A 144,179-nucleotide genomic window follows, 5' to 3' on the forward strand; every position below is an offset into this window, starting at 1 on the left:
TATGTGTATTATTAAAGACCACAGTACAGGGCTTCCCTGGAGCTGATCGGTAAAGAATCCGCCTGTCAATGCAGGAGACACAGGTTCAATCCCTGGTCTGGGAAGATCCTGAGGAGCAACTAAGCCCGTGTTGCCACATCTACTGAGCCTGTGCTTTAGAGCCTGGGAGTTGAAACTCCTGAGCGCACGGGAGGCAACTGAAGCCCACACGCTCTAGGGCCCACGCTCTGCAATAAGAGAAGCCACACAATGAGAAGCCCACCCATGGCAACTCGAGAGTAGCCCTTGCCCACTGCAACTCGAGAGAAGCCCATGAAGCAATGAAGATCCAGCACAGCCAATAGAAAAATACAAGTATTAAAAAAAAAAAATCTATAGTACCAGACATTCCCACGCATGAAGTGACCAGGACCAACCCTGCTTAGCTTCTGAGATCAGGTGCATTCAGGGTGGTGTGGCCAAAGACACACCAGTTTAATTTGAATATTAAAAATAGAGAAACATACCAAAAGACAAAATGATAATGCAAAACATACAACAAAAGAATGATTTTCTTAATAAACAAAGAATCATTATAAGTCAATAAAGAAAAAGATGAATAAGTCAATAGAAAAATGGTCAAAGATAAAAATCAGTATCTAACTTAGTTTTAATTTTACTTATTAAACATAAAGACTAAAAGCATAATGAATGAATGCTACTTTTCATTTAACAGGTTAATAAATATTTAAAAGTAGGATAAAGCTTAGTGTTAGTGATGGTGTGAAGAAATTCTCATAAACTGTTAGTGGAAATAAACATTAATGTAAAATTTTGGAAGGTAATTTATTAACATACATCCAAATGTAAAAAGCACATACCCTGTAATCTAGTAATTCCATTGTTAAGTATTTAGGAATATTTTCCAATTATTTTTGTTTGTACATCATTTTGGATGCATTTCTTTGTAAGTAACATGACATTCAGGTTAAAGAATCCTGGGGGTTTACTAGGCCATGGACCTAGATCTCAAGACACAGGGTGGGCTTAGCTCTGGTTTGACTCAGCATCTCAGTGATGTCACTGTGGACTCAGTTTCCCTCTGGCTCTCCTTTCTGACCTCTGGCATATCGGTTTCATCTGAAGGTTGATTCTCTATCAAGGCCACAAGACGGTTGCCAACAGCTTCCAAGGTATAGTGGACATATGCTTTCTTATTGGCTGCAAGGTACCTTTGAAACCTTTCCTGGGGTTGGGAGGAATCTCTCCATCTCTTGATTCCTGCTTCACCAATGCAGAATTCAGAAATTCTGTTTCCCAGCCTTTCTTGTAGCTCTGCCAATATATTCAAGAGGTTCTTGGTGACATGAAGATGCAAAACCACACAGAGACGCTTCTGGCAGAGGTGACAGTACTACCTTCAGAGGCAGCACTGAGGGGGCAGCGTTCAGGTGGGATCCCTAACAGCCCCACATTCTCTACCAGCAGGGTTGCGCACAATGGGGAAGCAGTTGTGTTTTCTCTGGAGCAGTAGGACATATTCTGCCTTGTGTCCTAGCATTCTCTGGCTTTCCCAGGATTCCATGAAGGTCCTGATATTAAAAAAAAAAAAAAATATGTATTTGGCTGCACTGTGTCTTAGTCGTGGCATGTTCAGTCCCGACCAGGTACTGAACCCAGGCCCCCTGCATTGGGAGCTCGGAGTGTTAGCCACTGGATATATCCTTCAATATATCTGGTAGAAAACAATAGAATGGGAAAGACTAGAGATCTCTTCAAGAAAATTAGAGATACCAAGGGAACATTTCATGCAAAGATGGGCACAATAAAGGACAAAAGTGGTATGGACCTAATAGGAGATATTAAGAAGAGGTGGCAAGAATACACAGAAGAACTGTACAAAAAAGATCTTCATGACCCAGATAACCACGATGGTGTGATCACTGACCTAGAGCCAGACATCCTGGAATGTGAAGTTAAGCGGGCCTTACGAAGCATCACTACTAAGAGCTAGTGGAGGTGATGGAATTCCAGCTGAGCTATTTCAAATCCTAAAAGATGATGCTGTGAAAGTGCTGCACTCAGTATGCCAGCAAATTTGGAAAACTCAGCAGGGACCACAGGACTGGAAAAGGTCAGTTTTCATTCTAATCCCAAAGAAAGGCAATGCTAAAAAATGCTCAAACTACCGCATAATTGTACTCATCTCACACATTAGTAAAGTAATGCTCAAAATTCTCCAAGTCAGGCTTCAGCAATACGTGAACCGTGAACTTCCCGATGCTCAAACTGGTTTTAGAAAAGGCAGAGGAACCAGAGATCAAATTGCTGTATCATCAAAAAAGCAAGAGAGTTCCAGAAAAACATCTATTTCTGTTTTATTGACTATGCCAAAACCTTTGACTGTGTGAATCACAATAAACTGTGGAAAATTCTGAAAGAGATGAGAATACCAGACCACCTGACCTGCCTCTTGAGAAACCTGTATGCAGGTCAGAAAGCAACAGTTAGAACTGGACATGGAACAACAGATTGGTTCCAAATCGGAAAAGGAGTACATCAAGGCTGTATATTGTCACCCTGCTTATTTAACTTATATGCAGAGTACATGAGAAACACTGGACTGGAAGAAGCACAAGCTGGAATCAAGATTGCTGGGGGAAATATCAATCACCTCAGATATGCAGATGACACCACCCTTATGGCAGAAAGTGAAGAACTAAAAAGCCTCTTGATGAAAGTGAAAGAGGAGAGTGAAAAAGTTGGCTTAAAACTCAACATTCAGAAAACGAAGATCATGGCATCTGGTCCCATCATTTCATGGCAAATAGATGGGGAAACAGTGGCTAACTTTATTTTATTTTTTTATAATATATTTTATTTTTTAACTTTACAGTATTGTATTGGTTTTGCCATATATCAACATGAATCTGCCACAGGTATACACATGTTCCCCATCCTGAACCCTCCTCCCTCCTCCCTCCCCGTACCATCCCTCTGGGTTGTCCCAGTGCACCAGCCCCAAGCATCCAGTATTGTGCATTGAACCTGGACTGGTGACTCATTTCATATATGATATTATACATGTTTCAATGCCATTCTCCCAAATCATCCCACCCTCTCCCTCTCCCACAGAGTCCAAAAGACTGTTCACTTTATTTTGGGGGGCTCCAAAATCACTGCAGATGGTGACTGCAGCCATGAAATTAAAAGACGCTTACTCTTTGGAAGGAAAGTTATGACCAACCTAGATAGCATATTGAAAAGCAGAGACATTACTTTGTCAACAAAGGCCCATTTAGTCAAGGCTATGGTTTTTCCATTAGTCATGTATGGATGTGAGAGTTGGACTATAAAGAAAGCTGAGTGCTAAGGAATTAATGCTTTTGAACTATGGTGTTGGAGAAGACACTTGAGAATCCCTTGGACTGCAAGGAGATCCAGCCAGTCCATCCTAAAAGAAATCAGTCCTGAATATTCACAGGAAGAACTGATATTGAAGCTGAAACTCCAATCCTTTGGCCACCTGATGTGAAGAATTGACTCATTTGAAAATTCAGACCCTGATGCTGGGAAAGAGTGAGGGCAGGAGGAGAAGGGGACGATGGAGGATGAGATGGTTGGATGGCATCACCAACTCAATGGACATGAGTTTGGGTAAACTCTGGGAGTTGGTGATGGACAGGGAGGCCTGGTGTGCTGTGGTTCATGGGATCGCAGAGTCGGATATGAATGAGCGAATGAACTGAACTGAAGTGATATCCAATTTAAAAGTAAATATTAAAAAAAACTAAGATCATGGCATCCGGCTCCACTACTTCATGGCAAATAGAAGGGGAAAAGGTGGAAGTAGTAATGGATTTCCTCTTCTTGGGCTCTAAAATCACTTTGGATGGTGACTGCAGCCATGAAATCAGAAGATGTTTGCTTCTTGGCAGGAAGGCTATGACAAACCTAGACAGGGTGTTGAGAAGCAGAGATATTACTCTACTGACAAAGGTCCATATAGTCAAGGTATGGTCCTCCCAGTGGTCATGTACGGTTGTGAGAGCTGGACCATAAAGAAGATGGAGCGCCAAAGAATTGATGCCTTCAAACTGTAGTGCTGGAGAAGATTCCTGAGAGTCCCTTGGATAGCAAGGAGATCAAATCAGTCAATCTTAAAGGAAATCAACCCTGAATACTTGCTGAAAGGACTGATGCTGAAGTTGAAACTCCAGTATTTTGGTCATTTGATGCTAACGGTTGACTCATTGGAAAAGTCTCTGATGCTGGGAAAGACTAAGGGTAGAAGGAGAAGAGGGCGTCAGAAGATGAGATGGCTGGAAGGCATCACCAGTGCAATGGACATGAACTTGGGCAAACTTCAGGAGATGAGGAGGGATGGAGAGGCCTGGCGTGCTGCAGTCCATGGGGTCACAAAGAGTCAGACATGACTGGGCAACGGAACAACAACATATCCTTTAATACATTCTTTCCTGCTTAAACTATACACAGTTCATTTCTGTTGCATACAAGAAAGAACCTGACGTACAGAAACATGCTCTCTCACCCACATCTAGGGAAGGAAAGGTCACTTCCAGAAATTCCCTCAAAAAAGCCAAGAAATTTCCTTCTCTGAGACCTCTGACAAACCTCTTTATATCTCAGCAGCCAGAATTGGGTCAATTTTTTTTTCTGAATTACTGGGGCTTGAGGATGGGATTGCAGTAATGAGCTAAGGCCTGAGCCACATCCTTATCCGTTAAGGCCTAAGACAAAGGACAAAAGAAAAAAGGGACATAGAGAGAAGTGAAGATACCCAGGTGAGGACTAGGGTACTTAGAGAAGGGGAATGGGTGAAGATATTCGAGAAGCAGGATAACCTCAAAGTCCACCAGATTACAGTGGTCTCTCAGTATCCATGGAGAATTGGTTCCAAGACCCCCACGTATATCAAAATCCAGAGATGATCAAGTACCTCATCTAAAATGGTGTAGATTTACATATATCCTATGCGTATCCTACCATATATTTAAAAAAATATTTATTTAGTAATTATCAATTATTAAAAAAATTTAAAATGTATTTGTTTGGCATCAGGTCTTAGTTGCGGCATGCAGGATCTTCTTTGGGGCATGCAGGATCTTTTCAGTTTTGGCGTGCGAACTTAGTTAATGGCGTGTGGACTCTAATTCCCTGCCAGGAATTAAACCTGGATGCTCTGCACTGGAGCACAGATCTTAGCCACTGGGCCACTAGGGAAGTCCCCTACTATATACTTTAAATCATCTCTGGATTATTTATAATACCTGCTACTGCTGCTGCTGCTGCTAAGTCGCTTCATTTGTGTCCGACTCTGTGGGACCCCATAGACGGCAGCCCACCAGGCTCCCCCGTCCCTGGGATTCTCCAGGCAAGAACACTGGAGTGGGTTGCCATTTCCTTCTCCAATGCATGAAAGTGAAGAGTGAAAGTGAAGTCGCTCAGTCATGTCCGACTCTTGGTGACCCCATGGACTGCAGCCCACCAGGCTCCTCCGTCCATGGGATTTTCCAGGCAAGAGTACTGGAGTAGAGTGCCAAATACCTAATACAACATAAACACTATGTAAACAGTGGCCATTGTGGTAAATCCCAGTTTTGCTTTTTGGAACTTTCTGGAAATTTTTTTCCAAGTATTTTTGATCTACTATTGGTTAAATCCATAGATGAGGAACGCACGGATACAGAGGGTTGACTGCATGACCACACGCTTTTCAAGAGTGACTCGCGCCCTGGGTACAACTGACGTTTTGGGCAGGACGCCTCTTTGTTGCGTGGGGCTGTCTTGGGTGTTGGAGGTAACATCCCTGGCCTCTACCCACTATCTGGCAGTAGCAGTCCCCTACCCCGAAAGCTGTGACAACCAAAAATGTGTCCAGACATTGCCAAATGTCTCCTGGGGGCGCAATTATCCGAAGTTGAGAACCACAGGGCTAGAGGAAGACCCTGGGAGGGAGTGTGGTGGGTGAGGGCAGGGTGGGGAACTTGGACTATTCAGATCCTACAAAGTACAAGGTAGGGGAATTAACTCCAGGTTACTCCGAGTTGTAGATGAGATTCTTTTTGTTTCCATGAAAGGTGCTACAGGGGACTGTTGAATCACCATCTCCTAAAGGCAAATATTACTTTTTATAGAGAATACAGCCTAACCACAAAGTGGAAAATATATACTTTTTCATCTGCCCTATAATTTTCAAGGCCACATCTCTTATAATGAGGTTACTTCACATTACACAGTATTACCTATTATTCAGAGTGGATTTAACCCACCTACCTTGCTTCCAAATGTGTCTTTTTTGCATCATCCTTGAGTGATATTCCTTTTAATTCTCTTAACTACTCAAGCATTTGACCAAAAGATTGAAATTTATTAGTTTGATACATAGATATTTTGAGCTACCTGATACATGGGTATTAAAAAGCTATATTGTAGTTTTAGTTACATTTTTTTTTCTGGACAATTTTATCCTTTAGCATTATGAAGTGTCCTTAGTCATATTTAAATCTTTTTTTGGCTTCAATTGTCTGATATCAAGATAAGAACTTCCGCATTCCTATTGTTCTCATGTGGCTGGTGTAAATTTGTCTATTTCTGTTTATCCTTTCTGAACCACTTTGTTTTAGGTGTACTGTTTGTATGTGGCTTGTTGGTGTATCAGTTAGCTTTTGCTGCACAACTAACTGTAACGAAACTTGATGGGTTAAAACAAGAGTCATTTGTTTAGCTCATGGTTCTGTGGGTTGGGCATTTGCCATCTACGCTGGCTCAGCAAAACTGATGGGCTTGGTTACGTAACTAACATCAGCTGGGGGTTGGCTGGTAGCTGAATGATCTAAAAATACCCTAATTCACCAGGTGGTGCTAATTGTAAAGAACCTGACTGCCAATGCAGGAGATGTAAGAGACTCCGGTAAGATCCCTGGATCAGGAAGATCCCCTGGAGGAGGAAAGGGCAACCTACTTCAGTACTCTTGCCTGGAGAATCCTACGGTTTGATCTCTGGGTCGGGAAGATCCCCTGGAGGAGAAAATGGTAACTCACTACAGTATTCTTGCCTGGAGAATCCCATGGACAGAGGAGTTTGGCAGGTTACAGTCCATGGGGTCGCAGAGTCAGGCACAAGTGAAGTGACTTAGCACACCACACGTGATGATTAGCACACCATTGGTGAGGGCTAGGGGGATAACTGGGTCGGTCTTTCATAATCCAGCAGGTTAGCCTACACACAGGGAGGACACGTTTCTAGTGCAGTCAGAAAGGACAAGCTCCGAGGGCTCAAGTGTCTGTTTGCGTCACAATTACTAATGCTGTATTGGCCGAAGCAATTTACATCAACAACGCAGACTTAAGGATAGAGAAGTGAAGCGCAGTGAAAGTCGCTCAGTCGTGTCCAACTCTTTGCGACCCCATGGACTATACAGTCCATGGAATTCTCCAGGCAGAATACTGGAGTGGGCAGCCTTTTCCTTCTCCAGAAGGATGGAGAAACAGACTCCAGTTCTTGATGAGATGATCTATAACATCACGCTGCAAAGTCATAGTCGAAGGGAGAAGTTGTAGCCAGTTTTTACAATCTATCACATTTGGGTTTTCCTTTTGACTCAATCTAAATTTTTTTTCTTTCAATGTTGCTTTAAACCCAATTACATTTATTACATGACTGTTAGGTTTGATCTCAATTTGCCATATCATTCTGTGCTGTATTTATTCTGTTGTTATTTTTATTATGTTTCTGCCTGTGCAGTTGATTTGCTCTTTTATTAATTTTTTTGGCTTTAGGAAAAAAAATACATATTTTTTGGTCATGCCATGGGGCTTGTGGGATCTTAGTTCCCTGACTAGGGATCGAACTCATGTCTCCTGAAGTGGAAGTGATGAGTCTTTATCTTTGGACTGCCAGGGAAGTTCCCTCCATCCTTAGTGTTATTGATTTCAGCAAGTCTATTTGAACATTTCTACTCCATGCCTCCTTCTAAGTCACCTCCTGTGACCCCCTGCAACACTTTAAAGTTTACCCTGAGAGTGTTGAATAAGGAAGTGAGGACACCTCCTTTACCTTCTGTCCTTCACTTTCTTAGACTCTTCCTCTCAGCAACAAAAAGGGCATTTTCTTTCTTGCATTGCATAGACTTTCTTTACATCAAATCCTTGTCCTATTTACTCTCTCATTTACTATAAAAACTCTTTTCTTACAGTCTTCTGGGCTTGGCTTTTATAAGCTTCTTTTCTCCTCCACAAGGCTTCCATTTCTTCCAAAAACCACAAGCACTTACTTTCAGGCTATTGTTTCAACACGGACTTGAAAGACTCTATTTTGAAACTCAAAGCTTTTTTCAGCAGGATTCTGTCTATCCAACCAGGATGATTTCCACTAGTTCAGCAGTGGGAGTAATGATGGGCCAGACCAGAACCAGGGATTATCAGGGAGGAAAGATTTATTGATTTAATATTCCCCAAAATGTTACACTGTGGATACACTGTAAGAAATTGTATGGAGTTTCATTACACAGAGGGCTTCCCAGGTGCCACCAGTGGTAAAGAATCTACCTGCCAATGCAGGAACACTAGAGACAACTGGTTCGATCCCTGGGTTGGGAAGATCCCTGGGAGGAGGGCACAGCAACCCACTCCAGTATTCTTGCCTGGAGAATCCCACGGACAGAGGAGCCTGGCGGGCTACAGTCCAGTGGGTTGCCAAGAGTTGGACATGACTGAAGTGACCTAGCATTACACAGATGGAAAATCAATGTTATCATAAGTGAGTTTGGAAGCAGTGAAACATCTTCGGAAAGCATCATTAGGGCTCCCTAACATCCAGTTTTCTGGGCCCTCGTGGGCATACAAAAGACCACCGCTCCTGGTGTGATGGAGTCATGTGAGGCATTCTAGCCAATGAAAGGTAATGGAAGTGAAAGGGCTGAGGCAGTGAACAGCTGCTGATGTGACAAGTTCCTTCTGCCCTTTGAAACCAGTTTCATGATAAGACGGATGAACTGCAGGATCAAACTAGTCTGAACTAAAGACACAATGCTTAGAGGACAGCTACCTACCCTGGAGAGTTGCTGGTCCCACAGAAGACTCCGAATGAGCAAGGAACAAATGTTTATTATGTTAAGATGCTGAGATTTTTGAAATTGTTTATTATCATGGCCTATGTTTATATACCCTCCTTCTTTGGCCATTGGCCTAATGCCTAATAAATGAGGGTACAAACTATTGAGGGGAAAGTGTGTGTGTGTATATGTTTAATATGGGCCATCTTCTAAGTCTTTGTTGAATTTGTTTAAATATTGTTTCTGTTTTATGTTCTGGTTCTTTGGCCAAGAGGCATGTGAGATTCTTAGTTCCCAGATCAGGGATCAAACTTGCACCCCCTGCATTGGAAGATGAAGTCCCAACCACTGAACGGAAGTCCATGGAAAGTGTGTTATTTTGATAGTTGACTTTTTCTTTGTTTTTTTTGCAAGCAGTGAAACTCATTCACTCACTCAAAAACATTCAGTGAGTTGCCTGCTGCTGCTGCTGCTAAGTCGCTTCAGTCGTGTCCGACTCTGTGCGACCCCATAGACGGCAGCCCACCAGGCTCCCCCGTCCCTGGGATTCTCCAGGCAAGAACACTGGAGTGGGTTGCCATTTCCTTCTTCAATGCATGAAAGTGAAAACTGAAAGTGAAGTTGCTCAGTCATGTCCGACTCCTAGTGACCCCATGGACTGCAGCCCACCAGGCCCCTCCGTCCATGGGATTTTCCAGGCAAGAGTACTGGAGTGGAGTGCCATTGCCTTCTCTGCAGTGAGTTGCCTACCAAGTGCTAAGAGCTGGAGATTAATAGTACACAAACAAACACAAAAATTTTTTGCCCTTAAAGAGCTTATATAATAGTCAGAAAAAATTAAATCAAGTAACAAAATACTTGCTATGAGATAAGTGTTATGAAGCGAATAAACAATGGCTGAGTTGGACCTTAACAAGGGGTGGGGGTTCTAATTTCGATGGTGAGCTAGAGAGGAGGCATTTCTTCCAGCGTACGAAGAAAGGGGTCAAGTATTCCAGGTCACATGAGGAAAGAAAGATTGAGACTTAGAGTTTGAGGAACTAAGACCAATGTGACTAGACAGGAATAAATGAGGAACAAGCAGCAAACATAAAGTTGGAGAGATACACGGAGATAGATCAGGTTCTATCAGATAAGATCACCTTAATCTTCCTGGGATCAATGCCAGACAACTTCACCAATGTTCATTTCCTTTTTCCCTCCATCTGCCTCAACAAAGGACACATCCCTCATCTTTCTGACAGTTAATCCTTCTTCTTAGACCCTCCCTGCTCTGGTCACAGGGAGACCTTCTTCTCTTCTTTTCATGCACTTGGCTCCTTTGGTCATCCTCTGCTCTTCTGAATCTTCATCCTCTCCCCAGTGCATCAGTCCTGTCAGCCAGTGTACAAAATACTCTATTTCTGTCTTAAGAAAAACATAATCTGGTATTATATTTCCTGGCAGCTTCTGATCTATTTTGATTTCTTTCATCTTCCTTCCTGGGCTTGCCTGGTGGCTCAGACAGTAAAGAATCTGCCTGCAATGCAGGAGACCTGGGTTCAGTCCCTGGGTTAGGGAGATCCCCTGGAGGAGGGCATAGCAACCCACTCCAGTATTCTCGGCTGGAGAATTCCCATGGACAGAGGAGTGTATTGAGCTACAGTCCATGGGGTCTCAAAGAGTCGGACATGACTGAGCGATTAAGCACAGCCCAGCCCAGCTTCCAATCTATTTCAATTTCTTTGTGTTCCTTTCTAGTTCCAGAGGTTTACAATTAATTTGTATGCTCACTGTTGATTCCTAAATAAGATGTCTTCTTGGAGCTTGAATCTCACATACCCAACTGTCAGTTTAGGGACTCCATTTGAAGGCTTGGTATAAACACTTGCCATCTTCTGAGCCCATCAGTGGATTATCCATCAGTTTTTTGTTTTTTTTTGGTCACGTCATGGGGCTTCTGGGATCTTCCTTCCCTGACCAGGGAAAGAACCCGGGACCTAGGCAATGAGAGCGGAGTCCTAACCACGGGACTGCCAAGAAATTTCTCATTTATTTTTTGTTTTTTAATATATCAGGAAATGATCCCACTGACAGCTCGGAGGTTCAGGCCCCAAATCTGGGAGCCTGGCTCACTACTGCTAATGCTAGTTTTCATGATCTCGTGTCTGAATTTATGAAATGGTCTTATGATTTGGCTCCTCGCTTCTATCATGCCTTCCTCTAATGCATTCTCTACATGGCTATTTTATTTTAACCTGGAATATTTTAACTGAAATAAATTTTAAAAAAGTAAAGAAACTGTGGCCAAACAAACTTCTATAACAAAAGCAGGATATATGCTGTAAAACTTACACAAAAAGGGGACCTCCCTGGTGGTACAGTGATTGGAAGGAAAATTTCCTTGGAAGCAAAGTTATGACCAACCTAGACAGCATATTAAAGAGCAGAGACATTACTTTGTTAACAAAGGTCCATCTAGTCAAGGCTATGGTTTTTCCAGTAGTCCTGTATGGATGTGAGAGGTGGACTATAAAGAAAGCTGAGCACAAAAGAATTGATACTTTTGAACTGTGGTGTTGGAGAAGACTCTTGAGAGTCCCTTGGACTGCAAGGAGATCCAACCAGTCCATCCTAAAGGAGATCAGTCCTGGGTGTTTATTGGAAGAACTGATGCTGAAGCTGAAACTCATTCAATACTTTGGCCACCTCATGCGAAGAGCTGACTCATTTGAAAAGACCCTGATGCTGGGAAAGATTGAGGGAAAGAGGAGAAGGGGACGACAGAGGATGAGATGGTTGGATGACATCACCGACTCAATGGACGTGAGTTTGGGTAAGCTCTGGGAGTTGGTGATGGACACGGATGCCTGGAGTGCTGCGGTTCATGGGGCTGCAAACAGTCGGATACGACTGAGCGACTGAACTGAACTCAACAGTGACTGGAACTCTGAGCTTCCAGTGCAGGATGCCTGGGTTTGATCCCTGGTCAGGGAACTAGATCCCACATGTCACAACTAAAACTATGCATGCCACAACTAAAGATCCCAAAACTAAGACCCAGCACAGTCAGATAAATCAATGAATTTAAAAATATTACACAAAAGATAGGCAAAAATAAAGAAAATAAAAAATAAACAAAAATATATAAACATTTTCACTTCCAAAGAGCACAGCTAATGAAATCGTGTACAAGCCCCTGCATCCTTTTCTTTTGAAGTAAAAGACTGACTCAAGAGTTAACGATCAGGAAATGTGATGATGTAGAAACAAAGAATAGCTATTCGGCTGGGGAACTGGTAACAATTTAGACTATAATTCAGCCACATGGCAGAATCACTCAACTCACAGTTTCCTGAAAGATATAGATAAAGGCCTGACACATATTCCTAAATTTTGTAACAGGAAGCATCCCCTCTCCAGATGAAAACTGCTGACCACAAGAACATGGGCTCTAGACTGAACTGATGATGCTTGACATTTCACCTTGATGTCAACTAGTCCAAGAACTGTCCACAAGCTGATCACACCCTGCTCCCTGGCCACTATAAAGCTCCTCACTACCCCCTCCACAGTGGGTCATATGGTCTTGATGGCAGAAACCCACTGTGGCTCCCTTTGCCTGGCAAAGCAATAAAAGCTACTCTTTCTGCTTCATCCAAAACTCTGTCTCCCTGTCTCTTTTATGTAAAATCCTTCTAGATCTTTTTTCATACTACATAAATATACATATGTGCATTTTGTAATCAAAATGAGATATTGTAACATACTTATTGTTTTGTGACTTGCCCTTTTCAGTTAACAAACTCCACCTTTCCATGGCACTGTGTTTCCAGCTCATATTCAGTCCATCTATATTCACATTTCTTCAGTTGTTCTGAAATTTCATAGGTAGTCTGTACAAATCAGAATTCAATCCAGACTCTATGTCCCTCACATTTCTTTTTATAGAGGCAGGGGCTTTTTTCCCTCAACTCTAAATTTTTAAAGAGATGGGACCAGTTTTTCTGCACAACATTCCAGCTTCTGGATTTGCTTGCTTACTTTGTATGGTATCATTTAGTTTGCTCTTTTATCCCCTGCATTTCTCATAAATTGTGTTAGATGCAAAGAACTGACAGAGTCAAGTTAAACATTTTTGACTGGACTAGATCACAGATGATGATACTGTATACTTCATGACACCCCATGAGGTTGATGCACAGGGTGGTCTTTTAAACATGAATGGTATCATGTCACCATTGCTTAAATGCCATTTACAGCTTCCTACTTATTCTACAACTCTTCAACTTGGCTTAAAACGGTCTGAAAGATTTGATGCCTTCAGTTCAGTTCAGTTCAGTCACTCAGTCATGTCCTACTCTTTGCGACCCCATGAACTGCAGCATGCCAGGCCTCCCTGTCCATCACCAACTCCCAGAGTTCACTCAAACTCATGTCCATTGAGTCAGTGATGCCATCCAGCCATCTCATCCTCTGTCATCCCCTTCTCTTTTTGCCCCCAATCCCTCCCAGCATCAGAGTCTTTTCCAATGAGTAAACTCTTCGCATGAGGTGGCCAAAGTACTGGAGTTTCAGCTTTAGCATCATTCCTTTCAAAGAACACCCAGGACTGATCTCCTTTAGAATAGACTGGTTGGATCTCCTTGCAGTCCAAGGGACTCTCAAGAGTCTTCTCCAACACCACAGTTCAAAAGCATCAATTCTTCGGCGCTCAGCTTTCTTCACGGTCCAATTCTCACATCCATACATGACCACTGGAAAAACCATAGCCTTGACTAGACGGACCTTTGTTGGCAAAGTAATGTCTCTGCTTTTCAATATGCTATCTAGGTTGGTCATAACTTTCCTTCCAAGGAGTAAGCATCTTTTAATTTCATGGCTGTAATCACCATCTGTAGTGATCTTGGAGCCCCCCAAAATAAACTGTGTCCCTGTTTCCACTTTTTCCCCATCTATTTGCCATGAAGTGATGGGACCGGATGCCATGATCTTCGTTTTCTGAATGTTGAGCTTTAAGCCAACTTTTTCACTCTGCTCTTTCACTTTCATCAACAGGCTTTTTAGTTCCTCTTCACTTTCTTCCATAAGGGTGGTGTCATCTGCATATCTGAGGTTATTGATATTTCTCCCGGCAATCTTGATTCCAGCTTGTGCTTCATCCAGCCCAGCGTTTCTCATGATGTACTCTTCCAATCTAATTTCATCCAGTCTCCACTTGCTTTTTAAAATTGTTGCCACACTGTTTCCACTCCCTGAACATGGGAAGCTGAAGTGCTTGCCTTCTAGGGCCTTTGCCCCTTGGTCTGGGAGAGCCTCCCCAGCCCCTACTTTCTCCGCTTCTCTTCCTTTCTCCTAAAGTCAAGCATCTTATCAAACTGTAGCCCCCCTCCTCTTGTTAAAAAAATATACTTCATATAACTATTATTAACTTTTTTTGCCACTTCATTTGGCATCTTCCATCCAACCTGAGCCCCCTGCAGTGGAAGCATGCAGTCTTAACCACTGGACCACCAGGGAAATCCCTCAAACTGCAGATCTTTGAAAGTTCACTTCCTCAGAAAAGCTGTCTCTAATTATTTAATAATTGTAATTATTTAAACTAGCTTCGTTGGAGGGACCCTCATACCCTACATCCCAAGCACCCTGCTTTTTGTACCAAGATACTTTTTCACATTGGCAGGTGATTCTTTACCACTAGCGCCACCTGGGAAGACCCCCAAGATACTTTTTTGGTCCACCTTAGTATCTGTGTCCATACCTGACAGTACGCTGCACAAGAGCAAGGGCCTTGCCTGTTCGACTCACTGTGAACACAGCATCTGTGCACAGCACCCCGCCGAATCAATCACCATAGGTCACAATAACCCTGAAGCAGCCATGTCTTGGGCAGGTGGCCGCAAACTCACGCCAGTGCCAGTAATAGTACCTCCCTGGGGAACTGTTCGAGTGCAGGAAGTTAGTTTTACGCAAGCGCTCGGCCCAATTGCCAAAGCAGTAGAAGGAAAGAGAAAAATTCCACAGGTGGGGCAGGCTGGCACTTCAAGATTCAGCCCCGGACGAGTGGGGCCCAGGTGAGCTGCCGGCTCCCCGACTCCCTCACGTGACCGCGGGCGGCGCGCCGAGTGCGCCTGCGCCGGAGCTCCCGGAAGTGGCCGGACCCGAAGCGCAAGCGGAGCGCACGTCCGTCAGCCCCTCAGTCCGCCCGTCCGCCGGCCCGGTACTCCGCGGCCCTCGGCCCTCGTCGCCCTCCCGTGGTGTCTTTGGCCCGAAGGGCGGCCGAGGCGCTCGCCATGGCGGCGTTCATCTCAGTACAGCTGAAAAAGACCTCGGAGGTGGACCTGGCCAAGCCGCTGGTGAAGTTCATCCAGCAGACGTACCCGAGCGGCGGGGAGGAGCAGGCCCAGTACTGCCGCGCGGCGGAGGAGCTCAGCAAGCTGCGGCGCGCCGCGCTCGGCCGCCCGCTGGACAAGCACGAGGGCGCGCTCGAGACGCTGCTGAGGTGGGCCTGGGGCCGGGTAGGGGGAGGCTGTCGGCGGCCTGCCGCTTGCCCTGCTTCCTCCGCCCTTCCTGACTCCTCACATCCACGGCCGGACCGGCCGCCCCACCCCAGCTTGGCCCGGCGCGTAGGTGTGGTCTGCATTTCTTCCTCCTGCAGGCCCGGGTGACCCTACCCGCTTCCCCTGGCTGCCCGCCGCGGTCCGCCGTCCTCGGTCCTCCGGGGCCCGGCCGACCTGGGAAGAACGGTCCACCACGTATTCAGTCTCTCTTGTCACATTTACCCAGAACTAGTTTTCTTCACTTTTTTTTTTTTTTTTTTGCGGGGGAGGGGGGTGTCTGTGAGACTCCTCCCTTCCTCCATTTTTGCATCACCGCAAAACTTTGTTGGCCAGGTTGGAATTTCATAATAGTAATTTGCTTGAGGGAAGTGGCAGAATTGGGGCTCTGGAACTCGTGTTTGTTACTTACTCCATACTGTCCACTTTGAAATGAACCCTCTTCCTAAGTTCATCGCAACCGAACGACCGATGGAGAATTCCATTGGTTGCTAAGTCAGTTCAGTCGTGTTCGACTCTGTGCGACCCCATAGACGGCAGCCCACCAGGCTGCCCCGTCCCTGGGATTCTCCAGGCAAGAACACTGGAGCGGGTTGCCATTTCCTTCTCCAATGCATGAAAGTGAAAAGTGAAAGGGAAGTCGCTTAGTTGTGTCCGACTTTTCGCGACCCCATGGACTGAAGCCTACCAGGCTCCTCCGTCCGTGGGATTTTCCAGGCAAGAGTACAGGAGTGGGGTGCTATCGCCTTCTCCGTCCATTGGTTCGGAGCTGCCATTATTTAAAATTTAAACTTGAATGACAGAACGTTCCAGATAGGTTCCTTTTAATCAGTTTGTTCACAAACAGGTATGCACATAATGGAGTAAATTTGTTATCTTAGTAAATGTTTATTGAACTCAGGATGTATTTAATGAGAGTTTTTTCTGTAGAACTTTCCAGTTAGGATGGCAGGACATTTTTATAGTACTTTATAGTTAAAATTCTTTCGCTCACCTTTTTAATGATCACATTTTCTGTGTCTAATGTAGTCTCATTTCACAGGAAAAACACAGCTATATTAAGACGGAAGTAGGAGCCGCTCAGGTTAAACTCACTAACTGAAAAGGCAACGAATATTGCTTCCTTAGGCATTCCTGGAGATGATTCTGCCTCCAGGATGTTTTCGTCTTAAGAGAGCTTTGTTCCTGTAATCCGGAGAGATGGCCACTGGCTCTCCTGTAATTACGGTGGTCTTGACAGTCAGGATCTTACACAAGAGTGCTTTTCTCCTGTGCCCTGGCAAAAGTCCACGGAAGCCTCTGATTGGATTGGCTTGTGCCCACGTACAGTGGGAAATGGCCTAATCGCCCTCCTCTGAGTCACTGTGCTGGTTTAACTTCTCCGTGCAGCATGGATTAAAGTAGCATTAGTATGGAGTCAGTTTTCCAGGAGGAGGGTACTGAATAGATTATGACCCCTTGGTGGTAAATTTTAAAAGATCTCGAAGATATATAAGCTTGATACTTATATAAGCTTTTTAAAAAGTTAACCTATGAATACTTAGACATTCTTTATATTAACGTGCTCTTACCTAGACCTGAGTAGCGTTCAGTGAGGATTTTTCACTAGCAGTATTTACAAAGCATGGGTCATGGTATGAAATGAAAACAAGAATGCATTAAGTTTGGTCTCAACAATTAAGGAGCAGTGGAGTCTTCAGAGACTTGATAGACAAGAAAGGATAGTGAATATTGGTAATATGAGGTTTAAAACTTTTTAAATTTGTGCATTCTTTTAGTATTTTCCCAGGCATAAATGTGAGAACTGTTCCTAGGTTTTAGGGTTCTTGCAGAGACAGTATGTTTGAAACTGTTTCTTTAGTCGTCTCTGCATTATCCTCACATTAGCACATTCTTGCTTTTCAGGTGGAGTTAGGGTAAGCTGATAGATATTAGTACAGTGTATTACATTTTATAATGGAGGTATGTACAAAAGTATCTTTGGTATGCATCCTGTTATGGGGTGGTTCATCCAATTATGCAGAATATTTTACTGTTAATATATTTCGATAATTGTATAAACAGCATTAATTTACATATTTTAACTTAATGAACTTTTTGAAAAAGAAGATTTAAGTTAATTCCTAAAGAATAGAAACTAGCTTCGTAAGTACTGGCACACAGCTCTACACATATAGGTCCAGTGATGGACTTGCCTTTTTGTTTTTAGACGAACTCTTATAATGTCCTAAAATACCGTTTATGTGTTGTAATATTAAAAGTGAATGTTATCCTTTGTAAAGTGACTTTAAGTACAAATTGGTTAGGAGTGCCTCAGTAAAAATTGAATCTGATCACTAGGTGATCAGTCTTTTGTGGTGATTAATTTCTTTGTAGAGAAAGCTTACAGTCTCCTTCCATGAAAAAGCCTGGTTGTCAGCTTTCTGAAATTTGATTGAAAAAATGGAGGGTGAGCAGCATTCATGTATGGACTTTTCTGTGTTAGCCTGTTTTATATCATCTATGTTGCTGTACGAGGGTTGAATTCAGCTGTATGTGGGAGATCTCAGATTATCAGTGAATTAAATTATGATTTTGGTCTTGTGTAAAAAGTTGGTAGAGGGGTAGTTTAGATAGCTTAGGGATGGTATGGGCTTCCCGGGTAGCTCAGCAATGCTGGAGCCCCCGGTTTGATTCCTGTGGCAGGAAGATCCCCTGGAGAAAGGATCGGCTACCCACTCCAGTATTCTTGGACTTCCCTGGTGGCTCAGACTGTACAGAATTGGCCTGCAATGCAGGAGACTTGATTTTGATCCCTGGGTTGGGAAGATCCCGTGGAGGAGGGCATGGCAACCTGCTCCAATATTCTTGCCTGAAGAATCCCCAAGAACAGAAGAGCCTGGCAGGCTACAGTCGATGGGGTCATAAAGAGTTGGACATGACTGAACGACTAAGTACAGCACAGCAAAGGGATGGCACTGTGAAATTCATCAGGTTCAGGCTCGTTTCAGCTATCCGCTCTGTAAAAGCTAGAGTCCTCGTTCCCAGGGTCCAGATAGCAGTTATACTCAACTTTTAGGCAAGAGAATGGAGGGAGGGACGGGGGGTAGGCAGAAGGCTCAGCCTTTAGGATGTTACCTGAAAACTGCCCCACAACACCCTGCTCGTATGTTATTAGCCATTATGTATGTCCACGTCTTGGAAGGGTAGGAGAGGTAAAGGAATTTTTATTAAGGGCATGCATATACCCAGCTAAAATATGTGATTTTCTTAGGAAGGAAGGAGAGGTAATGATGTAGGCGATTAGCACATCAGTAGGCTCTCTGGTGGCTTAGCTGGTAAAGAATCTGCCTGCAACATGGGAGACCTGGGTTCAATCTGTGGGTCAGGAAGATCCCCTGGAGAAGGGAATGGCAACCCATTCCAGTATTCTTGCCTGGAGAATCCCATGGAGAGAGAACCTAAGAGAACACGTCTGAGAAACTCACACTTTGTCTTCACTTTGAATAGGCTCTCAGTTCCCTTTGTCCCCACTTAGCTGCGCTCAGTGCCCACCTGAGCCGCGCTTGCTGTCCTGAACGTTTTCCCGAGAGTGAGCCTGTCCTCAAGATTTCTTGCAAAGATCTTCAAATGACCAGGCATGGAACCCACATCCCCTGCAGTGGAGGCAAAGTCTTAACCACTGGGCCACCAGGGAAGTCCCCTCAAGTTTCCTGTCTGGCTTCTTTGCACAATTTGCCTGCTTTCTGTCTAGGCAGTTAGATTTTTCAGCTGTGTCTGCTTCATTTATTCACTTTTCTTTCACCTTTTAGAAAATTTCATTGGAACTTCTTGTATGCTGTTGTGCCCTTTCCCATTCTTTTTGTCCTAGTGCAGTTACAGCTTTTTAATTTTTATTGCCTTTCCAGTGGAAGTTTGAGAGAGGGAGCAGAGAAGGTTGTTTATTCAGATCTCTTTGTTTAGCAAATAGCGTATTTGCATTTTCAGCTTTCTTCTGTGTTTATATCAATTTGCATTCTTCTTGGCAAGTAAATTTTTTTCCCTCCACATCCTCAGGAATACTCACTGATTAATAATTTAAATAAGTTGCTTTTTGCTGAATAGATGGGTGCGAGATGGTACCCAGTTTTAGGTTGCATTGCCTTGATATCTCTGAGATCCAGCATTTTCTGTTTGCTGGCTGGCCACTTTCTTTTTCTGTAAATTGCATGTCCTTTTTTTGGCGCATTTTCTACATTGTGTTTTCCTTACTGATTTTTAAGAGTTCTGTACATTTTCTGGCAATTTATCCTTTTTCTATTATTTATAGTACAAATATCTTTAAATCTGTTTTTTGTCTCTTATGTTTATGGTATCTTTTGTCACACAAAAGTCCTTGCAATTTTTTTTTTTTTGGTCTTGCCTCCTGTCATGTGGGATCTTAGTTCCCCAAACGGGGATCAACCCTCACCCACTGCAGTGGAAGCTCAGAAGCTCAGAGTTTGAGTAATGAAATCCTGAAAAGTGTTTTATTCTCCTCAAAATCTGTTGTTACAATTTTTTTCTTATTTCTGATGTTGCGTATGATTACCCCCCACCCCCCAATCAGATCTCTTGTAAGTTCAGAGCCATCTTTTTTTTTAAACCAAGTCTGCTTAACCTTTGGATTTATGCTGTCATTCACTTGTTTCTTTTTCCTCTTTTTGTATAGAATGATTAGCTTCTCAGCTTTTTTTGCTTTTCAAATACATCTCATTTAGGACTATATGTTTTTTCTGAATCTGCTTTCAGTTGCATCCAACTGGTTTTGGTATGAAGTATTCTTGTTGACATTTTTAAAATAATTTGTAATTTTAGTTTTCTTTAATGTGAGTCTTTTATAGAGCTTTTGTAACATTTCTAAATTTGTGTGTCACTTTTTTGTGGGTTAATACGTAGTTTGCTGCATTATGGTACTGTCTTTTTCTTTGTAAAATAAAGTTGATGGAACTAGTTTCATAATTCTGGAAATTTTCCCAAGCACTAATGTTTTATAAATCAAGAAAGAAATTTTGCTGTTCCATTTTACTTCTCAGCTGTTGCTTACATTCTGATTGGTGGTGAAGATATTGAGATAATATTAGCCCTAACGACATTGCTACAGTTTGTTAATCAAATAGAGTATGGTGGATATAAAGATAAATAATACTTGACCTTTGATCTCAAGGAGTACCTGTAGTTGCCAGACCTTAGTTTGGCTGAGTTAATTTTATTTATGCTACATAAATGAGTAAACACAGATTTAACAGGAAAAGTTAAAATCTTTGTTTGATAAATAAAGTGGCTTGTCAGGACTGTCTTCATTGTAATCCTGGAGGGAATTTGCTGCCATACTCTACTGCAGCAGTGCTTCTGTGAGTGATTCTTCATGAGATAGATTGGGCAAAGAAGGAAGTGTGAGGGTAAGGTGCAGGAGGCGTCCACTGGCTCTAATCAATACCTGGCCCAGCGCTCTGGTCTTCTGTATCTGGTTGGTGGGCTTGGAGTTGCCCAGCCCTCAGTACTGACTGGGACTGGATGGCTTACGTGAGTTGTGTTGCGGTATCACTTTCCATGTGGATTGGTTGTTCTTGGTCTCCATACCATCCCCCTAAAAAGTTTTTTTTTAATTAGGATTTTTGGAGAAGACTCTTGAGAATCCCTTGGACTGCAAGGAGATTGAACCAGTCCATCCTAAAGGAGATCAGTCCTGGGTGTTCATTGGAACGACTGATGTTGAAGTTGCAACTCCCAGTACTTTGGCCACCTGATGCGAAGAGCTGACTCATTTGAAAAGACCCTGATGCTGGGAAAGATTGAGGGCAGGAGGAGAAGGGGATAACAGATGAGATGGTTGGATGACATCTTTGACTCAGTGGACATGAGTTTGAGTAAACTCCGGGAGTTGGTGATGGACAGGGAGGCCTGGTGTGCTGCAGTTCATGGGGTCGCAAAGAGTTGGACACGACTGAGCGACTGAACTGAACTGAATGGAAATTTGTTTTATCTTTGGTATATTAAAATAAATATATTCGTTTGCTATTTTTTTTCCCCATGAGATTTAAAAAGTTGAGTTCTTAGTTATTTGCTCTAGAGCCATTGAGTTCTTAAAGTACTGCTGCTGCTGCTAAGTTGCTTCAGTTGTGTCTGACTCTGTGCGACCCCATAGATGGCAGCCCACCAGGCTCCCCCGTCCCTGGGATTCTTCAGGCAAGAACACTGGAGTGGGTTGCCATTTCCTTCTCCAGTGCATGAAAGTGAAAAGTGGAAGTGAAGTCGCTCAGTCATGTCCGACTCTTCGCAACCCCATGGACTGCAGCCTACCAGGCTCCTCCATCCATGGGTGCTAGAGAATATAAAAAACACTTCTGAATATTTGCAAAATCAGAATCTGTAGCTCCTGTTTTTCCAACATGTGCTGTGTGTCTGAAATCGTTCATCTCAGGTTGGGACTAGAACCCATGTGCTGGGCCTTGAACCCAGCCAAAACCCACACTACCTGGTTTCAGTTTAGAATGAAGTTGAGGTTCTTGATGTCTCATCGCAGAAAGAATAGAGTGAGAGACAAAGTGATAGGTAAGAAATGAATTTACTGGGATTCAGAGAGAAACACACTCCACAGACAGAGTGGGGGCCATTGAAGAGAGCAAGTGCTGCAAAATGTGGCGTGGTTAGTTTTTATAGGCTGGGTAATTTCATATCCTAAAAGATGATGCTGTGAAAATGCTGCACTCAACATGCTAGCAAATTTGGAAAACTCAGCAGTGGCCACAGGACTGGAAAAGATCAGTTTTCATTCCAGTCCCAAAGAAAGGCAATGCCAAAGAATGCTCAAACTCACACACATTTGCACTCATCTCACACGCTAGCAAAGTAACACTCAAAATTCTTTAAGCGAGGCTCCAACAGTATGTGAACTGAGAACTTCCAAATGTTCAAGTTGGATTTAGAAAAGGCAGAGAACCAGAGCTCAAACTGTCAACATCCGTTGGATCATAGAAGAAGCAAAGGAATTCTAAAAAAACACGTACTTCTGCGTTATTGACTACACCAAAACCTTTGACTGTGTGGATCACAACAAACTGTGGAAAATCCTTCAAGAGATGGGAATACCAGACCACGTTACCTGCCTCCTGAGAAATCTGTATGCAGGTCAAGAAGCAACAGTTAGAACTGGACATGGAACAACAGACTGGTTTCAAATCGGGAAAGGAGTATATCAAGGCTGTATACTTTCACCCTGCTTATATAACTTATATGTAGAGTACATCATGAGAAATGCTGGACTGAATGATGCACAAGCTAGAATCAAGGTTGCTGGGAGAAATCAGTAACCTTAGATATGCAGGTGACACCACCCTTATGGCAGAAAATTAAGAAAAATTTAAGAGCCTCTTGATGAAAGTAAAAGGGGAGAGTGAAAAAGTTGGCTTGAAACTCAACATTCAGAAAACTAAGATCATGGCATCTGGTCCCATCACTTCATGGCAAATAGATGGAGAAACAATGGAAACAGATTTTATATTTTGGGCTCCCAAATCACCGCAGATGGTGACTGCAGCCATGAAATTAAAAGACACTTGCACCTTGGAAGAAAAATATGACCAACCTAGATAGCATATTGAAAAGCAGAGGCATTACTTTGCCAGCAAAGGTCCATCTAGTCAAAGCTATGGTTTTTCCAGTAGTCATGCATGAATGTGAGAGTTGGACTATAAAGAAAGCTGAGCACCAAAGAATTGATGCTTTTGAACTGTGGTGTCGGAGATGACTTGAGAGTCCCTTGGACAGCGAGGAGATCCAACCAGTCCATCCTAAAGGAAATCAGTCCTGAATATTCCTTTGAAGGACTGATGTTGAAGCTGAAACTTCAATAGTTTGGCCACCTGATGCGAAGAACTGACTCATTTGAATATACCCTGATGTTGGAGAAGATTGAAGGCTGGAGGAGAAGGGGACGACAGAGGATGAGATGGTTGGAATGTATCACCGAGTCAATGGACATGAGTTTGAGTAAGCTCTGGGCTTTGGTGATGTACAGGGAAGCCTGGCGTGCTGCAGCCCATGAGGTCCCAAAGAGTCGGACACAACTGAACTGAACTGTGGTTAGCAGTGTCTCCTTTCTTTTGAAAAGAGTTAGTTTCTTTGTGGAGTTTACTCCATACTATGAAATCAGGTATTAATGATTTCCGGTGACTACTGTACTTATGTTTCATTTTTTCATACTTACATTTCATGTTATATAACCTATCCTAAAATGAAAGTTGCTCAGTCATGTCTGACTCTTTGTGACCCCGTGCACTATACAGTCCATGGAATTCTCCATGCCAGAATACTGAAGTGGGTAGATCTCCAGGGGATCTCCCCAACCCAGGATTGAACTGAGGTCTGCTTCATTACAGGCGGATTCTTTATCTGCTGAGCCACCAGGGAAGCCCTTTCCTCCCTTACCAGAGAGTCCAGCCATCTCAACCTGGACAGCTGGCAGGAGATAAGGCAACTTTCTGAGTCACTAATTCCTGGTTCATGTCAGAGTCATGTCACTCCTTGCAACACCATGTACTGTATCTTGCCAGGCTCCTCTGTCCATGGAGTTCTCTAAACAAGAAAACTGGAGTGGATTGTCGTTTCCTGCTCCAGGGCATCTTCCCGACCCAAGGATCGAACCTGGGTCTCCTGTATTGCACGCAGAGTCTTTACCATCTCAGCCACAAAGGAAGCCAGCCTATCCTAAGACACTTATTTTACTTTGAGAATTCCATCACGTAGCTTTTAGGCATTTAAATGTAGGATATAAATGTACTGTTACCCCACACAAGTCAAATTTTGAGAGTTAACCCCAAAAGCTTTGGAGTAAATAGATACAAAGAAATTTGGTATGTTCTGTGTAGCCTTTCTTTTTTCCTTGATCCATTTGCAGAGAGTATTTTCATTTCCTCCTACTTCCTTCCGGTTTAGAGCAGAGGGCAGCAAATGAAGGCCTGCCCAGCTGCCTGCTTTTGTGTGGTCTGGGGCACTCTCTAGTGGGTTGGCGCTGGGAGCCTTGGACAGCTGGGTAGGGTGCTCCCCTCTGCCCCGTCCTCCCTTTCATTTTCAGTGTCTGCCTCCCTGGCCGGTAGCCAGGCCTCACTGCTGCCCAGGACTTGCTTAGGTGTCACTACACATTGGATGTTCTGCTTGGCAAGTGGCTTGGCAGTGAATGATGTAATCTCGAACCAGGAATTGGTGACTCAGCAAGTCACCTTATCTCTTGCCAGCTGTCCAGGTTGAGATGGCTGGACTCTCTGGCAAGGGAGGAAGGCGTGCCGGAATTTGAGTGTCACCGGGGCAGAGATCAAAACTGACTGCGTTGACCGCTACCCACCTCTTTTCTCCTGGATTTCTCACTGCCTGACTGAATAGTTTTCCTTCAGAGAACTTCAGCTGATGGTAGTTAGATACCTGTCCCTAGCGATCCCATCATCTGAGGTGGCCCAACCAGGTAGAAAGGGTGCAGGGCAGGGCAGATGTTTTCTCTTTTGTTATGTTGTAACAGGTACCTGCATGTCATCCTTGATTTTTGCCTTTGTTCTGGCAAGGCCTAGGATGTGCTCAGTCACGTCCAACTCTTTGCAACCCCATGGACTAGCCCGTCACGCTCCTCTGTCTATGGAATTCTCCAGGCAAGAATACCTGAGAGGGTTGCCATTTCCTCCTCCGTGGGGTCTGCCCGACCCAGGGATTGAACCCATGTCTCCTGCACTGGCAGGTAGATTCTTTACCACTGAGCCACCTGGGAAGCCCAGAGACGAAGTGTGGGGATCCCTGCTCTGTAGCCCTGTTGGCCCCTTTGCTATGCTGGCTCGCCCTTAGGGGCTGTGGCCTCAGGGTCTCTGTACTCACTTGTCTCTCTTTATGGACACATTCTTTAGTAGTTCGTGTTTGTTCTCAAAACAGAATCTCAGGTTTTACGTTTCAGAGATAAAAAAGTTGCTTTTTGAAAACTTTGCATTTTGCTGATTCTTTTGTTTGGAGCTAGTAATGAAGCTTAGCAAATAAGATCCAGTTCCTGCTCTCAGGGAGTTTAGAACCGATTAATACATAACTGACTGTGGTAAGTTGTGAAGGGAAAATTCCGGGCCCTAAGTGATTGTCAGTGGAGAGGCGTTTAGAAAAGGCATGACGTTGACTGCTGCTGTTGCTTCTGCCACCACCATGCGTCACCTGACTGCTTCAGTGTAGTAGCTTCCTGACTTCTCTGGACTCCTGCCGTTTGCACACCTGTGAGTCAGTTTTCTACAGAGGGTCTGGGGTGAATCTGAAAATAGATTAGCTCGTGTTACTCTTGTCCACACCCTTTGGTGCTTCCTCTTCTTCTTTTTTTTTTTGGTGCTTCCTCTTCTTAAGCAGTAGTAGAAGCCAAAAGTCTTACAGATGCACTCGAGGCATCATTACTTCCTTGATTTCATCTGCTGTTTTCTCCTGTGCTTGCTCTCCAGCCATATCCTCCTCATTGTGCAGAGGTATTTTCAGGCATACGTTTTTCTCAGATTCCTGGCACTTGTTCTCCCTTCCACTGGTGATGCTTTTCCCCACATCCCATCACTTCCTTCGTGCCCTATTATACATGACATTAAAAAATTTTTTTTGTTTTACTTTTACGTAGTCCAATGACCATGTTATTTAAAAAAAAAACTATAGCCTTCTCATGTCACCCCCTGCACATGACCTTATCCCTCTCACCTCTTTATTTCTCCCATTGCATTTAACACTATGTGCTATTCTGCCTTGTTACTTAATTTTGTTTTGCCTCCAGCTCTAAAAGTAAGCTGTACAAGGGTGCAGATTTTTTAATATTTATATACTGCTGAATTCCTGTTGTAGAACTGTGCTTGGTGCATGGCAGACTGTTAGCATGGGCTTCCCAGGTAGTGGTAAAGAACCCGCCTGCCAGTGCAGGTGTCATAAGAGACTTGGGTTCGATCCCTGGGTTGGGAAGATCCCCTGGAGGAGGGGATGGCAATCCACTCGACTATTCTTGCCTGGAAAATCCCACGGAGAGAGGAGTCTGGCAGGTTAGAGTCCATAGGGTTGCAAAGAGTCGGACATGACTCAAGTGACTTAGCACGCATGCAAACTGTTAGTATGTCTTTGTTGAAAGAGTGAATGAATGAGGACGAGAAAAATGGGAAATTGTGATGGGAAAGTTTCTGGGTGAAGGGAAAGAAAATGGGTGAATGTCCTGAGCCAGGAGAGAGCACAGAATCTTAATGCCTACAGTGTGTAGTGAATATTCTTAGTTGAGGCTGGAAAATTGGGTAATGAATGATACCACAATTTTTGGATGGAATTATAGTGGGAATCCAAGAATACTCTCCTACATAACCACAGTACAACTTTCAAAGTCAGGAAATTAACATTGATTAAATATTACCATTTAATCTGTTGTACTCATTCAAATTTTGCTGACTTTCCTATTAATGTTTACAGGTCCAGTATCTAATACCAGATCTTGCATTGCAATTAATTGCCTTTTTAGTCTACTTCAGTCTGGAACAGTTCATCAGTTTTTCGTTGTTTTTCAAGACGTTGGCATTTTTGAAGAGTAGGTACAGGCTGCTTACTTTGTAGAATGTCCCTTAGTTAAAGGGCTTGCCTCTTATTTTCTTGGATTTTATGCATGGTGGGGCTGTTGTACAAACCCAAATGATGCTGTGTTTTTTTTTAATGCACCTTAAGAAAAGCATGAGGTTGATTTGTCCCATTGCTGATAATGTTTGATGTTTATCACTTTGTTAAGATGGTGTCCGCCAGTTTTTTTGACCTCACAGTTAATAAGTTATATTAAGTAGTAAGTAACAGTTAGAACTGGACATGGAACAACAGACTGGTTCCAAATGGGAAAAGGAGTTCGTCAAGGCTGTATATTGTCACCCTGTTTATTTAACTTATATGCAGAGTACATCATGAGAAACGCTGGACTGGAAGAAGCACAAGCTGGAATCAAGATTGCCGGGAGAAATATCAATAACCTCAGATATGCAGATGACACCACCCTTATGGCAGAAAGTGAAGAGGAACTCAAAAGCCTCTTGATGAAAGTGAAAGTGGAGAGTGAAAAAGTTGGCTTAAAGCTCAGCATTCAGAAAACGAAGATCATGGCATCCGGTCCCATCACTTCATGGGAGATAGATGGGGAATCAGTGGAAACAATGTCAGACTTTATTTTTCTGGGCTCCAAAATCACTGCAGATGGTGACTGCAGCCATGAAATGAAAAGATGCTTACTCCTTGGAAGGAAAGTTATGACCAACCTAGATAGCATATTGAAAAGCAGAGACATTACTTTGCCAACAAAAGTCCATCTAGTCAAGGCTATGGATTTTCCTATGGTCATGTATGGATGTGAAAGTTGGACTGGGAAGAAGGCTGAGTGCCGAAGAATTGATGCTTTTGAACTGTGGTGTTGGAGAAGACTCTTGAGAGTCCCTTGGACTGCAAGGAGATCCAAGCAGTCCATTCTGAAGGAGATCAGCCCTGGGATTTCTTTGGAAGGAATGATGCTAAAGCTGAAACTCCAGTACTTTGGCCACCTCATGTGAAGAGTTGACTCATTGAAAGAGACTCTGATGCTGGGAGGGATTGGGGGCAGGAGGAGAAGGGGACAACAGAGGATGAGATGGTTGGATGGCATCACTGACTCGATGGATGTGAGTCTGAGTGAACTCCGGGAGTTGGTGATAGACAGGGAGGCCTGGCGGGCTGTGATTCATGGGATCACAAAGAGTCGGACACGACTGAGCGACTGATCTGATCTGATCTTGTGGGGAGATACTTTGAGATTCTGTAATACCCTGTTTCCATCAAGCTTATGTTTTAGCTTCTGGTAATGATTTTACCTGAATCAGATATATTATGAAAGGGGCAACGTCGTGACTTTGCTCACCTCGTTGTTTCTTCTAGATTCATTGGTTGGCATTGTATATTAGGGTAGAGTTTTCCCTGTTAAATTGTTTGTTCTGTTTACTTTAGAATGATCTTATTTTCCTCAGTGGAGTATGATTTGCTATTTGTTTGAATTATTCTGGACTTGGCTAGTGGGAGCTGCTTTCAGCTAGTTCCTGTGTACTTTTGACATTTCCTCCTCATGTTTTAAGTACTTCCTTAACTTTCTGGCATAGCTGAATGTTTAGGCTTGACTTGAATTTTCTCATTGTCAGCCGTGGGGTCCGTCATTTCTCTAAGGAGCACTGGCTCTGTTTATTAATTATTAATTAATTCATTTATTTATTGGCTATACCACGCAGCTTATGCGATCTTAGTTCCCGGACCAGGGATGGGACCCATGCCCCCTGCAGTTCAGTGCAGAGTCCTAACCACTGGCCCACCAAGGGAAGTCCCAACGCTGGCTCCATTTAGTGCAGAGCATAATTTATCTGGACTCTAGGTGTGCTTTTTGCTACTTAGTATTATTGTTGCTAGAGCCTCTCAGCATATAAATTTAGGAAATACACACACACATTTATACCACTTTTTGTATCTGTATTACACTGTGTTAAAAATGAGTTCACACTGATACCTCCAGTTCCAGTCCAAAGCCAGTTTCTTCTAGCTGTCCACTATCCCATATTTGTAACTCTTTTTTTCCAAGGCAGTTAGAAACCTGACTCCCATTATCTTCAGTATATTTAATTGTTCTGTTCTTCCTGTTTGTAACCAAACTTGTAGCCATGGCAGCCATAAACTTGATCTCTGATTTGTCCTATCTGCTCCCACCCCTCCTGAAAACTAAGCTTCAGAAATAACAATTGCAGTCAACCCTGATGACTCGTGGGAGGGGATGGGCAGGGAGGTGATAAGGGGAAGAAGAAAGATTAGAGGCCAGTTAGAAGCTTGGCCTTGGACACCCCTTAACCCCCACCTTGCTAGCTCAGAGGTCACGTTTCATGGTCATTCTGGCTGCTATATGGAGAACAGATGGAAGAATGAGAAAGAAGAGAAAGGGTGACTGGCTGGGGAACTTGTGGATTAGTCTGCTTTCAGGGGAGAGGGGAAATGTTGGCACACTGTGTAGCATTGGTGGAAATGGATGGGGCGGACATACTGAAATCACATTTGAAAGCTGGTAAACCTGGGCAATGGCACCCCACTCCAGCACTCTTGCCTGGAGAATCCTGTGGACAAAGGAGCCTGGTGCGATGCAGTCCATGGGGTCGAGAAGAGTCAGACACGACTCGGCGGCTTAACTACTTTTCACTTCCCTGCATTGGAGAAGGAAATGGCAACCCACTCCAGCACTCTTGCCTGGAGAATCCCATGGACAGAGGAGCCTGGTGGGCTGCCGTCTGTGGGGTCGCACAGAGTCGGACACGGCTGAAGCGACTTAGCAGCAGCAGCAAACTGCTTTTGCTGCTGCTGCTGCTAAGTCGCTTCAGTCGTGTCCGACTCTGTGCAACCCCATAGATCAGTAGTTTACCAGAGGTGTTAATTTGTCCAGTGGATGTAAACAATAACCTTAATAAGAAATAGTATTTTAAGAAATGCATTGGTTACCTAGGCAGAGGTTAGTTTGCTTTTAGCGAATAATAGTAGACAAATATTTTTCTTTGGTGCTAAGAGTTTTTTGTTAATAGTTTTTTCATTGCATGCGTTTTAGCTATAGGTTTACACATTAAAAGACTATGTTAATTAATTTTAAAATGGCTGATTGAAATCTAATTTGTGGGCCACTGAAAGTAAGCATGCATAAGTTTAAGTATACTCTTAAACCAGTTGTATTTATATAAATGTGTGTAATACTTAGCTTTGGTAATTTTAGGTTTTGACTGGTTTTTATATTGATCAATTATTTTTTATTGTTCCTTTTTCTTCCTGATTTATGGAGATGTAATTGACACTTAGCTCTGTGTAAGTTTAAGGTATAGTACAGCGTAAGGATTTGACGTTAAGTCATGAATTGGTGAGTACTGTAAGTTTAGTGAATATCCATCATCTTATATAGATACAAAATTAAAGAAATAGAAATCTTTTTCCTTGTGGTGAGAACACTTAGGATTTACTCTCTTAACAACTTTCATATATAATATAAAGTAATGTTAATTACATGTATCATATTGTGTTAGACAGCCCTGGTATCAGTAGTTAGTTACCTTATGACTAGAAGTTTGTACCTTTGACTGCCTTCATCCAGTTCTTCTCCCCTCAAGTCCCCACCTCTGGTAACTGAAAATTGGATCTCTTTTTCTGTGTGTGTTTGGTTTTGAAGTAGAATTGACCCACAACACTGTGTTAGTTTCTGTCACACAGCATAGTGATTTAGTATTTCTGTACGTTTCAAAGTAATCCCAATATGTTCAGATGCCATTCGTCACCATACAAAGATATTACATAACTATTGACCACATTCCCCACACTGTACATTCCATATCTGTGGCTCATTTATTTTCTATTAGACATTTGTATGCCTAATCTCCTATACAATAGGGAAAAGACAGCTTCTAAAGTAAATGGTGTTGGGAAAACTGGACTACTTCTCACACCATGAGCAAAAATAAATTCAAAATGGATTAAAGACTTCTAGATGTAAGACCTGAAGCCATAAAACTTCTAGAAGAAAACAAAATACACTGTTTGATATGAGTCATATCTTTTTATGTCTCCTCAGTCAAGGGAAACAAAAGCAAAAATAAACAGATTTGCTCTCTTTTTCAGATACTATGATCAGATCTGTTCCATTGAACCCAAATTTCCATTTTCTGAAAACCAGGTAAGTCATTTGTTTTAAAGTTACATGTGATAATGGTAAATCACCCATTTCCTCTTACCCTTGGTGTTTTATTAAAATAAACGGTGTCTCTTCACTGTCTAGGTTTTTATAACACTTTTAAATGAAAAACTTTTAAGCCCATCTGTTATGAATCTGTGCTGCTTTGAAGTGTCTCTTGAAATTCTGTTCATGCCGTTCCTCAGTCACTTCTGTGCTCACGTAGTGCATTGGATTGCATTTTTCTTCCTGCATTTTTTATCTGTAGAAAGTGTGGACTAAGATAATCTGTGATGTCCTTTCCTTTGGTTTTTACAGAATAAAGTAGGAAACTATATGATTCAGGACGTATTTAGTTTCAGTTTATGTGCTTTAAAAATTATTTGCCCAAGTTGCATTTGCATATAAACTTGCAAATACTGTTATGATTAGGTGTTACACTGTAGGCATGTCAGTCTTTCTCTTAAAAGATAGATATTGAAAGTGCTGATGATTTCGTGCAGTTATATTTGGGACACTTGTTAAAAGTTTTTAACTTTTGTGACATTTCTAAATGTTAAAATAGTTTGTACAAAATACTTTAAGCATAAAGTTTTTACAAGTCAAGTGATGTGGTGAGACTTGTTTTAAAATACCCCAGGAGAAAAAGTATGTGTGTGTTGGTGTTTGGATTGGAAAGTGTGGGTAGATGAGTGGAGAAGGGTAGAAGACTGATGTGTGTATGTGAGTTCCTTGTGTTACTGTCTCTACTTTCAGGTGTATTGAAAATTTCTCTCAGCCATAGTTGAAAAATTTTGTATTGGATTGCAATACATAATTTAAAAGAGGCTAAATTCTTTTAACCTTCACACTGTGGAATAGTTTAGAGTGAGATGCAGTTTTTAATTAAGTAAACTTTTTATTCGTGTATAAAACACACACAGAACAGTTAACAAACAGTGTATAGCCTGCGTCATCACGAAGTGAGTATACACGTCTGCTGCTGCTGCTAAGTCACTTCAGCTGTGTCCGCTAGCCATCACCCAAATCAAGAAATAAAAGTTTATCTCATCCTGGAAATTCTCCTACTTAAGTGCCTGTTCTGTTCAGGTCACTGTGGATTTGTAAAGATGCGCAAGACCATGTTTTCTGGAGAAGATAGTGGGTGTGTGATTACTGTGGAAGAGCAACGTTGCAGATATCCTACTGCCTGAATTTTACTTTCAGAAAAGAACATTTCATGGTTCACAAAAAGGAAAAGGAGTAGTTTGGTTAGAGAAGATAGTGTTTTAGACAGATTGAAACTTTTGTCCTTTTCTTCACTGTGGATTGTTTTTTGAAAGAGACTGAATGAGATTCAGGAAGGTAACATAATTTTCTTTTTCCCCTCCTCTTTGTATCAAGATCTGCTTGACATTTACCTGGAAGGATGCTTTTGATAAAGGTTCACTTTTTGGAGGATCGGTAAAATTGGGTATGTAATTTTAAAATAAAAATGACAGGAAATTTGTTCTATCTTGGATTGTTTTAGTCTCCAAAATTGCTCTCCTAATGATTCTTTGTAAATAATGAAAATTTTTATGTTTCGTTTTCTTTTTAACTTCAACTTCTAATGAAATTTCCAAATACTTGTAGAGAGCCTATGTCTTGCCAGGCACTGTCCTAGTTTTAAAACTGAACAAGATAGTTGTATTCAGTCTGGTTGGAAGATAGCTGATCATTTTAAAGTACAGTGGGAAGTATATTAACCTCTGAAGAAACTTATGGGCACCTAGACAAGGAAGTAGTTAATTCTGCTCTTGAATGCACGTGATGTTTGAATGAATCCTTGAAGGATGAATTTGTTTTTTCCAGGTAGAAAATAATGTTACAGGTAGAATAACCAAAAGTCAGAAGAGTGAAGGCTTTTTTTTATCTACCAGCTCATCATGTTAACCTTTCTGTGTGTTAATTTTCTCATTTCTGAAGTGGGATTATTAAATGAGTGGAATACATGTAAAGTCCTTAAACAAGACTCAATAAATATTAGCTACAATGAATAATATTAATATTACATATAACTATAATATAATGTGTATGCATTATAGGATATATACTATGTAACATTATATAACAGTATCATATAGTATAAGTTACCATATTAACACATATTAATATAATTATTGATAAGAGTTGAAACTCTGGGTGATGCGGGAATTTTGGAGGGTGAAGCCATTGGAGAGTAGATTGTGAAGAGTTGCAAGTGTGCTATCAATTTGTGTTCTTCCCTCATAGCTTATTCCACCTGGGCACTGTGAAAGGGCTTTGTACATGTTATCTAACTAAACTCCCTCTTAGCACAGTGAGAAAAGGCACTATTCTTACTAAAACTGGTTTAGAAAGATGAGTGACTTTCTAAGATTTAATGAAACTGTATATGACTCAAAAAGCCTAAATCCAGAGACTAGAGAGAAACAGACCCATTAAACTGGTGAGAGATGAAGAGATTAGACCAAGTATCGTGTCTGTGGGTTGGGGAAAGGATGGTTTTGAAAGAGGGTTCAGAGGTGAAAACCAATGGATCTGCTGGCTAGAAGGAATTGATGATTGACTTTAAGATTTGTAACTTGGTTTGACCTGTGGATAATTATTCTTTTCGATAGACAGGTCAAGTTTGACTTTTCTGTGTTATATCTGGGTAGAAATTTCTCTTTGGCATTTAGATGTAATGTATTTAAAACTCAAAAGAGGTGGAGACGTAGATTTAGGAACAGTTTCCTTAAAAGATAATAAATTTATCTTCTCTGGTAGACTGTGGGTTGGGAAAAGTATGAAAGCCAAACTAGGGAGTATAACTTTTAGGGGAAATAAGAGGAAGAGTTTCCTGGGAATGAGGTTGAGAAAAGGCTTTCAGATCTCGGAAGAACCAGGGGAAAATAGAGATGGGATTGAATTCCAGAAGAGTTTCAGAGGTCGTGCAGAAGAGTTTCAGAGGTTGTACAGTCCAGTGGTTCCCAAACCTGGCTGCATGTTGCAGTTACCTGGGGAAAATGTTAGAAATACTGATTGTATTTACAGACAAAGATAACAGTATGCCAGATGTGAAAGGAGGACATTACAGGGTGGGCCACTGGGTTTCATCTCTTTGAAAATGCCTGCATGTGACTTTGATGTTGAAACATTGTTGACAGAGTCCAGATGGAGGTCAAAGAAGGTTGTAAAATTCGCTAGCTCAGTCGATAAAGAATCCACCTGTAATGCTGGAGACCTGGGTTCAATCCCTGGGTTGGGAAGATCCCTTGGAGGAGGGCATGGCAACCCATTCCAGTATTCTTGCCTGGAGAATCCCCGTGGACAGAGGAGCCTGGTGGGCTACAGTCCATGGGGTCACAAAGAATTGGACACGACTGAGCAACTAAGCACAGCACAACACAGGAGGAGAAAGAAGATTCCCTAGGGCAGGCTGAAGTCAGGTTGTGTTGGGTTGAGAGAGGACCGGAAGTTAGGAAATGCGAACAACACATGTGGGTGCTGAACAGCTCAGTTCAGAAAACATGCAGTGACGATTTGGGGACAGAGGGGTCATTATGCTGAGAGAGAGGCAAGATCAAGAGAAGGACTTCCAGTACTGCTGTGACAAGCAGATTCTTTGGCTGGGAATAAGGAGCAGGTATCCATAGAACTAGGATACACTTAAGTGAGATAGGTAAAGTTGATGAACCGAGATCCTAGAGGAATTGGGATGGAAAAGAATTGAGCGCACATATAAAACAGGAGGTAGAGATCATCAAGGCATTTCTAGTATCAGTTATGGGGGATTAAATGTCCATCAGTAATGTTTAGGGTAAATGAAGCATGGGCTGCCCATTCCTTAGAATATTGTGTAATTTAAAGTATTAAGAATGATATATATTTGTTGACATGTAGACCTGTGTCCACTGAATAGCCAATAAAAGACATGTTACAGGTGAGAGCTGCTATATAACTCAGGGCCCCAGAGTTGGTCTCCTTGGGACACCTTTTGTATAAAACCCAAGGTGATTGCTACTTCCTGGATGAGAAATTGTCAAAATAAAATGGCAGACTATGACCTGGGATGATAATGTTTATGGGAAATATAATAGGCTGGGATATATATTTTGTAAAAAAAAAAAAAAAGTTTACTTTTATCTGTTGCTTGGAGTATATTTCATTGTTCTTGAAGTCTGCTAATTCATATATTGGATGAGCTGTTGTCATATTTACACTGTCACTTTCTTGTATGGCTCTGTGTGTACATTTACAAGTTTTAATTGCTCTACCAACACATACATTCTGTGCTTTTATCATAGTCTCAAGATTTCCCAAACTCTCAGTCTCATTATTTGTCTCTCTCAACTCCCCTCTTCCTGAGTGGCTCTTCTGTTCCCTTGGCGTCTTTTCTTTCTTGAGTGTGAGCCATTTGCTGTCTAAAGCTTCTCTATAATGATTATCCTTTAGTTTAGAATCATTGTTTTCTGAATATTGTGTGTTCCTCCTTCACTGGAATATATTCTTTTGTTTTTGTTTGATTTTTAGTTTTGACTGTGCTGGGTCCTGCTGTATATGGGCTTTTTATAGCTTGGTGAGTGGGGGCTACTCTCTGGTTGCGTGCACGGGCTTCTCCTTGCCTTGGCTTCTCTCACTGTGGAGCACCAGCTCTAAGGTGTGCAGGCTGTAGTAGCTGTGGCCCCTGGGCTTAGTTGCCCTGTGGCATGTGGGATCATCCCTTCTGATCACTAAAAACTTTTAGTGATCAAATTTTCATTTCCAGGGGCTTTTTCTTACTCGAGGAGTATTCTTTTTTAATAACATCCTGTACTTGTTTTATGGATGTACTGTCTTTGAATCTCTTTTAAGGATGCTCATGAGGATCTTGGAAATGTTGCTTTCTGTTACTGAAATTGTTTTTGTTTATTCTGGGTTCAGATTTTCAGTTCACCTTGATCTTAATTTTTGTGTGTGTTCTGCTCCTGGTTATTGTAGATTGTTAATACATTTATTTAAGAAAGTAGGTTAGAGTATTCTTGAGTATTCTTGCCTTGAGAACCCCATGAACAGTATGAGAAGGCAAAAAAATATGACACTGAAAGATGAACTCCTCAGGTTGGCAGGTGCCCAGTATGCTACTGGAGAGGAGTGGAGAAGTAACTCCAGAAAGAATGAAGAGACAGAGCCAAAGCGAAAACAATGCCCAGTTGTGGCTGTGACTGGTGATGGAAGTAAAGTCCAATGCTGTAAAGAACAATATTGCATAGGAACCTGGGATGTCAGGTCCAGGAATCAAGGCAAATTGGCAGTGTCAAATAGGAGATGGCAAGAGGTGATGTTTTAGGAATCAGTGAACTAAAATGGGCTGGAATGGGTGAATTTAATTCAGATGGCCATTATATCTACTACTGTGAGCAAGAATGCCTTAGAAGAAATGAAGTACCCCTCATAGTCAACAAGAGTCCAAAATGTAGTACTTGGGTGCAATCTCAAAAATGACTGAATGATCTCTGTTCATTTCCAAGACAAGCCATTCAGTATCACAGTAATCCAAGTCTGTGCCCCAACCACTAATGCCAAAGAAACTGAAGTTGAATGTTTCTGTGAAGACCTACAAGACCTTCTAGTATTAACACCCCCAAAAGATGTCCTTTTCATCATAGGGGACTGGAATGCAAAAATAGGAAGTCAAGAGATACGTGGAATAACAGGCAGGTTTGACCTGGGAGTGCAAAATGCAGCAGGGAAAGGCTAACAGTTTTGCCAAGAGAATGCCATTGGTCATAGCAAACACCCTCTTCCAACAATGCAAGAGACCACTCTACACGTGGACATCACCAGATGGTCAATACTGAAATCAGATTGATTATATTCTTTGCAGCCAAAGATGGAGAAGTTCTATATGGTCAGCAAAAACAAGACTGGGAGCTGACTGTGGCTCAGATCATGAACTCCTTATTGCCAAATTCAGACTTAAATTGAAGAAAGTAGGGAAAACCACTAGACCATTCAGATATGACCTAAGTCAAATCCCTTATGACTATACAGTAGAAGTGAGAAATAGATTCAAGGGATTAGATCTGATAGAGTGCCTGAAGAACTATGGATGGAGGTTTGTAACACTGTACAGGAGGCAGTGATCAAGACCATCCCCATGAAAAAGAAATGCAAAAAGACAAAATGGTAGTCTGAGGAGGCCTTACAAATAGCTGAGAAAAGAGACACAAAAGGCAAAGGAGAAAAGGAAAGGTATACCTATCTGAATGTAGAGTTCCAGAGAACAGCAAGGAGAGATAAGAAAGCCATCTTAAGTGAACAGTGCAGAGAAATAGAGGAAAGCAATAGAATGGGAAAGACTAGAGATCTCTTCAAGAAAATTAGAGATGCCAAGGGAACATTTCATGCAAAGATGGGCATAATAAGGACAGAAGTGGTATGGACCTAAGAGAAGCAGAAGACATTAAGAAGAGGTGGCAAGAATACACAGAAGAACTATACAAAAAGATCTTCATGACCCAGATAATCACGATGGTGTGATCACTCACCTAGAACCAGACATCCTGGAACGCGAAGTCAAGTGGGCCTTAGGAAGCATCACTACGAACAAAGCTAGTGGAGGTGATGGAATTTAGGATTTAGAATCCTAAAAGTTGATGATGTGAAAGTGCTGCACTCAATATGCCAGCAAATTTGGAAAGCTCAGCAGTGACCACAGGACTCGAAAAGGTCAGTTTTCATTCCAGTTCCAAAGAAAGGCATTGCCAAGGAATGTTCAGACTACCGCACAATTGCACTCATCTCACACACTTAGTAGAGTAATGCTCAGAATTCTCCAAGCCAGGATTCAACAGAATGTTGAACCGTGAGCTTGTAGATGTTCAAGCTGGATTTAGAAAAGGCAGAGGAACTAGAGATCAAATTGCCAACATCTGTTAAATCATCAAAAAAGAGAGAGTTCCAGAAAAACATCTAGTTCTGCTTTATTGACTATGCCAAAGCCTTTGAATGTGTGAATCACAACAAACTGTGGAATATTCTTAAAGAGATGGGAATACCAGACCACCTTACCTGCCTCCTGAGAAATCTGTATGCACGTCAAGACGCTTGCTCCTTGGAAGAAAAACTATGACCAACCTAGACAGCATATTAGAAAGCAGAGACATTACCTTGCTGACAAAGGTCTGTCTACTCAAAGCTATGGTTTTTCCAGTAGTCATGTATGGATGTGAAATTTGAACCATAAAGAAAGCTGAGTGTCGAAGAATTGATGCTTTTGAACTGTGGTGTTGGAGAAGACTCCTGAGAGTCCCTTGGACTGCAAGGTGATCCAACCAGCCCATCCTAAGGGAAATCAATCCTGAATATTCATGGGAAGGACTGATGCTGAAGCTGAAACTCCAATGCTTTGGCCACCTGATGCAAAGAACTGACTCATTGGCAAAGACCCTGATGCTGGGAAAGATTGAAGGCTGGAGGAGAAGGGGACGACAGAGGATGAGATGGTTGGATGGCATCACTGACTCAATGGACATGACTTTGAGCAAGCTCCGGGAGTTGGTGATGGACAGGAAAGTCTGGTGTGCTGCAGTCCATGGGGTCCTAAAGAGTCGGCCATGACTGAATGACCGAACTGAAATGAGGCTAGAATAGCTGGTGTGTATGTCTGCTTTATGCTGCAGAGGCTAGAATTAGGTTGGGGGCAAGCTAAAAGCTGGCTGTAATTACAGGGGAGACTACTAAAGTGCTCATAACAAGTGTTTTACTTTATGACACTTCTGTATGGCATAAACACACAGCTATAATGTTATTCTGGTTTTCCTGGGTGGTTTGTTCAATGGTTTTGTCAGAAGCCTTATGATTATTTTGCTTGGTTTTCAATATCTGGCACATTATGTGACATCTTGAATGTGACTATGATTGAATTTGTTCTTCTGTGTGTATGTGTATGTGTTTAAAAAAACCCATAACATAAAATATACTATCTTAACCAATTAAAAAAAAATTTTTTCCCCCCTCATTGCGTGGCTTGTGGGCTCTTAGTTCCCTAGCTAAGGGCTGAACCTGGGGTCCAGCAGTGAAAGCACCAAGTGCTAAGCACTGGACTGCCAGGGAGGTCCCTGTCTTAACCAGCGTTAAGTGTATAGTTCAGAGGCGTTGGGTGTACTCACATTGTGAAACATCTCTGAAACGTTCTGATCTTGCCAGTCTGAAACTCTGTGCTCTTTAAATAACAGCTTCCCTTTTCACCCGTGCCCCAATACTTGGTGACCACCATTCTACCTTCTGTTTATAGAAGTTTGACTGCTTTAGACACCTCACGTGGGTGGGATCATAGAGCGTTTGTCTTTTTGTGACTAGCATGTTCTGCTTAGTGTAATGTCGTTAAGGTTCGTCCATCTTATGGTATGTGATCGGATTTCCCTACTTTTTAAGCCGAATGATACTCCGTTGTAGGTTTATACTATGTTTTGCTTCTGTTCATGAACCAGTGAATTGCTTCCTCCTTTTGGCTACTGTGAATGATTCTGATATGAACATGGATGTATAGATATCCTGGAGACTAAACCCTGCTTTCATTTCTTCTGGTTTTATACTCAGAAGTGGAATTGTTGGATTATGCAGTAATTTTATTTCTAACTTTTCGAGGGATCTTCGTATTGTTTTCCACATGGCTGCAACATTTTACATCTCCACCACCAGTACACAACGGTTCTAGTCTCTCCACATGCCTGTCGACAACTGTCCCATTCAGTTTTGTTTCTCTTTACTCAGTTTTGGTTGTGCTGGGTCTTTGTTGCTGCGAGGGGGCTTTCAGTATTTGGGGCGCGCGGGGGCTACCCTCCCCTGGGTGAGTGGGCTTCTCATTGCGGGGCCTCTCTTGGGGAGCACAGGCTCCAGGGGTGTGGGCTTCAGGAGCTGCAGCCCGCAGGCTCAGTGGTTGTGACTCATGGGCTTAGTTGCTCTGCACATGGCATGTGGAATCTTCACGGACCACGGATTGAACCTGTGTGTTCTCTGCATTGGCAGGCGGATTCTTCCACTGTACTGCTAGGGAAGTCCTCTATTTTGTTTGATAGTAGCTATCCCAATTGATGTGAGACGTGTAGATTCTTAGTCAGAATTGTATTTTAACCAGATAGTCTTCTAGTCCTCTGAGAGATACGTTATTAATATAAGGAAGTGAGACACAGAAGGCCAGGTGGGAGGTACTTCAAATTGGCATAGGTTTGTAGCAAGTGAGAAACTGGTTTGAATGTCATGGGAAGGTGTCATTTTGAGAGAGCTGATGGGAAAATGGGAAGAATTTATTTGAATTGAATTTGAAATAATGTGAGAATGACTTTTCATTTTGAATCTAATAGTGTGGATGTAAAGGGAAGGAAAGATGAATTTATTGATCCTTGAGTTTTAGGTGATGAGAATATTGTTGTGGAAATAGATGCCTGCTAGGGCAGCTAGAAATATGGGAGCAGATTATGGGTGAGAAAACAGGTCTGGAAACTTGTTTTTGTGAGAGCTAGTGGGATAGAGGTCATAGTATTTCTCTTTGAAACATTCATTTTCTTTAGAAAAAAATATAATCTGATGAATTTTTCCTTCTCAATCTTTTACAGCTCTTGCAAGCTTAGGATATGAAAAGAGCTGTGTGTTGTTCAATTGTGCAGCCTTAGCTAGCCAGATTGCAGCAGAACAGAACCTGGATAATGATGAAGGATTGAAAATCGCTGCTAAACATTATCAGGTACGCAGAACAGTAGTTACTACCTAACTGTCAACACTGAGTTGGATTGAATTGAAAATCATTTGCGTTTAGGGTTTGTAAATGTTTCTTTACATACAGATGCTTCCTTGAAAAATAATGTACTTTTTAATGAATTGATACATTTTTTTGAAGTCCTTAGATAAAAGAACGGATTTGTAAACCAGCTCTGTTTTCCTCACCATTGTACACCCGGCACCTAGCACAGTGCTTGGCACATAATAAAGGCTGAGTAAATGTTGGGAGAAAAAATGATTAATTGTTTGAGATAAAATCTTTGGCGAGTCCCTTTTAAATGCATGACCTCATTTAAAATATTTGTACATTATTTTTGCATAATTTTTCTTAGCGAGATATAGTTAAAATTTCACCAGTGTCACAAAAGTTAAGACATCTTGGCAAGAAAATTTTACCTCTAAGACTTGTGAAGAGGTCATAGTTAAATGTGGTCAGATACGTAATGTTATTAACTAAATGTAGGTTTTACATACAGTCAGTTACTAATATGGCATCTTATTTGGCGAGAGTGTATTGTTGACTCAGCTTTTTTTTGCTTCAATTTAAGGAAAAATAAGTGATTATTGTGAAGTGGTAATCTATAATTATGTTTTCATGTTTTCTGTTGCTTTATCATTTACAGAGTACGTTCATGTTCTCTTGCACACTTGGTGATGCACGCTGCATAATGTCATTCTTGTTTTCCAGATGAGGGGACTAGAGGGCAGAAGTGTTAATGCGGTGGTCCCCTGGGGTTTCAGGGGTTCTAAATTTTAGGGAATCCCAAATGGTCCTTGTACTGTCTCTCATGGTTCTGAAGTTAGCTTGTTTCAGAGGTGGAGTTCGGTCTTTTCCATTGTTCAAGTTTAGGGGAGTTGAAGAATGCTGTTCTAAGAAAGTGAGAGGAAAATGTACTTTAACCACACAACATGCTCCCAGTTTTGGATGGGCACAGATGACAATCCTGATCCAAATACCTTTCCTTTGGGAGGCTATAAGTAGCAAGTTTTTTAAAATAAGAAAATGAATTAAAATTTTATTTAGTTGTCTATGCATTGTAAACTCCACTTGTTGGCATGTGAGATCTTAGAGGGCATCCTGAATTACTGAGGATACATTGCACTTTTACTCACAGCAAGGTCCCTAGTGTGAGGGAAAGAGATTCTAAGTTTCTTTCCAAGCCATTTGCTGCCAGGACACTCTGTGCCCTTGGGTAAGTGCTTTAATCTCTGTAGCTCTCCGTTCCTTATTTGTGAATGGGAGACCAGATCCTGTGCGTTAGTAGTGTGTGATTCTGTTAGTGTGCTCAGCGTGTCAGCTGATCGCTCCTTGCAGACATTGATCTAGTTTTATGGTGCTTTCTGACTGCAGCAAATGTGATGTTCACTTCGGTGCAGCTTAACCTTGAGTTAGCTCTGTGCAGTTTAACTGCATAACCCATAGCTCCTTTTAATCCCAGATCGATGTCTTTCTTTCTCCCAGGGTCAGTTGTTTCATAAACGCAGTTATTTTAGTGTTAACCTCAGTGCAGTGCTGAGTTACGTCTGACTCTTCTGTGACCTCATGGCCTGCAACCCACCAGGCTCCTCTCTCTGTGGGATCCCCAGGCGAGATATACTGGAGTGCAGCCATTTCCTTCTCCAGGGGATCTTCTGACCCAGGGATGGAACCCATGTCTCTTGTGCCTCCTGCATTGGCAGGTGGATTCTTTACCACTGTGCCACCTGGGAAGCTAAGCAAAATGTAATTGAGAAGAAAAATCTGATGGGAAACGTTTTACCAGGGAGCTCTGAAAGCCAAATGAAAGATCCTTAGCCAGGGATCATCCTGCTGTTCCCCAGAGGACTAGGTATCAGTACCCTTTAATTATCTGAGAGATGAATTTGGAACCAAAGCAAGAACATTTTAGGGCTAAAAACATTTTAATAATATCCCTGCCTCTGTTCACATGTTGGATTTTGAGGAAGTATTTGCAAAAGTTGAATCACTTGGTCGCATCAGTTTACTTTGTTGCTGTTGAATGTCTAATGCATGTTAAATCTTATTCTGTAGTGTTTTTAGAAAAATATTCTTATTGTTGGTAGGTGAGATGTCTTAGGTCTGTTTTTCATAATATAAGAATTTAAGTACAGTAACTGTTGAACTGAGTTAACATTTGAAGTGGTTTTGTGTGTAATAGTAGAAAATTGTCTTGCTGAGTTCTTACAGATTTTAATGAAATTCTCCTTTTCCTTCCTCTAGTTTGCTAGTGGTGCCTTTTTACACATTAAAGAGACCGTTTTATCTGCCTTGAATAGAGAGCCCACTGTGGACATATCTCCAGACACTGTTGGGACCCTCAGCCTTATCATGCTGGCCCAGGCCCAAGAAGTGTTTTTTTTAAAAGCCAAAAGAGGTAATTCCACTTTGTTCTCCATTCGGTTGCATGGGAAAAGAAGTGACAGGCTTTTAAAATAAGGTGATTATAATATGTTCAATGTAGAACTTTCATCTTTGCATCTTTGACCCGTGGTTCATTGAAAAATTTCAACTTTCCTTTTCTGACCTGAAGGTGGTATAAACACACAATTCAGAATGTAGGCTGTTTTTGAAGTCTTTTATAAAATGTGTAGTTACCCTCTTAAAACACTGAACCCTGGAGGAGTAGTTATGTAGGTTTGTAACATCTAAAATTCACTCATTCATCAGATATTGTAATTACTGGGTACAGCTGTATGCCGGTCCCTGTGATCGGCTCTAGATGGAGTCAGCAGACAGAGATTTCTCTTTTTAGGAAGCTTGCAGTTTATCATGGGGGAAATGATAAACAAGAAAGTAAGTAGCCAAGGTAATTTTAGAGAGAGATAATTGCTATAAACAAAATAAGATGTGATGATGACTGGTGGTGGCTGTGGGATAAGGATGTAGGGGGAGTCATGCTGTTTTTAGATTTTTCAGTCAAGAAGAATTTCCTTGAGGAGGTCTTGTTTAAACTAGACTTCAACTAACAAGGAGGAGCCATCCCAGCAGAGTCCCTGGCCCTGTGAATGAGGGAATAAGGACACTTGTTCTAAGGCATGTAAGTTAGTGTGAGAGATAAGAACAAGGACTGAACGTACAAGTATAGGGAACAGAGCATGAGAGCAGTCCAGCAAGTGGAAGCTAAACGAACTGGAAAAGGTTTTCTTTTAAAATAACAGCTTATACTGAGATAGAATTCATATACAATAACGTTTACCCTTTTAACATATACAATTCATTGGTTTTTAGTGTATTCAGAGTTTTGCAGCCATCCCTAACTGTCTTACTTTAGAACATCCCACCCCCAAAAGAAATGAAAGAAATGCCACAGGTACTGTCAGTCACTCTCCACTCCTTGTGTACCTTGGCTTCTGACAGCTGCTCATTTATTCCAACTCTCTGGATCTGTCTATGGATAATTAACTTGTACACAGGAGAATTAGTTTCATCACCAAGGATTTTGTAAGACAAATGTATAAACTTGTGATCTCAATGTCTTCACTGAGTTACCATGACATATCAGATTATTTTATATTTTCATTGAAATGATCAGTTTAATATTTTATTCCAGATAAAATGAAAGATGCCATCATAGCTAAATTGGCTAATCAGGCTGCAGATTATTTTGGTGATGCTTTTAAACAATGTCAATACAAAGATACTCTCCCCAAGGTAAGTTATTGTTTTTTGTAAATACTTGGTTGTTTTGCATGTGGAACTATTCGGACATTTTTGTGTCTTAAGCAAGTTGAAAATTACAATTTCTAAAGAAATTTGAAATTTAAGGGGAGGCATTTGAAGAATATGTTTGTAGAAATAGTTTTTAATTTAAGATGCATGACACTTTCTCTTTCATATTTAGCGAATGCCTTTGCTTCTGTTCTTTACTAAATTTATTTTTCGAAGCTAAAACTCTTTCTGGAAAATTGTGAATACCTGTCTCCAGTAATTTTATCAGATCAGGGCATTGTTTTGAATCATTGGTCCTTTGGTACAGCATGATACTTGAGCATGTTGATTATTCACGCTTTTAATTATTGTCCTGTTTTCTTAAAGATGAATCTTAAAGCACACAAACAGACATAAAGACAAAAGGAAAAGGAAACTTAACAAATCACCCCGTACTTTGATTAGAATTGAGTTTTGCCAGCAGGGACAGAGAATTGGGCTGCTGTTGTACAGCTCAGGAAAACCGTCATCTAAAACCTCGTGTCACAGGAAGTATTAATTGTTTTAATGTTAACCTTTCTGAAGCAGCATTTGAAGAGACTAGTCAGGGATGAGCATTTGTAAATGATAAAGCAGACAGACTGAGAGGTAAATTCAGTATGCTTAAAAACAGAAGCTTACAGATTGAAATGTCGTAAGAGTCAACTGCTTTCTTTCAGAAATGTTCAAGGAATTCATTTTGTCTGTATGCTAGCAAATGGTATTTGTTACGTGCTTTTTTTAGGGAAAATGATTTATAAGTCGTTCAGGAATCTTTATAAATTATGAAATTGCAGACAATTTTGTGGCAAAATAAAAAAGCATGAAAGTATCTCAACACATGAGTGTTGAGAATGAGCAGAATATGAGCATCAAGGAATTTGAAGTATGCTGGAGATTTAAAATTCACCAAGAGATCAGTAGAAGAATTTGCCTAGGACTCTTGAGTAGTAATAGTGTTGCTGTTAAGAGACTTGGGATTTCCTGTCACCTTTTCTTCATCTGAAAGACCTCGTGATCAGCTGCACAGTGTACTGTTAAATCCTGTGAGGCCGTTAGTTCAGTCCTGTCCTGGCGAGAAGACAGTGTCACCTACAAAGACTTGGAAACTACCTCTGCACCACTCCTGGTATTCCTTGAAAAATCTGTTTAAGTACCCAGTTGCTCCAGACTTAACCTTGAGAACTGGCATAAGTGCAGTTTGAGATTTTAGATGTCTTTTATTTTTGCCTTTTGACTAATAAAGCTCATCAGGTATTTTCATATTCTAGTTATAAAACTGGAATATCTGCAAGTAGTGACCCAGGAAGCTAGGAAATTATTCACTGGGAGACAGGAAAGCAAACAAGGTAGTAATTCAGTTTTCATTTCTCTTATTATTTTTTTTGTCTAGACAGTGATTGTCTAGTATATTTCTTGGATATTAAATGGCATGTACTTCCTAAAAACATTGAGCTTATAGGGTAGGATTTGATATTTTGGAAGACCCTCTACTGCTTTTTTGGTTCATGTTTTTGGATCTTCTAAAATCAGTTTTGGTTGGAACGTTTTTCAAAACAAATTAGGGCAAAGTAAGACTTTATCATTTTAGTTATTAGCTCAGTGCATTTGTCTGTCTGCTATGTGTTTTTGAGTGTATGGTATTGAAATGTTAGTCTTTATGTGATGCTGAGTAGTTTTTATATGGCTAAAAATCATTGTTATTAAAAGTCTCTTAGATTGTAAATTTAAGTGGGAACTTACTTCACTGTCTTTTGTCTTTTAAACATGATGAAACAGTCAGCTATAGAGCAGTTTCATTAGTATATGTGAGTAATGGTGTCTTAGTTAACTGAGAGCTGGGTAAGGGCTCACAAGAAAGCTGCTAAAGCCCTGTGCTTGATGTTCCTCTGTGAATGTCCATTCTACTTCTCTTTCTAATGCATGCTTTCCTTATTTCTTTGTAAACAAAATGTTGACTTCATGGCTTAAAGAGAATTGTAAAAACCTAAATTGGCTACATTTAACAGTTAAAAAACCCAGTTGTTAATTCTAATTGGAAGAAAAAAACCCTGAATTCATTGAATCCAGTCCACGTAAAATCATGTGGTCTTCTCTGTTTACACCTAATGACTAACCTATCTCTAAACTATTAATGGGGTGATTCTAATTTCTGTCTCCTTTTCCTTTTTCTTCCTGCATCCCATGTTGTCTGTGGTGGTTTGTGTGGTTGGACTCTCCCTGGTCAGTATTTTTATTTCCAGGAGGTGTTCCCTGTCCTGGCTGCAAAGCCCTGTATCATGCAGGCCTATGCTGAGTACCACCAGTCTATCCTGGCAAAACAGCAGAAGAAATTTGGAGAAGAGATTGCACGGCTACAGGTGAGTTTCTTAGAAATAAATATTTAAGTCACTTGAATACTTGGATTTCCTTTTTCTTCTTTTTTTTAGTGAGATTCCAAAGTTTGCTCATAAAAAGCTTTCCCACTGACTGCACCTGTCCATGAAGATGGGTGATTGTTTTTATTTTTCAGGCTATGAAGGAAGTGGCAACCCACTCCAGTGTTGCTGCCTGGGAAATCCCATGGACAGAGGAGCCTGGTGGGCTGCAGTACATTGCGTCACAAAGAGTTCTGTGTGACAGAGCAGCTGAGCACAGCACAGCATACCTACTGTGTGCTTTTTGAAGTTTCCTATTTTATCTAAAAATTTCATGTTAACTTTGCATTCAGTTCTCTTTTATTTACTCATGTTTATTTTAGTATAAAATACTCTAAATTAATTGTCATGCTCCAGAAAGGATGTGGAGTGCTTAACTTGTGGCATAGCCTTGGTCTGTAATTGGGTCATACAATTCCATAGTTTGAGAAGGACAGTGGTAATGTATATAAATAGATCGTGTAATCAGCAGACTACCTTCTATGCTGTGGTATCTGCCCTAGGTGTGTGAGTAACTTGCTATGGTATCTGGGTCAACTTTGCAGCAGGGGCGAGCACTGTTATACAGATTGTATTTTAAGAGTTGGTCAGCAGATGGTAGGAAGAGGACTGTTAAGGAAATTTAAGTATGGACTAGTATTAGAAGATACAATGCAAATCTTACTTAGGAAGTTCAGGGTAATTAGTCTTTTCTTGAGAAGAGAAACCCAAGTTTTATAAAAAAATAAATAAAATATATGCTTGTATTATACTCCACACTGACAAAATCAGAGAAAGGCACACTCAGATTATCAAACATTTATTTGTCCAGGGATTCACTTTGATTGTAGTAACTTAGCATCATATGAAAGCAGATGAAAACATATGCTTCTGAGAAAGGGGTTTCTAGGGGAAAGTTTTTTTCAGGGTAGTGTATTTAAAGTATCAGGAGTACCGACTGAAAGAAAAGCACACAGCATACGAATTGGAGTGTAAGTTTTATTCAGGGACTGTACTGAGGACTGTGGCCTGGGAGCTCTAGTACTCTTGCCTGGAAAATCCCTTGGGTGGAGGAGCCTGGTAGGCTGCAGTCCATGGGGTCGCTAAGAATCGGAGGCGACTGAGCGACTTCACTTTCACTTTTCAGTTTCATGCATTGGAGAAGGAAATGGCAAGCCACTCCAGTGTTCTTGCCTGGAGAATCCCAGGGATGGGGGAGCCTGGTGGGCTGCTATCTATGGGGTCGCACAGAGTTGGACACGACTGAAGTGACTTAGCAGCAGCAGCAGTGGCCTGGGAGATGGCCTCTCAGTAGCTCCGAGGAACCTTTCTGAAGAGGTAGGGGAGAAACCCGCTCATATTTGATTTTGATGAGAGAATACCTCCAGTCAAGCATACCTTTCAGTAAAAGATTACTGCTAGTCACAAAGAACAGATATCTCAGGTTAATGATTTTAGTGCTTTTCTGTGTATGGGAAGATACAGGAATCTGAATTCATTAAAATTCTTCCTGAGATATACATCTGTCTAAGGGGCCTGTTTTTCCAGAGCGTGAGGAGTGCGTCATCTTGTTTTTTATCCTGAATTCCTCTCTCAGGGTCCACTGTTGGTAAACTGGTCTTTGTTTTACAGGAGTGTAGCTTCTTTATTTTGGGGGAATTCTGGAACTTTTATGTTCAAATGAGTATTCTCTATAAACCAGTTATATAAGATCTCCTTTTGAAATTTTAATCTAATTTTTAAAACCTTTTTGGAAAAAGGAAGCTATTTCAAATTCACACAGGAGATAAGGACTTCTTTCACTTTTAGACACTTTTTTAGCTTTAGTCATAGGTCAGAAGTTAACAACATAAATACTTACTGATTCATGTCTCCTGGGGCTGTTCCTCTTTCCATTAGGCATGAAATATATTTTTTTTACTTGATTTGAGCTGAGACATAGGCAAAGAGAACAAAACAGACAAAAACGATGAACAGTAAGTCATATTCTCTGCAGTCTTTTGCTCAGAATGCCCCATGCACCTGATGGTCGCACCGTTCAGTCAGTTTTGCAGTCATTGTTAACAGTAATGGGGGAAAGCTTATTAGTCATGAGCAAGCCAGAGATAAAAAACAAATCACAGGACTCAGGAATATCACTGCAATAGGTAAGATAGCAAAGGGAAAATTGCTGTGGGTAATTCACTTCTGGGGCCAAGAAAAATTGTACCTGGGCTTACACAGCTCAGGAAGTGCGCTTCTTGAACAATATAGTTCATTAGGCTCCAGGAAGTGGGTCTACTTGATTGTCCTGGTGAGTCTCTAAAGCTACCAAGGCTCAGTTTTTAAAAAGACATAAAAATACAGTTTACCCTTGAACAACACAGATGTGAACTGTCCAAGTCAACTTACATGCAGGTGTATTTCAATGAATAAATACTCGGCTCTCCATACTGGCAGCTTCTGAATTTGTGGAGTCAACCAACTGCTGGTCGTGTACTATGTTTAATCTGCAGACACAGAATCTGTAGGTCCAGGGGGCCAGCGTTCAGATTTTAGTGCCTGTGAAGAGTTCTGGAGCCAACCCCCACAGATACTGAGGGATGCCTCTGTATAGATGTAAAATTGTGACTCAGATAAAATGGATACATATCAGATATTTATTTAATTCATTAATGAGGAGTCTAATAAGATGATAAGACTGACTTTATGAAAGTATTGCTTTTTCTTTGTTAGATACTAGTTTGTAGGTATTAAGGAGAGTGTCCTCACTGGATATGTGCTGAGATATTTAGGGATAAAGGGTTGTGATGTCTGAACTTCAAACAGTTATGTAAAAAGAAAGGGTCTGTATATGTGGGAAAGAGAGCAAATATGACAAAATTGGTAACAGTTGTTAAACTTGCCAGAGGAGGCGTTTTTTCTCAATTGTTTTGTTCTTTTAATTTTTCTGTGAACTTGAACATTTTCAATATAAGGGGAAAACAGGCATACACTTAGCCGATCTCTACCTTTTCCCTTCTGTTTTATTCCCTACAGCCTTTTCCCCCACTGCCTCATAGGTAATTTTCATTTATTTCTTATTTAATCCTTTCAGTGTTTTTTTTTTATTCTCTTTGAAAATATAAGCAGAAATGTGCACATGTGCACGCACACTTAATGCATATTCTTAACTCTCCTGTTCTTTATATAAGAGATCATATGCCACGGGTGGGACATTGGTAAAGAATCCACCTGCCAGTGCAGGAGACACAGGAATTGTGGGTTTGATCCCTGGGTTGGGAAGATCCCTTGGAGTAGGAAATGCCAACCCATTCCAGTATTCTTGCCTGGGAAATCCCATGGACCGAGGAGCCTGGCAGGCTGCAGTCCTTGGGGTTGTGAAGAGTCAGACGTGACTGGGCATCTGAGCACATACATGCTCTGTGTAGTGTTGTGCATCTTATTTTTCTCACATAGCATATTGAATGGAGAAGGCAGTGGCACCCCAGTCCAGTACTCTTGCCTGGAAAGTCCCAGGGACGGGGAAGCCTGGTGGGCTGCTGTCTGTGGGGTTGCACAGAGTCGGACATGACTGAGCGACTTCACTTTCACTTTTCACTTTCATGCTTTGGAGAAGGAAATGGCAACCCACTCCAGTGTTCTTGCCTGGAGAATCCCAGGGACGGGGAAGCCTGGTGGGCTGCCGTCTATGGGGTCGCACAGAGTTGGACACGACTGAAGTGACTTAGCAGCAGCAGCAGCATATTGAAGCCCTCTCCATTTCATACAGCAGCTAAGAGACTTTTCTCATTTCTCTTCAGAGCTGCATTGTACTTCATTATATAAACCACATGTTATTGCTGGATACTTGTGTGTTTCCAAGATTTGTTATTACAAACCACACTGCAGTGATTAATTATGTGAATGTGGCATTTTGTATTTTAGTAGTTGTCTTGGCTCAGGTTTCCATAACAAAATACCATAGACTGGGTGGTTTAAACAACAGAAATTTATTTTCTCATAGTTCAGGGGGCTAGAATTCTGAGGGTGTCAGGATGGTGGGCTTACCTACTGCTAGCCTGACTTCTTGCTGTGTACTTTTATGGTAGGGAGAGACAGCATGCTTTCTGTTGTCTCTTCTTACAAGGGCACTAATCCTTTCACCAGGGCCTCACCCTCGTGACTTCTCCATGATCTCCCGAAGGCCCCATGTCCAAGTACCATCTCTTGGGAAGTTAGAGCATCAACATACACATTCTGAGGGGGTGGGGGTGGGGACACAGTTCAGTCCACATTAGCAGGTATATTTTAAATTCCTGGAAATGGGATTGCTGATATCAGAGTATAAGTACATCTGTAATTCATTGTATATTATATTCAATTCTTGGATCTTTGATCCACTTGGAGTTTATCCTGATAGGTGATGTGAAGGATGGATGCAATTTTTATTTTTTCAAACGGCTACCCAGTTGTCTTCAGATCGGTTACTGCAATGACTTTCTTTACCCCATTGCATTGAGATTTTGACTTTATCACTTACTAAATCCTTCATATGTATTTGGGTCTATTTTTATTCTGCTACATTGGCCCATTTTATCTGTTCGTGTTCCAGCTATACCATTTGACTCATTGACACTTTAGAATGTTTTAATACCTAATTGGTAGTGATCATCTCTCAGTCCCTGAATTTTCCTGATTGCTCCTGCTTATGCATCTGTATGAATTTTATTTAAGTATTTATTATGGAAAGCTTCAAACATATATATAAAAATAAGAATCATCAAATATCTATTACCCAGTTTCAGTGATTATTAATATTTTCTCTGTGTCTCATCTGTTCCCCCTTCCTCTTTTTTTTGATGTATTTACAGCTATCTCACGTATCATTTCATCCTTAAGTTACTTAAGTATATGCCTCTAATAGATAAGACTTTAAAAAATTAAAACTGCAATGTCATCTTATTTAGTACAGTTAGTACTAGTTTGTAAGCTAGTAACCTAATATTACCCAAACCTGGTTTAGTTTTCTTTGATTTTTTTCTAAAATGTGCTTTAATAGTTTGTTCAAATAAGGATTCATGTACAGTCCTCATTGCATTTGGTTGATTGGTCTCATGAATTTTCAGTTTGTAATGGCCTCTGCTCCCCAACTGCCATGTAGAATTGTCTTTACTTTTTCTTGTTTTATATGTTTCTTACAGTGGTTTCTGTGATAACCTATTATCCCTTTCATGTTCTTTGCATAAATATTTCAGTCTTTCTTTTCTTAAATGATTTCATATTTTTCTTCACTGAGTTCTTCGGGTCTCATTTCACATTCTGTTGCTATCAGAATATCACCCACTGTTACCTGAGTGTTACCCACTGTTATCTTGCTATCTGAATAGCATCTCTGTTCATATTTTGTGTTCTTTTGGTACTGTGATTGCATCCTTATGTCTTTTAGCTTATTTTACCTTTTTTAGTAGGCTGTGTTCTTTGGTTTGTGGCACCATTTCTTTTTCTTTTGGCTGTGCCTCATACCTTGCGTGATCTTAGTTCCCTGACCAGGGATTGAACCTGGGGCCACAGCAGTGAAAGTGCAGAGTCCTAACCACTGAATCACCAGTATTCCCTGTGGCAACATTTTCTTTGGTGAATTTTCGTTTTCTGTTGAAAAGTTTCACTGCTCATTTTCACCCTTTTCCTTGTGGTTTCTTTGTGTTGAGACAGATGGAATGCCTTTTTGGTTGGTTACTTGTGTTTGAATGAGCTTGATTTTAGTCAAAGAGGTTCCTGGGTAGGGGAACACCAGGTATCTTTCCAAGCCTTCTTGTGTAGCGCCCTTCCCCTCTGGTTCTCAAAGCCTGGTGTAGGAAGGATTCCACTTTTGTGCCTTTGCTTTTCTAGGTGGTTTATCTGCTGTAACAGTTTGTACTCTGTGGACGTTTTCTGAGTGCTCATCCCTTTTCCTCCTCCCCACTTTTCTGCCCTTTTTTCTGCTTACCCAGTAACCCTGTTCTTGTCGTTATCTGCCTTTTTGGGTCAAGGCCCCTCAGAATTCTGTTTTTCCTTCAACCCTTGTCTGGCTCCAGGAGGCCATTTGGCTTTTCCTTTATCATCAGCTGGCAGCTGTCACCTCATTGCATTTCATTGTTTTCAGATTTGCTTAACTAAGCACTTTCCCCTCAGGGTGGGCCCTTAGCCTTCCCTTGTTTCTCCTGCTCTGTTGCTTCTAATACCAATTTTGCTATTTAGGAGAGTGTTTGATCACATTTACAAGTCAAATTTGATGTACAGATTTAAAAAGTGGTTTAAATTTGTGTGTTTTCCCATCTCCTAGTTTACACTAAAGATGTAGCTTTTGTTTGTTTTGGTTTTCCTTATTTCTATTTCATATTAATCTTGCACAAATATTTTAAGATTTCTTTCCATTGCTAGTAACTGGATTATTAGTTTTTGGTTATCTTTTCAGATTGGTGGTGGTTTATCTGTATTTTCTATGTTGATTGTGTATCTAAACTACTTCTTACGTAGAATAGTTGTTTCTTTTAGATTTTTCTGGCATGCAAATAAATATATCACCTGTAAATAATAAATTGTTCCTTTTGTTTTCTGAATTTTACACCTCTAATTTCATTTTTTTGTCTGGTTATTTTTACATGGTCAATGTTCATGATGATACTGGTGATCTTTGTTTTATTTCAACTCTAGGAATATTTTATTTTTCTGCTAAGCATGATATCAGCATTGAGGGTTAAAATTTTAATGTATTAAGGAACTGGATATTTATTTTTATTTTACTAAGATTTAAGAAAAGTCAAGAGTGAATATTTTATTAAATGATTTTTCAACATCTATGAGATAATTTGATTTTTTTAAACTTAAATTTATTATTTGGAGAATTATATAAATAGGTTTTCTAACATTAAACCATTCTTATAATCTTGTAATTTTGATGTTTTTACTTTATCTTTTGGTGTTTTTGCTTTTATGTCTTCATGTGGTCACTACAGATGTTCTTTATAAGCCTGAGACTATTATGTATTCTGTAATTGTGGAGTCCAGGGTTCTCCATGTCTGATAAGTCAAACTCATTAATTGTGTTGTTCAGAACTTCTGTAATCTTAAACATTTTTGGTTTACTTGGTCCATTTATTGCTGAAACAAAGAGTGTTAAAATCATGCACTCTAATGATAATAAAATGGATAGGTTTATCAGTTTTTTATTATAATTGTTTATATAGATGTCAAGCGAGTGTATGCTCCTCTGTTCTGTCTCGTCACAACAAAGATTTGGAGTGACAGACATTAAAGCCCTCGGCGTGTCACAGCTCTTAGGTCTTGGACAAACTGTGTTATAGCTCTCAGGTCTCAAACGGACTGTGTTATAGCTCTTAGACAAATCAGTGTTACAGCTCCGTGTTACAGCTCTATTTTATTTAGATAATAGCAGGAAAATCCATCCTTGAGGCATGAGGTCATGTAGAGAGGTCATGTGGAGACCTCATGAGAAGAGAGAGAGAGCGAGCCCTTTGGCTCCTCTTTTTATATGTTTTTTCTTCCCCCTGGGCCTGCCCTATGCAAATTGGGGTAGCTAGAGGTTTGTTCTACCTGAGGTCCTCACTCTGGTCCTCGGACCTTCCTTTGACCTTCCTTTGTTCTATTTTTGCAGGCTTTTCCCTTCCTTGTCTTTTAGCCACCACCATTCTGGACTCATTCTAACTACCTAATAACATAAAGGCTTTTAAATACAACATTTGTGAAGTTTATATCTTTCTGGCAAATTGTCAGATGTTAAACATTATATTACTGCATTTATCCTCAATAGCTTTTGACTTGATTATCAATTTTATTTGGTGTTACTGTACCCAATATCACCTAAGTAATTTGAGCCCTAAATTTATGTAAGGCTATGTTCATCTTTTGCATCGCAAGGGCAGCTTTTAAAGAAAAAATTCCGATTGTTGCTGACATGACATGCTTCTTTGTTGTTTTCCTGTGTTGCAGAGTAGTTTTCTGACCCACCATTTTCATCCCACATATAGCCCTTTGAGGTTTTGCCTTCATGTAGGGGTGGGGCGGTGAAGGGGATGTTTCTTCTTTCTAGTTTGCTGTCTTAGGTAGTTTCAAGACCCCTGTCTTAAGTCTGCCTGAAGGCCTTTAATGCATTTTAATTGCTAGTCCTTTGGATACAGAAATACCCAACAGCCAGAGACAGCTTTCCTCAATGTCAGTTTATAATTTTGATTTCTTTTATTCTCTTGGTAATTCATTCATGTCTTAGAGGGGTGTCTGCTATGTATTCTTCATTTTTGATGTTTTGGTTATTTTTGATAAGAGAATTGCTAGGTTGAATTGCTAGGTTGTTCTGTTGATCACAATGCTAGTAATGCTGGTCTTTAAAGATTTTTTTAAAAAACCAAAGCTTGGATATTTGTTGGAAAAAAAGAAAACTTTTTTTTTCTTTTTTAACATTTTCTTGCTAGCATGCAGCAGAATTGATAAAAACAGTGGCATCTCGCTATGATGAATACGTCAACGTGAAGGAATTCTCTGACAAAATCAGCCGTGCCCTTACTGCGGCAAAGAAGGATAATGACTTCATCTATCATGATCGAGTTCCAGACCTTAAAGATCTGGACCCTATTGGCAAAGCCACACTTGTGAAATCTACTCCAGTCAACGTACCCATCAGCCAGAAATTCACTGGTATGTCAGCTATTCAGAGGCACTTTAGTGTTAGGTATTTTTTCTCCAGTTTAATCTATTTTTTGTAGCTAAAATCACATAGTTGCATTTGTATGCTTTGAATATAATTTTATTCATGTTAACAGTGAAATTTTAAGATGGACAGTAAATGGTAGTAAAGCATAAAGTATACAACAGAGTCAGAAAACTTGAAACTGAGTAACTATAAAGACTTAAATGAGCGCTTGTCTTTTGTGCTGCGATTCATGGGGTTGCAAAGAGTTGGACACGACTGAGCGATTGATCTGATCTGATCTGTCTTTTTGTTAACATTTGTTATTTAAGATTCTGGTATTAAGAATAAACGTATATAAGTATGACTTTAAGCATATAAGCTTCTGGAGTCATGGTTGTATCAGATAAGTAAATGTCATAATATCCTTGACTATTGTAGGTCTATGCAATCAATATATGGTAGCCTCTAGCTGAGACCCCAGGGATCTAATATTTCTAAGTTATTGGATGGTTGTTTTAGAGTTGGCCATCTGTATCTGTGGTTCCACAGCTATGAATTTAAAGCAACTGCTGACTGAAAATAGTCACAGAAAAAATTTCCAGAAAGTTCCAAAAAGAGCAAAACTTGAATTTGCAATACTCTGCAACTGTTCACATAGCGTTTACATTGTATTAAGTTTTATAAATAAGCTAGAAATGATTTAAAGTGTATGAGAGAATATCTGTAAGCTATGTGCAAACACTGTGCCACTTCATGTAGGAGACTTGAGCATCCTCAGAGCCTGGTACCCACTGAGGGTCCTGGAACCAGTCCCCTGAGGACACCATGGGACTACTGTACTTACTTCTGTTTAACAAGCTCAAAGTGTTTACCGTGTGCCAAAAGCTCTTTTAAGCACTTTAAAATATTAGTTCATTTACTTCTCATAGCAGCTACACGAGGCAGGTGTGGTTATTGTCCCCATTTGACTGCTGAGTATACTGATGGAGAGTGGTGAAGTCATTTGCTCAAGGTTGCAGAGCCAGGAAGTGGTAGAGCTGGAAACCATGGTACTATGGTCAGTTTTATCAATGAATGAGTATTGTTTTCTCTTGTGTAGATCTTCTTCACCAAAGATCCCTTAAACTTAATGATAAACACATCTTTAAGAAAATTAAGTTCAAGGAAAAGCCTTCATTATCATTGCCTGTGAATACAGTGATCTAAAAATTCTCTTTATCATTGTCCTTTCAATAGATTTAGTTTTGTTTTTTTAAATGTTTGAAGACTTTTAATGTGAATATTGGAAAGGAGATATGGTCACTTTATAGTTTGAGTTTTTGTCTTAAAACTTTATTGAAATTGATTCCTCTTTTTAGATCTGTTTGAGAAGATGGTTCCTGTGTCAGTCCAGCAGTCTTTGGCTGCCTATAATCAGAGGAAAGCTGATTTAGTTAACAGATCAATTGCTCAGATGAGAGAAGCCACCACTTTGGCAAATGGGTAAGTAGGGCTTAACTTTCATAACTTTATCTAAATTTCTGATGTTTCCTGATGGATTATTTATGAACATTGTACTTTTCTGAGCTTAGAACTGAATGTTAAGGATATTTGAAATAGCGAATATAGACACACACACATTTCTTGGGAACACTATATTTACTGAGCCCCAACAACAAAGCAGATATAACTGGAAGAAATTTAACTGCTGAAACAAAGTGAAAATATGTGGCCACTGATTTGTATTTTGGGGGTATTTATTTGAGGGAAATGAGAAATAGAAATGAACTTTTAAAGTTCAGATACATGTACATTCAATATTCTGAACAAGTTCTTGTTTTTGGTGGATTGAAGACAAAATAATTTATCATTTAAAAAAATATATTGAGTATAATTTTACACAACAAAATAAATCCATTTTAAATGTATAGTTGTTTTTTGATAAATGTGTGTGGCCATGTAACTACCCACCATGATCAAGTAGAGAACATTTCTATCACCCGAGAAAAATTCCCTCACGCCTTTCCATTCAATGTCTTCTCCTCCACCCTCTAGCCACTTCTGATCTGCTCCCTGTCACCATAGGTTAGTTTTACCTTTTATATAATTTTAATATAAATGTAATCATTATAGTGTGTGCAATATGTAGATTTTATAGTGTATTATATACAGTAAATAGTACATTGCATATATAGTATGATATATACAGTGTATGGTATTGTTATAGTAATGTATAATATATAATATAGTATGTACAGCATGTAACAGTATGTATTAAAAATATCTTAGGTTTCTTTCACTTGGCATAATCATGGTATATGTATCAGTTTGATCCTTTTTATTACTTAGCAGTATTCCTTTTGACGGTCAAATAGTTTGTTACTTTTACCTATTGGTGGACATTTTGGTTGTTACGAACATGGGTGTACACATTTTTCTGTGGACATGTTTTATTTCTCATGAGCAAATAACCTAGGATTACAGAATTGTTGAGTTGTATGGTTAGTGTATGTTTACTTCACAGGAAATGGCCAGATGGTTTTCCAGAGTCATTGTTCCTGCACCATTTGAGAAGCTCGCTTTCTTGGCGCCTCGTCAGAACTTAGCATTGTCAGTCTCTCTGATTTTAGCTATTGTAGTGTGTGTGTAGCAGTGTCTCATTGTGGTTCAGTTTGCATTCCCCCTGGTGACTAATGATATTGAGCAACTCTTCATGTGCTTATTAGCCCTTCATGTCTTTTGTCATGTGTTGAAATCTATTGCTCATTTTTTTTCTTAATATCTTTAAAGCGTTCTTTAGATATTCTAGAGGTAAGTCTTTTGTCAGATATGTTACTGAGTTTTTTTTTTCCCTAGTCTTGTTTGCTTTTTCATGTTCTTAATTTTGATGAATGAGTATGTTTTGACCTCATTTTTCTTTTTCCAGCAGGAAGACAGCATAAGTTTACCCAAATATTCCTCCCATTATATAAATGAAGTAATAGATTAATATTTACTGTGCCACAAAACAAAACAAATGGAAATTCTGTATTAATATGTATATCAACTATGTCCTCTTGACATTATGCCTAGATGATGTGAAATTGGGTGTTAGTTCTAGAAGGTCTTGTAGGTCTTCAATGAACCATTCAACTTCAGCTTCTTCAGCATTAGTTATTGAGGCATAGACTTGGATTACTGTGATATTGAATGGTCGCCTTGGAAATGAACAGAGATCATTCTCTCGTTTTTGCACTTGCATCCAAGTACTGCATTTCAGAGTCTTTTGTTTACTATGAGGGCTACTCCATTTTTTCTAAAGGATTCCTGCCCATAGTAGTAGATATAATGGTCATCTGAGTTAAATTCACCCATTCCAGTCCATTTCAGTTTGCTGATTCCTAGAATGTTGACGTTCACTTGTGTCATCTCCTGTTTGACCACTTCCAATTTGCCTTGATTCATGGACCTGACATTCCAGGTTCCTATGCAATATTGCTCTTTACAGCATTGGACCTTGCTTCTATCACCAGTCACATCCACAACTGGGTGGTGTTTTTGCTTTGGTGCCCTCTCTTCATTGTTTCTGGAGTTAATTCTCCACTGATCTCCAGTCGCATGTTGGGCACTTACCGACCTGGGGAGTTCATCTTTCAGTGTCCTGTCTTTTTGCGTTTTCATACTGTTCATGGGGTTCTCAGGGCAAGACTACTGAAGTGGTTTGCCATTCCCTTCTCCAGTGACCACATTTTGTCAGAACTCTCCACCATGACCCGTCCGTCTTGGGTGGCCCTACAGTGGCATGGCTCATAGTTTCATTGAGTTAGACAACGATGTGGTCCATGTGATCAGTTTTGTTAGTTTTCTGTGATTGTGGGTTCCACTCTATATGCCCTCTGATGGAGAAGGATAAGAGTCTTATGAAAGCTTCCTGATGGGAGAGACTGACTGAGGGGGAAACTGGGTCTTGTTCTGATGGGCAGGGCCATGCTCAGTAAGTCTTTAATCCAATTTTCTGTTGATGGGTGGGGCTGTGTTTCCTCCCTGTTGTTTGACCTGAGGCCAAACTGTGGTGGAGGTAATGAAGATAATGGCCACTTCCTTCAAAAGGTGCCTCTGACCCTGAAGCAGGCCACCGCTGACCCATGCCTCCGGTGGAGACTCCTGGACACTCACGGGCAAGTCTGGGTCAGTCTCTTATGGGGTCACTGGTCCTTTCTCCTGGGTCCTGGTGTGTACAAGGTTTTGTTTGTATGCTCCAAGAGTCTCTTTCCCCAGTTCTGTTTAAGTTCTGGTGTAAGTCTCTGGGTCCTGGTGTGCACAAGGTTTGTTTGAGCCCTCTGAGTGTGTCTGGTGGGTATGGGGTTTGATTCTAAACACGATTCTGCTCCTCCTAGCGTCTTGCTGGGGCTTCTCCTTTGCCCTTGGACGTGGGGTATCTTTTTGGTGGGATCCAACATTCTCCAGTTGATGGTTGTTCAGCAGCGAGCTGTAATTGTGGAGTTCTTGGGGGACTGGAATATAAAAGTAGGAAGTCAAGAGATACCAGGAGTAACAGGAAAATTTGGCTTTGGAGTACAAAACAAAGCAGGTCAAAGGCTAACAGAGTTTTACCAAGAGAACGCACTGGTCATAGCAAACACCCTCTTCCAACAACACAAGAGAAGACTCTACACATGGATATCACCAGATGGTCAATACCAAAATCAAATTGATTATATTCTTTGTAGCCAAAGATGGAGAACCTCTATACAGTCAGTAAAAACAAGACTGGGAGCTAACTATGGCTCAGATCATGAACTCCTTATTGCCAAATTCAGACTTAAATTGAAGAAAGTAGGAAAAACCACCAGACCATTCAGATATGACCTAAATCAAATCCCTTATGACTTTACAGTGGAAATGAGAAATAGATTCAAGGGATTAGATCTGATAGAGTGCCTGAAGAACTATGGATGGAGGTTCGTGACACTGTACAGGAAGCAATGATCAAGACCATCCCCATGAAAAAGAAATGCAAAAAGACAAAATGGTAGTCTGAGGAGGCCTTACAAATAGCTGAGAAAAGAAGAGAAGTGAAAGGCAAAGGAGAAAAGGAAACATATACCCATTTGAATGCAGAATTCCAGAGAATAGCAAGGAGAGATAAGAAAGCCTTCCTCAGTGATCAGTGCAAAGAAATAGAGGAAAACAACAGAATGGGAAAGATTAGAGAGCTCTTCAAGAAAATTAGAGATACCAAGGGGAACACTTCATGCAAAGATGGGCACAATAAGGACAGAAATGGTATGGACCTAACAGAAGCAGAAGATACTAAGAAGAGGTGGCAAGAATCCACAGAAGAACTATACAAAAAAGATCTTCATGACCCAGATAACCCCAGTGGTGTGATCACTCACCTAGAACCAGACATCCTAGAATGCGAAGTCAAGTGGGCCTTAGGAAGCATCACTACGAACAAAGCTAGTGGAGGTGATGGAATTCCAGTTGAGCTATTTCAAATCCTAAAAGATGATGCTGTGAAAGTGCTGCACTCAATATGCCAGCAAATTTGAAAAGCTCAGCAGTGGCCACAGGACTGGAAAAGATCAGTTTCCATTCCAGTCTCAAAGAAAGGCAATGCCAAAGAATGTTCAAACTACCACACAATTGCACTTATCTCACATACTAGCAAAGTAATGCTCAGAATTCTCCAAGCCAGACTTCAACAGTATGTGAACTGTGAGCTTGCAACTGTTCAAGCTGGATTTAGAAAAGGCAGAGGAACCAGAGATCAAATTGCCAACATCCGCTGGATCATGGAAAAAGCAAGAGAGTTCCAGAAAAACATCTATTTCTGCTTTATTGACTATGCCAAAGCCTTTGGCTGTGTGGATCACAACAATCTGTGGAAAATTCTGAAAGAGATGGGAATACCAGACCACCTGACCTGCCTCTTGAGAAACCTATATGCAGGTCAGGAAGCAACAGTTAGAACTGAACATGGAACAACAGGCTGGTTCCAAATCGGGAAAGGAGTACATCAAGGCTGTATATTGTCACCCTGCTTATTTAACTTCCATGCAGAGTACACCATGAGAAACGCTGGGCTTCATGAAGCACAAGCTGGAATCAAGATTGCTGGGAGAAATATTAATCACCTCAGATATGCAGATGACACCACCCTTATGGAAGAAAGTGATGAGGATCTAAAGATCCTCTGGATGCACGTGAAAGACAAGAGTGAAAAAACTAGCTTAAAGCTCAGCATTCAGAAAACTAAGACCATGGTATCCAGTCCCATCACTTCATTGCAAATAGATGGGTAAACAGTGGAAACAGTGGCTGACTTTATTTTTGGGGCTCCAAAATCACTGCAAATGGTGACTGCAGCCATGATATTAAAAGACACTTGCTCCTTGGAAGGAAAGCTGTGACCAACCTAGACAGCTTATTAAAAAGCAGAGACGTTACTTTGCCAACAAAGATCTGTCTAGTCAAATCTATAGTTTTTCCAGTAGTCATGTATGGGTGTGAGAGTTGGACTGTTAAGAAAGCTGAGAGCCAGAGAATTGATGCTTTTGAACTGTGGTGTTGGAGAAGACTTTTAAGAGAATCCCTTGGACTGCTAGGAGATCCAGCCAGTCCATCCTAAAGGAAATTAGTCCTGAATATTCATTGGAAGGACTGATGTTGAAGCTGAAACTCCAAAACTTTGGCCACCTGATGTGAAGAACTGACTCAATGGAAAAGACCCTGATGCTGGCAAAGATTGAAGGCAGGACGAGGAGACAACAGAGGATGAGATGACTGGATGGCATCACCGACTTGATGTACCTGAGTTTGAGTAAGCTATGCAAGTTGGTGATGGACAGGGAGGCCTGACGTGCTGCAATCCATGGCGTCACAAAGAGTCGGACACAACTGAGCAACTGAACTGATGTGAAATTATAACTATTTAGTGTATTATTTCTCTTTTATCACTGACAGTATAAGAATCAGGAGTGTGATAAAAGATCACATTCTTAAAATAGAATTTTTTACTTTTAATTAGAGTGAAAGAAGTAATGTTTAACCAGTGAGCCAAAGGTATCTAGTATATTTTAATGTAACTTTTAAACATTTTGGCTCTCAGTTCTGAACTGTGAATCTAACTTAATTCTCTAATGTTTTATTTAATTTTCTCAATTCCTGATTTTCTGTTTTTCCTTTGTCTTTGCTTTATGTTTCCATTTACAGGGCTTATCCACTTTTTTGGAGTGATAACTCCGCTGCTAGTGTTTGAAAGGATTAGACCTTTAGATGACATAGTATCTCATTTTTTCAGGGTGTTAGCTTCCCTTAATCTTCCAGCAGCAATTGAAGATTTATCTGGAGATACCGTACCTCAGTCTATATTGACCAAGTCCACATCTGTGATTGAACAGGGAGGCATCCAGACCGTTGATCAGTTGTTCAAAGAGCTACCCGAACTTCTTCAAAGAAATAGAGAAATCCTCGACGAGGTATGTTTTAAGAGGTTTGCTTTTCAGGTAAATAAAATACTCTTTGGCCCCTTGGTGTCCAGCAGGGATTGGGACAGGAGGCTTCTTCCTGCTTCTTCCTGTGGTTTCACAGGGTAGCAGTCATCATTCAGGTTAATTTATTGTGGCCCATAGTCTGCCCTTCAGTTTAAGAGGAATTCTGAGTGAGAATGGGTTTATATGTCTTAAGGGTATATAAGTGTGCATTACGACCATTGTCTGAAACTAGTATACTGTGGGAAATCACTATCACACACACTGTTCAGACTTTTTCATTATTAAGGATTTTTTTTTCTTGTGAAACATTCAGTCTGTGGTGAACAAGGAATCAGACTAAGGAAGTTAGGCCATCATATGTTTTCCAAGCCCACCATGCTCATCTTCAGATGGCAAGGGTATTTTATCATGAGGAATGTAGCACTAACGTTTGTTGGCTAAAGTCAACTATTTGCCAGTGTTATTCTGCTTTTAAGGTGCTTTCGCCTCTTTCTGCTAACTGATACATTTGTTTCTTTAGCTATAAATGTGTTCATACTGGTTATTTTCGTTTTTGACAGTTTAGGAGTCATGTCTCTTTTAGGTGACTTCTGTTATCAATGCTTTAATCCATGATGTTTCAATCACTGTTTCCAAATACTTTGGGGCAAAGACAGAGTACTTATATACTATGACAGTGCGAACCTTGGGAAGGAGAATATATACCTTCCAGGGTTACTTACTGCTGCTGCTGCTAAGTCGCTTCAGTCGTGTCCGACTCTGTGCAGCCCCACAGATGGCAGCCCACCAGGCTCCTCTATCCATGGGATTTTCCAGGCAAGAGTACTGGAGTGGGGTGCCATTGCCTTCTCCGCAGGGTTACTTAAGAGCTTAACTAAAATAAAACAAATATTAATGTGGAAAAATCTCATCTCATAATTAAGGAATAACTGGCTTTATTAGTGTGTATGGTATGTTTGTTGTCTGCCTCTCTTATGAGGTATTTTTATTTATTTTATCTTCCTAACAGCCTGATGAATTAGACTCATTTTCTTGGTTGTACTTGTAGTTTCATTTTAAGTATGTTATTAAGTTGTGAAGCTGATACTGTTTTTGAGTGTTTATGTCTCTGGTAGCAAATTTAATTCAAGTCTTGGTTTTCAGATAATTTGAAGTGTCCACTAATTTATTTTTTAAATGATAAATTTTATCTTGCTTGGGATCTGTTGGATCCTTTCCACCTTAGATTCATGGGTTCTATTTCTTCAGTTATTCTTTTTTGTCCATTCTCTCCTAATGAATTCCTGTTAGATTGATGGCAGTGCTTCTGAGTTAGTTCTTCACATCTCTTAACATTTCTATTACTTTTTCTCTATGTGGGCGACCATCTGAGACTGGCCTCCCAGCTCATTGATTGCCTGTTTAGCTCTGCCTTTTGTGTTCTTCAGCCGCTCTATTGCATTTTCCCCCTATGTTTTTCATTTCCAGAATAAGGATATTTAATTGGTTCTTTTCATAAATCACCTACATTTATCTTACATGTGTCTTTTTTCTTTTTGAGGTAAAATTCACATAACATAAAATTTCACCATTTTGATCTCTTTTAAGTGTATGATCCAGTTGTTTTTAGTACATTCACAATATTGTATGAGCACCAACACAGTCTAATTCTGGAACATTTTCATCACCTCCAAAAGAAAGCCTGTACTAGTTAACAGTCAGTCCTCTTTCTCCCATTCCCCTTGTTCTTGGCAACTACAAATCTGATTTCTGTTTGTATAGATTTATTCATTCTGGACATTGCAGATAAATGGAATCATGCCTTTGAAGTTTGCCTTTTTCACTTAGCATCTTTTCAAGGTTCATTCATGTCACAGCATCTGTCACTGCTTCATTTCTTTTTGTAGTTAAATATTCCATTGTGTGGATGTATCATTAAGTATTTTATTTATCCATTCATCAGGAATAGATACTTGGGATGTTCCCACTTTTTGGTTATTCAGCATAATGCTGTTATTTGTGAACAGGTTATGTTTGAACAACTGTTTTCAGTTCTCTTGGGTTATATACATAGGAGTGGAATTACTGGGTTGTACAGTAATATTGTGTTTAACTTTTTGAGGAACTGTGAAACTGGTTTGCAAAAGTAGCTGTGCCCTTTTACATTTTACCAACAGTGTATGAAGGTTCCAAATTTCTCCACATCCTTGCTAACCCTTATAATTGTCTTAAAAAATAAAAAAGCCACCCTTGTGGCTATGAAATGGTATCTTACTATGATTTGATTTGACCTTATATGTAGAAAATCCTAAAATTAGTAGGAGTTTAATGAGAATTGTATTGAATGTTTAGATCAATTTGAGGAATATTACTTGTCTTTAACAGTATTACGGCTTCCAGTCCACGGATGGAGGCTGTCTTTCCATTTAATTTATTTCATCAGTGTTTTATACTTTTCACTGTACAAGTACTTTACTTCCTTGATTAAACTGATTCTTAGTTATTTTATTCTTTTTGATGCTGTTATAATAGAATTATCTTAATTTCCTATTTGGATTCTTCATTGCTAGAGTATAGAAATACAGCTGATTTTGTGCATTGATTTTGTTTTCTGCAACTCTACTAAATTTGTTTATTCTCTCTAATAGTTATTTTATGGATTGCTTAGGATTTTTTCATATAAAAAGTCATACCATTTGCAACTATAGGTAGTTCTTCCTTTCCACTTTTGGATGCCCTTTATTTCTTACTCTAATTGCGCCAGCCAGTTCAATCCTGGTTTAAGCAGTGAGAGTCCACAGACTTGTCTTGATCGTCAGCTTAGGGGAAAACCTTCCAGTTTTTCACTGTTAATCTATTAAGTTTTTCATAGATGGCTCTTCTCAGATTGAGGAAGTTCCTTTCCATTCTTAATTTGTTGAGTGCTTTTATCATAAAAGGGTGTTGGATTTAGTCAGATGTTTTTTCTGTATCTCAAGATAATCACATGGATTTTCTCCCTTCATTCTACTAATACAGAGTATTACATTAACTGATTCTTCAGTGTGAACCACCCTTGCATGCCTAGGTTATCCCACTTTGTCATGGTGTGCTGCTGCTGCTGCTGCTAAGTCGCTTCAGTCGTGTCCGACTCTGTGCAACCCCATAGATGGCAGCCCACCAGGCTCCGCCGTCCCTGGGATTCTCCAACCCACTGGAGTGGGTTGCCATTTCCTTCTCCAATGCATGAAAGTGAAAAGTGAAAGTGAAGTCGCTCAGTCGTGTCGGACTCTTAGTGACCCCATGGACTGCAGTCTACCAGGCTCCTCCGTCCATGGGATTTTCCAGGCAAGAGTACTGGAGTGGGGTGCCATTGCCTTCTCCTGTCATGGTGTAGAGTCCTTTTAATGAGCTGCTAGGTTTGGTTTGGTAGTACTTTGTTGGGCATTTTGCAGTTATATTCGTAAGGGATACTGGTCTGTAATTTTCTTGTGTGTATGACTTTCAACTTGTGTGTTTTTGTGATTGTGTCTTTTGTAAATAGCATATGGTAATAAGATTTTTCCTTTACTTTTAGCTTGACAGTCTTCATCTCTTCCTGGAGGGTTAAGTTATTCATATATTTGGAACCATATTTTTGTACAACAGTTGTCTTACTCTTTTGATTTCTCTATTTTCTTTCTTTGGTTCCTCCTCACCCTCACTTTTTATGGTTTTAGAGTTCCCTCCATTTTTTCTTTTTTTTTTCCCCCTTTTTGACAGCATGAAAGTTGTATACTTATTTTTCTTGTTTATAGTTTATTATGATGTGTCTGGGTATGGGTTTTCTTTTATTTAAGTTGCTTGATATTCCATTGGATTCAGTGAATTTGAGAAATTGTGTCTTTCATCCATCCTGGAAAGTTCTTAGTTTTCACTTCTTTGAATATTGCTTTTCCCCAATTCTCATTATTATGTCTTTCTCCATCTCTGATGTTGAATCTTCTCAGTTTATTTTTCTGGGTTTTCTGTTGCTCTGTGCTTCCTTCTGCCTGATTCTTCTGGTCGGTCGTTCAGTTCACTAGTTCTCTTCAGTTATATCCCAGCAGTTTTTTAACTATCCATTAGCTTCCTAATTTTATAATTTCTTTAATTTCCAGAAATTTTATTTGGCTCTTTTTCAATTCTTCTCATTTTCTTTCTCCTGTCATATTTTTACTCTAAAACATATTAAATATGTTTAGTTTATATTCTTTATCTTATCTCGGGGTCAGTAGTCTTTGTGGTTTGGTTCTGTGATTTGTTGTTTTTTCCTGATTTTTTTCTCATACCAGTTTGTTTGCTCTTATTTCAGTGTTTTTGTTTGTGTGTTTCCTGTATTTTAAAACTTTTTTGGAGGGTTTTGTTTGTGTGTGTGTGGTTAATCTTTTATTTTGAAATTCATTTTAGGAGTTTGTGTCATGCAGGTAGTCATTTCCAGTCCTAAATTCAGGCTTTTCGTTAGGAATCTTAAGGTGATATTCTTTTCTTTTCTGTATAGAGCCATGGTTCAGATGGTCAAATTCCCTTCATTTGGTCAATTTTCCTTTAAATACTCATCCACTGAGTGTCATCTATTTGGAAGTCCCCATTTGAGGGAAGATGGTGCCTTTGATCTGATCTCCTACTCATATTAGCCCCACCTGTGTTTCTTGTCTCCTGTTAAATGAACATTCTGAGCCACTAGAGAATGTGTAGTTGGTGCACTATGGACGGTAGGCCAGCTCCACCTTGTGGCCTGTTTTATATGGTTCACTAGTGAAGGATGATTTTTACCACTTGTAGGAAATTGGTTTTTTTTTTTTTTTAAAAGAATATGTGAGACTGTAGTCCCCAATCCTAAAATATTTACTCTAACATTGGACACCAAGTTCGCCGACCTCTGCTCTAAACTGTCAGGCGTTCACAGGTGCTGTTGGCTCTAGCACTTGAGTCTGTTGGTGGATTAGCACTTTCTGCCTCTAATGTCTTGCTTTCTCAGCTCTGCATTCGAAAGGCTTTTTTTTTTAATGTTAATTTTCAGTTTGTTGTATTGGGTTGACATCTAAATCTTCTATTTGTATGACTTAATCAGTTTTCTCTTTGTTTTGTTTATGGCTTCAAAGTTCTAAAGGCTTTCTGTTTATTTAATCTTAAAAAAAAATCTTTGTTTAAAAGTAGTTTTGGTATATGGATGTACATAATTTCTTCAGTTCAGTTGCTCAGTCGCTCAGACTCTTTGTGACCCCATGAATCACAGCACGCCAGGCTTCCCTGTCTATCACCAACTCCATAATCTCTTAGTCATCTTAATTTTACTGAGTACGGTAATGGCTAACTTAGCCTTAAATTTTACAAGATGTTTTGTTAAGTATATTAAGATTTGGATTTCTGCAGTGGGAATTATTGTACTAATTTATATTCTAATCAGTACTGTAGGAATAGTCCTAGCTCACTAATTCTCACCTATATTGAGTATGATCATTTTAAAAACGTTTTAAAGTTTTTTACACCAGAAATGATAGTTCACTGTTGCTTTGCCTCCTTTTTAAAAGTCATTAAGGTTGTTGGATGAAGAAGAAGCGACTGACAATGATTTAAGGGCAAAATTCAAGGAACGTTGGCAAAGGACGCCATCCAATGAACTTTATAAGCCTTTAAGAGCAGGTAAAAATGTCCCTAAATGACTTTCACTTGAGTAAGTTCTCATTTTGCTTGATTGAATTAGGCTTCATATGAAAAGCCAGGTGTTTTTCTTCAGTTCCATGTAAAATAAAAAATAACAAGAATGTTCATCATGATAAATTCAGATTCTTAAGAAAGTGAAAATTAAAATGATCCTGTGACTCTGACTTCCTGTTCCAAGCTTTCTGCGTATTGTAAAAAAAAGATAAATGAAATATATATAAATATATGGTGTTGTGATTTCATTTCATTTAGTAGTAATACTACCAGGTAGTAAAGGATGAGTTTTAAAATTAACCTGAAGCCAATTATTTTTAAGACTTTGATTATAAAGATTTTGTGCTTGTTTAGATAAACGATATCTGCTGCTGCTGCTGCTAAGGTGCTTCAGTCGTGTCCGACTCTGTGCGACCCCATAGGCGGCAGCCCACTAGGCTCCCCCGTCCCTGGGATTCTCCAGGCAAGAACACTGGAGTGGGTTGCCATTTCCTTCTTCAGTACATGAAAGTGAAAAGTGAAGTGAAGTCGCTCAGTCGCATCTGACTCATAGGGACCCCATGGACTGCAGCCCACCAGGCTCCTCGGTCCATGGGATTTTCCAGGCAAGAGTACTGCAGTGGGGTGCCATCGCCTTCTCCGAAACAATATCTAGACTTGCTTTATTTCTCTGTAAAAAGCATTTAATACTATTGTGATTTTTCTAAAAATGTATCTGCTTTTCTTATAAGTCAGATTTAAAGAGTGATCTTTTGAGACAGGAACTTTTTTGAAATAAGTTGTAACAGTTTTTGGAGTGAATGTTATCTTTCTATATTCATGAGTTGTAGAAAAAGATTAATGTCAGTTGGCTTTTATTTAGTGGACTGTAACCACAAGGATGTTTTAAGGCTATAAAACACTAAAGATGCAAGGACTGACCGGAGCTCAGTTCCTGTCATCTAGTGATTTGGGGCTGACAGGGAGACAAGTAAAATTGGAGAACAAAATTGAAAGTACAACCAGCTTATGTACTTCACTGTTAAAATCGTTACTGTGCTCTGGTAACATTTTTTTCTTCTTCCACAGAGGGAAACAACTTCAGAATCACTTTGGATAAAGCTGTGCACGCAGATGGACAGGTGAAGGAGCGTTACCAGGCTCACCGAGACACCATTGTGCTTCTGTGCAAGCCGGAGCCGGAGCTGAACGCCGCCATCCCTTCTGCTAACCCGGCGAAGACAATGCAGGGCAGTGAGGTGAGGACGTGCACTTTGGTGTGGGTGGGCAGCCGCTCTGACAACTATGTTCAAGCTATTACATACAGTGAATTGCCCAGTTTTTTCTTACTGACCTTTTTTTTTAAAAATGATGATGTACATTGAGGTGCTTGTGTTTAGAGCAACATGATACATATACACTGTGAACGTTATATTACTATCCATTTATTGAATGCTTCCTCTGTGAACTCGGTACTGTATATATTCACAGTGTTTAATTCACATTTGGTAAAAGGGAGCAACTTGGAAGTACAGGCGCTTCCTTGGGGTGGAAGGACTGGATTGGCCAGATACTCCTCTGACAACAGATTCTTTGTTTCTTGCATCTTTCTATATACTGCCTTCTACCATATTCCTCTGGGACTACCTCTGAAGGGAGGGTTGTCAAGGTGTGCATGTTAAGTGGATCACATTGGCATGATATTTCTACTGGCTACAGGCTCATGGGAGCGTGATTGGCTGAGACCCTAAGGGGATGGGTGTGACTGATCACTGTGAGGTGAGATAGGGGCCCTGAAGCACACAGGAAAGTAAGCCAAAGGGCAAGAGATACTGCCGAAAGCTTCTTAAAAAAGGTGAATTTCCTGTGACAGTAGTTCTCAGAAGTTATCATTGTCATTTCTTACCTGTCTTTGCTCAGAAGCATTTCATGTATTCATTCAGCCAAGGCTTAATGGACAGCATCTACTGTGTAAGGCACTACGCTCGGTACACACGATGGCCAGCCCGCACTCCCCATTCACAAGCAGGCGTAGAAGAGGAGACATACACAGAGATAACTGGGATACATGGTAGAAACTGAGAGGTGTGAGGGCTTTAGGTGACGTAATTCTGAACGTTCCAGCATTTGGAGCCCCTTGCCTAGGAGGCTTCTTAGGACATTGGCACATTATGAGAACAGTGGACAGGCAGAAAGGTGAACAAGAGTAGGATCCGAGAATATTGAGTGTGTGTGTGCAGAGCAGCTACCAGAGGTTGAGTGGAAACCAGCCCCTGAGGTGAAGGGAAAACAGTGTCAGGGGATATGCACAGAACCTGCATCTCTGGTTGGGGGCCAGAGAGAACGACCACTCTGAAGTCAGATGCTTTCAGGGCGTCGAGGAGAAAAGGAAGGTGGTTGAAAGATTAAATTTGTAAAGAAGAGACTGCACACCTATAGAACAGCAGCATGTTCTGACTTCTTTTGATTTTAGGAGAACTCTCTTTAATGTCCCCCCTTTTTTCTTTTTAGTGTCACATACACGACTCGGAACTTACATGGCTTTCGTTCTTTGATTCTGCTTTCTATAGAAAAGCAAAAATTTTTTTTTTTTTTTTTTTAATTTGTAATAGCTGCTCTGTTAATCCAGAACGGTATTACATAGGGGAAGAAAAGTTTGACAATCAATATGAAGTTATTTTATTGAAACTAGATTTTCTGCATGGAGGTAACCAACAATTTTCAGTGCTCTATATATTCATTAAATATGTGTCTTTATCAGAAAAGGGAAGCGTCATTTGTTTATTAAAGCTCCTTCAGATAGTTGTCACCATAGTTGATGACACTTTAGCCAGAGTTTTTATGAGAAACAGCCATTTGAATTGCTGATTATTAACGTGATACAAAGTACATGTTTTATTAAGAGGTCCAAGCATAATGGGTAGGGCTGTTTTTTTCTTTCATTCTGAAGAGGCTAACTATCTAGTTATTTATCTTTGTTCTGTTTGGGCAGCTGTTTTTAGGTACTGAGAGGATGTTCATTTCTATACTATATAAGACAATCTGTTTCAAGATACTCCTGACTTTCAGCTTTGTTTACTAGACTATTTTTTTTAATTAATTCTGCATATTCCTATTTCTCCCCTAGCTTTATTTCATTTCTATAAAATTTTCGAACTTCTGTTAGGCATAACATACGTATAGAAGAAAATGACATTTCTTACTTTCCTAATGGCCAAGCAACTTCACATAGGGTTAAAGTCAAGGTTGAGATTCCATTATCAATTTACCAACAGGTAAAGCTATCAAAACCTTTTTGAATTTATATGCTACTGTATCCCCCAACACAAACTGTGTTACATGATTATAGAAATCCTTATAATTCAGCAGAATAAAGGATACTTTAATTCTTGGTCTGTTCCTCATTTTTCCTCTGTTCTTGTCTGAGTGCTTATATGCTTAAGACTCTTTAGTCCACAGTGCACGCAAAGTAGAGAGTTAAACCGTGAGACATAACCAACAGTTAATAATAATGGCTCCTACTTATGGAGCACTTGGCCTGTGTTAGAAATTACATTAAGCACTTATATGGACTTGCTTCAGTCTTTACAACTGTCCTGACATAAAGGTACTATTATTATTCTTGTTTTGCAGATGAATTTTCCAGGTAAACTGCCCTTGGTTATATAGTAACTAAGCCCATGATATTCACTAAGGGAGTATAATCAGAGTTGAAGTATTTTTTTCTATGTCGTCATGTTTCACTGTGGTGGACAGCTAGATTCCTTCGTTTCTGTATTGAAGGTTTGATTTAATTTTGTGTTTTGGATGGGTAGAAGAATGTTCACGGTTCAGAAGGTTCCTGCAGAGAACTCTCACCCCTGTTCTTTCCACCTTATTCCCATCTGCTGTTACACGTAACAGTATTCATTTTGTCTGGTCTGTGTTTAGTGCTTTTATTTTTGTGAAAAATACCTATGCACACAGATGTACATAATACATTATGTGTGTGTATAGCTTTATATTCTGATTTCCCTTCTCATTGAAAATGCGACATACAATGTGTATGCTTTTGTACCTTTTTTCATTTAACGATATGTCCTGGAAGTCATTTGCAAGCAAGACTTTGACCAGCTTGTCTAACGTCAGATTCTACTAGGCCCCTTTAATAGACTTTGCTGTGCCTATCCAGCCGTGACTCTTTGTCCTCTTCTTCCTTTTAGAGTGTCTGTGGTTTGATGCTTCTTGGACCTCTGTGAGTCATGTTAGAACATGTTAAGAGACTCTGCATTTAAGATAGGATGCCTAGGAGATATGGTGGTTACCAGAGGCTGAAATGTGGAAGAAACTTGAGGCTTTTCCTCAGGTTTTGGTTTTCACATGGGAAGGTCGCTCTGGACCCTCTCATCACGGAGCTGATGACTAAGGCCAGGGACTGCAGAGCAGGGCAGAGCTGCTTAGGCACGGGCAGTAGGTGAGGAGATCTCTGGAGCTGAAATTGCTGCTGGTAAGAAGCGAGTCAGGGCTGGAGATGGGGTTCTTGGACTGTCCCTTCTTTGCCCACTTTCTTGCTCTGAGCATTCTTAGTCAAGCAGAATGGGGGCTTGGGGTCGCCCAGGTGAAGTGTGAAGAGCTGTGAGTGAAAGGGAGCAGCTCACAAGGGTCTTAGAGGGCACTTGAACCCTGAAACACTGTTACTACATAGGGGTGTTAGGCATTTATGAATCATGGGGCTGTTAGGCAGAGACTGCCTGGACTGAATGAGAGGCAGAACTCACGATGTGAAGAGAGATAGGACCTACCCCTTCTTTCTCTCCCAGGATTTAAAATCAGCATATGATTTAGAGCTTTCTCTCTCTCTCTCTTGAGTGCTGTCTCCATGTATCGTTATCTCTATTTTTATCTCCATGTCTCCTTCTCTCAGTCTCACTATGTTGGCAAAATAGGGTATCTCTTGACAAAACACACCTTCCTCTACATCATGGTGAGGACGCAGTAAAGTATAAACGTGGTTAGAGAGTGGTTTGGAGTCAGGCAGACGCAGGTCTCAGGTTTCACCTCTGCTCCTTTAGTAGCTGTGTAACCTCAGGCAGGTGACTTAATTTTTCTGAGACTCAGTTTCTCCATCTGTGGAATAGAGGTAATAAATACATACTCTGGGATATTGTAAGAAGTACATTAAGTTTAATCTGTGAAGTGTGTAGGACCGTGCCTGGCGCATGATAAATGTTCAGTAAATCTGTTTTCATTATTGCTGCTGCCATTGCAGGCTGAATCCACTGAAGGTACAGCAGTGTCTGTATGTAAGTGAACCTGCTGTCTGAATTACATTTGGCTCTCTGAGAAATCATCTCTCCCTGACCCTGGTGAACCTTTGTATCATTCCCTTCTGGTAATTGGCTTAAGGTTTTTTGGCAATTCAGCTAAAAGTTTTTAAAATTTGTATAGGTGGTGAATGTCTTAAAATCCTTATTGACAAATCTTGATGAAGTAAAGAAGGAAAGAGAGGGGCTGGAGAACGACCTGAAATCAGTGAATTTTGACATGACAAGCAAGTTTCTGACTGCTCTGGCTCAAGATGGTGTGATAAACGAAGAAGCTATTTCTGTTACCGAACTGGATCGAATCTATGGGGGTCTCACAACTAAAGTCCAGGAATCTCTAAAGAAACAGGAAGATCTTCTTAAAAATATTCAGGTAAAGTTTATATACTTCAGTAAGATTTTTATTTAAAAAATTAAGGGATAATCTGTATACAGGAGGGATAGTCTGGACTAAATCTGTCCATTTAGGATTGTGTTTTTGGCAAGTATTCCATATTAATAGAAAACTGTAAACTGTTGGTTATATTTTCATGCCCACTGAATTTGGGGTAATTTTACTAATGGAAAGCTATAAAGTACTGTGCTACTCCAAAGGGAATATATTAGGTAAATATCTAATAATAACTCAATATAATCATAGGTGATTTTCATAGTTGGAAAAGTATCAATAAAAATGTCATGAGCTATATTAATTTCATAAATATATATAACTGCATAAATCTTTCTTTTCATAAGGTCTCACACCAGGAATTTTCAAAAATGAAACAGTCTAACAACGAAGCCAATTTAAGAGAAGAAGTCTTGAAGAATTTAGCTGCTGCGTATGACAACTTTGTTGAACTTGTGGCTAATTTGAAGGAGGGCACAAAGGTATGAAGCACAAAAAAAATAAGAGCTAACTGACCAGTGTGGACGTGAGGATATAGTTTGAGAAGTTAATTGGTATTTCCAGTTGGACCAAATCATTCTTCATCTTGAATGCCTTAGCTTTCATTACTTTGGCCCCTGAGAGCTTTGTTACAAGTGGGAGAAAGCTTAATGAAGGTGGTGGATTTCATGGGAACTTTGCAGAATGAGTATGCGTAGACATTCATTTCAGGTAGCAGGAATTAGCGAGAATCAGCAATGCTTTGTTACATGATAGAAAGTCGGCCAGTCTGAGTGAATTATGAGGGAATAGGAGTAGTAGTCAGAGCTGATACGTGATGGGGAAGGGGCTGGTATGACCTTCATAGCCTCTGCTGATGGTTTAGGTGATGATAGATTTGTGATATGCTTGTGTCTTTAGAGTGCTTACTGAATATGTTTCAGTATTTTCTAGCCTTTCCTTTAAATATTTTGGGGAAATGCTTATATTTGGTTTGACCAGTTTTGGGGAGTAAGTGATTTTTTAAGTTTTTAAAATACATAATTCCTTTTGGTACTTTAACTCCACAATGATGACTGAATAAAGTTATCTTGATTTTAATACAGTAGGTATGATGTAAAACCCTCTAAAGAGAGCACAGAAATACTGCCGAAACCTTCCAAAGAGAGAGGATAGTAAAATGCCATTTTAATTTGATTTAAAATGCTTTGTTGAAATAGGTAAGCTGAGAAAACTCTCCAGAGTGCTTTTGGAAATTCTTCAAAAAGTTTCTGAAATGATGCCTGCATTTCTGAAGTGAACGTGCAAATCTAATGTTTCCACTTAAATAGGTTGTTTTATTAAGTAGTTGATTTTTCTCTAGGAATTGGGAACTTGTTCACGATCATGAAACTTAACTTGTCACTGAATTTTTGGTGACAGCACTTTCTAACGAGTATTTATTTTTTTCAAAATATTTTAGGTCATATTTAACAATAAGTTACTGGACTTAAGTGGTATGACTGTCTCTCATGCATAGGGTTTTAGTTCTTTAACTGTTATTGACAAATGAGCTTTACATTGTGTTCCTCTTAGATTAAAAATAGTTCTGGTTTATCACTTATGTTTGTTCTTTGCTTGTAGTTTTACAATGAGCTGACTGAAATACTTGTCAGGTTCCAGAACAAATGCAGTGATATAGTGTTTGCACGGAAGACAGAAAGGGATGAACTCTTAAAGTAAGTTTATTTTCTCTATCAAATTATACTTCTGAAGTATTTTTCTTGGAAAAAAAAATCATATTCTTGCTACCTCTTTTAGAAAAATCACATGTGGATACTCTTGTGGTGGGTTGGCAGTGTGAGTTAATTTCCTTCATTTCCTCTGTGGTGGTTTACAAAGCAACAAGCAACCAGCTACATGCTTCAAGAACAACAGGATGTAAAGGAGCACAAACTCTAGATGAAGGGAGAATAGTGATGTCACAGAAGTGATGACAGCACAGCTCATGGTGACAGAGCTCAGGGAGTGCCAATAAACACGGGCAGTTTACCTTGAAGGGGCAGATGGGTTCCTTAAATGAAACTGCAGGCACAGCACGAGGGAGAGAGGATTTATAGCTCAGAAAATGTCAGCAAAATCACTTTCTGTAGGGGCCTACTGGGCAAGCAACATAAGACTCACTCTGTGTGGAGTAATGGAGCGCTAACTCAGCATTGATACCCATTAAGATGAGAAAGAGAGCAAAATTTAACAAAACTGATAGATGAACATTCACCAGAATAACATTGTCACAGAACAGGTGAAAATTTTACTGTGAATTTAAAACAAAGGTTAGGAAAGACTCACTAAGGATTACCACAAACAAAGCCAGTACTCAAGGAAGATGGTAGGAAAACAAGAGGTCATAAAATATGAAGTGTCAGGGTTTAGGACACAATTGGAAGAGAACAAAACTATCACGAATGTGAGATGAAATGAGAAGGAGCCAAAGCAAGAAAAGAGTGAAGAAAACACAGGAGCAAAGAGTAGCAAAGAAGAAATCAAAGAAAATGAAACCAAAGCAAGGAACAGGATTAAAAGTAGAGAAGCTGGGCAAAGAAGATCTAACATATGTAAAACTGAATTCCCTTCAAAGAAGAAAATCCCAAACAGTGAACAGAACAAATACTTAATGATATTACTCAAGAATATTCTTAGAATAAGTCCTGTTGAAAGGGTATGCATCATTTGGTCAGGAAAAATGAGTAAGAACTGTTAACACTTATTTGTATTAAGGCATATACATTATTAGCCTTCAAAGATAATGACAAAACTTCCCTGATGGCCCAGTGGTCAAGACTCTGTGCTCCCAACACAGGGGGAATGGGTTTGATCCCTGGTTGGGGATCTAAGATCTCACATGCACATGGTCTGGCCAAATAAATATTCTTTAAAAAAGAAAATGGCAGAATCCTTTTAAGGCAGTCAGGCAGACGGATCAGCTCCGTTTATAAAAAGGTGAAAAAAACTTAGGCTGGCAGCACTGCATGCTAGAAGAGAATGGAATGATTGCTATTGAAACTCAAGGAAAGCAAATATAAGACAAAGATTTTATATCCGGCCAGCCTGTCCTTCAGCTATATTCAAAGTCAGGTGGTCATCAGTGATGAATATGAAGAACCCAGAGACTATTATACTCAGGAGCCTTTCTTGAGCCCCTCAGATGAGCTGACCATTATTCTCATCTGTCCATGCTTAAACAGTTTCCTGTAGAAGAATGGGGAGAACTTAAGAGCTACTTCCTTCCAGCCCCAAGATAGAAGGGCCATTTGTTACCAGTTTTTCTACTACACCTTTAAAAAGCAAATAATTAAAATCTTTAAAAAACGGTTTTAGAGGCTAAATACAAACCCAAATTAGTTTTACTAGTAGGTAAATCTGAAAAGAGTAAAACAGAGCAGTCTTCGGACCAGTTTTATTTATGAATATGGATGTGAAAGTTCTAAATAAAATGCTTGCTGTTCATATTCTCCATATTCTCCAGTATATTAATTAATGAAGGAACATGACCATGACCAAGGAGGAATGGGTGGTTATTCCATGAATACAGTGATTGGTTTAGTATTTTTACATCTAAGGAGAAAAAGATGATCTTCATAGATGACGAAAAAGTGTGAGAAAGTTAATGGAGAAACTATAAACATTCCCCCTAAAGACAAGTGCCAGCTATTAGTGCTGATATTCAGTACTATATTGGCAGTACCAGCCAGCACCATTAGACAAAGGCAATTAGAGATACAAGAATTGTAAACTGTCACTACTTACAGACTTTATGATCGTACATCTGGGAAACCTAAAAGAATCAGCAGCTAAACTCTGCAAATAAAAAGAGAATTGGTGATTATAAAAATAATTTGTAGCAATCAATAGCTTTCATACAAGTAAAGACATAGAAGATACAATGGAGGGAAAGACCTCAGTTAAATAGTCATGAGAAAGTAAAATACATAAGAATAGATTTGTCATATATGAGACCTGTATGAAGAAAGCTTTGAAACACTATTCAAGGACACAAGAGAGGATTTGAGCAAGTTATAAGACATATCATGTCCTTAGATAGGATGAGACGTCAGTTCTAAATAAATTTATCCATTCAACATAATTTTGATTTAAAAAAACCACATTTTCGTTTAAAAGTAGACAAGTTGTTCTAAAGCTCAAGGTGAAAAAAGCAAGAATAGCCAGGAAAAACTGCATAAAAATAATAGTAATGGAAACTAATTTACCAGATTTTAATATATGTAATATTGTCTCTAATTAAAACACAGTGGTACTGGCACATGATTAGACTAAAGACAGAAGATAGGAATAGATTTAAATCCTTATGTGAAGTTAGTGTTTTAAGAAAAAAAAAATCCTAAATCATAGAAGTTAAGAGACAAGTGCCTAGTTATTTAGGAAACAAAAGTTATTTTTACAACAGAGTAAGTTCCAAACAGATCATACTTGAAATGTATAAAATGAAACAAAATGAAAAGAAAACGAGAGAAATTTTTAGTAAAGCTGAAATAGGAAAGGTCTTTGTAATTCTGATGTAAAATCCAGAAGCCATTAAAGAAAAAAGAGTAAGTTCATCATAAGATGATCAGCAGAGTTAAAATGTAATAAGCTGGTGGAAACTGTTTGAAACCTGTTCCCGGGACAAAAGGCAAATTTACCAAATTTATAAAGAACTCTGAGATACTAATGAAGAGGAAAAAAAAACCCAATAGAAAAATTGGCAAAGGATATGAACAGAAATTCTGCAGATGAAATAAAAGTGACTGTTAAGCATATGAAAAAATACCTCCCCTCATTCAATATAAATATGAGTTGAAATTACTCTGAAATGGCATTTTTCAGACTGTCAAAAATTTGGAAGTTTGATAGCATGCTTTATTGGCACACTTTGGGGAGCAAGTCTCATTCTACTGCGGGAGTGCACAGTGGGGCAGCCCTTTTGTGGGACCCAGTAAGTTCCGAATTGCAGACCCATACATTATTTAATCCAGCTTTTTTTTTAAAGGATGTTTTCTATTTACCAGTATACAAAAATCTCTAAGATGAATAATTTATGTTAAAAAAAATAAGATTACAGACTAGTGTAAAGTATGCTTTTTGTGTAAAAAGGGAGAAAATAAAAATGAGCATTTGGATTGGGTTATTTCTGATCAGGAAGCTCTGGACAGGTTCATAGGAAAGAATAGTATAGTGTCTGTGTGTGGGTGTGATGGTGGAGTGAGAATTTGTAGATGGTGGTCTGTCAGTTTTGTGTGTCTAGTTTATCTTTCACCTGGGATTGTTTTTGAGAGTCAAAGTGTGGTCTGGGGACACTTGCTGGAGTTGTTCCATCAGGACAGCAGGGCCTGCCACAGACACTTGAGGGCGTGTCGTGTGTGTTGTTTCGAGCTTGTGAATCAGCACAGTACCAAATGTTTCATAAGAGTGTATTTTACCTTAGTATTTTGTTTATCGGGATTTGGGGATAGATTCCAATTTATTGTCAGAGGAGTCTTTAAATTTTTAAAAAAATTTTGATACTGTATTTTAATGGTGCTTTAAACATCTGTCTTTAATGACATTACCTTATGTGAGGTATCTTTTAACATAAAATGTCTCAGTGCCATGTTTTGGATATCTTCAGAAAATTTGCATCAAGAAATTTCCATTGTTTTCTGTGAACACTGATATACAGTGATTAAAATATTAGGCAGGTGACTGTGAACAGTTGTAGTTTTCTGATCATTTTTAGATTTTTATTAGGAGTTTCTCATCATCTAGGGGCTGACCTCTTACTAGAGGGAGGGCAGTTTCTAAGGGCCACTTGCTTTGTTTAACGTGTCCCTTACTCTGGCTATAATTATGGGCTCTGGAAAAGTTTACTTTTTCCCCTTGTCTTCAGAAATAGAACAAAAACTAACTTTATTTTATTCAGTAGTAGGAAGAAAGATGATTTCAATTAGTTCTTGCCAAGAACAGAAATATATAGTATATTTTAAAATACTATCATTGTTTTGATTCTATTTTCTGTGTTTCATACATGAAGAAAAGAAAGAAAAATACCTGATATTTTGCAGGTGTTGGTTTTCAAAATTGTGTTAATTTCTAATGCTTCTGTCTTTAATAAGGGACTTGCAACAAAGCATTGCCAGAGAACCTAGTGCTCCTTCAATCCCAACACCCACATACCAGTCCTCTCCAGCTGGGGGGCACGCACCAACGCCACCAACTCCAGCACCAAGAACCATGCCGGTCAGTAAGCAGCCCGACCTTTTAAGATGGAAGTTTTACGTGTTTGTGACATTTGCTAGCTGTAAAGGGTAACACAGACTTTACATGGTAGAGGTCTGGTGGTCACCACTTTGATCAGGTGACCAGCCTTCTGATGTTTTGCAGTATAAAGAATATGCATTCTTTATTCATGGATCACTTATAAATTTTTGCTAAAAAATGTTTACCTTGAGTCTAATGAAGTCTTTGGAACCAACTTCCAGTTTATAGCAAAGACAGTGATAAAACCATAAATTAAATTGTGCTGTTAGGAAACACTTGCACAACCTAGAACAGGAATATTCTTTGAGACACTTGGCTTGGTTTTCTAAAGGTGAATGTTATAGAAAGAGAAAAGATAGATGGAGAGGGCTTCTGGATTAAAAGAGAGGAAAGACTCATAATAATCAAATGCAGTACATGAACCTCGATTGGATCTTGGTTAAAACTCTTATAGGTGTTTTTATGAAAAATAAGGACACTTGAATGTAGGGTAATACTACTACTACTGAGTCACTTCAGTCGTGTCCGACTCTTTGCGACCCCATAGACGGCAGCCCACCAGGCTCCCCTGTCCCTGGGATTCTCCAGGCAAGAACACTGGAATGGGTTGCCATTTCCTTCTCCAATGCATGAAAGTGAAAAGTGAAGTCGCTCAGTTGTGTCCAACTCTTCGTGACCCCATGGACTGCAGCCCACCAGGCTCCTCCGTCCATGGGATTTGCCAGGCAAGAGTACTGGAGTAGGGTAATACTAGGGAATAATTATTAATTTTGGAGTAACTGTTAATTTTCTCAGGGTGAAATGGTAGCGTGATTATGTAGGAGAATATTAGGACTTGTATACTGAAATGTGTAAGGCCAGTGTCCTTAAGTTTGCAGCTTAACTTTCAAATGGTTCTGTAAATATGTAGAGGTAAATATAAGAATATAATTATAGGTAAAGCAAAAGTGGCCAAATGTTAATAATTAATGAATTTAATTGGTAATTATATGGTTATTTATGATAGTACTGTTTTAGGTTTTCTGGTGTTTGAGATTTTAGTATGAAAAATCATGGGGCCAGGAGGAGATAAGAGAGAAAAACACTATCTCACCCATTCCTTCCTCCTCCCTCAAATGTGTGACCACGGATGGGAGCAGTAAATGATTAAACATTGGGCATCAGGAAAAGAGCAGTGCTAGTGTGGATATTTGTGGAATATCCACAAATTGGAGAATTATTTTTCAACTACGGTACATTCCTGGAATGGTGAGCCCACATTTAAGAATGGGAATTAGAAATACATTCAGTTGGATTCTGGAGTTTCTTGTACGCTCTGATTCATTTTAATTGATAGCAATTTGACAGAAAGCTGACATGTGTTGTAGTCAGTGCCAACTTTTTCTTACAGCCTACTAAGCCCCAGCCCCCAGCCCGGCCTCCACCTCCTGTGCTGCCAGCAAATCGAACTCCTGCTTCAGCTCCGGCTGCAGCTCTAGCTCCAGCCCCGGCTCCGGCAGGCTCTGGGACCACTGTACCAGCTCCATCACAGACTCCCGGTTCAGCTCCCCTGCCTCAGGCCCAGGGACCCCCGTACCCCACCTATCCAGGGTATCCCGGGTAAGACTGAAACTCTGTATGCCCAGTGAACTGGCTAATGTTTCTAATTCTAGTTAGTCTTTTAAAAAAAAGGTCACCCATTCTCTGAATGGAGGTGTCATATAGGCTACATTGTCAGCTCACATAGAAATATAGTAAGTTATAGTCACTTTGAGCAGTTAAATAGCCATTTCCCCGGTTTATTTAATATGTTTTTAGTTTTACATGTTGGGTTTATAGTAAACATACCTTCTGTAAGGAATTCAGAATGTGCTTCCTTGGTCATCTTTGTTTAGGTGATAAACAGATAGGTGCCTTTCCTGGACTTGGCAAGACTGGTAAAGCCTTCTTCACATACCTGTACTCTGACGTCTTGACATTCCGATCAACTCTTGAACCAGGAATCTATCTAATTATGGCATATACTTAAAGATCAGCTGTCTTTGTTATTTTTGTAATCTTAAAAATCCAGACATTTAACTTCTTTTAAGTTGTCTTCCAGACTTAGTAAGTAAGTTGTGTCTTCCAAATGTTAAAACTGTGAAAACAGTATAAATCTATGAGCATTACAGTTAACATTGACTCTTGTAAAACAGAAATGTACGTAGATTGCCACAGTAAAATGAAGAGTCTCTGTTTTTATTCTTGGTAATGGTTGAATATTTAATCTTATTTCCTTCAAGAATCTTTACTTGGGTAGTATTAAATACTTTTTTCTTTCATTTCAATTAATAACAGGATAGAACTCTTTTTTCTAGGAAGTACCTTGGAACAGCTGTTTTTTTCTCTCTCCACTGTTCTCTAATAGAGTGAGAAATAGAGGAAAACATGATTTTCTTGAAAAAAACTTCATTTTAGAATAATTACTGTATGGTTCATTTTCTAGTATTTGATTTACCAATCTAGCTTTTTTTTTTTTGTTCTTCTTCCCATCAGGTATTGCCAAATGCCCATGCCCATGGGCTACAATCCTTATGCGTATGGCCAGTATAATATGCCGTATCCACCAGTGTATCACCAGAGCCCTGGGCAGGCTCCATACCCGGGACCCCAGCAGCCTTCATACCCCTTCCCTCAGCCCCCACAGCAGTCTTACTATCCACAGCAGTAATATGTCAGCTCAGAAGCTCAGCTGGTTCAGTTCAAAGGGAAAGAAATACCAACCCTGCAATAAGTGTACTAAACTCTACGCTCTGGTTACTATAACATCCTCTACTGTACTGAGTGCAGTGTATAATTTCTGTCTGCGGCTAGAAGCTGTGCCCCAGTTCCACACTTGATTGTACTTGGGCGATTTGCTGCTGTTGCAGTGTAAACACTAAGTATAATAGAATTTGAAGTAAATTACATTACAGTTCATAAAAGTTGAAAATGAGAAATTAAACCCACCGGTGAAACGTTTGAAATTATTAGACTTAAGTATGTGATTGGAACATCAGATGCTTACAACGATGGTTTAAGTATGGATATACAAGAAAACTAAGTTATCTTTCTCTTTTGGTTTATTGATTTGGTTTGATTTTCCTTACGCTATTTTGCATAATCAAAACATTGTAAATCTTTTAATTTAAAAATAAATTCCTTAAGAACAGTTGTCATTGTTATGCTTTGTCATTGATTCTCATTGCTGTCTAATTTCTTCCTGGTACTAGTCTCTCATTTTATGTGTACATAAGTTAAACAGGTCCTGTGTTAAGTGCATGATTAATTCAAGTTAATAGTCAGGTTCAATATATCTTATAGGAAAACCAAAAGAATAATAACCATAGTTTATCTTTCATATGCTGATTAGTAAATTAATTTTGACACTTATTTTGAAAAATCTTATAATGTGGAAGAAACACAATTGCTACCAAAGATTCTTCAAATATTCAAGTGAATATGTATATTTAATGTTTTATTACTAACTTCTCCAAGAAATCAATACAAATTCTGGTAAAAAGTTTTTTCTTTTTTTCATAATCTGGTTAAAATAAATACATGTCATTAACAGTACTGTCTAATGTAATAGAATTGTTTAAAGAAAATTTACTGTACCCTTCTGTCCTTTTTTTCACCTTACTGTCTTAACCTAGTAACATTTAATGCACAATGTGTATGAATAGATATGATAAGCCCTTTCATTTTTATGCTCCTAAAAGATTGGACTATTTTATAATTCAGGGAGTACACAAAACAATTGTTGGGAGCATATGCCAATTCTGGAATAGGCTGTGTATTTAATACTAGTCTGTGCTGTTCGGATGACTAAGTGCTGTATAAGCCTCAGTGAGACTTGCCTGGTGGAATGCACAGACGTGCATCGTGGAATGAGAAAGTGAGAAAGGAGTGAGTTGTCTGACGTCCCAGTGGGGTCTGCTCTATGTGAGGCTCATATCTGAACATACCAGACATCTGAGCAGAGTTCCAATGAATCTGTTTATGCTTATTTTCACAGTTTTAATGCTAACCTTTTCTTGAATTGTTGTTTCATTTAAATGATGCTGTCAGTTGGTCCATTGTTGTTTTCATTTGACAGTTTGGGTTTATATTTTTAAATGTGGGGCTGAAGGTGTGATTGTAAAGGGAGCTAATTGGTTTAAAATATATGTATATTTAAAAAAATCTTACTTTGTTGTTGTATGTGGAAAACATGAAGGCATGTTACTTCAGTATAAATGACTTTTACATGCAATACTGAAATTGCTTTAAAGTTCAGTAGTTGAAACCTTGGCAAAATAGTTTTTTACATATCATAGCTGACTTCTATTAATATGGAATCATCAGAATATGAAATGGACTTGTTTGACTCTTGTGTAAATGGCACTTAAGTTCCTCCTCCTCATCATTCAAGGTACCATCACCAACAGAAGATACTCAGTGAGATTAGGGGAATCCCAAATTGCTAGTTTATAATTCTCACTAATACAGAAAAAAACAAAAAACAAAATTGGCCTGAATATTCTCTTGGGGAAAGAAGGCACTATTAGAAAAGAGTAAGTGCGTCAGAGGGCCAAAAGAGAAGTTACAAGGCTGTTTAGCTCATTTCCTGTGCTAGGCTGGGCTTGTTCTCGGAGCCACAGGAAGATAGTTCAGACACTTTAGGAAAGGAGTCTCCATATACCCTCGTGGCAGCCTACCCGACTCCCTCAGCTCTGTTAGCAGACCCAAGGCTATTCCCTCTCGTCTGTTCCCTCATCCTTTACAGGATGCATATGCTTTGTTTAGGTCACTTGTGTCCACAGATGACCAAGTTTTCACAGTCCTTCATTGCTCGACGTGTCTTCATGGAGCTGTCTAGTTCCACTAAGGTGGCACATGGAAAGTTTTTCTTTTGTCTATTTTGCATCCTAACAAGAAGGAAGCCCTCACTGGAATTATTTTTGTTGCCACACTTTTTTATCCTTTGCTTTCTATGTTCCAGAAAATACCCTACAAAGTTACGGGTAATGCTTTTTATTTAAAGGAAGGAGAGTGTCACTCTGGTTCAGGTATGTTGTACCTGTGTTTATAGTTAGGCTGTTTGATTTCCTAAAGCACACTATTCCTGTTTAATTTCGTTATAAGGCTTTGGAATGCTATTTTAAAATGGACTGTAATCTGAAAAGCTGGTCTGAAGTGGGGAAAAAAACTAACTTATTTCGTACTCTTAGTTTGAGACAGATGGCTTGATTTCTGAGTCCGGTGTCAAATAATGGTGTACTCCTGTGCCCCTCCGTCTTTATTCTCATTTAAGAATAATAGTCATATGCCACTGCAAGCCACTCAATCTTTGTGGGATCTGTATACCCAACTTCTCTGCAATTTTTAGTCTCCCTTTCCCCAAATGTAAGTAGAGAAAAAGAGTCACTGATTTTCTATGCCAGTCAGCAACCTTTCTAGTCAGATTTAAGAAATGTTTTCCATTAGAGCTTTACAGTTTGCAAAGGTGCATTGTACACAATTTCTAGTTTCATAAACATGGCAAAATGCACGTCGTTAAGTAGGTTTCAATTTGTTAATGGGGAGCTTTTTTTTTAAAAATGATCAGTATGTCTTAGAAGAATCTGGCTACAACCTAGTGCCATCTCTCTCTCTTTTTTTTTTTTTGTGACACTCCTGCAGTTATTAGTTGCTTCACGGTACAGAACAGGATACAAAGTAGGAGAAAAACTGCATTTTAGTTACAAGTTTAAAAATAGACTTTAGAACTAAATGGTTATAAGATTTACGTGGAAAGGCAAAGAAGGAAAAATTATATTTTTAAAGAAAAAGAGAATATTCAGGCTTTATTTCTGGTATGAAGTTTATATTTTTTAAAAAAAATCCTATATTATCACGCCAGAGATTTTAGATTCTTTTCTGGTTACAAACATTGCTGGTAGTTGGATTATATTTTTTATTGTATTCATTTCTCTTAGGGGGAAAATTGTAAAGAAAAGGGTCCAGATGAAATGTATCTTAGAAATAAAAATTGAAAGATTTTTACTTCCTTGTAGTATGAATTCTTATTTAAAATATTTATCCTTCAGCTTTTATATTTCTCTTAATTTCTTCATTGAACAGTGGGTTGGGAAATTAAAAAATAACCCACTTGAACTAACCACATGAGACTTACAGAAAAGACGACAGTATTTAAGTGTTTTCTTACAGCTGTCAACCTTGTAGATGATCATGGTTTTCAAATGTCCCTTATGATTGAACCCAGGTCTTTCAGATGAGTAATCTCTTCTTCAGGCTTCCCTTGTAGCTCAACTGATAAAGAATCCTCCTGCAATGCGGGAGACCTGGGTTTGATCCCGGGATTGGGAAGATCCCCTGGAGGAGGGCATGGCAGCCCACTCCAGTATTCTTGCCTGGAGAATCCCCATGGACAGGAACCTGGCATGCTGCAGTCCATGGGATCGCAGAGTCAGACACTACTGAGCGACTAAGCACAGCATAGCACAGTCTCTTCCTCAGGTGTCATTTTGGGGGTTACTTTTTGGAATTGTTTGGCAAGATTACCACGGTCAATTGGTCAGGGAAAAGGAGATGGTGAATGTGTTCATCTTTGAAAACATTTGTATTTTCTTATTTTCTTCCTGCTGCTTCCTTGTTTCGAGATCAGATGTAGCTGTTTTACTGTGTAGCTCAGAATAGGCAGTTTATCAGAGGATGTGTTGATTTTGTATGTCTCTCAACTATGTTGGAGTTGAACAAACTAGCTCCAGGAATGAGTTGAGAATCTGAATCCCTAATACGTTTAAAATCTTTGTTGGTTGGTTTTCACTTACCTGGCTTCTAGGTTGGAGACCACCAAGTTCTCACTGAGGGGCTTGGGAACCTAGATGTGTGTGGTGGGTGGACAAATGGGGATCTAACGGACCCTCCCTGGAACTGGGGTTCATCTGCAGCTGAACGACAAGCAGCTCTGCGCTGGGGCTGTTAGGACTGCAAGGCGGGTGGGCTTGGCCTGAGCACTGCCCGTAAGCAGACGTGAACTTGGCTGGAGCCAGTGCCCCCAGAGAGCTCCTGGCCCCTGCTAATGAGGGTCCCCATCCACTGACTGATCTTGCCCTTGTAGTTAATTATCCATCTGGGTCACATCCAAGTCGTCTGCCTCAGTACTCTGCCCACAAGGGACCCTGGCTTGTGTCAGCTCTGTGGCTCCTGAAAGCCTTCCTTTTCGCTTAAAAGTTGCTTATGTCCTTTTTAATCAATGACACCAAGTGAAGCAGGTAAATAGGTCAAGTCTATTACCTTTGTGTTTCTTTTTAAGTTTTCCTGTATTTATAACTGTTTTAGTCGCTACACATTTTTAAGCCATGTGATTCATATGTAATGACCATCTTCCATTTTCACTTTTTAATATATACTGTTAATACCACTGTTTTTTTCTTTCTGGATGTATTAGTTATGGGTTTTTTTTGTTTTTGTTTTTTTTTGGTAATCCAAGAGGAAAGTTTAATTTATAATTTGGCTTAAGTTATTAATATAGTTATGTGATCTTGTGACATTTTGTGTGTTTGGAGTAAGTATTTTTTTGTTTCATTTTCCAATCTTTCATTGCTTGGATTATGTTTTCTTTTTTCTAGTAATTTGGAACCCTACTACTATTTTCTTCCCTCCCATCCCCAGCCAGAGTTTTTTTTTTTTTTTAATATATGTTTGTAAACAGTGTTTGGACTTAGCGTTAATGTAGTAGTATTCTTACATTATGACCTTTGGATTGTTAGCTTGGTTGCTTCTGGTTTTTGATGATGATGAATACAGCTGTTTCATGCTCAAGTTTGTTTTTCTCCCAGATTTTGGCTCCAGTGGCTTCTGCTCCTAGTAACCTGTGATGCTCTGTCTTCACCTGTCTCCAGTTTGGGGAACTTTGTCCCATGATTTCAAATCTCATCTTTTCTTTCTGATGCACTCTTTAGTAACTCACCTTTCTGTCTCTAATCCACTGCTGCTGTGTTCCATCTATGTCACGCTTGCCTCCTCTCATTTCATGTATCAACTTGCTCAGCATCAATCTATGTGCTTGTTGGTTCTAATGACTAAGAATTCATTTGTTGCAGAAGAACCCCATGAAATTAGTATTTTTATTCATACTCACTCTACACAGAGAAGTCAACTTGGAGAAGTTGGGCAACGTGCCTGTGGTGACACGGCTGCCGAGTAGCTGAGCTGGGGCTCTTTGAGCAGCCGCCTGTGATCTGAGCAACTAATGACAGCCTCTTCCTGTGCTGTCAGTGCTGCTGAAAAGAGCTCACGTCTGCTGAGTGCTCGCCACGATCTGGGCCTTCTTCTCAGCATTTCAGATCCACCAACTGATTCTAGTTGAGCAGTCAATATTGAGGTGGCCACTAATTTCATTACAATTTGCAGGGCAGGAGGAAATGGCACAGAAGGATTGAATTCCTGGGGCTGGCTGGTGATGGAGCCGGGATCTCACTGAGATGAAACGTTAAAGGCCAAAAAAAAAAAAAAAAAAACAACCCACCAAAACAATCCACAAAAACGAAAGGGTCATATCCCATTGTGTATATGTGCCACATCTTTACCCATTCCTCTGTTGACGGATGTTTAGATTGCTGCCATGTCCTGGTTGTTGTAAATAGTGTTGCTATGAACACTGCGGTGCATGCATCTTTTTGAATTGTGGTTTTCTCTAAGTACATGCCCAGGAGTGGGTTTACTGGGTCATACAGTAGAAACCAGCACAACATTGTAAAGCAACTATATACTTCAATAAGAATTAATTTAAAAAAACCTGAAAAGTTAAAGGCTTTCTAGAGTTTCTCCTGTCCCTTGGAGTCTTTTTATTTTTAAATTTCTTTATTTGACTGCACTGGGTCTTGGTTGCGGCACTCAGGGTCTTCAGTCTTTGTTGCGGGATCTAGTTCCTTGATCAGAGATGGAACCCGGGTCCCCTGCATTGGAGGGGCTCAGAGTCTCAGCCACAGGACCATCAGGGAATTCTGGCATCTTTGTTTTATAGGGCATTTGCTCTCATTTCTTACATCCATCTATCCATTCACCTATTCATTTTTTTCTCCCCAGTAATTAAAAATTAAATATCAAAAGGCTGTTGACTATGTGCTGGGAATACAGCTGTGCCCTCAAGGAATTTATATTCCAGGAGAGAGTGAAATTGAACTGGGAACAACTATAGGTTTAAGTATGAATTTGTGGGAATTTTCCCATTTCCTTCTTCCTCCTCTCAGTGCCACAAGGTAGCTTAAATGCTTTGCATGTTTCTGAGCCAGGGGTTGTTTGCTGGGTGGGGAGCAGAAGCTGGCGTCTCTGGGGCCAGGAGTTAAAGGAAGCAGCAACATCCCCAAGGGGATAGGTTTTAGGACAGCATTTTTAGAAGGGTCACAGAGGGCCCAGAGGGTATCATGCTCTAGATGAGGCGAAGCTTCTGTATTTGAAGGGACCATGAGGCTGGACAGCATGGAATGGTAACCCAGGACCTGCCACTGCCTTGGGTGTTAGTGTGGGAAGTCAGTAATGACTAAGACTGAATTTCTCATCACCCTGTGGGATGGGCCTCAGAGTTGGAAATAATGACTTCAATCAATAGGCATTTCTTCTGTACCTGTCCTGCCTAGCTTCAGTTCATAGCTGCCTACTGCATCTGGGCCATCTCTGGGAGAGCAAAGGATGTTGATGCCACTCATAGTTGCAGCCATGGTCTGAGTGTCCAGGTTTGTCTGTGAAGTCTAGAACTCTAGGAAAGGCCCTTCTGATAACAGCACTGCATTCATTTGGATTGGTTGAGGCCCCACTGGAGAACTGGTGAGCAGAAATAGCAGGGCTCCTGGAAGCTTCTTGTTCAATCGTGTCTGACTTTGAGACCTGCTGGACTGTAGCCCACCAGGTTCTTCTGTCCATGGGGTTCTCCAGGCAAGAATACTGGAGTGGGTTTGCCATTTCCTCCTCCAGGGGATCTTCCCGACCCAGGGATCGAAGCCGCATCTCCTGTATTGGCAGGCAGATTCTTTACCTCTGAGTCACTGGGTTCGAAGCCTCTATTGGTGTTCAGAAGAGTGATCTGAATACTTTCACCTGCTGGTCAGATACGGTTGGCAGGATGGAGAGAAGATAAAGCACCCGTGAGACAGTGCTGAGGAGATTCATGTTTCTCTGCTTGAATCCTAAAGTGGCCCCAGCCCAGTCATGCCATGTAAGGCCCAGGCCAAGGGGTTGCCTCAGTTGTGGGGAAGCCTGTCATGCTATGTTAGAAATGAGCCCACTGGAAGCTGTGTATGTTGAAGGATGAAGCTCCAACTTGGTCCCAGGAGAAGAGTCTGCATCTCCTTGTGGCTCATTCCTGTGAGGCAGCAGGTTGGTGGCTGAGAAACCATAGGCTTGAATGAAATCCAGGGCCCCCAGGGCTGTGCGCTCAGAACAAAGGAGACTCAGTGGGTGAGGCAGACTCCCCATTAGCTTCCAGGGGCTGCACCCTTGCAAACACACAGCGGGCTGCTGGAAAGTGCCCACATCCACCGGTCAGGAGAGGTCAGAAGGGCCTCTGCAGAGCATTCTGGACTTCACAGACAAACCTGGACACTCAGGACAGGTGCTGACAGACGTGAGTCTGTGTGACCCACCCTTGCCCTCACCCCTTCTCCAAGCACCGATGCTGTAAAAGCTGGTTCTAGTGAGTGAGGGGAACCAGGCTCTGCCAGAGGCCAACACAAGGGGATGTGTCTCAGAACCTTGGGAAATGGGATGGAGCCTGCATCCCAGGTGTAAGGGTGACCCTCGGTCTATCCTCATGGGGTGGCCTGGGCACCCTGGGGAGAGACCTGCTTAGGAAGGACAGCGAGGTGAGGCAGGTAAGGGACACCCTGCTTCAGAAAGAGTGTCCTGACCAGTCCACTGCATGCTGTGGGGGAGACCTGGGACATTAAACAGGTTTTCAGCCATAGACAGAGCCTGCAGTTGGTGAGATGGCCGAGGAGGGCCTGGAATGGTCAAGAATCCAGGAGGAGCCGGCAGAGCGGAGGCAATGGGACACCACTGCTGGTTCTTCCCACTGTGTTCATCCGAGATTTCGGCTCAGATCTTTACGATCATTGCCTTTAACTCGTTGTCAGGTAGATTGCCTGTCTCCATCTCACTTAGTTCTTCTGGGGTTTTATCCCGTGCCTTTGTCAGGAACATATTTCTCTGTGGTGTTTTGCTTCACGTCTTGTGTTTGTGGTCTCTGTTCTGCAGGACGCAGGACGGTAGCTCTTCTGGCTCTGGTGACTACCCTGGAGTGGATGGGCGTGGTCTGGGGCTCCTGCAGACTTCCTGGTGGGCGGGGCTGGTTTCATCCCTTGGTGGGCTGGGCCAGGACGTCAGATATGTTTGTTTAGAGAGAGCTGCGGGGTCAGGACGACTTTAGGCAGCCTGTTTGCTGATGGATGGAGCTGCGTTCCCGTCCTGTTGGTTGTTGGGCCTGAAGGGTCCCGCACCGGAGCCTAAGTAAGGGCTGTGGGTGCCCGCCAGGTCTCAGCGCCCAAATGGCGGTCTGCAGAGAGCTCACGCTGAGGAGCCTTCCCCGTGGCTCGACCATCAGTGTCTGCTTGTGCCTTCCCAGGATACCCTCAAAGACCCGAGGTAGGTACGGCGCAGGCTCCTGTGGAGTCACTGCTTTTGCCCTGAGTCGCAGTGCCCAAGGTGCCTCGTATGCCCTCCAAGTGTGGAGTCTCTGGCGACTTCCCTGGCCGTCCAGTGATTAGGGCTTCTTGCTCCCACTGTAGGGGTTGTGGGTTCAATCCCTTGGTTGCCCTGGTCGTCGGGGAACTAAAATCTCACAAGCCAGGCAGTGTGGTAACAAACAAAAAACCTCCATAAAAAGCAAAACCAAAAAAACCCCACAAAAAACCAATGAAGTCTCTCAATCTGCTTCCCCTAGCTCTGTGTGGCACTCAAGCTGCACTGGCCTTCAAAGTCAGGTGCTTTCGGGGTTCCTCCTCCCGATGCCAGACCCCTGGGTCCCTGGAGCGTGACATGGGGCTCAGAACTCTCACTCCTGTGGGAGAACCTCATCGACAGAATTCTGTTCCAGTTTGCAGGTCACGCATCCAGTGGGTGTGGGATTTGATTGTATTGTGAAAGCACCCTTTCTACTGTCTCATTGTGGCTTTGCCTTTGGAGTTAGGGAACTTTTTTGGTAGGTTCCAGTCTTTTTTTGTCTGTGGTTGTTAAGCAGTTAATTGTCACTTGGGGGTTTTCCTGACAGGAGATGAGCTCAAGTCTTGCCATCAGCCATTTTATCTCCTCCACCCCTTCCCGCTGTGTCTAGATGGCCAAGGGAGACCCCTCTTCACCTGTGTGTGTCTGTGTGTGTGTGTAGCAGGGAGGCAGTGGCGGGGCCGGTTGGGCAGTGAAGTGTTTATTTATTCATTTTTTGGTGGCATGCAGGATCTTAGTTCTCCCACCGGGGGTCGAATCCATGACCTCTGCAATGAAAGCCCGGATTTTTTTTTTTTTTTCAGATGTTCTGTATTTCCTTCTGAATTATATTATTCCTCACAATTCTTTTCTTTTCTTTTTGATTTTGGCTGTGCTGAGTCTTCATTGCTGCACTCAGGCTTTCTCTAGTGAGGACAACTGTTGTGCAGACTTCTCATGGTGGTGGCTTCTCTTATTGCAGAACACTGGCTGTAGGCTCTCTGGATCACTCGGTGTGGCTTGCAGGCTCTAGAGCAGGGGCTCAGCAGTTGTGGCTCACGGAAAGCCCGGATTCTTAACCGCTAGACCACCAGAGAAGTCCCAGCAGTCAAGTGTTTAGACAAAGGTCATGTGTGGGGAGTCCAGGGGTGTGAAAGGGTGGCAGCGAGGGAGCCCCGCTGGCAACAGAGGTCCCAAGAGGGTTTGGGTAGGAGAGGTGCAGCCACGTGAGGTTTGGGGAGCCCAGCAGGGAGAAGGGATGCCTCTGGACGTGCTGTGGAACTGCTTGGTAGATGAGAGGCTTGTGGAAAGTGGGTCAGACACTCTGGACTAGGGGTCCTTTGTTGTCATGCTCTTGGGTCGTTCTCCACGATTGGTGGGGGGAGTCCTTGGCTAACCCATGGGTCCTGCTCACAGCTGCCCTTCCCAGAGGACAGGCTTCCCCTTCAACTTTTCATTCCAAGTTGGGGTCCTTGACTAACCCCTGCGTTCATTCACTGGGGTCTCCTGGGGTCAGGGGCCTTCTCACAGTGGCTGTTGATTTCACCCCGAAAGTCCCCAGTTTACAAACTACCGGCAACACTGAGCGGAGGTTGAAGACTGGTTGGTAGAAGTAGCCTGACCTGGGCCGGGTCCTGTGTGAATCTGGGCGGGACCCTGGGCTGTAAGCCTCTGCCTCCCTGATGGCAGGAAAGGAGCAGCGTCCCCAACACCTGCTCAGGTAGGTGCTGCTGGCTGTTGTAATGGTTTCGAGCACAAACTCTCCATCACTTGGGGAGAATTTGGTGAAAGTGTTGGCACTTCTGTGGCTTCAGGTTTATTTCTATTTGGCTGTAATTCACTTCCATTTCTGGCATGTTTAGCCAGGATACAACAGGAAGCTGGTGTCTTGCTTTTCAGAGTAGTGTTGTTTCACTGGCCATTTCGTCCAGATTCCTCAGTTCTCACACCCTGGAGCTAACACTAGCATTTCCCCCTGAAATACTACAAAACTGGTAAACTCCATGCCTCCTGAGGGTAAACCACTCCAAGACTAAATTAACGTAGATAAACTACTTGGGCCCTATAACCCCAAAGGGTCCTCAAGGGGATGGAATTCAGGAAGTCAAATCCTCTACTAGAATGAGAAAAATTTGGAGCTTTGTATTTACTAAGCTCTCACTGAAATATGGCTTCCCAGGTGGCTCTATAGTAAAGAACCCACCTGCCCATGCAGGAGATGCAAGAGATGGGGTTCGATCCCAGGGTTGGCAAGATCCCCTGGAGAAGGGAATGGCAACCCACTCCAGTATTCTTGCTTGGAGAACCCTGTGGACAGCGGAGCCTGGCGGCTACAGTCCATAAGATAGCAAAGAGTTGGATACGCCTGAGCGACTGAGCATGCACACAACTGAAATACAGAATTTCCTTCAATTATAAATGACAACAAAAGGTCAAATCCTGACCAGTGTGGTGTTACTGGTACCTGTGATATATCTCTTCTCGAAATCTTAGGTATTTGTATATCATATTACAGTTGCCACTGATTTTTCAAAATGTCATTTATACTCATCACTACTTTGCCCTTATGATAAATAGACCTGCCATGAGGTCTTGTTATTTACTGTCAAAAAAGCACATATAATATTAGTATAGACCCCACTTGTTTATAATAATTGGAAAATAAATCTAAATATAATTGGTTCCCTTTGTAATTCTATACATTTTGCTTTATGAATTTAGGAAGAGGTCCTTAGGCTTTACCTGACTGCCCATTTGGTTCACAGCAGCACAAGAAAATGTATTAACCTCTAGAGACTGGAAAGCTTTCTGGGTAAGAGCGGCAATTTCCACCTAGACCACAGGAGGGAACTATTTCCCAACTAATGCTTTAAAAGATCACAGCAGGGATTTTTCTCATTCCTCTTTTAACTCTTGTTCTAAAATTGGTTCCAGTTTTTTCCGTTACTGTTAACAATGTAATTGAGGCCCCGTGATGAGGCTCTGAAGCTGATATCCGGCCATGAGCTGAGGCATCTAGGCGTTGTGAGTCTAGGAAGATGTGATAAGAAAAACCGAGTCTCTTACAGATGAGAACTTGTTTAGTGCCCACAGCTCGTTTGCTGTCTCTCCCTATTCCCAACCCTGCAAACAAAACAAAACAAAACACACAACCAAATTTATGAAGGAGAGAGTGTACTTGTCTTGTTGTTCTGGTAGGAACAGACGCTCCGTTAGGACAGAAGCAAAGCTGAAGGGTTTTCATTAAGTCAGCGGCTGTCGGAAGTGGCTGCACTTGTGTGTGTCGGGGGAGGGCAGAGACGGGAGATGGAGTAGGAGGGAGGGACTTCATTATTTATTTCTTTTAAACTTTTTTATTTTATATTGGAGTAGAGCTGATTAACAATGTTGTGGTAGCTTCAGGTGCACAGCAGAGCAACTCAGCCACACATAAACGTGTATCCATTTTCCCCCAGACCCTGGGAGGGTCTTTATACAACCGGAACTTTATAGGCACAGAGAGACTGTGATTCTATAACAAATCCCAGGACCCAGCCGGGCCTGCAACTTGGTGACATGGTGGTTGCCCCAGGGCTGATTTTAATGGGAACAATCTTACACTACGTCCTTTGACCACACACATCAGCACATAGGTCACTGGATGTATTTAAGGGCTCAGAATGGAGGTCTGAGAGTGTCTCATTGCAAAGGGCAGCAGCCACTTTTACAAATGAGCCTGGGTCAGAGGAACAGCTATGCGAACCCTCACTTACCCCCACACAGAAGTAGGGTGGGACGGGAGGAAAATGATGTGGTGGGCGGGGTCCCTACCGCAGAGGCTGGTTCTGGGCTCCAGCCACCTGCCACAGTGACTCTAAAATTAACGTGTTTGCTCTCTCTCCCTGCTCTTCTGACCTTTAAGGATTGTTGGCTGTTATTACATTTTTAAATTATAAAATATTGCTGTTCTGTGCGAAGTCGCTTCAGTCGTGTCCGACTCCTTGCAACCCCGCATGGACTGTAGCCCACCAGGCTGCTCTGTCCACGGACTTCTCCAGGCGAGAATACTGGAGTGGTGGCCTTTCCCTTCTCCAGGGGATCTTCCCAACCCAAGGATCGAACCCAGGTCTCCCACATTGCAGGTGGATTCTTTACTGTCTGAGCCACCAGGGAAGCCCTATGAAATATTAGCTTTATTTAATATCACAATATTGAATAATCTCTAGGAATATGGGTACTCCATCCCTTTTGGTTCAATATCAGCATGATTAAAAAAAATGTTTTTTGGAGTATAGTTGGTTTACAACGTTGTTAGTTTCAGGTGTACAGCAAAGTGAATTAGTTATACACACACACATAACCACTCTTAAGAGTCTTTTTCCATAAATGTCATTACAGAGTATTAAGTGGAATGCTATACAGTAGGTCCTTATTAGTTACCTGTTTTATTTATAGCAGTGTGTATATGTCAATCCCAATCTCTTGATTTATCCCTCACCCTCCTTTCCTCCCTGGTAACCGTAAGACTGTTTTCTGTAACTGTTTCTGTTTCGTAAATGAGCTCATTTGTACCATTTTTTGGGGTTCTGCATATGTGATACCATATGCTATTTGGCTTTCTCTGACTTCACTCAGTGTGACAATCTCTAGATTCATCCATGTCATTGCAAATGGCATCATTATTATTTTTTTGTAGCTGAGAAATATTCTATTGTCTGTACATACCACACCTTCTTTATCCTTTCCTCTGTCTGTGGACATTTAGGTTGCTTCCATGTCCTGGTTCTTGTAAATAATGCTGCAGTGAACACTGGGGTGCATGTGTCTTTTCGAATTATGGTTTTCTCTGGGTATCACTTCAGTTCAGTTGCTCAGTCGTGTCTGACTCTTTGAAACTCCATGAACCACAGCACACCAGGCGTCCCTGTCCATTACCAACTCCTGGAGCCCACCCAAACCCATGTCCATTGAGTTGGTGATGCCATCCAACCATCTCATCCTCTGTCACCCCCTTCTCCTCCTGCCCTCAATCTTTCCCAGCATCAGGGTCTTTTCCAATGAGTCAGCTCTGCATCAGGTGGCCAAAGTTTTGGAGTTTCAGTTTCAACATCAGTCATTCCAATGAACACCCAGGACTGATCTGCTTTAGGATAGACTGGTTGGATCTCCTTGCAGTCCATGGGACTCTCAAGAGTCTTCGCCAACACCACAGTTCAAAAGCATCAATTCTTTGGCGCTCAGCCTTCTTTATAGTCCAACTCTCACATCCATACATGACCACTGGAAAAACCATAGCCTTGACTAGATGGACCTTTGTTGACAAAGTAATGTCTCTGCTTTTCAGTATGCTATCTAGTTTGGTCATAACTTTCCTTCCAAGGAGTAAGCATCTTTTAATTTCATGGCTGCAATCACCATCTGCAGTGATTTTGGAGCCCAGAAAAATAAAGTCAACCACAGTTTCCCCATCTATTTGTCATGAAGTGATGGGACTGGATGCCATGATCTTCGTTTTCTGAATGTTGAGCTTTAAACCAACTTTTTCACTCTCCACTTTCACTTTCATCAAGAGGCTTTTTAGTTCCTCTTCACTTTCTGCCATAAGGGTGGTGTCATCTGCATATCTGAGGTTATTGATATTTCTCCCGGCAATCTTGATTCCAGCTTGTGCTTCTTCCAGTCCAGCGTTTCTCATGATGTACTCTGCATAGAAGTTAAATAAGCAGGGTGACAATATACAGCCTTGACATACTCCTTTTCCTATTTGGAACCAGTCTGTTGTTCCATGTCCTGGATCCATTTGGCTGTTACTTTGATTACGAGCACTGCTGTTTCTTTCAGTCATTCCTTCCTTCAGGTGTGCATGGGTGTCTTCATCTACTGTAGCTGACCTTTCAGGCTCCATCCTGGATGCTGAAGCCACAGCAGAGACCCAAGGGCTGTGGCTTCTAGTTTCTTACAGAACTCTGCACACTGGGTCCAGGTGACTACTCTGAACATGGTTCTTTCAGATGTATTGCTGCATGCCAGTCAGACAGGTTGTAGATTTGCTCCGAGCCTCAGTTTCCTCTTGCATAAAATAAGAAAGATATTATACCTACCTCAGGAGATTCTTGTGAGAATGAAGAAAACCAAGGGTGTGCATGGCTCATCATGCCTGGCTGTTATCACTGAGGACCATAGCTTTGTCCTCGAGTGTGTGGTGTACTTGGGGTGAGCAAATGGCCCAGAGTATGAACGGCTGCAGCTTCAGCTGGGCTTTCTGGCCCAGGTACCCCAGTAACCCAGGGAACTTAACCAGTGCCCTTCACTAACATGCCCTGTATTTATTTTGTGGGATAGCAGTGTGACACGTTGGTCATGGGCTCTGGGTGGGTATGACACTTACTAGCGGTAGGACTTGAAGTAAATCACTTGGCCTCTGTGATTCAGCTCCCCCAGATGGGAAATAGGTCCAGTAACACTTCCTGCATGAAGTGCTTATGAGCTGACACATGAAAAGCTCTTAGAATGGTCTCTGGTATGCAGTGAGTACTCAGAATTATGAGCTATTATGATTATTACTGTTATTGTCCTAGGCGACTTGCTAAATATTCTCTGATGACAAATATAAAGGTTTGCGTGGATCCATAGGGCGGTCTAGACCAGTAGTCAGCTCCGTGGACTCTGTCTCCTCGAAGGTTGACCTGAGAGCTGCCACCCTCTCCCAACTTCCCCTGTCCTTGGGATGTACCTTCCGCCCATGGCCCCACAGGGGAGCCAGTTTCAAGGACAGCCTTGAGAGAGAGTAAGGTATGGGGATCATCTGGACGGTGTATGTGACCAAAGCCAGTTAAAGCCTCTGTTTAAACTTGGAAGATTCTGGCAGGTGGGTGGGGAGATGCCCTCGACTGTGGTGCCCCAGACCAGCCTCATGTGTAAGTTCCCTGGCTTGTCACACCTGCCTCCTCCCCACCTGGAGTGGCTGCCTCTCTCCTTGGTCTATGTCTGCCCTCTGTGTATAGGGTTAGTTTTCAAAGCAGGGAGACAGGCCGGGGACCCTTTGCTGCAGTGTTTGCACCTGGTCTAACACTGCAGTGGCGCCAGTGGTAACAAATCTGCCTACAAATGCAGGAGACGTGGGTTTGGTCCCTGGGTCAGGAAGATCACCTCGAGGAGGAAATGGCAGCTCACTGCAGTATTCTTGCCTGAGATAGCCCATGGACAGAGCAGCCTGGAGGGCTACAGTGCATGGGGTTGGAAAGAGTCTGACACGACTGAGCGCACATGCACATTTGTACCTGGCCACACCTCTCCTCCAGCATCAAAATACAAAGAAACTATATGGGGCTAAAAATAACTGTGTTGCACATGCAGTTAGGGCAAATTCTGGATAAAAGATACAAAGAGACTGAAAAACCCAACCGCCACTTTTGAAGAGCCTGGAGCAAAAGCAGGTATTGTGCATGCCCTCTGCACACACCACCTAAAGGGTGGGCAAACCTTCTAAGCACCCCTCTGGTCTGACCCCTACCCTCACTCCATGTAAGGAATGAGCTTGCCTCCCCCCACCACCCCGCCACCCCACCAAGGGAGTGAGAGAGCAAGGGACTGCTGTTTGTTCTTGCCCCACCTCTTCTGCAGCAGGGGCCCCAGTAGAACCTCGCCTGAATTTCTTATCTGGCCTCCGATCAATTTCTATTGATTGAGGAAGGCCAGGAACCCTGGTTGGTAACACTAGCACCTGCTCGTGGGGATGGGAGGGTGATGCTGGTCCAGTGGGTGGTGATGGGTGTGAGTTGAGTGATGGAGGTCTAGGCAGGGAATGGTGATGAGTAGCTGGTGATGATGGTGGGGCGATGGGTTGGCAGCGATGGTGCCCAGGCTCCAGGAGGACTGTGTGGTGGGGTAGGAGGGCTGACCCTTCCCTCTGACTCCCTGGAGGCCCTCCACGCTGTGAGATAAAACAGGGCCAAGTTCAGGAACCAGGTGTGTCCCCGATTCCAGTGCAGATCAGGTGCAGAGAAACCACACGACACCGGGCAGTTCCCGCTCAGGAGCCTGGGTGCTCCCCCCGCCACCATCAGTCCTGGCCGGGCTGGCATTCTGAGCAGCAAGGCGAGTGTGGTTTGAGGGCTAAGACTTGTTTCACTCACTTTTGAACATGCCTACATTGACAGTCTCACCTCATATTCAGTTTTTTTTTTCCTCTGAGAAATCACAGGGACTTTAAAGATATTGTATGAATGTTTCTTATAACATCCCTTTGATGTTAAGGTCAGGTAAGAGAACCCTACTTTCCAGGTGACAAAATTGAGGTGATTCTGCAAGTCACATGTTTCTTAAACTATTGAGAGGCGGTGTCTGGTTTACAACACTTTCCTGTGGCTGCAGAATTAATTTTTGTTGGGAAAAAAAGAGAAAGGGGCCATTTTGTTCTATTTCAACCTCCCCTCAACTATGGCAAAAAAGACGACAAGAAAAAGTCTCTTCTCTTCCAGAGAGTCCTGCTGGGCCCCTTCTTTCCTGTGTATATCTATGACCCTGTTTCCTTTCTGATGAGAGCGAGGTACTGGGCTGTGGGGTCTGGTATTGTACGAGGGAGTGGGGAAATGGGAGCAGAGAAGACATTTTCTTTTTTTTTTTTAAATTTTATTGAGGTGTAGTCAATTTACAAGGTTGTGTTAATTTCAGGCATACAGCAAGGTGATTCAGTTATATGTATATAGTCATATTCTTTTTCATACTCGTTTCCACTGTAGGTTATTTTGAGATCCTGAGTAGAGTTCTCTGTGTTATACAGTAGGTCTTTGTTGATTATCTATTTTATATATATTAGTGTGTATCTGTTAATCCTAACCTCCTAATTTATCTCTCCTAATTTATCTCTCTTTCACCCTTGGTAACCACAGTCCATTCTCTATGTCTGTGAGTCTCTTTCTGTTTTGTATATAAGCTCGTTTGTATCACCCTTTTAAGATCCCACACATATGCGATGTCATATGATATTTGTCTTTCTGTCTGACTTAAGAAGTTTTCATTTTTAAATTTTGGTGAGCGAGTGGTGTTTGTACTACCCTCGTCATCTAGGGAACCATTTCAGAGAGGGGAAAAAAAAAACCCACCTAAGCTGTCTTTGAAAAAAAAATATTTGCTCCACATTCCATAAAGCTGAGCAAAATCACATTTTCCTTGTGAGAGCAGTTGCGGTTTTGTGCAGAGAACCTTGGAAGATGGACTGTGGCCGCCTTTCCTGGCGGTGTCCTGTCGAGCCAGGACCAGGAGAAGTGAAGCTGGCCTGCACGTCCATGTGTTTAAACTGGAAAAGAAATAGAAAGGGGCATTTCAGCAAACGCTGCTCTCCACAAGCCTGCTTCGTGGCACTGTTACCGGTGCGTGTTAAACCTCAGCCCTAGGCTGCCAGCAGCCCCTCTGACGCCTCTTTGCAGACACTTTATGGATGTGATTTAATCCTCAGGACTCTTCCTTTCTTTCCTCTGCTGAAGGAGCTCGGTGCTCTCAACTCATTAACTTGTGCTCCTGTTATTTGCCTGCGGTTGCAGTCCTCTTCTGCAATAACGTGGCGTCTTGTTGTCAGGGGAGGTTCCAGCCACAGAGGTGGCCTCTACGGGCCATTGGCAGTGATGGCAACGTTGCAAATTTAAGAAGAGCGCACACGGCAAAAATGAAAAGCAGCAGGGCAAGTGCTGATGAAGAAGGACTTTCTAATATTCCCGTCCTGTGGTTCCACGTGATGTGTGCGCCGGGAAGGGGGAAGAGTTAGGACCATTTTGGTGCTTAGGGTTGAGATTCTTAGAGGTCTAGCCATGGCTTTGTGATGTGGGGTCTTTAAAAGAATATTTATTAAAAAAAATTTTGGCCATGTGTGGCACGTGGTATGGGGTGTTACTCCCCCCGCCAGGGATTGAACCTGGGTCACTGCATTGAAAGTGCCAAGTCCTAACCTCTGGGCTGCCAGGGAACTCCCAGTGGTGGTTGGTCTTGGGGCATTTGTTTCAAAGACACCCAAGGGACCTGTTCAGTGCAGAGGAAGACATGGACCTCATCATGAGGGAATGAGCAGGCCTTTTAGGAGAGAGGTAGCGAGATGGTGGAACCAAGGAGAAATGTTACAGCAGAATGTTCCAGATAGTAGATGTCCATGGGAGGGGAGATTAGCTCTGCTGGATTGGAGCAGATCAAAGAGAAAGAGATTGTCACCAACCACTTGGCAAGGGCCCCAGGAATGCACATGGAGTCGGACTTGGGTTCGTAAGCTGCTACGTGAAGAGAAAACACGCACCCCAGGGAACCATGCAGTGCTGGGTAAGAATGGCTCAGAGGGGCATCACAGTGGCTTTGGGCTTGTGTTTGGCGATTTGAGTACAAGGAAGTGGGGTTTATTCTGGGATAGTGTTGTTAGAAAGAGGGGCAGTTTGATGATTGGGCATCTTAATACCTTTTGTCTAAGAGATGGGAGGAATGGAGTGAGGAATAGAGACGTTCTTGAAAAAGAAGCCATGGCAGCTTTCTTCAACCCCAGGAGGGGAGATGTGGTCCTTTTCCTGGTTGCACAGTGTCTCTGTTTCTCTCTCTATTCAGGTATGATATCCATGTGGTATGGTGTTGATATTCTATGAAATTGTTTATCAAGGGGACGTCACAACCTAGCTGGTAGCAGCTGGGCCAGTGACTAGCTGAAGGCTCCCAGGGCTGCTTTTATTTTTCTCAAAATACTGGGTCTGGGCCCTGAAGGATGGGTAGGAGTTTTCCAGGTCAAAAAGGGAAGCCATCTCCTACAGGGAGAGGGTGGGACTGGTTGAGAGAGAGGGCAGTGTGGAGTATCACAAGAGGCTGAGGACTCTGTGGGTGGCTTGGGAACCAGACAGGAGGATGTGTGTGGGAAACAGGGGAAGAAAGGCTCCGAGTCCAAGCCGGCCAGGTGGGAAGGGCTTTGGAGAAGCTATGGAGCTACAGCTACAGCGCTCAGCTGTAGCCCAGCTACGGAGCTTTGACTCCTCTTTTGGCCATCTTCATCAGAGTACTCAAGTCAGAGTGGCTGGTGGACAGGTGTTCATGACTTAGGATGACCTTCATTCTTTCTGCACGTGTTTCTTTCCTTCACACCCTGTACAGCCATCAAAGCCCAAAAGGATCACTACCCAAAGTAGGGATATCCTTCGAGGAATCCAGGTATGCTCTCTTGCAGTAACTCTTGGGCTACTATAGGCACTGAGCCGAAAGGCTTCTCCCTGCACGTTTGGTCTGCTCCCCTGCTTCCCCAAGGGGAGCCTGAGGCCACATACGGCAGCATACTGGCTTGAGATTCCACAGTGAATCCTGAAAGGATGATTGACCTCATATCTCCTGCTGCCTTGTCTCTGCTCTTTCAGAGTGTGCCTGAGTTGATGCTTATTCACCAGAGTAAATATTGGGGCTCCACCTGGCTGGGTCACTGCAGAGACACTCTTCCCCCCACTATACACAAAGATAAAATGCAGCAGCCAGAGGTAATTGAGAAGGAATTCCATTGTGACAGGACCCTGCTGGCGACCTTTCAGGGGCTGTGATTCCTAAGCTCTAATAACACTTCCAAAGGCCTTTTCTTCTCACGTGATCTCTGTGCCAACACCTACCTGGCTCCCTTATCGCAGTCCGGGGCTGGGTCTTCTCCTGCTCCTTCCTTCCTCCCATCTGCTTCTTTCTGAAATGGACTGGCCTGGCCTTTCTGTCCAAAGCCCCCATCCCATCCTCCTTTTTCTCAGCGCCCGTCCCACCTTTATATCAACCAGATTGTGTCTGGTTACATGTTGCAGAACCTCACTACAGTGGCTAAAACAAGTACCAGGTTTCTTCTTCTCCCTCCAGAAAAGTCCATCGCAGGTGTTCTGCAGCTGGAGCAGCAGCTCCTTCTGCTTTTCTGCTCTGCCATTGAGGCCGTGTAGCTTTCTTCATTCTCACAGATGGATGCTGCACCTTCAGGCATCATATTTGTATTCCAGGCCAGAAGAGGGAAGTGGACGAAGGCAGAAGACATATGCCTGATGAATGATTTCTCTATTATTATTTTTTATTGAAGTATAGTTGGTTACAGTGTTGTATTAGTTTCTGGTGTACAGCAAAGTGATTCAGATACACACACACAACACACACATAGAGAGAGAGCTTCCCAGGTGGCTCAGTGGTAAAGAATCCGCCTGCCAACACAGGAGATGCAGGAGACCTGGGTTCGATCCCTCAGTTGGGAAGATGTCTTGGAGGAGGAAATGGCAACCCACTCCAATATTCTTGCCTGGAGAATCACATGGATGGAGGAGCCTGGGGGGAGCTACAGTCCATAGGGTCGCAGAGTTGGATATGACTGAGCAACTAAACATGCTTATATATAAATATAAATACATAAACATATAAGTACAAGTATATATACATGTAAAAATAAGTGTATATATATACACATACTCTTCCACTATGGTTTATTACAGGCTATTGAATAAAGTTCCCTGTGCTATACAATAGAACCTTGTTGTCTATGTATTTTATATATAGTAGTTTGTGGGAGAAGGCAATGGCACGCCACTCCAGTACTCTTGCCTGGAAAATCCCATGGACGGAGGAGCCTGGTGGGCTGCAGTCCTTGGGGTCACAAACAATTGGACACAACTTGGAAAGTGAGGAAAGCTTCACTTTCACTTTTCACTTTCATGCATTGGCGAAGGAAGTGGCAACCCACTCCAGTGTTCTTGCCTGGAGAATCCCAGGGATGGGGGAGCCTGGTGGGCTGCCGTCTATGGGGTCGCACAGAGTCGGACACGACTGAAGCGACTTAGCAGCAGCAGTAGCAGCAGCAACCTCCTTCCTTCTTTGGTAACCATAAGTGTTTTTTCTACCTCAGTGAATCTGTTTCTGCTTTGTTCTCAGGTGGCGCTAGTGGTAAAGAACCCACTGCCAGAGCAGGAGTCATAAGAGATGTGGGTTCGATCCCTGGGTTGGAAAGATCCCCCCTGGAGGAGGACACAGCAACCCACTCCAGTATTGCCTGGAGAATCCCATGGACAGAGGAGCCTGGTGGGCTACATAGTGTTGCAAAAAGTTAGACTCAACTGAGTTGATTTAGCTCCTGAGGTTGTATTTTGGATTCCACCTAGAAGTGTTATCTGGGATTGGTGATGGACAGGGAGGCCTGGCGTGCTGCGATTCATGGGGTCGAAAAGAGTCGGACACGACTGATCGACTGAACTGAACTGAACTGAACTGAGAAGTGTTATTATATGAAATTTGTCTTTCTTTGTCTGACTTCTTCACTTAGTATGATCATCTCTAGGTCCATCCATGTCGATGCAGATGGCATTATTTTGTTCTTTTTGATGGCTGAGTAATATTCCATTGTATCTATGTACTACATCTTCTTTATTTCTTAAAATAAAGCATATAGGAACTCAAAGAATCATTGATCCACATTCTAAAATTCAACCTTTGTGTCTTCAAAATCATTTGATGTCCTTTTAATTCTTGTTTGTTCAATCGAGCTCCTGTGCACTCAGCTAAAACAATGTAGAGGAGGACTTTAAAATAGTGATGAAGCCCTTATCCTCAAAAAGCTCACTACAGTTACAAAGTTATGACAGAAAACTTCACACAGAACTTCTGTATTTCTTTATATCAGGAAAACAATTACTTTCCCAGAAGCCCCTCGCATTAGATTACCACCTGCATCTCATTAGCCAGAAATGGTCACATGGTCATCACTAGTAGCAAGGGATCCTGGGGAAGTAAGTTTTCACCTTCCAACCCTGAGAAAAAAAAATCAGGGTCATGTTAATAAAGACAGAAAGAATAGATATTGTATAAGGATTTGGCAATGTCTGGTATACACATCCTCTAGATTTTGTATCACAAGAATTTGGGCATCTAGTTTGGCAGAAACAGGCTCTTGTCCATGTTGGGTTGGGGGAGAGAAGCTGATGGAGCAAAGTTAACCCAGTGTGAATTAGCATTTACTTAAACAAGCATGATTCATTCTAGAACACATTGATTTGTTCTTATTTTGTAACATCTTAACCTTTTAAAAAATCACTTTATTTTTTTATTTTTTAAAGAGAGCTTGGGCATAGGCTATTTAATTAGTTAATTGATTATAGCCGTGCCCTGGGGCATGTGGGATCTTATGTCCCCACCAAGGACTGAACCTACACCCCCTGCTTTGGAAGCAGGAAGTCTTAACCACTGGACTGCTAGGGAAGTCCCTTTAAAAATAAGTTAGAAATCTAAATAGACATTTAGGATATGTTACCTACAAAGAAATGAAATATTTCTTCTTAATGCATTCTACTCAACATCAGGGCTTTGCTCTGAGATAATTCAATTCCAAGAAGACAAGTTGCCAAATGTATTCTACTTAGAGTTGCTTTTCTCTTATTATGCACTAAAATAAAATAGTTACAGAGAACAAAAACACCAAGCTCTTGGTACTATAATATCAATTCTCTTTTTTGTCATTGTGCACATAGGCATTTGATGTTACTACAGTGGGTGCATACCAGTCGGTAGCGATCTGTTCTTTTCCACTTAACATTATCTTATTAACAGGGCTTTATGGAGTGACAGTTCATATGATTATTTTTAGTGACAGTGTAATATTCTGATATGCTAGAGCTCGTTTAGCTATTCCCCTTTGATCAGATGTTAATATTTAACAACTGATACCTCATTAATATCGTTTAGTCAGGAGAGACCAGGCTATAGAAACAGCCTATGTACTTAAGATCCCTGCTGGGCCCAGCATTTGCCCTTGTTGCTGGTTTTAGAGTAGCCAGGGGTCTCTTTGCTGCTGGTGGGGGATTTGGTATGAATATTTAGTAACTGATATAGAAGGATGGCAGCAATTCAATGCTGTGCTTGGTCGCTCAGTCGTGTCTGACTCTTTGCGATCGCATGGACTGTAGCCTGCCAGGTTCCACTGTTTATGGGGATTCTCCAGGCAAGAATGCTGGAGTAGGTTACCATGCTGCCATGCCCTCCTCTGGAGGGATCCCCCAACCCAGGGATCGAACCCAGGTCTCCCGCATTGCAGGCAGATTCTTTACCATCTGAGCCACCAGGGAAGCCCAATAATTCAATAACCAGTTGTAAATAGGCTTTTTTTTGGCTACACTAGGTCTTCATTGCAGTCTACTTCTCTTGTTGTGGTGAGAGGGCTTCTCTTGCCATGCTCGGGCCCTAGAGTGCACAGGCTCAGACTGTGGCTCTCAGTCTCTCTAGTTGCGGTGCATCAGATTAGCTGCCCATGGCAGGTGGGCTCTTAGTTCCCTGACCAGGGATAGTGGCTAAGAATCTGCCTTGCAATGCAGGGGACCAGAGAAGTCCCCTGTAAATTAGCTTTAAGTGCGTAGTAAGCCATTCCAAAGCATAGTGACTTAAAAAAAATACATCCCAACACATTAAGCTCATGATTCTGTGGTTCTGCAATTTGTGCTGGGCTTTGAGCGGTTCTGCTGGTCCAGACTAGGGTCAGTCGTGTGCCTGTGGTTTGCTGCCGGTCAGTTAGCCTGTCTGCCTCTGGGTGTTTCAGGTCCCCTTGGGTGATAGAGGTGACCTGACCGTATGTATTTCATCTTCCAGAAGGCTAGATGTAACTTTCCACATGGCTGGGTGAGCATTCCATAAAAAAGGAGCAAAAAAACACCCAAGGACTCCTGAGGCCCAGGCTTGGAATGGGAACGATGTCAATTCTGCCACACTTAATTGGCCAAAGCAAGTCCCAAGGTCAGCCTCAAGGACAAAGAAATACTCTCCACCTCTGGAAGGAAGATGCTGCACAATCATCACACTGAAAAGAGTATGGATACAGGGAGGAGCATCTTTGGGCCATTTTTGCAAAAACCAACAGGCTGTTGTGTAGCAGAATGGCAGACTAAGTGTCACTCTGTTAGAAATGAAGCATTTATAGTATGTATTATTCTGGACATTACATGTATTACTGCTGTGAATATATTATATTCTTCCTGATGATTTTGGCATTCTTGACATTAGAAGAATGCTTATAAAGGGGATCAGGGTTGGAAGACTTTCACTCATTCTGAATCATTCATTCGGCATCTCTGTGCACAAGGTCGGGGAGGGGCAGAAGCGTTGGGCACATTTGTTGGAGTCCAGTAGGGAAGATACACGGCGGAGGACAGCCCAGCGTGGACTGTGGTTTCTGCTCTGGCAGGGATATGTGTGGAGGGGTCTTGGCCCAGGGGGAGGGATGTGGGTGGAGCGTGTGTGTGTGTGTGTGTGTGTGTGTGTGTGTGTCTGTGTAAGGCAAGGCATCCCAGGGGTAGGTAATGACTGACTTTATTTTATTTATTTCTTTTTATTTCTGACTGTTTGATTGTGACTGATTAATTGGCCGAGTCGTGAGCCTTGCGGGATCTCAGTTCCCTGGCCAGGGATTGAACCTGTGCCCCCTGTAGTGACGGCGCAGAGTCCTCACCGCAGAACCACCAGGAAGTTCCCTGTAATGACTGGCTTTAGATTTGAAAAATGAGTCAGCCAGATGAGGAATGTGGTGAAGAGTGAATTCCAGGAAGCACAAGGCGTTTCTTTCACCCAGATAATCAGTGAGGGCACTCTGGGGCAGGGAGTGAGCCAGAGGGGGGTTGCACTGAAAAGCCGGGCCAGGTCCCAAGTGCCTTCAGCCTGCCTTTGACCTTTGTCTTGGAGGCAGTGCAGGGCCGCTGGTGACTGCACGTTTTATTGTGAGGGTTCTCAGGACTGGAGCTGAAGAAGTGACTGACCAGCGCAAGCTATTTGATTCCCTGCGGTTGGGAGCTAGCTCTTGTCCTAGAAGCAAAGGAAGAATCATTTTTTTTTTTTGCTTTTGCTTTTTTTGTGGCCATGCCTAGAGGCATGAAGGATCTTAGTTACCCCACCAGGGAGTGAACCCATGTCTGCTGCAGTTCTGCAGTGGAAACATGGAGTTTTAACCACTAGACCGCCAGGGAATTCCCTAGACTCACTTTTCTTCTCTGAACACACCTTGGTTCTCTGTGAAATCACACCAGGAGAAATAAACATGGCCTCACTCTCACATCTTCCATCAAGATAAGATGTAGATGGAACAGCGATTTAAGTATTAAAAAAATAAGGTCATAAAGTATTAGTAGAAAATATGAAAATGGTTTTAATCTCAAAGTGGACAAGACTTGCCCAGAAGTCATAAGAAAAGAGATGGATGTATTTAACTACATAAAGCAAAAATAGAAATAAAAAACACCTGCATTGCAAAAAACCACCATATGCAAAGTTAAAAAAAAAAATACCAGCAGATTAGGAAAAAATATTTGCAATGTGGCAGCCCTGCTATCTGGTAATTTAGTTTTTCCTCCCTGGGTCACAAAGATCCCTGGAGTAGGAAACGGCAACCCACTCCAGTATTCTTGCCTGGAGGATCTCATGGACAGAGGAGCCTGGTGTGCTACATACAGTTCATGGGGTCGCAAAGGGTCGGACACGACTGAGCGACTAACATGTAACATTATTTTGTTGAAACCATTTTTTTCTTACTGTTTCAAAATATCATCTTTATCGTATGTTAAATGTTTATTTGTAAATCTTTTGGGGAGGGGGCTTTAAATTCTGTTCCTTTAATCTGTCTGTCTATCCTTTCACCTGCTAGTACCATATTAACTTAGTCACTGTAGTATTGTGTGTGTGTGCGTGCGCGTGTGCTCAGTCGTGTCCAGCTCTTTGTGGCTCCATGGACTATATAGCCCACCATGCTCCTTTGTCCATTTGGAATTTTCCAGGTTAGAATATTGGAATGGATTGCCATTTCCTACTCCAGGGGATCTTTCTGACCCAGGGATCGAACCCAGGTTTCTTACAGCTCCTGCACTGGCGGGCAGATTCGTTACCACTAGCGCCACCTGGGAAGCCCCATAGTATTATAGTGTATCTTAATATCTGGCAGTCTCTCACGTTACTTTTATTTTTTATTGAAGTAGAGTTGATTTACAGTGTTGTGTTAATTTTAGGTGTACAGCGCAGTGATTCAGCTAAACATATATACATATAAGTGTATGTGTGTGTATGTGTGTTTCTTATAGGTTACTACAAAATATTGAATATGGTTCCCTGTGCTATACAGTAAGTCCTTGTTGGTTATTTGTTTTATATATAGCGGTGACTATTTCAGTTCAGTTCAGTTCAGTCGCTCAGTCGTGTCCGACTCTTTGCGACCCCATGAATCGCAGCACGCCAGGCCTCCCTGTCCATCACCAACTCCCAGAATTCACTCAGACTCATCGAGTCGGTGATGCCATCCAGCCATCTCATCCTCTGTCGTCCCCTTCTCCTCCTGCCCCCAATCCCTCCCAGCATCAGAGTCTTTTCCAATGAGTCAACTCTTCGTGTGAGGTGGCCAAAGTACTGGAGTTTCAGCTTTAGCATCATTCCTTCCAAAGAACACCCAGGACTGATCTCCTTTAGAACGGACTGGTTGGATCTCCTTGCAGTCCAAGGGACTCTCAAGAGTCTTCTCCAACACCACAGTTCAAAAGCATAAATTCTTCGGCGCTCAGCTTTCTTCACAATGCAACTCTCACATCCATACCTGACTACTGGAAAAACCACAGCCTTGACTAGACGGACCTTTGTTGGCAAAGTAATGTTTCTGCTTTTCAATATGCTGTCTAGGTTGGTCATAACTTTTCTTCCAAGGAGTAAGTGTCTTTTAACTTCATGGCTGCAGTCACCATCTGCAGTGATTTTGGAGCCCAGAAAAATAAAGTCTGACACTGTTTCCACTGTTTCCCCGTCTACTTCCCATGAAGTGATGGGACCAGATGCCATGATCTTCGTTTTCTGAATGTTGAGCTTTAAGCCAACTTTTTCACTCTCCTCTTTCACTTTCATCAAGAGGCTTTTTAGTTCCTCTTCACTTTCTGCCATAAGGGTGGTGTCATCTGCATATCTGAGGTTACTGATATTTCTCCCAGCAATCTTGATTCCAGCTTGTGCTTCTTCCAGCCCAGCGTTTCTCTTGATGTACTCTGCATAGAAGTTAAATAAGCAGGGTGACAATATACAGCCTTGACGCACTCCTTTTCCTATTTGGAACCAGTCTGTTGTTCCATGTCCAGTTCTAACTGTTGATTCCTGACCTGTATATAGGTTTCTCAAGAGGCAGGTCAGGTGGTCTGGTATATCAATCCCCAAATCCTAATTTATCCCTCTCCCCTCTTTCCCCTTTGGTGACTGTAAGTTCATTTTCTGTGTCTGTGCACCTGTTTCTCTTTTCACATGCTTTAAAATTTTTTTAGATTATTTTTGGCTGCCCTGGGTCTTCGTTGCTGCACATGTGCTTTCTCTGGTTGTGGCGAGCGAGGGCTACACTTTGTTGGGGTACACGGGCTTCTCACTGCAGTGGCTTCTCTTGTTGCAGAGCATGGGCCCTAGCATGTGGGCTCAGTAGTCGTGGTGCACCAGCTTAGTTACTCTGAGGCATGGGGCATCCTCCTGAACCAGGGATCGAACCCATGGCCCCTGCATCGCAAGGCGGACTCTTAACCACTGGACCACCAGGGAAGTCTTTTCAAATGTCTACTTTTCAAAGGTCTGCTTTTTAAAGGGATTTCCTGTTTGAGAATATGGTACGTTTTCTCATTTGTGCAAGTCCTTTTTTGGTGTGCATCCCTCAGGGGCAATTTAAATTTTGTTCACATCAACTTTGCACATTTAGGTTATTTCTGTATATTTTATCCTTTTTGGTTATTACAAATGAGATTTTCTTCCTTAATAATCTAACTGGCTATTAAATTCTTTGTATTAATTTTGTAGTCATCCAACCTACAAAAAATTTGTATTGTTTTGGGCTTTTATTAGTTAGTAATCATACCAACTACAAAGACAAATAACTTTGCTTCCACTTTTAAATTCTTTGTACTTTATATTTCTGTTTATTATTGATTGCATTGCTTAGTATTTTCAGAACCATTGTAAATAATGGGCTTCCCAGGTAATGTTAGTAGTAAAGAACCTGCCTGCCAATGCAGGAGATGTAAGAGACTCAGGTTCAATCCCTGAGTTGGGAAGATCCCCTGGAGGGAGGGCACGGCAACGCACTCCAGTATTCTAGATTGGAGAATCCCATAGACAGAGGAGCCTGGAGGGTTACAGTCCAGGGGTCACAAACAGTCGGAAGCCACTAATCGACTTAACATGCATGTACTATGGTGGACATTCTTGTTTTGTTCCTGGCTTTCATGGAGTGCTTCTTGTGTTTTCCCATTAAACATGAGGCTGGTTTAAAAGTTGAAATAGATATTTATCTATTATAATACATGAGGGAAGCATCCGTCATTAATAGCCTTTGCTGTGGCCAATTCCTTCGGCTAGTCAAGTATCTGTGTACCTTTTCCCTACATAGAGCCTCCCCACCCCTTAACTGGGGGCAGAGTCCCATTTGGTTCTGCTTCTCTGTGAAAGGCCAGGATCTCTGGGTGAGGCATGGTCCTGCCCGTCAGATCAACACAGTCTTCCCTTGGGACTTCCCTTGTGGTCCAATGGCTAAGACTCTGCATTCCGATGCCGGGGTCCCAGGTTCAACCCCTGGTCAGGGAACTAGATCCTGCATGCTGCAACTAAAGAGCCTGTGTGCCACAACTAAGCCCCGGAGCAACCAAATAAAGAAATATTTAAAAAGAGAAGATAGTCTTCTCCTGATTTGTTTTTCAGAAATTGTCAGATGGTCTGATCTTCATTTTATAAGAGATTTGTTTTTTCAACCCACAATATAAGATCAAGTTTAGAATCATAATTTATTTAGTCAAATTTCTGTTTTTTTTTTTTAAACAAAATTATTATTGAGGTTGTGTCTGAGAGGGAACAATATATACCAGAAGTGAAAATAATGAAGAACCTTAAACTTTTTACAGATAAAATATTCAGCTCTTTATTGAAGAGCTTTGGCTCTGAATGTCCCAGCACGAATCATACAGACTCACTTGGTGGAGATATCTGAGTACCAACAGAAAGCAGGCTGTTTCTTCAGAGCATTTCCCCCCACACCAGCGAAAAAAGATAGTCTTCCTTGATCTGGTGGTCTTTGAACTAAAAGGGAAGTGATCTAACCACAGCATGGCCAATATGTAGTAACTCAGTGGACACAAGTTAATACAACATGAACCCCATGTTGGAAAGGGAAAATGGGCAATATGGTAGACACCGGTCTATGGCAGAGATCACACTGGACTTCAGGCTTCCCTGGTGGCTCAGTGGTAAAGAACCTGTTTGCCAGTGCAGGAAATGTAAGAGACGTGAGTTTCATCCCTGGGTTGGGAAGATCCCCTGGAGAAGGGAATGGCTATGCACCCAAGTATTCTTGCCTGGACAGTCCCCATGGACAGAGGAGCCTGGTGGGGCTACAGTCCATAGGGTCACAGAGAGTCGGACACGACTGAGCGACTTAGCATGGTGAATGTTCTCTTTTCTGTCTGTAGAATGCATTTCATTGGTGAGTCCATTTGGACCACCTTTTTCTGCTCTCTGAGAAAATTCATTGTCCTCTGAAATTCCCACTTCTGCCTAGGGAAACTAACTTTCTTATCTTTTATCCTTCAAGGCCATAAAAGTACTGACTTCCAGCCAACTTAGATTGCTGGCCACAGACAAAAAGTCCCTCTCCTAGCAGAATTATATCCCCTTCCATCTGTGTTTGTGACTGGCTGGCTCTCTACTGAGTTCATCACTCTCGTAACGTTGGGTGGAAGGAGAGAAAAAGACAGCATGTTTTTTTCCCATAGTTTGTATATTAACACATATATATGGAATCTGCAAAGAGTTCTGATGATTCTATGGGCAGGGCAGCAAAGGAAACACAGACGTAAAGAACAGACTTTGGACACAGTGAAGGAAGGAGAGGGTGGGATTATTTGAGAGAATAGCATTGAAATGTACACATTGCCATCTGTAAAATAGATGGCCAGTGGGAGTTTGCACTCCCAAAGGAGCCCAAAACCATCGCTCTGTGACAACCTGGAGGGGTGGAGGGTGAGGGAGGTGGGAAGGGGTACAAGAGGGAGGGGACATATGTATACCTATGGCGGATTCATGTTGCTACATGGCAAAAACCATCACAATATTATAAAGTATTACAAATTAAAGATAACATATACATTTTATACAAAGGTAATAAATACTCAAAATACAAAAAAAAAAAATTTTTGGAATTTTCCCCAGTGCTTCACCTTCACTGGCAGGTTGTCTGTCTTCCAAGAAACCACCAGTGATGGTTTAATGAAGAGCTTTGCATGGAATAGCAAGGGATCAGATGACCAGCTTGTGAGGCCATATTTTATGCGAGATATTCACCATTGCTCGGTACCTCTTTTTACTCAACAGTGTTAAAAATGTAAAATATGACACATGGTGATTGTAGTGCGCCCTCGCTGTAAGATGAAAATCAATTTCAGAGATGTTAAAATGGGCAAAAAATGTGCACCTTAGAGTGTGATAAGATACCACGTCTGTACCTTTAAAAAAAAATTCTTTATTAAAAAAATCCATTTATTTATTTGGCTGCGTCAGGCATTAGCTGTAGCACGGGGACCTTCGTTGCATCGTGCGGACCTCGCTGGTTCACGCCCTCTCTGGTTGTGGTGCGCAGGCTCAGTAGTTGTGACGTGAGGGCTTAGTTGCCCTGTGGCACATGGAACCTTCCCAGACCGGGAATCGAACCCGTGTCCCCTGCACTGCAAGGCAGATTCTTAACTACTCGCCCGCCAGGAAGTCCCTCAGGTCTGCACCTTTGCCCTGGGCCGTCCCACCAGCTCTGCCTGGATAGCATCTCGTGTATCCTCTGCTACCTGCGGCTCCCCACCTGCGGGAAAGGAGTTTTGTTTCAGTTAGGGTGAATTGTTGTTCTGTCGTCTTCTAAGCTCCTTCTCCACTTGTGTCCCAGGTGGCTGCTCCAGCACCGGGAGCCATAACCACTGCTCTAGTAGCAGAAAGGAGGGAAGGGAATATACATGGGCATTCTCCTTCCCTCTAAGTGTATGTCCAGGAAGTTGCTCAGACCATTTCTGCTTTATATCAACACTGTGTGCAGCTTAGTTACACACTCACCTGGGAGAATGTAATTTTGTTCTAGATTGCCAAGTCCCCTGCTAATATTCAGGCATTTGATTACTGTGGAAGGAAAGGATGAAACTTGGGGACAACTATTATGGAGTATTTTATCACTGACCTTGTTTATTTTTTTACTTTTCGGCTGTGCAGCACAACTTGTGTGTTCTTAGTTCCCTGACCAGGGATCGAACTTGGGATTCCCGAAGTGAGAGCACCAAATTCCAACCAGTGGATGGCCAGGGAAGTCTCTCAACTAACTGTTTCTAAAGGTTTATAAGATAGTCTGTGAAAAAGTTCTCTTTATTACGAATGAAATCATCCTAAGAATGTACACGTGTATGTGTGTTTAGTCGCTCAGGCGTGTCCCCCTCTTTGTGATCCTTTGGACTCCAGCCTTCGGTGTTCCTCTATTCATGGAATTTTTCAGGCAAGGATACTGGAGTGGGTTGTCATTTCCTCCTCCAGGGGATCTTCCCAACCTTGGGATTGAACCTGCGCCTCCCATGCCTCCTGCATTGCAGGCAGATTCTTTACCTGCTGAGTCATCATTAAATGCCTTTTAAGCATCTCTGGAGATGATTAACTCCCAGCCCCCAACTCAGTCTGAGCCCCTTCTCCATAGGACATGGACTGTCACCCTGAAGTCTGTAGCAGCTTTGCACAGCAGAATCAAGCATTCGTTTCTGTGATTCCTTAGTTCAAATCTGGCTCCAGTAGCAGCGGATCTTACCAGAGTGACCACCGGGAGTCTAGCACCTAACTCGGAACCTGATACCTAGTGGGCACTCAGTAATTTCCAAAGAATACTCGAGTGAACAAGCAGTTTGTGTTTTGTCTGAGGTTTTACAAGAAAATAGCAAATCTTTCTCTGCCCTCTTCCACCCAGCCCCTGGCTCCCTCCCATATGCAGCACCTTGGATGAAATAGTTAGCAGGATGGGTGGGGAGCTTCTGGTGTGAAGCCTGCAACTTCTCGGCCCACCTCCTGGAGTCTGTGTGGATGCGAGGAGCTTTGCATTAACAGTGGGCTTTGCAGACAGCTCTGGGTGGGGGAGCCCATAGAGCTGCCGGCGGGCCAGGCTGGGGGCTGTTAGCACTGGGGATGGGGCCAGCTCGAGAGCTCTCGCCAGTTATGGCCAGCGCAGGTGGTGGGAGGATTCACACGAGTCCCAGGTGGCTGGCGTGTTAGCTCACATGGCAGGCAGGGCGTGACCCTCCTGCTTGGTGGGGCAGAGAGAGGCGGTTAAGAATTTTTTGATGCTGGCAGGAGTAGCAACCTGAGCTGAGACATCTTTTCTTGCCAACTCATTAAGGATCAGGCTGGAGCCGCAGGAAACCTGCAAACTCAGCCCACTTAGCAGGAGAGAGGCCCTGAGGCGTGTCCTCACCTGCTGGTATTCTCACTTCTCCATGTCTTCCTTCTTGTTCTCTGGGGATTGGGGTGGTGATGCCAGGGCTTACTGGAGGAAAGAGGGTGGGTGGCAGGGAGAAGGCAGCACCCAGGCTGCCTGCCTCCTTGAAGCCTCAGTGACTCCCTGCCTTTCTCAGAGACCCTCAGGTCCGAGGGGCTGCAGATCTGCAGCTGTAGACCTCCTGTCAATCCAGAATGGTCTCTGGCCAAGTTGGTTCAGTGTCACCAGCATTTTTTTTTTAGATCTTTTAAAAACATTTAGAATTTTCTGTATGGCTGCACCGGATCTTTGTTGCTGCACGCGGGCTTTCTCTAGTTGCAGCAAGCAGGAGCTATGCTTCATTGTGGTGGTGGGCTTCTCACTGCAGTGGTCTCTCTTGTTGTGGAGCACGGCTCTAGAGCGTGGGCTTAGTCGTTGTGAGGCACAGGCTTAGCTGCCCTGCAGCACGTGGGATCTTCCCGGACTGAGGATGGAACCCATGTCCCCTGTATTGGCAGGCAGATTCTTAACCTCTGGACCACCTGGGAAATTCACCAGCAGTTATGGAACTTCTGCTCCATTCTAGGACCTGCGTGTGGAGATCAGAGATGTAAGCAGATGCTCTGGATGTGAAGAGACCCAGGCAGTGATAGAAGCATATCCTTCACAGCAGGTGTGCCCAGCAGAGGGTGCTTGGGCTGAGACAAGTATCTGGGAAACTTCTAGGGGGAACAGGGGCTTTCGCAGGCTTCACAGATGAGTGATGCTTGACAGATGGACAAGGGTTTCTGCACAGAAAAGTCACAGAGGAGCCAAGTAGCATGGCACAGTTTGAGAGCTTCCATCCCTTACGCTGCTGCTGGTTAAAGCATGCCGCTCACTTATCAAACCCCGGGGAAGCTTCTTGGTGTTTTCAATGGTCCATCTTAGTCCTCAAAGAATCTCTGAGAATGAAGAACCAGAGTCCCATCTCACTGTTCAGGGCCTGGGGCACTGGGAGGTCAAATGACATATCTAGGATTCACCTCAGTAGGTGAATGTGTAATTAAGGGACTTAACTATCTAAGTAGTTAGTAAGTAGTTTAGAGACTTCCCTAGCAGTCCAGTGGTTAAAGCTCTGTGCTTCCAATGCAGAGAGTGCGGATTTGGTCCCTGGTCAGCAAATTAAGATCCCACGTGCCACACAGTGCGGCCAAAAAAAAAAAAACAAAAAAAATTTGCAAAAATATTAAATAAATAAAATAGCTTGAAATGGATATGAATATTCTAAAAAAAGTAGTTAATAAGCAATGGACCAGGCTTGTAGAATCTAAAGCCCAGAGTGATGATAATGATGCTGCTGCTGCTAAGTCACTTCAGTCATGTCCGACTCTGTGCGACCCCATAGACAGCAGCCTACCAGGCTCCCCTGTCCTTGGGATTCTCCAGGCAAGAACACTGGAGTGGGTTGCCATTTCCTTCTCCAATGCATGAAAGTGAAAAGTGAAAGTGAAGCTTTCCTCACTTTCCAAGTTGTGTCCAATTGTTTGCGACCCCAAGGACTGCAGCCCACCAGGCTCCTCCGTCCATGGGATTTTCCAGGCAAAAGTACTAGAGTAGGGTCCCATTGCCTTTTCCGATAATGATGATAGCAAGAATTAATCATCCCACTCACTGCATCCTCACTAAATGCCAGATACTGTGCTAAGCGTTATTTCAGTTAGTTTTCAACAGAGGCAAATCTGCCCTGTTTTATCCCCACCTCATGGGTGAGGAACCAGAGATTAAATTGCCAACATCTGCTGGATCATGGAAAAAGCAAGAGAGTTCCAGAAAAACATCTATTTTTGCTTTATTGACTATGCCAAAGCCTTTGACTGTGTGGATCACAATAAACTGTGGAAAATTCTGAAAGAGATGGGAATACCAGACCACCTGACCTGCCTTTTGAGAAACCTATATGCAGGTCAGGAAGCAACAGTTAGAACTGGACATGGAACAACAGACTGGTTCCAAATAGGAAAAGGAGTACATCAAGGCTATATATTGTCACCCTGCTTATTTAACTTCTCTGCAGGGTACATCATGAGAAACGCTGGGCTGGAGGAAGCACAAGCTGGAATCAAGATTGCCAGGATAAATATCAATAACCTCAGATATGCAGATGACACCACCCTTATGGCAGAAAGTGAAGAAGAACTAAAGAGCCTCTTGATGAAAGTGAAAGAGGAGAGTGAAAAAGTTGGCTTAAAGCTCAACATTCAGAAAATGAAGATCATGGCATCTGGTCCCATCACTTCATTGGAAATAGATGGGGAAACAGTGGAAACAGTGTCAGACTTTATTTTTGGGGGCTCCAAAATCACTGCGGATGGTGAGTGCAGCCATGAAATTAAAAGATGCTTACTCCTTGGAAGGAAAGTTATGACCAACCTAGACAGCATATTGAAAAGCAGAAACATTACTTTGCCAACAAATGTCCATCTAGTCAAGGCTATGGTTTTTCTAGTAGTCATGTATGGATGTGAGAGTTGGACTGTGAAGAAAGCTGAGCATCGAAGAATTGATACTTTTGAACTGTGGTGTAGGAGAAGACTCTTGAGAGTCTCTTGGGCTACAAGGAGATCTAACCAGTCCATTCTAAAGGCAATCAGTCCTGGGTATTCTTTGGAAGGACTGATACTAAAGCTGAAACTCCAGTGCTTTGGATACCTCATGTGAATAGTTGACTCATTGGAAGAGACTAATGCTGGGAGGGATTAGGGGAAGGAGGAGAGGGGGACAACAGAGGATGAGATGGCTGGATGGCATCACCGACTCGATGGATGTGAGTTTGAGTGAACTCCGGGAGTTGGTGATGGACGGGGAGGCCTGGTGTGCTGCGATTCATGGGGTCGCAAAGAGTCGGACACGACTGAGCGACTGAACTGAACTGAACTGAACATGGATGAGGACACTGGGAAATGGTTAAGTGACTTGTCCTGGAAGAGATGCTCTTGACCAGTGGGTGAAGGTTTGCTCCCAGGCAGCCTTAAGGCAAAGCCCATGCTCCTAATCATTGTCCTTTTCTGATTTCTTTTCCTGGAAGGGTGGAGTGAGGGAAGGTGAGTGGAACAGCAGGCAGAGAGGCCCCAGACCCTGGAGCACCCAGGCCCACAGCCACAAGGTGGGGCAGTAACAGAGCTGGGCTGTCCACTGCAAGAGCTGCAGTGGAGCCTGCTTTGGAAGGGTGGCCCCAGGGTCTCCTCCATGAGTCCAGCTGGAATCCATTCTCCTTGAGTTACACTTTCCTCCTCTAACTGGACTGTCCAAGTCCCTAGATAGGTGCTGTGCCATCCACCTCTCCATGGTTTCTTCAGGGTCACATCACAATCCAATGGTAGAATGATGGTAGGAGTGGGAGGAACCAGTCTCATTGCTCAGGCATCCCTGGGTGGCCTTGGTCCCATCCAGAGCAGCCTCTGTCCAATGAACCTCATCCTTCCTGAGTTCAGCACCTTAGCCCACAAGCCTGCCCCTCTCAGCTTCCCTGTCTCAGTAACTGGCAGTACCAGTGCTATGGTTAACTTTAAGTACCAGCTTGACCTGACCACAGGGTACCCAGATATTTGGCCAGTCATGTTTCTGGATGTTTCTGCAAGAGTGTTTTTGGATGAGATGAACATTTTCATTGGTAAAGCCGATTGCCCTCTGTAATGTGGGTGGGCCCCATCCACCTGGTTGAAGGTCCAGGGAATAAAAAGGATGGGTATGTCCCTGAGTAAAAAACTTCTCCAGCAGTTGGCTTTGGACTTCATCACATTGTCAGCTCTCCTGGGTCTCAGGGCTGCCCGACCACACTGCAGATCTGTACTGTAGTCCTCATAATTTTATGCTCTATTTCCTTATAGTAAATTTCTTTCTCTCTCTATATGTATTCACATTCTATTAATTCTATCTCTCCAGAGAAGCCTGACTAATACAGTTGCCTTCCTAGCAGCTTAAGTAGAGATGGAAGCGTCATCCGCTCTCATTACCCCCGTTACTGAATCAGCCACCAAATCCTCGGATATCACTTCCTGAAGCACTCTTGTGCCCATCTTCTCACCACATCACCACCATCTCCTAGGTCAGGTCATCCCCACCCCCCGGGTGGCAGCAGCACCCACTAACTGGTCTCTGAGATGGTCCTGCCCCTTCTCCACCCATTGTTCACACAACAGCCAGAGGAGTTCTTACAAAGGCACATGTCACCCTGGCACTCAGCTGTTAAGTCTCTTCAGAGGTGTCACTTGATTCTCAGGAGAAAGCCGTGATATCACTTAGATTTTGCTGCCTAACAAATGATGCCAAACGTAGTGGCTGTAACTAACAGGCATTTATGGCTTATGATTGATAACTTGGTTTGGACTCACTTGAGTGGTTCTTCTGGACCTGTCTGGGCTCACTCATAATTCTGGGGTCAGCTGGTGGGTCAGCTGGGAAGGGGCCAGTCTAGGAGGGAGTCAGCTTGGATTGCTGTACTTTGCTCTATGTAAGATCTCATGCTGCAGGAGCTGAGAAGGGTTCCAAGAGAGAAAGGGGGGCGGAGAGGGGGAGAGAGACAGAGAGAGAGAGAGAAAGAGAGAGAGAGAAAGAAAGAGAGAGAGAGAAAAGAGGCTCAAGGTACCCAGAAGCCTGGGTTCAGATCTGGCATATGGCTTCCTCTGCATTCTTTAGACTCTAGCAAGAGAAAAGTCCAGGTCAGAGTCAAGGGGTGGGGGAGTAGATTCTACTTCTTGATGGCTTGATGAAGCCACATTGTGGAGGGGATAGATCCATGTAGGGGAATAACTGAGACCACTTAAATGTTTTTGTTTGTTTGGTTAGTTGTGCCAGGTCTTAGTTATAGCATGAGGGATCTTTAGTTTAGCATGTGAACTCTTAGTTTTGGCATGTGGGATCTATTAATAGTTCTCCCACCAGGGATCGAACCTGAGCCTCCTGTAGTGGGAGCACGGAGTCTTAACTACTGGACCACCGTGGAAGTTCTGTAGCCCCTTTTGCAACCGATCACAGCCCCAAACCCTCACCCTGGTCTGTGCAGCTCTTTGTAATTTGGTCCTGTCCTCTCCTTCTCGGCATTCCAGCCCCAAAGGCCTCCTTGCCATCCCTGAATCTGCCCAGCTCTTCCTGCTCCAGAGACTACCCACATGCTGATCCTTTTGCCTAAAATGCTGTTCCTTCACTGAGCTGAACAGTGGTCCTCATCTTTCAAGTCTCAGCTCAAATGTTGCTTTTTGGGAAAAATCTTCACTGACTAGTCTGGACTGACTAGATGAGACCTTTCAGTTATATGTTCACAATGCACATCGTTCTTTACTCAGTACCACTTATAACAGCTGGAATTAAATAATTATTATTTTGAATGTTTGTGTCATATCTGTTTTCTCGAAGCTTGTGGACTCCATGGACTTTAGTTAACTCACCTACTTACCAAATGTTTATCGAATGCCAGTTCTCTGCTACGCGTTGTGCTGGGGATGTGGGCAGTGATAAACACAGACCCAGTTCCTTTCTCAGGGAGCTTATGATCAATTGGGGGCACTAACAGTAAGAAGTAACTACTGGTTTTTCCCTGGCAGTCCAGGGGTTAGGACTTTGTGCTCGCATTGCAAGGGGTGCCGGTTCGGTCCCTGGATGGGGAACTAAGAGCCAACATCCTGCATGGTACGGCACACACATGCACACAATAAGTAATTACAAAGCAAAAGTAAAATTGCTGTAGAGGTAGTTCTGAAAGGAGGGTTATATGATGCCATGGGGGATTTGATAGGTAGGGAGGGCAAGGAAGGCTTTGCTGAGGGCTGAGATGTGAAAACTCAGTGTCAACTAGGCAGAGGCTGAGGGTGCAGGGTGGACCCTCTGTGACCAGACGTCTGGTGGCGGGGAGAAGGTGGGGTATGAATGACTGACAAGGAAGGCTGGAGGGCAGGGAGAGAGCGGCTGGACTCTGTTATAGTGCAAGCCTGGGGAGTTAACACTGGGGGTTCTCTGCTGAGTGGGGGGCTGCCTTGAAAGAAGTCACTTGATTTAGTTTTGGCTTTTCTGGGTCTTCGTTGTGGTTTGAGGGCTTCTCACTTTGGTGACGTCTCTTGTTGAGGAGCACAGCCTCTAGAGAACTTGTTCAGTGGTAGTTGCGGCTCCTGAGCTCTAGAGCACGGTGGCACACGGGCCTAGTTGCTCTGCAGCATGGGGAACCTTCCTGGATCGGGGATCAAACCCGCGTCCCCTGCATTGGCAGGCCAATTCTTATCCACTGTGCCACCAGGGAAGTCCTGGGGGCCACTGGAACTTGGCATTGAGCATGATGAGTTTAGGGTAACTTGGAGATATTCAGAGTTTCTCTTGAGCAAGTATTTTTTCAAGTTTGGCATTCAGAGGAAGGGTCTGAGCTAAAGACCTGTATGAGATGGTGGTAACTAAAGCCAAGGTCATATGTTAGTCCCCCAAGGGTGGCAGCACTCCATTTTCTGTGTGCTTTGGATTCCTTTTAAGGGCTTCCCTGGTGGCTCAGATGGTAAAGCATCTGCCTGCAATGCGGGAGACCTGGGTTCAGTTCCTGGGACGGGAAGATCCCCTGGAGAAGGAAATGGGAATCCACTCCAGCACTCTTGCCTGGAAAATTCCATGGACGGAGGAACCTGATAGGCTACAGTCCACGGGGTCACAAAGAGTCGGACACGACTGAGCGACTTCACTTTTTTTTTTTCACTTTGGATTCCTTTGGCAGTCTGGGTATGCCTGTGATTTTAAATGTGTGACATAACATGTAGAAGGTAACAATGGAAACCAATTATGTTGAAAAGCAGCTATCAAAATAACTAAAAATAAGTTTGTGCTATAGAAGTATAGATGCTTCTTTATTAACTCATTAAATAATGATACCCAGTGGCAGTTCTAATAATTGCTCTAGTTGCAGAGTAGTGATGGATACAGATTTTGAGACAACCGCAACAACTGTTGTGTGGGATGAAGATCCCTGGGATTTTTCTCGGGGATGAGGTGACAGGTCCTGCTAATTTGCATTCAGAATTGAAAGAATTGCTAACTTTCAGTAAGAGGAGAGTGAAAAGGAAGATGCAGTTTTTTTTCACATTCAGGTTCACTGACCCCCCCTGCAAGGGGCTCGGGGACCCCAGGGTAAGACCCTTGGTCTAGAGCTAGAGGAAGAGAGTACGTAGGATGTTAGGGTAGTGTCTTGGGCTAATAAGCAAAGGAGGAAAAGGCTGAAAAGGCCTAGAAGGGAGTCCTGGGAGGTAGGGAAAATGAGTTTGTCTGTAAAAATCTATGGAAAACCAGTGATCCATAAAAGGGCTGGTCAATTGCATCAAATGCTGAGAAGCTCCTTGACAGGAGGACTGATAAGTGTCTATTGGACTTGGTGGCTTTGCAAAGAATATTTGTCTTGTTTGTGGCTTAATTCCTGGCACATGTCAGGGTGCATGGTGGGCATTCGGCCTCTATTGAAGGAGGGGAGGAGTCTCTCCTCGACGTATCCCGTGGAAACTTGTCTGCCTGGTGGAACAGTAGTGGAGCCTGCAGACACTTGCTGCAATTGGTTTCCTGATCAAGGGCTCCATAATCTTCAGAGACTCTGTAGGGATCAGTGGAGCCCCAGAGTTTTGGAGGCTCTCACTGGTGCACCGTGCCCTTGGGATGGAAGGTACAGTGGCCCCGCCCCCTCCAGGAGAGTTGGCTTTGAGGCTCTGGACCTCAGGATGGTATTCACCCTGCTCACCCCCAGTCACTGGGTCCTCCCATCAGTACCTGATACTCAGAGCTGAATGCGTCCCACTGGAGGTGACTTCCTCTGGGAACTCACCTTAGTCTCTGTGTTCTCTGATAGTGCCTGGCGGCAGTGGGGTGAACCCCTGTATTTGAGAGGTGCTCTGTGTTTGTGGGGTGGTCTGGATTATCACTGCAGATCTCAAGTCACTTGCCCAAGTCTCCCCACTTGACAGCAGCTTCCTGTGGAGTGGGTCACTTCTGCTGCAGTGTCGTGGGCTGACGGACCCTCACTGAGTCGTGCGGGGTCATCTAAAGTGAAGTGATCATTATGAATTTTTGTCAGGAAGGTCTCACTGTTGTATGTCTGACCTGTTTACAACAGTGAAGCAGCCTGTGATGGTGGCTGAGCTGATGGAAGCAAGAACTTGGCAATGACAATAACACAGCTTGGGATTCAGTGAGGATTTAATACTCTCAGTTCAAGGGGTTTCAGCCTCTGTTCCAGTGATCCCCAAGGGCTCCAGAATGGAGAGAAGAAAGGCCCACCAGGTGGGACTCAGGACCTGCACAACCCGCTGGAGCATCTCCCTTATATATCGGAGCATCTCTTCTGTGCCCTGAGCCCCTCTCCGATATCATTGGTCTGAAGAAGGAATTCTGCTGCTTGAAATTTTGAAAATCACTAATTCAGCCCAACTCTGTTATTTGATACAAAGAAACTCAAAGAGGTAGAAAGCTGAGCCCAAGGGAGTGCAGATAGTTGGTAGCATAACTAACATTGGAACTCAGATCACACAGATAGTCTTTTTTTGTGATTTGATTACAGAAATACTTATGAAGTCATGCATATTTCTGTTTATTTGTGTATGTAGTCACCATGCTTATACTTGATGCATGCACTGTTTCTCCTAATTGCACATCCGCATGGTGAGTTTGTTTGCTCTGAAAGGTGTTCAGGGAAGGGTGTGCTTAGGATTCTTAAAATCTGGTAGGTGTTTTTTGTTTTTTTTTTAATTATTTTATTTGGTTGCACCGAGTCTTAGTTGCAGCATGTGGGATCTTTATTTACAGCATGTGAACTCTTAATTGTGGCATGTGGGATCTAGTTCCCTGAACCCAGGCCCCCTGCATTGAGAGCTCTGAGTCTTAGCCACTGGACCACCAGGTAGGTCCCTGGAAGCTCTTTTTGACCCTTCTGGCTGAAGAAGCGCAGGTAAATTGAGCAGATCTTTGAAGATGTCAAGTGTTTTCCACATACAGAGAAAAGAACCCTCAAAGAAAATAGTCTAACTGGGTTGATAAAGGTCCAGCATTCCTTGGGGACCTTGGAAATTAATCTGACAGCTAAAACCTCAGAGAAATGAATGAAAATTGGGAAGCAACAGCTCTGAATATTGAAAAGTCTATGAACAACTCCTGAGCCACCTCCTGAAGCTGTGACAGTCTGCATGCTAACTTCAGCTGCTCTGTGCCAGGCTGGCCCAACCTGGATTTCTTCCAGCTTACATCCAGAAAAGCCCTGCAGTGCCTTCAGCCACGACCAAGAGTTGGAGGGTGGGGGCAGGCACTAAATGGAAGGTGCCTGGTTGTGAATTATGCACCAAATCCCCTCCCACAGCGAGGGGTGTGTGTCTATGCGTGTGAGAGAGAGAGAGAGAGAATGTTTCAATGTGTGTGGCGTCTCAGGTGGACTGGAGCATACAGGCATCCTGAGTCTTACAATGTTTTTCTTTTGTAATGGGATTTGGAGTAATAGAACATAGTAGGCTCATTTATCACAGAAGGCAATGGCACCCCACTCTAGTACTCTTGCCTGGAAAATCCCGTGGTCGGAGGAGCCTGGAAGGCTGCAGTCCATGGAGTAGCTGACTGAGCGACTTCACTTTCACTTTTCACTTTCATGCTTTGGAGAAGGAAATGGCAACCCACTCCAGTGTTCTTGCCTGGAGAATCCCAGGGATGGGGGAGCCTGGTGGGCTGCCGTCTATGGGGTTGCACAGAGTTGGACACAACTGAAGTGACTTAGCAGCAGCAGGCTCATTTATAAGCCTAGGGTTTGTCTTGTTCAAGTCTCTTACTTTTCACACCAGGCCCTCTGTGGACCAGAGAGAGCTTACAGAGTTGGCCCCTTCCTGTTCTGCTCCAACAAAGCCCCATCTTAGCTGGTACTTGTCTATTTTCCCATGATCTTGAGAGCAGGGACTCCTCTCATTCAATGTTGTTTTTTTTTTAAGTTATTTTTTATTGGAGTATAGTTGATTTGGAAAAAGTGCCAAGTGTTAGTCTCTCAGTCGTGTCCAACTCTTTGCAACCCCATGGACTGTAGCCCACCAGGCTCCTCTGTCCATGGAATTCTCCAGGCAAGAATACTGGAGTGGGTAGCCATTCCCACCTCCAGGGAATCTTCCAGACTCAGGGATTGAACCTGTGTCTCCTGCATCACAGGCAGATTCTTTACTGTCTGAGCCACCAGGGCAGCCCAATGGGTTTATTTCTGCTGTACAGCAAAGTGATTTAGTTATATATATTTAGCTCTATATGTCTCTCTCTATATATCTTCATTCTTTTTTAGATTCTGTTCCCATATAAGTCATTACAGAATATTGAGTAGAGTTCCCTGTGCTATATTGTAGGTTCTTATTAGTTTTACATAGTTTTATATTAGTTCTATTTTATATATAGTAATGTGTATATGTCAACCCCAGTCTCCCAATTTATCCTCTCCTCCCTTCCCCCTTGGTAATCATAAATTTATTTTCTACATCTGACTCTATTTCTGTTTTGTAAATAGGTTCATTTGTACCAATTTTTAGATTCCACATGTAAGTGATACCATATGAGATTTGTTTTTCTTTTACTTCACTCAGTGTGAAAATCTCTAGATCCATCCATGCTACCGCACATGGCATTATTTTGTTCTTTTTATAGCTCAGTAATATTCCATTGTCTATATATCTTCATCCATTCATCTGTCGATGGACGTTTAGGTTGCTCCCATGTCCTGGCTATTGTATATAGTGTTGTGATGAACACTGAGGTACATGCATGTTTTTGAATTATGGTTTTCTCTGGGTATATGCCCAGGAGTGGGATTGCTAAGTCATATGGCACTTCTATTTTTACTCTTTTTTTTTTTTAGGAATCTTCATACTCTTCTCCACAGTGACTGTTACCAATTTGCATTTCCACCAACAGGATAGGAGGGTTCCCTTTTCTCCATACCCTCTCCAGCATTTATTGTTTGTAGATTTTTTTGGTGATGGCCATTCTCATTGGTGTGAGATGGCGCCTCATTGTAGTTTTGATTTGTATTTCTCTAATAAGTGATATGCAATATTTTTTCATTGCTTATTGGTCATCTGTGTGTCTTCTTTGGAGATATGTCTGTTAATATCTTCTGCCCACTTTTTGACTGGATTGTGTCTCATTCAGCTTTGATGCCCGGTGCCTGGCAGAGGGTCTTGGCACACTGAAGGTGTTCAGGAAATTTTTGTTGATGGATTGATTGAATGAGTGAATGAATGAATGAGATTTCTTAGGAGAAATCTTCTGAGTCAGATTTTCCATAAGGAGAGGCAAGAGGTCATGGGAAAAAATTCTGAGCAGAAGTCAAGAAGTTTTCTTTCCAAGTTAAGAAATAATAAAGCTTTTCATTTAGTGATTTCAGAAAATGTTCATTTGATCCTCATGGTAACTTGCAAGAAATACTGGGGGGTGTTTGTTATTCATCCTTTCCGATGAGGAAACTGAGGTCCTGGGAGGCTCAACGCTTGCTCAAGGCCACGCAGCTGTTGAGAGGCCAGGTCAAGTCCTCCAGGCATCAGCTGGAGCCGTCTTCCTTATTCCAGAAGCAGGTGTCCTGTTGGACTGTCTTAGGCAAACCTTGCAGGAAACCTCTGAGTGAGAGAAATGATGGCCAGGCGTTTGGTAAAAGAAGACCAGAGTCAGCATGTGTTCAGTGCTTTCCAGACCCTTTGATGTGCTTTGCTCACAAGCCATGTCATTGGTCCCCACTGCACCCCTGAGATGTGTCACTCACTTTGCATAGACAGGTGACAGTCTCAAAGCCGTTGATTTGCTTCTATCGTCTTATGGATAAATGATGGGGTTGGAGCTGTACCCAGGTCCCGTCACCTGAGTCCTAGCTCCAACAACTGTAGGCCAGGCATCAGTCCAGAGGTTGACAGGGGAGGTCTGAGAGCAAGAAGACCTCCTATCTAAGAAGCCTGGAGCCCATTTACAAGGTGGTGGACACTCCTGGACTAACGGCTTGATGCTGGGAAACTGAGGGGCAGGTTTAGAAGCTGAAGATAGAAGTTGAGAGAAGACAAATCCTGCAGATGATGGGAAAGCAAGCAAAACTGGAGGAACAGGAAAGAAATCAGTCATTTTTTTCAGCAGGGCATGGGTGGGAAAAGATGATGTAAGCTAAACATATGTAGAGAAACAGAACATATAGTTCTCCCTGTGAAATGCCTTTAAGTGGCAGAATGTAAAGAGATGTTATTTTTGTATTTGTGACATTTTAGACTTCAGCTACTTGCAGTTGAAAATGAAAAGAGAAAATCTCGAAGCAGCCTAACTTATTTGTTATCAAGTTAAGGAAAATGACAGAGGAAGGACACAATACTTAGCTGCTAATTACCGTTCTTTGACAACCCATGGAGACCATCCTTAGCTTATTTCAAATCAGCATTCTCAGCTAGTCATTTATATCACTGACATCACTGCTGAGGGAAAGGTGGTGAGAAAAGACCATGGAAACACATCAGGAACCGTGAATCACAGCAAGTTGAAGAAAATTGGCAGTATCTTAGACTGCCAGCCCTGGACCTAACGCACAGCTCAGAGCATTGACTCAGGGTCAGGGCTGGGGCCTCGGTGGGGCTTCCTGGCCGTTGAGTCCCCTCCATCCCCAGATGGGAAGCAGGGCTCCCTCCAGGCCTCCACCGTGCAATCTAGTTCTTCTCTTTGTTTGAGTTTCTGACTGATCTCAGGTTTAATTTTGTCTTCTAGAACTTCCGATAAATCTCTGAGTAGGAAATAATACATTTCCCCCCCTTTTTCCTCTTTGAGAAGAGAGCAGGACCTTATAATAAATATTTTTGTGAAAGAGGATAAAACCAGATGTTTGGAGGGTAGGAAGGAATTCAAAAGTGATGTCACTCAGTTGTGTCCAACTTTTGCAACCCCATGCACTGTAGCCCACCAGGCTCCTCCACCCACAGGATTTTCCAGGCAAGAGTACTGGAATGGGTTGTCATTTCCTTCTGCAAGGGATCTTCCTGACCCAGGGATCGAACCCAGGTCTCCAGCATTGTAGGTAGACGCTTTACTGTCTGAGCCACCAGGGAAGGAATTAAAGGATGATGGTAAATAAAATGAGCTTGGTAGCACCTAAAGAGTGAATCTCAAACTATCATGAATAGCTGCTATGGTTAATTACTGTCCCCCCCACCCCCCAGTCATGCATTTTGGGTGCATCCCCACCAACTCCTCCTCCACCAAAAAATATTCCTGAATCCTTGGACTTCCCTGGTGGGCCAGTGGTTAAGACTCCACACTTCAAATGCAGGTTTGATCCACAGTCGAGGAACTAAGACTCCAAATACCATATGGTGCGGCCAAAATAAGAAAAAAAACAAAAGCAATATTCTCAAACCTTCATGTGAATGGGTTCAAATGCAGACTGAAAAGTAAATACTGTCTAATACTATTGAATTTGTCAAATATATAATCTTCAAAATGCTAAAAATGCCAGTCATACCAATATAGAAGGAATGTGTGTCCAAGATTGATTGAAGTCATTAATTAATAAGGGAATCAAAGGTTGTTAAGGGTGTTCCCAAGAGAGGCTGATGATCTCAAGGTCTACAACTTCCCTAGGAAGGACCCTCCTTGGTGACAAGGCTCTGCAGTGTGGTCACAGCTTCTGTCTTTTGCTGTCTTGACCCCTGAGGAGGGGGCAGCTGGGTGGAAGCGGTATCCCCCCACCCCCTGCCCCAGGGTTCAGAGAGCTGCGGGCACCCAGCTTTATCATCCTTAGATTTGAAAGGAGCCCTGGCTTACCCTCACAGCTCTGTGCAGTTGTTATATACAAGATGTAACAGATTCTTCTGAGAGGCAGATGAGGCTGTTCTCTTGGGAAACCTGAGTTGAATGGGATTGATTTTTAGGTGGCAGCTCTTTCTCAGGTGGGTTGCAGATGAAAACAGTCAAGAGATGAGATTGTGAGTAAGCATTTTGAAGTCAGACTTGAGTGCCTTGCAAAGACTTTTAGACACTCACTTGATTCATCTGCACACATAGTAGGCGTTCAGAATGTGCTGAATGAATCATTTCAAGACTGTCCCTCAGGGCAGCAAAGATCCCTTTGTTGGGAGGGGGTGCAGAAGGGCAGGGAGGAAATGGAGGAAGCGTCATGCTCATTGTTTGAGCAATTTCTTGTCCTCTCACCCCCATTTCATATTCCACCTCTTTTAAGAAGATGGATTTGGGAGTATTTCCTCCTATTTTCCTCTCTTTATGATGACATCACTGTCATGATCCCCATGGCTGGCAGTTCTCGGTGACTCACCACTTTGCTATTTTGGTAGCTGTGCATTTCAGGGGATAATTGCCTCCCCCTCCTCTTGAGCACCACACCTGCGCACATTTGGAGGCTTCCAGAATGGCAGCGCCGTGCCAGGCAGCAGCTCCTGGAGCCTGGTGATGAAGGTGAGAGTAATTATGAATGAAGGAGGGAAATGACACAGTGGGTGACAAGACAGGCCTGCTCCCCCAGCCAGGACGTGTCAGTCAGTCCCGACTTCACCCCGAGGCTCAGCTCTTAGACACGAGGACAAGAGGGAATCTGTCTGGGAATGAAGGCTGCTCCCCCGAAACCAAGCTTGGCGTGGGTGCTCCAAGTGTTGAAATTCTCACGGTGCTCCTGCGAGAGAGAGAAGGGACCTCTGAGGGAAACTTCTAGAGCATGGTGTTCTGGAGTTTGGTGATGTCCTTAGTGGGAGAAAGGGTTCCTTCCCTTTCTGGGAAATCCCTCCACTTTCAAGGGAGCCCAGGTCTCTTGGTAGGCTGTGTACAAGTTGGCTCGGTGACCTGAGACTCTGGCTCAAATGTATTTCCTTTCTGACCTGTCCTGCTTGAAGTGACACCAAGTGACCCCTGCTGCCTCCAACTCTCTTGTAATAACCTTCTCTAGAGGCCACAGAAGTAGATGTTTTTCTGGAATTCCCTTGCTTTTTCTATGATCCAACTAAAGAACAACAAAGCGGCCACAGGGTAGCTTTAAACATACCTGCTCAGGGTGTATCTTTTGTTTTTGCTGTTGTTCAGTTGCTCAGTCATGTCCGACTCTTTGCGATCTCACGGACTGAAGCTCACCAGGCTTCCTTGTCTTTTACTATCTCCCAGACTTTGTTAAAACTCATGTCCATTGAGTCAGTGATGCCATCTAACCATCCCATCCTCTGTCGTCCCCCTCTCCTTCTGCCCTCAATCTTTCCCAGCATCAGGGTCTTTTCCAATGAGTCAGTTCTTTGCATCAGGTTGCTAAAGTATTGTAGCTTCAATTTCAGCATCACTCCTTCCAATGAATATACAGGGTTGATTTCCTTTGGGATTGACTGGTTTGATCTCTTTGCTGTCCAAGGGACTCTCAAGAGTCTTCTCCAGCACCACAGTTCAAAAGCATCAGTTCTTTGGTGCTAAGCCTTCTTTATGGTCCAACTCTCACATCCATGTATCTTTTATAATGATTTAAAATTCTCGTTTATTTTCTTTTACTGATTTAGAATATTGTGTTAGTTTCACGTGTACAGCAAAGTGATTCAGCTACACCTATGTATCTATTCTTTCTCAGACTCTTTTCCATTGTAGGTTACTACAAGATATTGGATACAGTTCCCTGTGCTGTACAGTAGTCATTTAACTCAATTCCCTGAACTTCTGTGTATCTTCCTGGTGTGTTTCGGCAGCTGGACTGATGTACCAGTCCTGTCATATCTGTAAGCTGGCCCCAGTCACATATTAAGAGGATTGTGTCATTTGGTGAGGTTGGGGAACTTTTCAGTGAGTAGGGATCGCTAATTCCATAACACAGAGATTTTGTCTTAGAGACTGAAAAATCTCCCTAGGTCACAAAGGGTGAAATCCTCTGTTATTAACTTTCCTGACGTCTGTGACTTGTCTTCCAGGGAAAGCTATGTGAGTTTTGAAGCAGGGACAGTGCATTCTTGCTCACTGACTTCCTTGTAGCGTGAGGTACCAGACTTTGCCCACAGGGAGCACCCTGTGATTCCTCAATGGGATTTGAGGGTTTAGGCTTGATCCTGAATCAACCTCACTAATTCATTCATTCATTCATTCCACACAAATTAATTCAGCATCTACTAAGTACTTCATGGCAAATAGATGGGGAAACAGTGGAAACAGTGGCTGACTCCATTTTTGGGGGCTCCAAAATCACTGCAGATGGTGATTGCAGCCATGAAATTAAAATATGCTTACTCCTTGGAAGGATAGTTATGTCCAACCTAGACAGCATATTAAAAAGCAGAGACATTACTTTGTCAACAAAGGTCCATCTAGTCAAGGCTATGGTTTTTCCAGTGGTCATGTATGGATGTGAGAGTTGGACTATAAAGAAAGCTGAGCGCCAAAGAATTGATGCTGCTGAACTGTGGTGTTGGAGAAGACTCTTGAGGGTCCCTTGGACTGCAAGGAGATCTAACCAGTCCATCCTAAAGGAGATCAGTCCTGGGTGTTTGTTGGAAGGACTGATGTTGAAGCTGAAACTCCAATACTTTGGCCACCTGATGTGAAGAGCTGACTCATTGGAAAAGACCCCAATGGTGGGAAAGGTTTAAGGCAGAAGGAGAAGGGGATGACAGAGGATGAGATGGTTGAATGGCATCACCGACTCAATGGACATGAGTCTGGGGGGACTCCGGGAGTTGGTGATGGACAGGGAGACCTGGCGTGCTGTGGTTCATGGGGTTGCAGAGTTGGACATGCCTGAGCAACTGAACTGAACTGAACTAAGTACTGAGCATTGTTTTGTTTTTGTTTTTTTTTGTATGGGCATCAGCTTTAATATGGTGCTGGCCTGTCTGAGGACTAAGAGAGTCCACTTTATTTTCTTCTTGGGAGCAGAATCTCAGGGAGATTGTCTAATTCCAAAATGAATTGTGAACTAGGGAGTCATTTCCATTCTTCCCAGTCTCTGCTTGGCTGCTGACAGCTCGGGGAGCTCTTGCTGGACCTGCTGGCCATCCTGGAAGGTCCATTCTAGCAGGATTGGGTCTCGGTGTATGGCCCCAGAGAGAGGCGGCAGGCAAAGCTCTGAGAGTCATCAACCCAGCAGGCACATGCCCCTCCTGATCCACCACCCCCAAACGCTGACACAGAAGCAGAGAGGTCTTCACCCCCATATCTACATGGAAAGTGGGCATGTCAGGGAGACAGACCAAGGCAAGGACCCCTTAAGCAAAGCCCCCGTGAGCTAATGAGAACAGCAGGAAGAAGGGAAAGGGCAGGGCGGGGAGGTCAGAGGTGCCTTCCACAGAAGATAGCGCTGTGGAGACACTGGCCTGCGGAGCCTCATGACCCGGGTTGGGCGGTGTGACCAGCACCAGGAGTGTCGGGCCTGGCCGTGGCCTGTGGGAAGCACAGCTTCAGAAGCTGCGTTTGGCTGGGGGATTTGAATGTTGCCATTTAATTCAGAAATGAGAGCAGGACAGCCACTCTATTAGCACCCGGCCCACCTGGCCTGGTGCCCGCCTCTTGGGAGCCTGGTCAGGGCTGGCCACGCACCCAAACTCTGTGAGCTCCAATCCTCCGAAGTCCCTGAGAGTCCCATGCAAGAGGGCCGCGTTATGAGGTTGCCATCAGTAATATTCCTTTTTGTATATTTACCACGACTTTTTTTTTTTAAATTTAATTTTATTTTTAAACTTTACATAATTGTATTAGTTTTGCCAAATATCACAATGAATCCGCCACAGGTATACATGTGTTCCCCATCCTGAACCCTCCTCCCTCCTCCCTCCCCATACCATCCCTCTGGGTCGTCCCAGTGCACCAGCCCCAAGCATCCAGTATCGTGCATCGATCCTGGACTGGCATCTTGTTTCATACATGATATTTTACATGTTTCAATGCCATTCTCCCAAATCTTCCCACCCTCTCCCTTTCCCACAGAGTCCATAAGACTGTTCTATACATCAGTGTCTCTTTTGCTGTCTCGTACACAGGGTTATTGTTACCATCTTTCTAAATTCCATATATATGCGTTAGTATACTGTATTGGTGTTTTTCGTTCTGGCTTACTTCACTCTGTATAATAGGCTCCAGTTTCATCCACCTCATTAGAACTGATTCAAATGTATTCTTTTTAATGGCTGAGTAATACTCCATTGTGTATATGTACCATAGCTTTCTTATCCATTCATCTGCTGATGGACATCTAGGTTGCTTCCATGTCCTGGCTATTATAAACAGTGCTGCGATGAACATTGGGGTACACGTGTCTCTTTCCCTTCTGGTTTCCTCAGTGTGTATGCCCAGCAGTGGGATTGCTGGATCATAAGGCAGTTCTATTTCCAGTTTTTTAAGGAATCTCCACACTGTTCTCCATAGTGGCTGTACTAGTTTGCATTCCCACCAACAGTGTAAGAGGGTTCCCTTTTCTCCACACCCTCTCCAGCATTTATTATTTGTAGACTTTTAGATCGCAGCCATTCTGACTGGTGTACCACGACTTTCTTACTCATTCGTCTGCCGATGGACATCTAGGTTGCTTCTATGTCCTAGCTATTGTAAACAGCGTGTCAGCCTTTTTTTAAAAAATTATTTTATCTGGAATTGCCATTCAAATATAAAAAAATAGAATGGAAAAGTCCTTGGGAAGAATCAAAGCAATGCAAATGTGTTACCTCTCTGCTTCTAATGCTTTGACTTGTGGCTCTTTTTCGTGGCTGATTATGGCTTCCAATAACAAAGGGATGTACTAGGCAGAAAACACTTTCAAGCCTCCAAATGAGGAAGCTGGAATTAGGAATACTCTTGGTTTAACAAAGTTTGTGGTTTATATTCCTTTATGTGGGAATTCTGGTCAGGTTAGTCTGGTCAAAAACAACCATCATTTTTTTAAAAGCTTTTTTTGATGTGAACCATTTTTATCTTTATTATTATTTTTTTTTCTTTTTGGCCACTTGGCATTGAGGATCTTCCCTGAACAAGAACTGACACCATGCCTCCTGCACTGGGAGCACGAAGTGTTAACCACTGGACCGTCAGGGACGTCCCTGATTTGGACCATTTTTAAAGTCTTTATTGAATTTGTTACAGTATTGCTTCTGTCTTACGTTTTTTCTTTGGGTTACCAGGCATGTTATATCTTAGCTCCCTGACCAAGGATTAAACCCGCACCCCTGGCACAGGAAGGAGAAGTCTCAACCACTGGACCCTACCAGGGAAGTCTCTAAACGACCATCTTGAATAAGTGCAGTCCCTAACTCTTCACACTCTCAGTCCCTTGGGGCCTCAGCCTGGGGACTGAGCAGGACTGTCTGCCACCCACCTTTGTCCTGGCACACCCACTCCCCACTTGCTGCTGTCCCCCCTCCACCGCGTGGCACGAAGCCCCCAGGGCCAGGGGCTGGGTGCCTGCCTTTCTGTGCCCTGCATGCCTGCAGGGTGGGAACAAGGCCGGCTGTGCAGAAATAAAAGCCACCAGCACCAAGTAGCAAGGTGGGGAGGGGGTGCACGTGCGTGGCCCGCTGACAGCCCCTGAGCTGGGCCATCAGTTGTCACCTTCCCTGGAGGGCCATTCACAACTGACAGAGCAGCTTCCAGAGGCTTTAGCAGAAATCAAAAGGCGGCAGCGGTTATTACCTCGCCTGCCTCTCACACCCCTTCTCCCACCTCCCAGCTTTTTTTTTATATCAGAGTCTGCTTGTTTGGTCTCTGGAAGCCCACACCTATTTGAATACTTATCATCTCTTAGAGCACAAATAACAGTCCGGGGACAGCCAGAGAAGGAACTTGAGCCTTCCTGACAATGAACTTGCATAATATGGAGCCACTCATCACCCGCCTTGGGCGAGTGATTGGTTTCTGTGTGTTCTCTCTGAGGAACAGCACTGACTTCATTTGGCAGAGGAGAAAACTGAGGATGAGAGAGGGTCAGCGTCTTTCCCCAAGGCCACACTGTAGTGGTAAAGTCAGATTTAAACTTCAAGGTCAGGTATAGGACCACCCCCCACATGGCCCTGGAGCAGGGCTTTCCGTGGACTGTGGCAAGGGTGGGGTGTTTGTGCAGCAGGCCTGGGCAATTCAGAAACAGAGCTGAGGACCAACTTAGCTGCTAATGATTAATATCAACGAGTCCCTCCGGCCCCTCTAGCTCCTTGATATTCAGCCTGGTCTCTGGACCAACCACGTCTGCATCACCTAGAAGCTTGTTAGCAGTGCAGAGTCTCAGGCCCCATTCCAGACCTGCTATGTCAGAATCTGCATTTTCCCCAGACCCTCCTGTGTGATTGGAATGCATTTGAAAATCTGAGAAGTCCTGCTCCAGAGATGTCCAGGGGCTTCTTCCAGAACGAAGCCTCAGACAGCGGTGACACCAACCAGCCCCATGCTGTGTGTCCCCACTGACAGAAATTCCCCTGCGAGTGGTGGACAAAGCCAAACCCACTCCTAATATTTCTTATCAAGGGAATGAGCAAAATTGCTCAAGGAAATGCACTCAACGACTGCCAGAGAGTCGGGCGGATCTGACGGCCTGCGGACGCTAGGTGGCAGTGGATGGACAGATTTTGGCTGTAAACGGGCGCCGCGCTGTCACCGCCAAGGGTCAAGACGAAATGATAAAGGCGTGGGTGGGGGCGGCTGAGCACAGTTGGGTCGTGAAAGGAGATTGTTGGGATGATATTAAAGAAACTGAAACTTCACCAGCCAGTCTGGGAAAGGCTATTTTGTGGAATGAGAGATTTGGGCAAGAGTAATTGCTTCTTTTTTTGCCTCGAGCTATGTTAAACACACAATCTTCCCACAGGGGAGGGATGTCAGCAGCTGGGTACCGTGAAGCCGAAGGGAATTAAGAGTGGGAAAAAGTTCCCAATCCGCTTCGTTCTGCTCGCTGGGGTCAGGGAGGCAGTGGTAGCCAGGCTGCAGCAGGGGTTAGTCAGAGCCCGCCGGTGGGGATTGAGAGCATCCTTTCCCATCATGCACTGGGCTCGCAGGATAGGCCCGCCCGCTGCCCAGATGTTCTAACACCCTCTGAAGGCAGCAGAGATCTGCTTCTTTCCTGTGTCTAGCTATTTGGCTGAATCCAGACTGGAGAAAAGAATATGCAGAGTTATTTTGGCTTCTAAGGTTCTTCATCCTCCATATATCCTCTGGAACTAAAGTCTAGGGTGGAGACCTGTGACGCTCATGTTCAAGGAACTGGAGTCCATCTTTGGTTTCTAAGAAAACAAGGGCAAAAGAAAGTTTCCTGAAATTCCCCAGATTGTGAGAATACTGTATAGACCCTACCTTTTTTTTTTTTTTTTTCAATCCTGTAGTGATTGGTTCCAGAACTCTCATTTATTTGGTCTGTAGATCCCAAAGGTTGGAACACTTTGTTGGGAATCCATTCAAGAGAGTCATGTTTTCCTGACTGTTTGGTGGGAGTGCCATCTGAAAATATCTTGAAGTTCTATCAGGTGGGTGGAAACACGTTATTCTAAGAGATTTCAGGGTCTGGGCTTTTTCTAATTATCCTCTATCTCTAACCAAGATGTAGGCTTAGCTGGAAGACTGACCCCTGCAGAAGTCTGCAAGCCTACTGGTAATAGGATTGTACAATTACAGAACGGATGTTAGAGATCATCCTATCCCTGTCCTGCATGTTCAGATGGGAAAACTGAGACCCAGAGAGTTCCATTTGGTTTCTTTTGGCAAACTGTAAATGAGGGCCCACTCTGTGCTGGAGACTGAGGCCAAACAAAGAACCTGACTCACGGTCTCTACCAGTTAATGGATCAACTTATGGCCCAGGTGCGATGATGGTGAGTGGTGGATACAGGTTGGGAAGAATGGCTTCCTGTCTCCCTCCTCCTCTTCTTCCCCCCCCCCCCTTTATTATATTAGTTTCCCTTTCTCTTTCTCTCTTCCTCTTTTTTTTTTGAATTGTGATGATTTTTTCAGCCCTCAGGGGCTTTGTATTTACCAGGCAGAAGTGTGCAGGCAGCAGTATTAGCAATTCCAAGGACATGTTTGATCATTTCTGTCCTTTCCAAAGGCCTGGATATAAGACGTAGTGCTTTCAGACCCAAGGAAGAACATTTTATTTTATTTTTTTATTTGTAGGAACTCGTCTTGAATTCTGAGGGGAGTGTGTGGAAATAAACCAAGCTAGTAAACTTAAAGACTCTTTTTTTTTTTTGGCCTGAGGAAATACATCTTCTGTAATAGATAAACTCAAAAATATCATCCAAGTGATACTGTCCCAACTATAATCCAATTGCAGTTTATGGTAGGCTTCTCGAATTATAAAAAAGGTGAGAACCTCTTCTTTTTTTAGGGTTTATTTCTTGAATAGGTTTTGTGGATAGAAAGAAGTGGTGAATTAAAAAATAAAGATGTTACCAACCATAGCTGGAAAAACGGCTAGGGGAAGTCTGTTCTATTACACAGTGATATTCAGTGACATGAAAATCGCATGCAAATAGGCCCCTAGGCTTCCTCACTGTGGCCAAATCTGGTAAAGGCCACTGTCTGAACATCTTGTGTCCTGGCTGACCAAGAGGAAGATTTAGAGTCTTAAACATCAGGCTCCTGAAGTTTGCATATGATTGAGCTTCCAGGTCCTTCAAAATCTTACATTTGATTCACAAACTCAGGCATCTGCTACTAATTAAAGTATCAGGGTATAATTATACCCTTTCTTATTAGTAGATATGGAATCTGACAGTTGCTTAGATACAAAATAAGCAAGTGCAGATTGTGTTTCTGTGCCCCTCACGGGCTGGGGAGACAGAACAACAGAATTTTCAAAAGCTTGGCATGAAAGGATCTCATTGCCCAGAAAATGTAAAGTTCTGAATTATCGTCGGTAGATTTGCCTGGGAACAGATGTTAATCCCATTGCAGGTCTGTGGTTGGAGTTGTAATATCATTTAGTGATTTCCCTGGCTTGGTCCCCTCACCTCTGTCCTGCACTCCAACTCCCCAACAAAAAGCATGCAACTCTCCCAGGGACAAAGCAGTTGCAGCTTCCTCAGGGAGTGCTGGGGCCAGAAGATCTAACTGGAATGGCAGGGCTGTGTGTCCTGGTCAATTTTGACTCCATGTTGGAAGCTGTTTCTTTGACTTGTTTTTCTTTTTTCTTAAGTTCTACCAGTTTATTGCTACCAACCAATCTCCTTCCACCCTCCTCATGTATGCATGCTCAGTCATGTAACCCTTTGGACTATAGCCTGCCGGGCTCCTCTGTCCACGGACTTTTCCAGGCAAGAATACTGGAATGGGCTGCCGTTTCCTTCTCCCTTTGACTTGCTTTTCTTTGCTTTTGTTATTGTGACAGTTGACAGTTCAATCGCACAGTGTGTCCGACTCCTTGCGACCCCATGAATCGCAGCATGCCAGGCCTCCCTGTCCATCACCAACTCCTGAAGTCCACCCAGACTCACGTCCATCGAGTCAGTGATGCCATCCAGCCATCTCATCCTCTGTCGTCCCCTTCTCCTCCTGCCCCAATCCCTCCCAGCATCAGAGTCTTTCCCAATGAGTCAACTCTTCGCATGAGGTGGCCAAAGTACTGGAGTTTCAGCTTTAGCATCAGTCCTTCCAAAGAAATCCCAGGGCTGATCTCCTTCAGAATGGACTGGTTGGATCTCCTTGCAGTCCAAGGGACTCTCAGGAGTCTTCTCCAACACCACAGTTCAAAGGCATCAATTAATCATACATAATAGCGTGCCTCAGAGGACCCTACCCCTCAGCCTGACTGTAAGCTGAAGTGCCTTTGTTCAGCTTGTAGAGAGAGAATCTGACCCTGTCTACCTGTAAATAGAGATTAAAACACCACTTCTAAAGACTGACTCTTCCTGGAAATGTTTTGCAAGACTGAAAGCATCCTTTTCTATTTACTTCCTCACCGCCTCTCCTTCTCTATTCTGCCTTTTGACTTCAGTTCTTCATTGCCTCTCTCTCTCCGACTCTATAAAAGAAACTGGCATCCAGACCCCGACAAGATGGTTACTTTGAGACATGAGTCTGCCATCTTCTCCATCAGCCAGCTTTCCGCAGAAAGTCATAATCCTTGCTTCAACATCTTGTCTCTCAGATTCACTGGCCTGTCGTGTGGCGAGCAGAGTGAGCTGTGACACGGTAACAAGTTGACTTTGGCTTCAAGGATTTGGCATCTGGGGGAGCCTTCTAGTCATTTTAAGATATCCTCTCATCCTGCTCAGTTATGTCTTCATAAAATACAGTTAGAGAAATTCCCTGGTGACCTGTCAGTTGCAAGAGTTCAGGGATCAGGACTTGTTTGGAACACCCCTGTATCTCCAGGGTCCAGCATGGCTCTAGGCACTTAGAAGACGTTCGTTACCTAGTTATTGGAAGGATAGATTCTGTTGATTCTTTTATATGCAAGTCCCCACTGGGGAGGTGTTACTTTCAACTCGTGCAGTCATTTACTTCCCAGTGTACATGATGCCATTGGTTCAGGACTACTACTGCCCCAGAGCTAAATGCTGCCTGCCAACCTGTTTCTGTGTGGCAAGTGAACTGAGAATGGTTTTGACATTTTTAAATGGTTGGTGAAAAAATAAGAATATTTCATGACACATGAAAATGATATGAAATGCAAATTTCGGGTCCATAATTAAAAGTGTTGTTGGAACACAATTATGCCGTATTGTCCTCGGCTACTTTTGATGTACTGCAGTGGCAGAGCCGGGTTGTTGCAACAGAGACTCATGGTCTGGAAGGTCTAAAATATTCTGGAAAAAGTGAGTTGGTCCCTGGCTTTGATCATTCTGGGAGTTAGCCTCTGATGTTGAGGGGAGTGGGATGCAGGAAAGAGGGTCTGTAGGGACGAGTCAGGGAGGCAGGTTAACTGGGAGGAGAGAACAGCCTGGAAGTCTGGAATAGTACTTCTCCAGCTCCGGCCTTTCCACAGTGGAAGTTTCCAGTTCCTCATTGTAATTCTGATGAATGCCCTCAAGGAACACAGTGATAATCATTTCTCAGACTGCTGCACTGTTCAGATGGATGCAAAGGACTGTATCTTTCTGCTGTTTCTTGATCGTTGTAAATCCCTAGTTCAGAAATGCTCTCCCTTTGTCAAAGACATTAAATTTTGCCTCTCAGACAGGTGTTTGGGTCATAAATCTGTATGTGTGAGCAAGTGTGAGCTGGAACTTGCCTTTCAAGGCAATTGTCTTCAGTTTTCAGCCACCCAGCAGGCACTCCATGCAACTGCACCACATTTTAGCTTCCCAGAAGCCTTGAGCCCACCACGTCTGTTTCTAAACTCCTAGCAAGGGTGGAGCCCTTCCCTTCCAGAGAAGTGCCTTTGTGATTAAGCTGGCAAGGATGCAATCAGCCTAGTTAAAGCCTTGATAATCCACTCGATCCGTCTCAGTTATCCTTCCAAATCCCAGAAGGCATCTTGTGGAACTGAGCCACGTTTCTCTGGGGTTTACAAGAGCATCTCCTGGAGCAGATGGCATCAGACCATTCTCTTATTAGCCATCTAAATTCTAAATTAGAGTCTAATTTTTCCAAACCCTATGCTTTATTCGAAAAGAGGTTTCTTTTCTCTGGGCCAGTTCCAACCTCTGGCTTCCTGGAGGCCTGACTCATCTAGCTCTGGGTTTAATGCCCCATGATTCTGATGGTATATTTATGGATTGGAGGATAGATTTGCTTTCTGAGTGACGGTGATTAACACTGGCATTGTTTACCATAAGTAAACCTGGGTTTTCAAAATCATAGCCAGTAAGAGGATTGCCATGTCTTTTTAAAGGGTTGACTACCAGGGCTTTCTGTAGGAAGCCTTATCTGATCTAAAAGTGTTTATTTATTAAATTAACTTAAATATAGTATATTTATAATGTGTCAATTTCTGCTATACAGCAGAGTGATTCAATTATATATTTATATAGCCTTCCCAGGTGGCACTAGTGGTAAAGAACGTGCCTGCCGATGCAGGTTAGACGAAGATACGTGGGTTTGATCCCTGGATTGGGAAGATCCCCTGGGAGAGGAAATGGCACCCACTCCAGTTTTCTTGCCTGGAGAATCCCACGGACAGAGGAGCCTGGCAGGCTGCAGTCCATAGGGTTGCACAGAGTTAGACACAACTGAAGCAACTTAGCACACAGCATATATATCTTTATATATATTCTTTTTAAAAATATTATTTTCCATTATGGTTTACTACAGAATATTGAATATAGTTCTCTGTGCTATATAGTAAGAACTTGTTGTTATTCATTGTATTGAAAAGGTTTATTTATTTTTTTTTACCTTTCTTTTGGCTGAGCTGTGTGGCTTGTGAGATCTTTCAGTTCAGTTCAGTTCAGTCGCTCAGTCATGTCCAACTCTTTGCGACCCCATGAACTGAAGCACACCAGGCCTCCCTGTCCATCACCAACTCCTGGAGTTCACCCAAACCCATGTCCATCAGTCAGTGATGCCATCCAGCCATCTCATCCTCTGTCGTCCTTTTCTCCTCCTGCCCTCAATCCTTCCCAGCATCAGAGTCTTTTCCAATGAGTCAACTCTTTGCATGAAGTGGCCAAAGTATTGGAGTTTCAGCTTTAGCATCAGTCCTTCCGATGAATATTCAGGAGTGATCTCCTTTAGGATGGACTGGTTGGATCTCCTGGCAGTCCAAGGGACTATCAAGAGTCTTCTCCAACACCACAGTTCAAAAGCATCAATTCTTTGGTGCTCAGCTTTCTTTATAGTCCAACTCTCACATCCATACACAACCACTGGAAAAACCATAGCCTTGACTAATGGACCTTTGTTGACAAAGTAGTGTCTCTGCTTTTGAATATGCTATCTAGGTTGGTCATAACTTTCCTTCCAAGGAGCAAGCGTCTACTAATTTCATGGCTGCAGTCACCATCTGCAGTGATTTTGGAGGCCAGGAAAATAAAGTCAGCCACTATTTCCACTGTTGCCCCATCTATTTGCCATGAAGTGATGGGACCAGATGCCATGATCTTAGTTTTCTGAATGTTGAGCTTTAAGGCAACTTTTTCATTCTCCTCTTTCACTTTCATCAAGAGGCTTTTTAATTCCTCTTCACTTTCTGCCATGGGGTGGTGTCATCTGCATATCTAAGGTTATTAATATTTCTCCTGGAAATCTTGATTCCAGCTTGTGTTTCTTCCAGCCCAGTGTTTCTCATGATGTACTACTCTGCATATAAGTTAAATAAGCAGGGGACAATATACAGCCTTGACGGACTCCTTTTCCAATTTGGGACCATTCTGTTGTTCCATGTC

General features: G+C 42.4%; 1 protein-coding gene across 2 annotated transcripts; it reads left to right on the forward strand.

Moving 5' to 3' along the window:
* Nucleotides 1–15,175: 15,175 nt before the first annotated feature.
* On the forward strand, nt 15,176–86,825 carry PDCD6IP (programmed cell death 6 interacting protein). Of its 2 annotated transcripts, none has more exons than XM_061395811.1 (18): nt 15,176–15,537; nt 31,259–31,313; nt 32,694–32,763; nt 40,892–41,019; nt 43,276–43,429; nt 44,606–44,706; nt 46,986–47,102; nt 55,568–55,790; nt 57,144–57,267; nt 63,050–63,227; nt 68,753–68,864; nt 69,948–70,117; nt 74,286–74,534; nt 74,897–75,031; nt 76,152–76,246; nt 80,657–80,780; nt 82,192–82,400; nt 83,316–86,825. In XM_061395811.1, the coding sequence occupies exons 1-18, from the start codon at nt 15,329–15,331 to the stop codon at nt 83,488–83,490; spliced, it is 2,628 nt and encodes an 875-aa protein (XP_061251795.1). In that variant the 5' UTR covers nt 15,176–15,328; the 3' UTR covers nt 83,491–86,825. The 2 variants fall into 2 exon arrangements, with proteins under 2 accessions (XP_061251795.1, XP_061251794.1); XM_061395810.1 differs by having other exon boundaries at nt 15,181–15,537; nt 46,971–47,102.
* Nucleotides 86,826–144,179: the final 57,354 nt, after the last annotated feature.

The sequence above is a fragment of the Bos javanicus genome, chromosome 22 (assembly GCF_032452875.1).
Source record: "Bos javanicus breed banteng chromosome 22, ARS-OSU_banteng_1.0, whole genome shotgun sequence".
Classification (NCBI taxonomy): Eukaryota; Metazoa; Chordata; class Mammalia; order Artiodactyla; family Bovidae; genus Bos; species Bos javanicus.

Coding starts and splice junctions, on each gene's coding strand:
- PDCD6IP (XM_061395810.1), top strand. CDS start 15,329: ATGGCGGCGTTCATCTCAGTACAGCTGAAAAAGACCTCGGAGGTGGAC. Junction 55,791..57,143: donor CATCAGCCAGAAATTCACTG/GTATGTCAGCTA, acceptor TCCTCTTTTTAG/ATCTGTTTGAGAAGATGGTT. Junction 68,865..69,947: donor TTATAAGCCTTTAAGAGCAG/GTAAAAATGTCC, acceptor CTTCTTCCACAG/AGGGAAACAACTTCAGAATC.